General features: G+C 44.5%; 3 protein-coding genes across 3 annotated transcripts in view; 1 reads left to right on the plus strand and 2 right to left on the minus strand.

Moving 5' to 3' along the window:
- The window catches only part of cers4a (ceramide synthase 4a), a 16264-nt gene extending 14747 nt beyond the window's left edge, over window positions 1-1517 (minus strand). Inside the window, exons 1-2 of the mRNA XM_071925970.2 lie at window positions 1500-1517; window positions 276-452 (exon numbers count right to left, since the gene is read on the minus strand). Of these exons, the coding sequence (XP_071782071.1) occupies window positions 276-451 (176 nt within the window). The 5' untranslated portion in view covers window position 452; window positions 1500-1517. The remainder of the gene's footprint in view (window positions 1-275; window positions 453-1499) is intronic.
- A 28098-nt stretch (window positions 1518-29615) lies between these two features.
- fbn3 (fibrillin 3) lies at window positions 29616-102230 on the plus strand. Its single transcript, XM_071926033.2, has 65 exons — window positions 29616-29682; window positions 32821-33161; window positions 40590-40672; window positions 40938-41039; window positions 48112-48207; window positions 48851-48946; window positions 58558-58755; window positions 62289-62414; window positions 68077-68202; window positions 72106-72258; window positions 73760-74026; window positions 74292-74435; window positions 74808-74927; window positions 75154-75279; window positions 75425-75547; window positions 76137-76412; window positions 76616-76669; window positions 76794-76919; window positions 77229-77354; window positions 77638-77757; window positions 78592-78729; window positions 78861-78911; window positions 79142-79267; window positions 79439-79666; window positions 79995-80120; window positions 80317-80445; window positions 80710-80835; window positions 81227-81352; window positions 81614-81736; window positions 81961-82086; window positions 82375-82500; window positions 83138-83260; window positions 83430-83552; window positions 83699-83824; window positions 84261-84383; window positions 84941-85063; window positions 85724-85885; window positions 86086-86154; window positions 86372-86497; window positions 86691-86816; window positions 87008-87157; window positions 87308-87379; window positions 87577-87702; window positions 88457-88582; window positions 89082-89207; window positions 89350-89466; window positions 89907-90035; window positions 90198-90317; window positions 90562-90687; window positions 90951-91103; window positions 91219-91284; window positions 91408-91533; window positions 92142-92261; window positions 92362-92484; window positions 92663-92794; window positions 92929-93054; window positions 93985-94191; window positions 94500-94625; window positions 94835-94957; window positions 95264-95380; window positions 95868-95996; window positions 96793-96912; window positions 97769-98000; window positions 98688-98844; window positions 99093-102230. The coding sequence occupies exons 2-65, from the start codon at window positions 32983-32985 to the stop codon at window positions 99468-99470; spliced, it is 8694 nt and encodes a 2897-aa protein (XP_071782134.2). The 5' UTR covers window positions 29616-29682; window positions 32821-32982; the 3' UTR covers window positions 99471-102230.
- A 1438-nt stretch (window positions 102231-103668) lies between these two features.
- LOC139932306 (cortexin-1-like) lies at window positions 103669-104049 on the minus strand. Its single transcript, XM_071926030.1, has one exon. It carries the CDS (start codon window positions 104047-104049, stop codon window positions 103669-103671), a length of 381 nt encoding a protein of 126 aa, XP_071782131.1.
- Window positions 104050-112500: the final 8451 nt, after the last annotated feature.

Below are 112500 nucleotides of genomic sequence, written 5' to 3' on the forward strand. Positions count from 1 at the left end.
TCAAAATGGCTTTGCATTTTATGGCAAGGGAAAGGACATTTATATTGGTTCCTTTACACTGACTTGACACATACTATCAATCATATACCATTCAAGATCATGCTTGCAGGTCCAGCTTAAATATTGGAAACTCTACTGCTCCGCTGAGTCGGTGACTGTGAATCTCAAAGTTCACGGCAACACGACGAATAAGAAGATCTTGTGTCTGTGATTTCAGATGCCGCTTGAGCCGGCTGTGTTGGGACGCAGCAGGGAAGCAGGCAGGTGAGCCTCACCTCTCAAAGACGTATCTAAAGGCTATGAAGCCGAGGGCCAGCGGCAGGGTGTAGAGCAGATCCCTGGGCAGAGGATAGCGGCTCTCAACGTCCTGCATCTCAATGTCCTGCCAGCGGATACCAGGAGGAAGCCAGTAGTCCTCCTGCCACAGCCACTCATCTAATATGGCCTCCATCCTGAGGAGAGGAGAGGAGAGGAGAGGAGAGGAGAGGAGAGGAGAGGAGAGGAGAGGAGAGGAGAGGAGAGGAAGATGGAAAGGACACAAAGATAACAAGTTTTCCATGTGAGTGTTTAGCGGTGTCCAAAGCAAACCCGACCTGTTAAAACATTGATGTTGTTTTAATATTTATGTCAAACAGCAGCTGGGACCCTCCAGATTAGACATGAAAAGACACAGAGAGGCTACAAGACAGTTTGTTGCATGTTCACACTTCACAATGAGCTCCAGACCGTCTTCCACACCATAAATGTTTACTGGTTTGGTGTAACTTTCTAGCATGGTGCCAATATATGAAAAATACTCTCTTGACCCAGGTTGATTAAACTATAAGCCGGCTCTGCTTATACTTATACTTATGTAGGGACCCACCAGAAAAAGCTCCTTTGTGGACCCTGACCCAAGTATAAGCCTATATACGCATCTAAAGAAAACCTGAAAAATGCAGCCTTAGAGCATGCAAGCACGCACACACACACACACACACACACACACACACACACACACACACACACACACACACACACAGACACACTACCTTTCTGCGATTATGAAATCACATGCTGACAGGCTGATCGATTTGAGTTTAGAAACCTGCCACATAAATATTACCACAGATCCATAATGATTATAGCGGCACACAACATGATAACGTTTGTCAGAACAGCCTGCTGTCAGCTGGCAGCAGGACAAACCAAAACACCGAACAACAACAGCGCTGCCAGAAATAAAGCGCAGCGGGATAGGCGTAGGAGGACACACGCCTTCCCCACAGAGACAAATACATCAGGTTTTATTCTAAAAGCCATGCAACATATAATGATGATCATATGAAGCCTCGCAGCGCCGGGGGAGCATGCCTCTTACATCCCGCTATAGCCGAACAGCCCGATCAGAAAAACAGCCTATGTTGTCAAGCAGATCAACCTATTTCAGTCGCTGGAAAACCCCTAGAAACCCCTAAATGCCCAGCTGTAAAAGAATAGAAATGCAACATTGGGCTTACCTGTCCGCGCTCTTGTGATGGGGATGGGAAGCACACAGAGGCAAATGGGCGAGGAGGAGCGTTTGACGCAACCTGCTCCTGCTGGGGGCGGAGGGACGCGCTGTCATCATCATCTCATTGGCTTTTATGTCACTCAGCATGGGATGAGCATATGGTCTTTATTTTGTAGCCCCGAGACACACGTTTTATGAGCCGATCATCATCACAGCGCAACACGGCACGCTGCAGTTCTCTGACGATGGACAGAATCATAATAGTTATGAAAATGTGCTGTCCCACATTAGACACTGAGCGATTCACTGCAAGAAATGGTCAATCTTAATAAGTCAAGTTAATAAGTCAAGTAGTGTCATATTCAGTCTCAAAATCTGTTGTTTTTTGTTGTTGTTTTGTTTTGTTTTTTTGTGAGACATTCTCTCATTGGCGAGATAGCTACTTGTTTCCATGCAGTTTCACTTGTTTCAGGAAATTTCTAAAAACAACTGTCAATATCTTCTAACAAGGGTGAATAAAGCAGATCACTCTAATATTCAAGAAGTTGATTTGCTTTGGAAACAAGTGAACCTGTCTCACCCCACAGATCTTTTTTTTTTTTTAACTTCTTTAAAGATAAATCTGATTCTCACACTCAATGCAAAATGACTTGAAAGACTTGGTAAGATGGATTTTTTTTTTGCAGTGTTCAGTGAACTACTAAAGGGCAAGCCAATGCCTAACCTGCTGAAACTACTGCAGTTGACCATCTTTGCTTCTGGCAGCATTACCTGTTGTGGCTATTAGTCAACAAAGAGCAACACCTAGGAAATTTCTGGAAAAAACCACAGGAGTCTGTCTCTTGTCCTACTTCCCTCTTGTCCTACTTCTTAAGGTGTGTAAAGAGAAATGAACAGTGACATAAGGAGGGAGTGCATGATTAAAAAGAAGGCAAAAAGGGGGCCATCCAGTTTTCCTAAATAGTAACAACTCTGTAACCAAAAGGCATGCTGAAAACACACAACACATTTTAATGGTTATTCCACCTTATGTTTGTTGTTTGGTGCTTGCCCGTCATGCCATTCATCAAAGCATCTCCTTCCTTTTGCACGAATAATTACAGCAACGAAACACCTGAAGCCCAAGCAGCTGACACAGTCAGGAGTGAAATGGATTACACAAGTTTATCTGGGTTTTGCAAGAACCAGACTGGGTTTAGAGGGAACACAGATCAGACGGGGGGAGAATACAATGGAAAACAAGGCGGTATCAGTGGAGTTTAGGAGAACTTCATTTTGCTTCTACATAGTGTGACAGAGGGCTTATTATTTTAGTTGTAGGTAGCCCATAGTGACATTTATGACACTAATTAGCATGGATGCAAATTCAGTGTGTCAGGTGGGGGGGACCAACATCGGGATTTGGTCAGTCCTTCCAAGAAAATATAGGTTACATACACACAAACACACACACACACACACACACACACACACACACACACACACTGGTGAACTCATTATATTGATACATAAAGGGACTAGTCTATGACATTAGCCATGTATTTTAGGGGAATCTCATTTGCAATTAATCTTAAATCTTAAGAATAACTTGAATTTTAGATGTTAAAACATCAGCATACAACAATCCAAGGTCCAATCCAAAAATATTCATAGTACATGACATTCAGAGAAAAAGTCAACTAATTAAAGAAAGCTGCTGATCTCTACAAAGTACTCAAACTGCAAAGACACTTGTGTGTTTTAGCGATGGACTAACAGGCACTGGGTCAAAGTAGTTCTCCAGCAGTGTCAGGTTTTGTTGTAAATCATATACTTTGCGACTAATGCCACTTTGGAGAAGTTGGAAATTTGTGCCAAATTGAATGAAATGGCTTTTTCAGGTCTGCAAAGCACGCAAATACAGTATATTTCCTTGGTTTTGAGGTGGACACAATTATTAATAAGTGTATGAAGGGTTTAAATGTGGTCTAAAGTTTGATGTTTGGGTAAGAAACCAATTTAACTTTTTGATAGTGTTTTGCTCAATCATATATGACAATAATCTGGTATGTCATATGCTGAAATATGGGTGTGATCTGGAACAGAGGTATTATCACACCCAGATTTAAAAATATGGGTATTATCACACCCCTATTTTTAAATAGGGGTGTGATACACAACATAACTTTTTTTTTTTTAAACATCACTCGGTTGGTAAAGCCGGAACAACGTAAGTTAAGTGACATATCTGCTCTGCAATAAAAGTGTCTGCGTCCCCTGTGCCCCCCCCCCCCCCCCCTCCTAATTTAATGCCAGTGCTAATTAGTGAAATCATTGTTTCCCAGAATATGGAACTTTTTATGGAGCACGTTTCTCATCACCAGCTGATTTACTGTTGTGCATACAACACATCTTAAACAAGTCATGTCACAGTTTATCATCAAAGGTATTTATCAACCCAGAGGAAACTCAGGAGGAGACTCATGCAGTCTTGGGTGGAACCTGATTCAGGGAGCTGTGCCAAACTTCCACAGAAGGGGAATCTGGTGCGGAGATTTTCTTTTTCTTGTCATTGATAGCAATTGACAGTTGAGTTAAGAAAGCTGATAACATGTAGAGACGTGCTCACATGACACTGCCTTTCATACCAATCATACTCTAACAGCGCTCTCTGTATTACAAAAATCTATGAAGCACGAGGTAAATATTTGGAGGCAGGTGGTGATGGGGTGTAGTAGTTTTTAATGTAATATGAGTGGTGATAGGCACTTAGGATGGTGGAGGCAGTTTTGCACCTACATTTTTATGGCTATCAGCTCAAAAAATTGCTTGAATGCCATCAGTGTTGAACTTGACCTATGGAGAGCCGAGTATTTATTTATTTTTTTCCTTTGTTGACATCATTTCTCTTCGCATTCTCCCTTTATTAGAAAAGGAAAAACACAGATGAATACAGTTAATCAGGATTATCCTTATGCCTTACACCCTACATGGCAACACCTATATCTTTGCACAAAATAGGGAGCAGCTGACAGCGTATCAAATGTCAGTGACCTGAAATGTACAGATCCACAGAAAGCACCCTTGTGTGTCACATATTAGTTACATGTTATGCATAGTGAAGATTTCTAATCTGGGCTGCACAGTGTCCTTCACATGATCCTATTGACTATACAGTAACTGTAATTCGTTCTCCCATAGCTGTTCTCCTTCATGTAGGACTGCTATGAACAAATTAGTGAATGACCGCACTTAATTGCATTTTTGAAAATAGTTTTTTTGATGTGCCACTTGAGAGCAAGTCTGGTACATTAAATGTAGTTTATGAAATATCACATATATCTTTTTAACCCACATACTGCCAGTGGCAAAGCAAAGCCACTTTTGCAGGAGGCTGGTCTGGCTGAGTGTGTGTCTGCCTCTGAACATGTTGCAGACTGAGCATGTGATTCCTCTGAAGCAGTTATGACGAAGAGATGAAGAGGTGATTATTTACTGTAACCTTGGGGCAAATGTTGCAATGACGGATACACTTGAATGTTCACACACACACAGACACACACACACACACACACACACACACACACACACACACAGTCTTACTTAAGTCACTTTTGGGGTATTTACATAGACTTACATTCATTTCCTGGAGACTTACCCTAACCATAACCATAACCACTACTTGCCTAAACCTAACCCTAACCCTAACCTTAACCACTGACCCAAAAATCTGCTTTTTACCAATTGGGGGCACGGCTTTTGTCCCCAATTGCACAAGCCGTCCCCAATCAACTGGTCTTAAGTCTGGTGTGTGTCCCTGAAAGTGACTTAAGTCATACCCACACACACACACACACACACAAAAGAAGGATTGTATTCTGCAAATTTCTGTCTGTGTTATCAGCCGGCCTCAGAGAGTGATTTACGGCTGCAGGTTTGTCTTCAGGGTCAGGATTGAGGTTTGCTGTGTTTTGCGTTTGTCCCCCAGAGTGGCACCACAGAAACCCTGATAAGGCTTCTGGCTGACAGGTTTATTTGTTGCCACGACGATAGCATCTCTATAGCGAGGGCAGCGTCATTTCCCTGGCCGGGTGTGATCTGTTATCGCTGCACGTTTGTTGTGTTAGCGATCTGTTGTGTGTTTGACGTGCCAGACCTAATGCTTTTCATGTCTTTAATACCTGTGGGACGAGCCTTTCCCTACACACGCTCACACAAACACACGTACAGACACACACACATGTACATGCTTCACACACACACTCACTCATACACCCACAGACACACACACCGAGACACACTTTTTTGCTTCCCCCTTGTTTACTGAGGGTCACAGCGCATGTTTGTCATCAGGCTCCAGGCAAAATAATGAATTTTCTCAAGGTAAGCCATGGGGGAAGAAATTATGTTATTAGACCTGAGATGGAATGTGTCCTGACTGGAGTAATATTATCTAACCTCATTTAGTTGATCACACTGGCAGCATCTATACACGTGAACATAAGCATACTGGCATGAACACACAAACACAAACATACTTTTGCCTGCATACACACAGGCAACAGAGAGAGACACCCCCGGATCCTGATGAACAAAGATGTTGCAACATCTTAAAACAGCAGTGTTGCAAAAAAGATCAACTCAAAGTTGGTTTTGAAATTAGGCCAGAGAACTTTATACCGTGGTTTTCTCATGAAAGTAAAACTGTGTGTGTGTGTGTGTGTGTGTTGGACAGCTATTATTGTTGTAATGCGCAGAACGCTGGTGTCCAAACAAGTATGGCAGCCAGTGAGCTCATTTCCTGTTTCACAGCCAATCACAACACAGATGCACAAACACAGCAGTGGGCAAGGTGCTGAAATTAACCAACACTGAACTTGCAGAATGACACTCTGAACCTGTTCAACTTTAGACCATGTATAAAAGAGGCCCAGACTGCATAAATAATGTTATTTATGTATAATGTATAATCCCTTGGAGTGCATTTAATCCATTGGAATCTTTGTAACCTTATTACCTTAACAGCTTTATTTAGTTTTACCCTGGTCTATTTTTACCTGTTTTTTCCTCTTTTCTCTCTCCTCTCCTCTCCACAGTGAAGGCCTTCTGTGTGATCAAAGCTCTTCTCCACTGGCTCCACATCGCATCAAACACAGATTTTCCCAACTTTGGTGCTACCTACAGCCACAAGAGGGCTGTAACATTCAAACATAACGAGGACAAAATACAGTGAACATAGAAAGTGTAAGAACTGTAAATGGTATGCTCCCTAAACAACCTCACCCACAGACGATCCACCATCCACTTCCACGTTGTGTCTTGCTGGGCAGTCCGGGCCTTGGGGAGTCGGGATCATGGAGGCCCCTGCAAGGCCCCCGGTTCCTAGCTGGGTCCCCCTCCGTCTGGGCCAACAAAAACACAGCCGGGGAGGTGGGGAATGTGCACAGGAAACCAGTATTTCACAGCAGCAGCAGCAGCAGCGGTGGCGGCGGCTCTGAGCTGAGCTGAGCTGAGCTGAGCTGAGCTGAGCTGCTGGAGGACCTGGCCGGAGCACAGTCACGTTTCAGCCAGGGGCGAGGGGGTGTGGGGGTGTGTGTGGGGGGCTCCTCCAGGAAACACACACTCACAGCTTTCCCACGGGACCCTGACTGGGGATTACAGTGTGCACACACACACACACACACACGCACACACATACTGTAAGTTACATGCACATTTTGGCACATTTTCCTATGTACTGTCTGTCTGATCTGATTCTCTCATTCCCTCTCTCTCTCTCTCTGTCTCTCTCTCTCTCTCATGAGCACACACACATGCACACGCTTTCGCCCGTACAAGTCCTCCTCTTCCTTTCGTCCGTTGTCCCCCTGGTCTCTCTCTGTCGTCCCCCTCTCCCTCTCTCTGCCAGGTGTTTTGTCGGCTCCCTGTGGCTGCCAACACAACAGGGCCTCTGTTCTCTGCTGCCTGGGCTTTCTCTCTCTCTCTCTCTCTCTCTCTCTCGCTCTCGCTCTCACGTGCATGCTGTCTTTCCCACTCTCACTTTGTCTCCCCCCTTTCTCTGTCTCTGTCTCTCTGTCCCTCTATTAATTTCTCTCTCCCCCTCTCCCACCGTTCCTCCAGCTCTCCGCTGTTGTTTCTCATCCTGTTGTTTTTGGCGTCAGCTCTCCCTCGGACCCCCGGAGTGAAGCCAGTTAACTCTCCAGCTCTAAGCTCTAAAGACAACAGGGCAGGCCTCTCCTTCTTACCCCACACCCTCTCTGAGACCGAGCTAACACAACAACTCGAGGCGTACAGTAAAAATGTTGCTCCAGGGGTAATTGGAAGTCTCCCTCGTTGACAAGGTTTGACCTCATTCCTACCCAGGACTAAAAAGTGCTACCGCTACGTTCCAGCAGAGGGCACCAGATATTGCAGTGTCCTCAGACGTCTGACAGTCTGTATGTCTGAGAGTCTGTAGAGTCTCCACTGTGCTGGCAGAGCGTTTAGAGAGAATTTATAATTTCATATGCAAGTCTGAGTCTCTCTAGTCTCTCTTGTCTAGAGTTAAATTCATTTATTTGCATGAAATGATGAAAAAAGAAACAAAGAAACTAAAGATGACAAAAACCCAGTGAAGGTCAGTGAAATTTCTCCTCTAAGCTGAGTAGTAGCAGGGGTTTGAGTGGCCCATATGTCTTCCTCTGTCTCTGTAATGTGATGCAGAGTATATGCACTCTCATTCCTGTGGCTTTGGGAGACCTATGGCTTTATTTGTTTTGCTGCTGACACGACCGTACAATGCATCCTCTGATTAATTTTCATGAAACTGATGGAAGAAGCAGTTTTTCCTTTGTGGTCACCACTCCAGCGACCATACAATAAGCAATAGCTATTTTGAGGTCCATCATATGCAGCAAGTGTATGATGGGTGTAGTTTTCCAAATTAATTTCTGCTTTGGAAGCAACTTAGGAAGAGGGAGAACACCTGACCTAATAGAGCGGCCAGCTGTCTGGGTATCCCTCAGTGTGTGTGTGTGTGTGTGTGTGTCTGTGTGTGTCTGACTTGCGTTTGTGTGCTTGTGTACTCTATGAGAGGTACATTTCCATCCTTCAAGGAGGTAAACATCAGTAAACTTCAAGTGAGGAAGTTTGATTGTCAAGTATAAAGTCAGCTACAAAGCCTCTTTCACCCGCCTGTTTATGGGCTTAATTAACAGGCAAACGTTAAGTCAAATGGAGGGTACGTCATGAGTCGTGTCAGGCTGGGGGTCAGTCTCTCATAGCCTCACTGTGGAAGTATTTAAGAGACCCCGGGGTCGTTAGCCATAATCTCCCAGAGAACCAACCAACGCAGAGTATTGGCGTCATTCTCTAGCATAATGGGACACAGTTTTCAGAAGATATTGTTCTTATAAACAGAATAGCAATAATAGGGTCGGTAATGACAAATAAACACGGCATGTTTAATTTTATTTAATTCAATTTAAACCTTTATAGAAGTTACACTTTTAATTGTATTTGCAGGTGTGTTCTGCATACCAGGGCAAGTACAAACAACATCTCTAACACGGAAACAGTCAACAACAATAGAATAGAAGAATAGAAAAGAAAAGAAATCGGTCCAGACAAACAAGCCACGAGCCACAAAGCAAAGAACAAAGAATGACAATTGCTATTGCTAAAATCTTTCAACCTGATCCAAAATTTTCCATATGATGTGAACTGTACAAAAGAGAGAACAGAATAGAATATGAAGTAGAATGTAAATAGCTTGAAAATCGAAATATGTAAAGGGATAATACACACCAAGCCATCCAAAACTAGTAGGGTACTTGGGTCAAATAGTATTTGCAAATACTTTGTGGTGTTTATTTCAAGCTACTTGAAGTACCAGATGGGTGGGCACACCAGGACACCTATGATAATTATGTCAAGTCAAATTGGGAAACCCAGAGGAATACACCAACTTGACTTCCAAATACTTTCCTGTGATTGTCTTAAGTTTCTGGCATTCATTGTATTTTCCTACGTGGTAAACCTCAGCCATCCAGAACCAAAGTGGGCTAAAACAAACAAATACTATTTGACCCAGGTCTTGATGTCTTTATTCTGATAATAGACCCAATTTTGTCATGATTGGATACCCTTCCCGAGGGGAGGAGAGGCTCTCACCTTAATACTTACCTGTACCTGGCCCTCAACCCAGGAGCTCTAAAACTTCTTGAAAGAGAAACCAGGTGAAGCCGAGCAGTAAAACTGTTGCTATCGGCTATTACCTCTCCTCCCAGCTAACGGTACACCTCACTAATGACCTGCAACTATGTACAACTGCTGTTCAGCTACATTTGCTTGGGGTAAAGGTCACAGGTATTCACAGGTATAGGTCTGTTTTGTGGCATTCCTCAGCAGGAGGGAATGAGGAATGAACTCCACTATTTCTGCAGCTGCTCAGCTCTGTCTTCCAGTCTTGTCAAGTTCCCAAAATTCAATGTGTTTGAAAATGTAATGATAATTCATTGGTTCTTTTCTTCTTTGAATGTGGGTGATTGTTTTTGAAAAATGAAGGAAGACCTTTGCTATTCGTCAAAAGGACAGAGGAGGTGCCGGGCGAAAAGCCATGATTGACAGATTGAGAACATGACTTTTGTATTTTCCAAAAGAGAGTGGGTCATCCACACTCATTCTCATATTTCCATAGACTTTATTAGACAGTAGGGATGACAGATGGAGACAGGCAGGGTGATTTCACAACAGAATGAAGGAGCAGCAGGCAAGACTTGAACCTCTTGCTGAAGGGAGCGAGGTGTATACAGCTGGGCAGAAAAGGAATGTTTCCGACTGTAAATAATTCCTCTAGATTGAAACATGTCCAGTAGTGCATTAGCAGCTCGTGCCTATAGTGACTGTATGGCTGCACTATAGATCTATAGACCTCTCTGCAGACTCTGTTTAGCTTTCCAGAGGACTCGCCTTAAAGGGGAACACCACTCAATTTAGGAATTCCTATATGTTGTTACTATGGTCTAAGACAGTCCAGCTAATATTTGTAAGCATGAAGAAGTCTCTCCCGAATCCAGGAACGAGAGAACTAAGACTCCACAGTCAAATGGATCCTCCATCGCTGCTGGCCATGTATATTAGACTGACTCACCAAATGTTTGTTGTAGTTTTAAAAGAATGAGCTTCATTCATTCATCGTTTTGTCAATTATGTCACTTAAAAATGTTCTCTTATTCCCAGGAAATCCCCCTGGGTATTCTCCCTTTCACCTTTACTGTCTTTCCTGATTCATTCTTTAACATTTCCTTCAACAGCTGGAACAGTTCCAGATTTACACCTGATGACATTAGCTTGCTAGTTCCTGGCCTTGGGAGGGAATTGTCCATGTTCACAAATATTTATTAGACTGGTTTAGACCATAGAAACAACGTGGAAGAATTTGTAAATGAAGCGGTTTTCCCCTTTAATAAACGTTACCTCTGTAGTTCTCGCTCTGTGAGCCCTGTGATCCCTCATTCATCCCAGCTGCCCTTCGCCCTGTCCCTTCGCTTTACAGGTCGGGACGCGCACAGCTGCCTCTCCTCACCTCAGCTTCTCATTGTCTTCCAGTGACATCATAGAATTACTCACCGCGACACATCTTTCATCATCATTTCAGTAATGATTATCATTATCAGGCGGCCATTAAGGTCTCTCCGACTGCATCATATTTGGCTGATTCCCTCTGCGGTCATGAGAAAAAACTGTACGGGAATAACAAGAGGAGAGACGGAGAAAAGCCAGGGTGGGGTGGGGTGCAGTGGAGGCATGTGGGGTGGGGGTGTGGGGTGGGGGTGGGGGGTGGGGGGGGGGGGGGGGGTGTTGGGATGGGGAGTGAATATTTTGGAGACCAATGGAAGATCTATGTAGCCCACTTCTGCTGTTCCTCAGCTGTAATCCTCTGAGGAAAGGGTGTGTGACAGCATCTGCCACCTGAATGAAAGACTGTGAATGGCTCTTGTACGTGTCGTTCTCTTATCATTATCACTTTAATAATAATTACAGCATCATCAACATCTTCGCTAGCGTCATCATTATCACTCGCCGGCAGATATCACCTTTGTGATCAGCGATTATCACCAACTCCTTCTACTTTGATTCTTCCTTACACAGTTATTAGGCTGGTTGCTTTTTGAAGTGGCTTGAGACAAATTGCATACCACATCCTTTACATTATCTCACATGTTACAAGCCCAACTCTTTGTTTGAGTGGATAATGGCCTTGTCGTTTTTACAATGGGCTGTGTAATAGCTTGCTGACCACCACAATGACAGGAATGGTCACTCCACTGCGGCAATCTTATCTAACATCAGTAATGACAGGCAGGAATGTATGGGAATTACTGTAGCTGTTGCCAACCTATTACATTGTTTTCCTTCTTGCCCATATGTTAGCGAGAAGGTGGGGCTGCCATAGATTTCTCTTAGCTATGGTCATGGAAACAATTTGTTGTCTTTCTGTATTGCTTTTACGCAAGCTAACGTAAGTGCCAAAATTAGAATAAAGAATACAATTAACCTATTTGTGTGTAATAGCTAGATTAACCTGCTGTTCTGTATTTAACTAGCCAAGAGTTGTCTATAAGTGCTGTCTGTAAAACTCCCACTAAGGCCACCCATGGTGAAAATGCACTGTAAGCTGCTTTGGATAAAAGCATCTGACATACAGCATATGTAAATGGCACATGTTACCTTAGTAGCTGATCGCCATGCAGCCCATAGCAGCAGTGGTACTTAGCTGGCTGTTTCCCTGTTCTGGCCTGTGATCTCTGCTGAGGTCTTGTGTCAACAAGGCATCGCAGATTTTAAACACTGTAAAACCTCACACCTCTCAGAGAAAACCCTGCACTTGGAAGTGACTCTTGCTCTGTTTAGTTTCTCTCTTGTTCTGTGTGAGTAGCCGTCTGTCTCTGCCACCCTGCCCTCAGTCTCTAGCCTCTCTCTTCCCCTGTAATGTCCTTAATTGTTGTCATAAAAAAGCCACATACCTCCTGCTGTTGCAAGTGTTAATCAGTCCCTCATTAAGATAAACCCCTACGGGCCAACCTGACACCCAGAGAGGAGCCATGCGACCTCTTGATGATTACAAAGATGCATTACGTCTTTCCTTGGCCCTTCATTTATCTAACTAGTCTCACTTTTCCTTTCCTTTCCTTTCCTTTCCTTTCCTTTCCTTCCCTTCCCTTCCCTTCCCTTTCCACTCCTGTCCTTATCTGTACTTGGGTTAAAGCAGTGTTATTTTGTTAATAGTAAACATCCATCATGTTGTTTTCATTCTAGGGTCTTATCTCTTGCTCTTCTTTCCTTAGCTCCTGTGCCTTAGCTACTATTCCCATTATATCAATGGCCCCATTTCTCCTATAGTTCCTCCAGCCAACCCCCTGATTGTTGTTTCCCAGATGCACAGCTCCTGGTTTCTTTTGCATCTCCTCTCTCCTCGCTCTGAAATTATTATAAACTCTTTGCCTCAGTGTGTTTGACTGATTCCAGCTTATTAACTCCTTGTCTCCTCTCTCCTTCCCTTGCTCCATCCCTCCTCTCTCCTAGGCTCCTGACCCCTGCTGTGTATGAGGAACTTGACTGATCCCGGTCAGGAATTTGCCCTATATCTCCGGAGTCGGGGCCGTGGCTGTAAATCACATGACCAGTATGTGGGAACGGCCATAATGAAGATGGACGGGCTGGAGAGAGGGCTGACAGTGGGAGTCGCATTCCTCATGCTAGTCCTCTGATTAGGGCCATCACATACACACACACACACGTACATTTGTATTACTATACTTGTGAGGACCGTCATTGACTGCATTTATTCCCTAATGCCTAAATCTGTAACCCTAACTTCAACCCTCACCCTGACCTAAATCTAAACCTAGTCCTAATCCTAATCTTAACCCTAAACTCAAATCCTAACCCTGCACTAACTTTACCCTTAACCTTAGCCCTAACCTAAATCTAATCCTAATTCTAATCTTAAACCTAAATCCAAGTGATAATCCTAAACTAGCCTCTTGAAAAAGTGAAAACCAGCAAAATGTCCACACTTTGGAGGATTTTCCTCATCTGTCTATCCTTGTGGGGACATTCGGTCCTCATAAGTATAGAAATACAAGAACACACACACACAGAAACCCACAGACAAGCACAAATGAGTGTGTTGGGTGTGTGCTTGTGAACACTTGCAGGCCTATGAGGAGGGGAAAGAGGCTGAGGGCGGGGATTCTCTTTTTCGCACTGAGTCCTTTCTCACTACATCGACAAATCTTGTTGGAAAGCCAAAAGGTGACCAAGCTGTCGGCCAATGTGTGCTGTCATTCATTCCTCACTTCGCCTGCGTTGTAGTGCTGAAATATTTTAGTGAGGTGCACATATGGAGTCCTTATTTTATTTAGTGACGTGCAACACTTCAACTCTCTCTCTGACCTAAATCTAAACCTAGTCCTAATCTTAACAGAAACAGGACGGACAAACCCCGTCTTTATTTGGTCACATGCAACCATCTACAACGCATGCACACTCGTGCATGGCGGCCGGCACACACACACACACATGCTTTCAATGGCGCCGTGAAATTTATCCTCCGCATTTTCCCATCTTGGCCCGTCCTTCCTCCGCAGGGCAGGCCAGGAGCGGTGGGCAGCTATTTACAGCGCCCGGGGACCAACTTCTTTTTAATGTCCATCGCTGGTCAGGCGACGATCTTCTTGCATGTTTTTAGTGGGGGTTCTTATCAATGTTATATGGAGGAAACCCCCCAAGTGAGTACGGGGAGAACATGCAAACTCCACACAAAAAGGCCCTTTTTACGAGATAGCCCACCTGGGCACTAGGCACCGAACGCATGGGGAGAACATACCCCCAGTGCCAACAGCAACCCAGGCGGGAATCGAACCCAGGACCTTCTTGCTGTGAGGCGACAGCACTACCACTGCCTTACCTTACCCTTAACATTAGCCCTAACCTAAATCTAATCCTAATTCTAATCTTAAACCTAAATCCAAGTCCTAATCCTAAACTAGCCCCTTGAAAAAGTGAAAACCAGCAAAATGTCCTCACTTTGGAGGATTTTCCTCATCTTTCTATCCTTGTGGGGACATTCAGTCCTCATAAGTATAGAAATACAAAAACATACACACACAGAAACTGTGTGTAACGTAGTAGGCTACGATAATCAAGTCACACTAACTACTGGAACTACCACTACTAGCCTATACTGCTGCAGCAGCTGTAGTAGTAGCAGCAGCAGCAGCAGTGTTGTTGCTTGCCACTACTGACTAATACCCCCTGGTTTAAAAGTACTGCTGCAGCAGCAGGAGCAGCAGCGGCAGCACCGACCACATTCCCTACCCCTGGTGCAGCCCCTGGTAAAGCTCTTACTGTGGACTTTGACAAGGGCCTACAACCCTATAAGATAATACTTGATTAATACCCTAAGCTTGCCTCCCCATTGAGGAATTGAACCCCGGTCTTCTGCAAGACAGGTAGGAGCACTAACTGTTTGGACTGGGTGGCGAGCGGTGTCTCCTCGAATGATGTCTCTTCCAACCCACCACCAGCTTTTAATGAACCGCCTTCGCTAACCGCCACACCACACCTTTGGAGCGGCTGGCAGGTTGGCTGCAGCGGGAGGCGAATCACGTCTCAACTACCATTTGACCAGACCACCATTTGGACTGACTGGCAGGCTTTCTTTTAATAAACCGCCAGACCACACCTTTGGAGCGGCTGGCAGGTTGGATTCAGCGGGACGCGAAACGCCACTTCATACCAACCAGCTCTTCAACAAACCGGTTTTGCTAGCCGCCACGCCACCTGGTCCAAACTATCAAAATTAACTAGAAAAAAAATAAAACTTAAAAAGAGATGAGAGTTTCCAAACACGCCCATCAAGCATCCAATAGCTACTGGTCTGAAATTAGGGCCGTGTAAAAAGGTTCCCAAAGAGAGCCTCTTGCTACGGTCCAAGCCACAGCTATACCAGCGCCCAGGGGAGTAGGCCTATGAGGTCTATGTCATGTTCTAGCCAGGACTGCGGCAAAGAAAAATAATAGATTAAAAAAAACTTTGAAAGGAAAACTTTAAAAACACAAGAACTGGTCCCATGTCATTGTAATGGGCATGGTCAGCATTCACAGACCTGAAGGACTTGCATCTTGACTTGCAATTATGAAGACTTGACTTGCGACTTGCCCTGAAAGACTTGTGACTTGACTTGAGACTTGACTTGGACTTGTACCGAAAGGCTTAAAGACAGTAGTTATAATAGCTGGACCATAAACACCTGTAGCCACACACAAATGGTGACTGCTGTTTGAATAGATGCATCACTTCAATAACATTTAGCACACACACACACACACACACACACACACACACACACACACACACACACACACACAATGTTATGGTACCTGTGGGTTGGGGTGGGAATAATAAACTCTGTTGAATAATTTGAATTGTATCAGTCTCAAGTTCTCATTAATTATCTTCTGGATTATATTGTAATGTGCTTTTACATTAGCTTGCTCTCATGTGACTTTGTAGATGTGAAAATGTAAGTTAATGGAGCATTACAGATCCACAATACAATGCTAGTGGTCTTTAAACGAGAATGTAATATGTGTGCAGTCATGCATGTTTCATGTAGGATAGTTGGTTGTGTTGATCTTTACTCCATTGGTAAGATTTATGTAGTTACCCTTTTTTCCAAGTAGACACATTACACTGTAAAAGAAAAAATATATAACTAATAGAGAAAAGGATGGTATTAAAAAACTGTTTTAATTGTGTTCAAAACTTACGCCTACATATATCAATAGTTTGTCTCTTAGCATTTTCCTTTTTTGGTGAAGGTGATTTAATCTATCTTTTACTGTATCCAAGAAAGCTCAACAGTGATGCCAAAGTCTGTAGAATTGCAGGAAATGCATTTAAAATTTGTAAAATTTTCAATGTTTTAGACACAATTACGCCACTGCACACGCTGCATTGACATGGCTGAGGCTCTCAAGCTAAGCAGAGCGCAATCATACCGCCAGCCTTCAACTAGTACCAGATGCTGGAGACCATGTTCTAGAAAGGCTCACACACTTCCTCAGCGAGACCACACACCTCCACAATCACATCTCTGCTCTTTTCACTTCCAAGAAACATCATAGGAAGTCTCCGCGAATTGGTGGCCAAGTTTACACTCTGTTATGGCTCCAAGAGGGTAAAGAGAGCATGATAAAGTTGTTACAATATCTTAAAAGTGTTTTTGGAAGAAGAAGAATTTAAAAGAACCACAGGAATAAGTCAACTGGCACCTCAAAGACCTCAAAGACCCTCTCAAGAGTTCACAGAGTCTATTACTGACTCAACCAGGCGCGCTGAGCGGCAAATATTGACTCTTCAGTATCCTGTATCGTCCCCTGGCCGCTGGGCTGGCAGGGCAAACAGCTGGACTGCTGCAGCACCGCCCTTCATCCTGAAACCCCCCCCTCACCCTCACCCCTCCACCGCTCCGCCCCTCCACCCCTCTGTCTGCTCCTACACCCGCTGCTCTGTCTATGTGGGGGGGCTCGGACACTTCAAAGCCCCCCATGTGGGAGCTCCAGTGGGGTGACAACCAGCCACAGCCCAGTTGAACAGGATCACACTTGTTAATACCAAGCAAACACACGCTGGAGATTGGGTGTGAGTGACTTCTGGTTGGAGCGAGCGAGTGAGTGACTCAAGAGGGAGTGATCAGCTTTATTGGAAAAGCACCTTTGATGAATCCTGATAATCCTTTCTTGGCTCCTTGCATGCTCTCTCCTCAGACTTTTTGAGTTTCCCCTGAGAATGTACAGAAAATTGAAAGCAGAGTCCAAATACCCTGCGATGCATTTTGACCAAACTACTTAAGGCAGTAACTGACAGTGATTAGTAAGGATCTGAACTAACACCCACCCCACAAACCCTCCTTTTTGGGGGGAAAGCAACAGCAGATAAGACGACTGGTAACAATCAGAGCAAAGAAAGGCACTCCTGATATAGTAGGGGAACTGACAAGGCATTTAACGGAAGGTGGCTGTAGATGGATGCATCTGTTCTTCAAAGCACAGACCTCGCTGTGACCTGGATTGACTGAATCAGATAAAAGAGTGTAAAAACAATGTGTGTGTGTGTGAGAGAGAGAGAGAGAGAGAGAGAGAAAGAGAGAGAGAGAGATAGATAGAAAGAGAGTAAGGGGAGGTAGTATCATGATGTAGCAAACACAGCTGGCCACCTGATGCCTTTAACCTAAACTGGCCCTCAGAAAAAACACTACGGCAGTGGCCATACAGCCACGTGTGTGCTGTATGTGTGTCTTGGTGTGTGGTTTGTGTGTGTGCATGCGTGGAAACGTGTGTGAGGGGACCATCTGTATACATTAGCAGTTCAGAGCGTGAAAATTGACTCATAATCTCTTCAGATCTTCCCCCTTGTCACTACGTATGCTCCGCTCTCTGTTTCTAGACTAAATCCTCTCCGCCCCCCCTTTGGTTTGTGTAAAACTCCTGGGTGGTCCATTGATACGCGGCTTTAATAGGCCGCAGAGCATATGCGTGTCTTACAGCAATAGAGGTTTGACCCTAAACAAATGTGTCGCAGACAGTCGCAGGGAACGGGGGAATGTGGCTGATGAACAACAGGATCGGTTTGTGTTGATAGGGGGAGGTGAATTCAGTTTCCCATAAAGCGGATCAGAGAGGCATTTTTTAAATTTGTTTTGTTGAGGCTATACTGTATATACATTTTTTTTGTTTGTTTTGTTTTGTTTTATTGCAGTTAAAAGTGTTATGGATTTCCTTGGATGATCCATCTTTTGACGTTGTCCCTTCACTTTTATTCTTTCTCTTTCTCTCACAAACACACACACTCTCGCTCTTGTTTTCTTTGTTTCTCTCTCTCTTTCTCGCTCTCACAACACACACACCTGCGTGCCGACAGATCCTCCTCTCCTCTACCTTCTCCTTTATCTCCGTGTGTCTCCCTGTGAAAACAGCTGCAGTTGAACAGGAAGTGCGTGAGTCAAGGGCAAGAAAGGATGGAGGAAATGTGGCTGGATGAAAGGTGGAAGGAATGCTGATGGGCAGGTAGGTTAAAAGGAGGGTCCAAGCATCTTAGCATCTGTTGTCCAAACCTCTAATGATGGCAGCGCAGCAGCAGCGGCATCAGCAGAGCGGCCGGGCAGCAGGCCGGCTATAGCTGGACGTCCCGTTCTCCCATTTGTCCCGAGTACACCTGCTTTATTGGAGTTTCACACTCATAAAAGGCTTTTTGTGGCTTTTCCAACACACACGCTGACAACACACACACAGGCATACACACTGTCACGTGCACTCGCACACATTTGCACTTATATATCTACGGTATATGCAGCTATAAGACATATATGCACATGCGCACATGCTCGCACGCACACACATACGTATAAGTGGAGGCACACAAGATTGGTGGTGTGTTATATCTATGCATGCGTACAAGCATGCACACATGCACACACACACACACACACACACACACACACGCACACACACACACAGACACACACACACACCTGTAGAGGCAGACCAGACTGGGGCGTTGTTGTGGTCAGACAAAGTGAGGTCCAGCAGGACATTCATGTTATTTGGCCTGATTCTAAATCATTAGAGTGCCTTGGTGGATTGGAATGATAATAAAAACGAGGACATGGTTCAAACCATATTACGTTCAATCCTTTGGCTTTGATGATCAGATTTTCACCTGTTCTGCAGACGGCTAGCTAACATTTATAGATAAACATTTATTCTTAGCTGACAGAGACTGAAATGTGTTTGTTATGGGAGAGCTCCAGTGTCCAGATGGAGGACATTGGTCAATTGTTGGGCCGGTGTGCTTAGAGCGATATCTGACTTTGGAAGAGTATTTTCACTTTTTGGTTTGCACACCTCCAAAGAAGTTCTGCCAGCTTCTGATGTCACCGCTGGCATTCAGTTTTTCAGCAAATCATCGAAGCAAGTAATTAATGTGAATCTCTCTGTGTGTGTTATATGTTACTTGATCTGTTTGACCTAAATTCTTTTACAGTTTTTTGCTGTTTGTTCTAATTATTAATTATTTTGTTTGTTGAAAACAACCAGCTATAGCAGCCTGAGGCCTGGTCACTACGGGAGCACAGTGAGACCACAGTCTTCTGGTTTATTATGACTGAGGGAGATGATTTTGCCCCGAGATCCATTCACTTGAGAACCTACGTCCTGTTCCTGCTTATTAACTTATTCCTTCACCCAGACAGGACACAAGACAGATAGGCAGATATAGAGAAGAATACAAGGACATTTTAAGAGTCAAGCAAGCAGACTGAAAGTAAAAAAAAGACCCAAGGACACTCAGATAGTTTGGCTGATAGAGAACTAGACTGTGTGACAAGTAGAGGCAAAGAAAACACACAGGATATTAAATTAGACAGATGATGATACACAGGAAATAAGAGATACAGACAAGTTGCTAACTTCAAGGAATGCTATGCTGAAGCTGATGTTTTGAATGATCGACTTTGCTCCACTTTATTCTTCCCTGCAGGCTTCTGATTCGCTCATGTCTGAGAAAGTGTGAACATGTGTGTGGAAATGGGAACAGAATGAGGATAAAGCCTCTCACAGTAAACGTCACTGAGTGAGTGAGACATATCCACACACATACACACACACTTTATCATTCTCTTTATGTCTCTCTTTCACCAAAGACTGTCATACTAACCATGAAGCTTAAGCCGGAAACTTGAGCTTTGCTTCTGCAATTTTGCTTCAACCCTGCTAAAGACTAGACCCAGACTACATTGGTCCTGTGCACATTACACTTAGCCCATGGTAAAAGCATCGCAGCACCCTTTCCATGCTGGTTTAAATGAGCCCGAAAACAAAAAATACACCCAAAAACACTTTAAAACTGCAAAATGCAGCTATTGGCTATGTACCTTGCATTTCTGGGCGCATTTTGTTGTTGGTGTTGTATTTTTCTTATTCCTGTGGATAACTGGCCAATCGAAGACAATGTGACGTTATGTCAAGATATTTCAAGTGCAACTACAATAGAAGAAGAGAAAGAGAGAAAGAGATATCAATTTCTCCACTGACAGTAGCCTCAATAGACCACAATGCAATGCAGCCATAAGACAAAGACATGTTGTATTTTGAATAAGCGACTGGACTTTTCCTGTTTTTCTCTTCTGCAAAAACTAGCTTGCTCGCTCTTACTTTTGCTATCGCTATTGCTCTCCCCACCTCCACATTTGACACAGACATGTTCTTCGGGGTTTTTTCAAAGGCATTCTGGGAAATTTAGGAAATTGCTAACTAGTAGACAAGGCAGGTAGAGGGAAAGTGCATATACCAAGAAGTTAAATTACAACACTTCATCACAAAATAACTCTTGGAATGCCTTGAACATCACAGATTGATATTGAACAGCATAAGAGTATCCAATACTTTAATTCTGGGCTACTTGATGTACCAACCTAATTTTGGCACAGAAAGCAGGGATCTGCAGTTTAACAAAGAATAATAGAGCTTCAGCCTTGGCTATCAGTGTGAAAGGGGCAGAATAAGCCCTAGGCCAACTCTTCGGGATAAGGATATACTTGGGCTAAAATGTGCAGTGTGAAATCCAATACCTTATCCAGGTGACGGGACAAGAGGGAGAGCACACACCTGGACTGCAGAACATTACAACCTTATCTTTATACCTTCGGGATACATAATCCCCGCTGAGTGAATCCCCACTGAAAATGAAACTTTTAAATTATTAACATACATTGTAGCCTTTTAAACCATGAGACTACAGTAGAATTTAATGCATATAGGCCTACAGGTATATATAGGTACTTCAGCAGCGGACAAATTACTACTCCACTGGAATGGAAATGACAAGTTTATGGCACGCTAAAGTGCAAACATTTCAAGCGGAGGGGAGGAGGGACATTTCAAAGTTGTTACACTCAGGTTCTGCTTGACAGATTGTTCCAAAATCCAGACACCATTTCCTTTGTCGCTGCCCTGGCCCATCCCCCCTGTGAGCCGAGGAGAGGGGGGGGAGAGGAGGATTAGGGTTCATTTTTCACCCTTTTCCCTTTTTTTACTCAGTGGCATGAGTCACCCCAAACATATTGGAGGACCACACCTCAATATGGAGACCCACAAACTCACCACAGATGCTGGCCTTGGGGAGAATACTTGAAGGGTTTCATTCTGAAATGGCATATATGCATTATTAGAAAAAAAATAGTACTTTCCTATTCCTTCCTATGTGGTTATTTTGAATCGAAGTCAAATTACACAGTTTCCACATGCAGTCATTTAATTTTTATTTTACCTCTTTCTTAACAATTTTGCTAGTGAGAGGTGAATGTTTGTATTTGTAACTAGTGAGTGGTAAAAAGTAAATATAGACGATTCCATCTTTAACAATGCTGTAAGTGCAAATGTCAGTGCAAGTAACTTTAAATGTTTCTCCAAAATGAGTTTTATTTTCACATCAGTCAATTGTCCTTGGTAAGAATATGAGTTACATTTTTTTTTAAATGGCTTGTATTTTATTTTGGAAGACTATGATGCCTTCTGGGCTTGGCTCTCCCAGAATAAGCGTGACTGGGGGTGGGGGAAGTGGGGTGTGGGGTAAGGAAAGAGGGAAAAGGTGTTTCATCTTGAAAACAACTAGATCCATCAGTAAATACATCTGATTTTTTTTTTCAGGATAAAGTGAGACCATGTGGATCTTGATAAAGGGTTCTTATGAATGTGAGGATGGCAGATGGTTTATATGGGGGTACTGGACTACCTTAGGACAGTGGAGCTTTTGTTTTTTACATCAATAAAGCCAGGACATCTGCAAATGCCTGTCTGTTTATTGGCCTGTTTGACTGTCTGTCTATCTGTCTTACAGTCAATTAGTGTGTCTGCATAAGCTGATATACCACAGCTTTTATGAATGTGTCATCTTTTTCACATGTTTTTGACTCAGCTGAAGATGGGACAGTTGAAGCCCCTGTCCCTCATCGGACAGCCATAGTGTGCATGTGAGAGTGGACAGGGAGACTATAACCCTCCGCTGTCTCCCCCTTCTGCAGTTAGCTTTACAGTCGGAGCGAGAAATGACCTCACCTCGTCCAAGACCCAGCTCCCCCAAGGTTTGAACAGGAAATAGGGAGAACACCCCCCCGAACCCCTTACACCCATTAAAGCACTGCGGAGGAGAAAACATTAACATTAGAGAAAAGTGCGGAGCCCAAATAGTTTGGAAGAGCAAAGGAGATGATTTAAAAATATCGAAGGCCTGTCTGCGAATATATAAACGTAGAATACTGGTAATGTAAGAGAACACAGATAAATATTTAGTTTTGACCGCTGTTATGAATTTTTAAGCCTGTGAATTCCAGCCGTTATTTGGATTCCTCGGAGACGGAATGTTTTATGCTCCTTTGAAAATAAAAAGACGTCGCGCACATCTGAAAGCCATTAGCCCCTCAAACTGTTAGCAAGCAGTCTGAGGATTCTTTCCGCTCTCTTGGAATCTTGCAACATTTCTTTCTCGGCCTCTTTTCTCTTCTCGTTTCTTTCTTTTTTCTTTTTTTTTTCTTTTTTTTTTTTTTGAGGGGGGTCCAACCTCTGTCTTTTGCAGTTACAAGGGTTATGGAATTTCTGAGCTCTTATCCAGGAAGTCTTAACTGCATGGCTCACTGAAACCGAAGTCCTTCAAACATATCAGCCATATCGGCCACATCAGTCTCTCTCTCTCTCTCTCTCTCTCTCTCCTCCTGTTCACCCTTCTCTCTCCCCCCTCCCTCCCCCTCTCCATCCCTCTCCCCCCCTCTCCCCACTGTATGTTTTAACAGTCATTTAACCATGGCCAAGAGGGCTGCGCAGAGTTACAATGTGCCCTATCACTGGTGTTTACCCTCCTCTTCCTCTTCTGGTCACGAAGCAGGCAGAGGACATGTGAGGCAGGTCTTCCTCTCCTCCTCTTCCTCCTCCTCGCCCGCCTCTTCTTCCTCTGTACCCTAACCTTGCATAAGTGGACCAATGTGTTTGTGTGCTGTTTTATGAGATGACACATTCTCATCCCCCCCTGAACACTGCACTTCTTTGTCTCCGCTCATGTTGTACTTTGAAGTGCTGCATTCCTCTCCCACTGCATCACTGGGGCAGCACAGCTGTACGAGGCCAAGGTTTCAGAGCGGAGCGGAGCAGCGCAGCGCTCCGGGTAAGGTGAGGCTGGAGACGAGATGGCTGTCTTGTAAGCAAGAAGCAAGGGATGGAAGAAGAAGTAGGAGAGAATAAAATGGAGAGAGAAAGAAGAGGGGGTTGAACAGAAAGAGGAAGAGGAGAAGTTGGAAGACGAGATTGAGAGAGAGGAGGATAGGATCCATACCTTAACGACTAGATACACAGGTGCGGTTATGGAAATTTTAGGAAGGGCGGATGGAGGGAGGAGGTGGAAGAGAAAAAGCAGGGGGAAACGGAAGGGAAGTGAAGGACGAAAAGGGGGATAGGGGGATATTCCTTCGCCCCGGGACGTGAGGAGCTGTTGAGGACTTTGTATTCCCGGCGAGACCTTTAAAATCAGACAGCGGCTGCGGATATAATTAGGATGATGTCAGAGGGAGTGATGGGCTGAAAATAACCCCGTCAAGCCTGAGGACACAGTTGAGGACACAGACAGAACCAACCCGCTATATTTGGCCCACACTGTGTTTTGAGGAACTCTGGGAAACAAAACAGGAACAAGGTCGAGTGAATAGTTAGTGCATTGTGTGTTGGTCAAAGGGAGTCACAGGGAAATCTATCTATTTATCTATCTATCTATCTATCTATCTATCTATCTATCTATCTATCTATCTATCTCTCTATCTCTCTATCTCTCTCTCTCTCTATCTGTCTATCTATCTATCCCTCTTTTCAACAAATAACTTTCAATCTAAAAATGGTCGCTGTTTTTCCACTATCAGTGACTGTGTTTGTGTTTGTTTGTATGTGTGTGTGTGTGTGTGAGGGAAAAACCACCGGCGGACCACAGGATTCCCAGCTGGGATCATCTCTAGACCGGGCCACACTCCACCCTGACCCCACAGCTCCAACCACAAACCCCAAGACCATGATGACACTACCAAGCCAACCTCGATTCCCTCAGCCCCACCTTACCACACACACATACACACACACACACACACACACACTCACCTCTGCACTCCCATGACCTCAAGGCCGACCTCTTCCAAAACATACCATGAGTTAGACAGGCAGAGTCTGTGTTGTACACAAACTGCAGGATGATCTGGTTTTCTTCTATTGCTTGAGGACTTAGAGGCTGCAGTAAACATAATCATTACCTCATTTGACTTTGTCTTGCTTTGGATTGAAAAAATGAAAAACTAAATGCAATATCCTGCTTTTACCCCCACCCCCCTTCCCATCCTCCTTCTCTAACCCTGTGAATTGCAGATTCAAAACAACCCTTCCCCTAATTTTGTAGCTTTTCTCCTCATGTCCTCGTATGCCTCGCATCTCTTCAACACATGATACTGTAGCATATGTTTTATGTCTCCTGCTGGTGTTAATGCATTGCAAAACTCACATATAAGATAGTGACTGATTGGCAAATGAGCTCCTCAATAAATATCAAGTATAACAACTAACTAAAGTACAAATGAAAACTACAAATAAGTCTACATAGAATATCATGCATCACACCTGAGTTTTAACATAAGCACAGTTTTTCTGTGTCAATGAGTGAGGCGTTTTGTATCTCTAATTATACAAGGGCTTAATGATTTACACTGACTGCTAGTTGTCAGATATGTTAGTATAAGGCTATGACAATACTATGAAGATGTGCTGTATATTTGAATTCCCCATAAAGACATGGACATACATATTCTAGGCACTAAAATCACCTCTACATATTTTCTTGTGTCGTCAACCTTGCGGTCAGAAGACATTTCTCAGGGCAAGATGTGTTTGTCAAAAACCTTTCTCAGGACAAATGTTGTCTCTGTCTATGTGTATGTGGAAACCTTTATATGGATTATGACCGTTGTAGTTTTATACTTTACATCATGAAGTAGAGTGGTGTTCATGTAATTCCTCGCTGTTGCCCCCTTTGGACGATCAAAAGTATATTACACAGCTATATCAAGTAAGCTGTAATATTTCCTCATGGAAACAAATTTAAATCCTTTAACATAAACTCCTCCAGGCCCATTCATACCTCTGATGACCCAGATATGCACCGGTTCACCCCATATGGGCAGCAGTACAGTATGACTAATGCTGGCTACGAATCGCTCCCTGCTGAGAGGCTGTCATGGAAGCGATTTGGCCCAGTGACGGATCTCCTGGCTGGGTCAAAGACAGTCTGAAAGCCCCCTCAGGCTCCTGGAGGTCCCCGGTGGTCTCTCTTGGTTCCTTCCATCAGCAGTGGGAGAGACTGGGCACGACATCAAGAATCCTACTAACATACGAGCACAAGCGTACACACAAGCACGCAGCATCACAATATCTCTCCCATCAATGAATAATACAGAGAAACAAAAGTGACATCAATCCTTCTCACGAGGGGCAGGATCCGAATGGTAGGCGGGCTTTGCGTGTGCGTGTGTGTCTTTGTGTGTAAATGTACAAGTGTGCGACTGTGTTTGGGAGCCTCATATGGGGACAAAGTGATCCCCATCTGGTTTTTGTACTGGCTTGTCATCCCTTATATCATGCAAGCTGCAAGAGGGACCCCAGCCTCTGCGCTGCGACAACTCCCAAACCCCCAAAACTCCTGTTCCTAGTAGGCCACGCACATGTAAAACTGCAGTCTGGTCCATGTAAAACAAATAGCTTGATTTTATCAAATAGTTTGCTTTTTATCTTTTCAGTAAGTCTCACTAAGAGCATTTTTCTACCATGGAATAACAATCTTTAAAGCCGACAGTGCAACTGCATCTTGTAAAAAATATAAGCACTTGGGTCATGTTGTATGTTTGCGTTGCTGAGCTTATCTAGAGCACTAACAAATCCTTTAAACATGAATTCAGTGTACAAATAATGTCTTCCCTTCCACTGTAATGACCGCGGTGAGAAAAGTCATTGACGTCACAAGCATACTCTGCACTTGGGTCGTTTAAGCAGCGTGTTCCTCAAGCCTTATGTTTTTACCATAGGTAGACATATGTGGTGTGTCTGCATGTGTGAGTGTCTGGGCGCGTTTACATACATGCATACACGACGGAAAAGAGAGAGAGAGAGAGAGAGAGAGAGAGAGAGAGAGAGAGAGAGAGAGAGAGAGAGAGAGTTAGTGAGAGCAAACGAAAAGAGAAAGAGGGGAAGGGAGGGCTAGTAAAAGTATTTTCCTGGGCTCTGCATGTACAATACACACAGACAGTGGTGTGTTTTCACTGTAGCCCAGATCACGGCTGGCGAAATGTGGTTCTGTTTAGTGGGGAGGAGGGAGGGACTGCTAGGAGAGAGAGAGAGAGACAGAGAGAAAGAGAAAGAGAGAGGGGGGACACACGCACACACACACACACACACACACACACACACACATAAGCTAGAGAGTCCTTAAGGGTCTAATTCTCTGTTCCCATCCATCCCAGTCTTTCATGGTGTCAGTGTGAGACTGTGAGACTCCCTGAGAGCTTCTGCAGCACACCACAAATCATCCTGCGTGACTCTGCTGCATGTTCAAGGCTGATCCTACAGCATGCTCCATGTTCCATGTTAGAATGGATTGCCATGTTCAATAGGATGAAGTGGGAGGGGGGTAAAAACGTGCAATTGGTGTGTATTTGTGTGCATTTGTGTGTATGTGTGCGAGCGTGCGTGCATGTTCGTGTTACAATGAGAATGTGAGTGCTAAAATATGATTTAATGGAAATTTCCCCCAATTAGTTTTACTGTTGTTCAAACCAAGCAGTGTCAACAAAGCCAAACAGTGATTTTTTCCATGAAGAGAATCTGGAAGTGTCCTCCAATCAACTGAGCGTTGGAATTCAGGTAAAATCTAACCACATCCCTCGATAATGAAAACTAGTTTTATATTATTTCTCCCCCAGAAGTTCTGGCCGCGGTCCCTTCACTCAGTTAGGTAAACTCAGATCACGCCAAGTCCTACAGAGACAAAAAGCATATTCACATGAGAGTAATTATCCAACTCTGTTAATCTTTGTCCTGAACGCTGGCCAAAGATGTTACAACAATAGCTTTACATCAAAACATCTTAGCCCTTTTCATGGGCAGATGGTCGCAGGATGTTTGGGAGAATAAAATGAGGAAGATTTAAAACATTTTTGAGATAGCTTCCAAGTCTGCATAGCGCCCTGTTGTGGAAAACAGTATTTATGACCGCCGCCCTTACGAAACCCATGTGTGTGTGAACAGAAAGAGGAGAGGGGACTATTTTAGCGTCGCTGTCCCCGGCAAACACTCCTCTGCTTGTTGTCCCCCAAACCTGTTTCCTAAGACAAACAGGGACCCTCCACTCTAAAGACCAGCGGTTCTTCAGAGGTCCGCTGTGGGCTGAATGGTGCTCATCACTGTCTGAAGAAGCACTTGAGCCTTTAAATGGTTCTTTACTTCTATTGGCAGAACCATTAATGGTTCCATTAAAAACCTGGTGGTTCCTTATACAGTCAAATGGTTCTTCAGAGGTTTGGGCTTTGAAAGTAGTTTAGTAGTGAAGCACTCTAAGCCTCTGCCTTTCGAAGACTTTAACCATTGATAACCAGGTTCAAACACAGCTTGAATTCGAACTGTTGGAATGAAAACAAACAAATCAGAATAAAGAACCATGTATGGTTCGTAAACAGGCTATATGGAACTATTTGAGAACATTTGTAGCTCCAAAAATGGTTTCGATCCTATTATGAAAATGCACTTTTACCTTGAGCACAGGATCAGTTAGAAAGGAGCACTCCTGGAGCTGGTAGAGGTTCGGTCTACTTGCTCAAGGACACTTCAGCAACCTGTTGCCAACCTAGTCTTGAACCTGGGTCCTATTCTCTACACCCTGCTGTCCCAGTTGTGGCTGTACAAGCCAAAAGAACCTCCTTCCTTGTGCAACATAGAACCGTTTTTGTTAAGAGTGTAGGAGTCCACTCGGTAGGTAGCAACATTTGAGATGTGCTCAGCTGTCCTCACCAATATACCACCCAGATGGCCTCTCTCTTAATGTTAACTTCCTATCAGCACTAGTGGCAACAAAGCACAAGGATGCGTCAATCACAAGCCCCAGTGGGCCGAGGCAGTAAATAGCAGGACTATCTAAATAGCAAGCGTAAACTTGTCACACTGTGAAAGAGCAACATGCTCTTTAGGCTTTGCTCTTAACATTCATTTACAAATTGACTGGCTGTCATTGGCAGATAAAGGGGGCGTGCTGAGCAGCAACTTGTGAAGCCTCGAGACACAGCTATGAAATTAAACATAGAAGTTTAAATCATCTAGCCGTCCTGGTGGCTTAGTGGTCTGGGGTGCGTGTTGCATGGATGCCACATCCTGGGTTTGAATCTGGCCCAGGGCCTTTCATCGCATGTCATTCCCCTCTCTCTCTCCCAGTCTTTCTCTCTCTACTTTTATCTAGTAAAAAGATGGAAGGGGCAAAAAAATCATCTTAAAAAAATAAGTAGTTTAAATCATCTCTGTTAAATAGGAGGAAAATATGCCAACTAATCACAGTCATTCTCTTTTTTTAAATGCTCATCATGAGCCATCATGACCTCTTAACCTTTTATGGATGATGTTAGTTTTTCTATTGATATGCCAGTGGACATTGTTGGGTTTTTACAGCTTGATGCAAATGCAAATGATGGTTGACAGTCAACAAAGATCATTTACTTTGATGGGACCTTTATCCTATTACACAGGTAAAGAGTGTTGCTGCAGAATGATGTTGGTGAAGCCGTGTTAGCCACAGTGTGAAGGTTTCTGCTTGGCCCCTGCTATAACAGCTCTAGGAGTCTTGAGGAATGTGGGTTTGTCCTGCAGTCCGTTACTACCCCCCTCCTCTCTCTCTCCCTCTGTCCCCTCCCCTCTCCCAATCAGGGCAATTCCCTAACTTTTCTCTTTTTCTCACAAGGCTATAGTTCAATATTCCGTTCTGGGGCACATATCCTGTCTCAAATTCCGACTCTGGGCTCCTCGACGCCAAGGCACTCCAATTGTTGCAAGGTATTGTGCATTATTGATTTATGACAATATAGTTATCAATTGCCTTGATCGTCACTATTGTTTTAGGAATCTGCTGTTTCACAGGAGATTATCGCTTTATGCATGTGTGGTAGGCTACATAGAATGGATGTCTAATCTCATAATTAGATGCAGGAGCGTGGAAAAAAGTTTGGTCAAAACGGAAAATTAATCCCTGTGCGGGTAAGGCTCAGAAGTTGCATCTGTTTTACCGGCTTTTTGAGAAACTTAAAGAAAAGAAAAAACGACAAGCCAGTCACGTTTTACAGTTAGATTGTTCGCTTTGTTGGATTTTCATACTTTGGGAAGCGGTTCCTGGCAAGTAAAACGGAATAAAGGGCGCCCTAACCTAATTTCCCTTTTGGTTTAACTTGTGTTTCAGCGAGTAGGAGCTGATGTTGCGTTTTTCCCATTCATAAAGTTGCGGTGACATGCAGAGCTCGGTTCAGCGCTGCAAAATTGGGGAAATACCATATTTGTCTTTCTGTCAACCTGCAGCAAGCTGTTTCCATAGCCGTTTCACTCTATTCAAGTGTAGCAAAAGGAACAATGGCGAAAATTCCCAATAATATTCCTTTAGGGACTTATAGTGTATCTGTGGTACTAAATAGTGAGTTTATACTGACTTTATCGTACTTTATGGTATTGTTTTACCTCCTATGGCATCACTATAACATTCCTATAGGGATTTATAGTTTTCCTTCTAAAATGTATTATAGATTACAATAGCCTAGTTCTTTTTCGTAGGATATGAAAAGGGCAGCTTTAAAAGAGTTTGATTTAAAACACATGTGCCGGCTATTGAACTCTAATGATCAGTGGATTCATTGATAAAGCAGGACTTTACCGGTTAGTTTGACAGCGGACTGTCGCGGTTGGAGCAGCGCTCGGCAGATCGCTGCCCTGCCACTCGGTAATTGATCAGGCATTTCTTTTGTTCGGCATTGATCCCGCCCTCATCCACTTCTCACTGCAAGCAGCTGAAGCCACAACTTTTTTTTTGTCCTTGTCGTTTTTGAGTTGAAAGTCTTTGTTTTTCTTTTGTACTTGTGCCTCTCCCTTACGAAAAAAAGAACCATATAGTAAGAAGTAAGAATACATTTTAGAAGGATGCTATATAGCCTGCTTAAATATCACATAGGAGATAAAAGTAGGCTAAGGTCAGTATAAACTATTCAGTGTCAGGCACATACACACTATAAATCTCTATTGGAATGTTATAGGACTATTACAGTGATATTTTTAGTGTTTATTCTTTCCCCCCAAATAACTGTCATGACAACAGGAAAATCAAACGAATTCATTTTACGATATGGATTTATATAGGCCTACATTCATATTAGGATTTACTCAAATCTCTCTTTCTGTCTCCCTCTGTTTGCCTGTTAGTCCCTGTCTTGTCCATTACATTACAGCTCTCCCCCCACACCACTCATCTATCTCTCATCTTCCATTAAAATTAATCTGAGTCAGTGGGCTGCGGGGCCATATTTCTTCTCCTCCTCCCAAGCCACCCGTCTCTCTCCAGCCTAGATAATGCGGTTGGACCCATCTCTCCTCTGCGGCTGGAAGCAAGGCTCTGCTGAGGTTATATATCACCGGGGGCCCACAGTTCAGTCTTAACACTGGCCTATAATGAGGCGGAGAAGAGAAAATAAACCCCATGGCTGTCCAGTTGGACTTTGGATGCTTTTCAATTTAATATGCCCTAATGCAGTCAGGGCAGCCTTTGTAAGACTATATGTGCGGGGTTAGTAATTGCAAATTAATTTGATTTAGAAGACCAGACTCTGCAAAATCACATAATGAATAATAATGGGGATAATTAAATTTGGGACTCTATGTGGAATGACTAATTGGTCTTTTTTTTCTCTCAAATTTAAAAATGAGTCTCTCTCTCGCTCTATCTCTTCTCTCTCTCTCTCTCTCTCTCTCTCTCTGTGTGTGTGTGTGTATGAGAGAGAGAGTAGCATTTTAAGTTTATTGATCCTCTTCACCTCCACTCTCACCTCTGTCCTTCCTCCCATCCTCCCTCTGTTCTGTCTCTCTGGCTCCCTCTAGGCACAGGGTGTCATTTAGGGAAGGAAAATATCAGGATGGATGGATGGAGGCTCGAGAGTAAAAATTTAAACAATTGATCTGACGAAGAGCCGTTGTGCACAAAACGTTGTCCGTCCATTAAAGCTGTTGGAGGACAGAAGTGTGCGAGCTCCTTCCTTTTTCAGTGGATCAGAGGGAAAAAAATCAATCCTGTTGGATGTGGACAATCTAGAAATGTTACAAGTAAAAAATAGCTTCTTTGGTTTTATATGGTCAGGATTCTTATTAATATCCCTTGTAATGAGCGATTACATTACAACATCCGGTCTCATCAGGTTTGCAAGATACACAATTCAAGGTCAAACAATCCATAGAGAACATCCAATGGGCATCCAGGTCAGAGGCTCCCAGGTATCAACAGATATTTGGAGAATTATGGTTTGTTGTTAGGAAATCCCTCAATCAGACTTGTCCCTCTGTAGTCTGTTACCTGTGCATACTTGATGTCACTGGAGTACATTTGGTGTTGCTGGTACATATATTGTGTCACTGGATTGATAAATCTCTTATGGGACTGCTTTGAATTTCAGTCTAAGGAAAACAGAGATCACTGGAGCCCTTTGAAGTGGCTCTTCCATTTCCCTGCCTGTTTTTCCCTATTCTCCTCTAAGTCGTATTTTTTTTCTTTTCTCATTATAACCACTGAGCACATCACAAACAAGAAAAAAAAAATCAAACAATGGGATACTTCCAGAACAAGCCATTTTACATGAGAATTACATGGTCTGCTTTCAAGTTTTTTGGGTCATAAAATTTATGACGATGATCATCATTTTCACTTTTTTTCAAAAAGTAATTCCTACAATGTTTCACCTATAGGTAAAACTGATTTGACCTACTGTATGCCTTCATGTTTTCTCAGTTGTTAGAAAAGCCAAACTTGTGTAATGAAGTCCAACTTAGTTGTTGGGTCAAGAATTCCTGGACAAGAGTAAGTTTGGGTTTCAGTGCACGTTTGATGAGAACCACTGCTCAAAACATGTGTTTCTAAGCTTTCATCTCCTCTCTCTCTCTGTCTAGCCCCGACTCTGGAGTGCACACCAGGACTTGGTCTGGATCCAGGTCTAGATCCTTGAGCGTGTGTGCAGTTCTGCTCACCCTGGGTCCATACGGTGAACAGAAAGTCAGAGAGTCAGTGGTAACTTGGGGGTAACGCGGTTGGAGGTACAGCCAGACCGACCAATGGGATCAGGGAAGGTGGCCCAGGTGCTGCTGGGATGGGCGGCGATGTGTTTCGCGGCGGCCCATGTGGCGGGCGCTCAGACCGGGGACGGACCGTACCAGGCTAGCCGCTTCACCGGCGCTGTGGACCAGAGAGAGGTGCAGAGGGTCCGACGCCGAGGCCAGGAGACACTGAGAGGGTAAGGACGAGGATCTGTGTGTGTGTGCGTGTGTGTGTGTTATCTGCTATCAAAATGGCAAAATGTACTTGTCTTTTGATTTTGTCCATATCACAGAAGCGTACATATCAAGTGTGGTGATGTGAAGGAGGGGGAGCTGCAGTTAAGTTAGGGTTCGAACACACAGCTCAGTATCTTTGTAGTCGTATCTGGAGTAGGCCTACAACATAAATGTCTTTCCCCTCTCTGCTTTCCTGGCAGCTCTCTTTCAACTGCTGTGCTTTCTGGGCTAAGGCCAAGCTAGCCTTATACCAAATTATGCTGCTGAATACTACCACATTGTTTTCTCAAAAACAGCACATGTTCGAAGTTAACAGGCTGCTGGCCACACTGAAAACTCCCAGCGTACTTACAGCAAATTGACATTTTCATGGGAAAGGGAGGAAAAAAGCCTTAAGTCTATACATCTAATGAGGGGATGATGAGTGAAAAGCATGACCCAAATTCCCCTGAGTGTATTAGTTTGAGAAAGTAGTTCAGGGCGGCCGAGGGGAGGCTGCTGGCCCCGCTGGTTTAAGCTGAGGCATGAGATGGGGGGAAATGGTGTGTGTGTGGGGGGGTATGTACATATACTGTATGTATGCCTGTGTATGTATTTAAAGGTTTTGTTTGTTTGAGTGTATGTGTGTGTCAGGGGGGTATCCAGTGAAATTAATTACAGCCCCACTCGCCCTCCCTCCATCCCACTCTGTCCCTTCTCTCTCTCTCTCTCCATCAGTCCAACTCTCTTATTTTTCTCCCAAATGACCATGAAACTGGGTGTGGGATGTATGTCAATGGAGCAAAGAGTTTTTACTGTATAATTCCCCCCTCTTTGAAAAACAAAGGATGTTTTGTTGGGGCCCGTTTTGAGTGTCGGCATCAGTTATTCCAATCAGACTCTCATCTGTCCCGGCTTATGGTTCCCCCAGTGCCAAGCCACAGGAAATGAGGTATTCGTATCACCCGGGGGGCGTGTGACAAGGGGCGCTTGTTTCTCTGCTGTAGGTGACAAAGTAACAGAAAGCATGGCAGAGGACAGAGAGTTTAAGAAAGAGGGAGTAAGTGAAGAAATGGGGGATGAGAGAGAGAAGAAATTGGGAGAGAGAAAGAGCGCACAGGAGAGAAATAACTAGCCTCCATGGAGAAATGAAATGAATCGTGTTCAATTATGGCTTAGTAACGGTGGTGAGTAAAGCTCAGAGTCATAGCACCGGTGTTTTCTCTAACAACATGTTCAGTGACGATTCCTGCTGCGTAATATAAATAGACTAGTCTGAGTTGTCACTCATTTTGATTAATATGGCAGGCATTGCTGCACTTTAAATAAAGAAAATTATACTCCCTCAACATTTAGGGGAGCCAGACATGTTTTAAAGGAGACATTTTGTACCAAAGACTGAGCAGCCACCCTCGTCCTCAGGGCCAACATGACAGGCTTATCCTGTTGGAAACACCCCAGGTGCTCTGTGAACCACACATGTGGTGAGTGGCATTGAAATGAAAATGTTGAATAAATGATCTGAATGAACAATAATTCACATTCACAATCCGGCTAATAGACAGCGAGAGAGAGGCCCGAGGAGAGAGTCAAGGAACCAGCAGAACTTGCACAATCTCATATTGTTCCCATCAAATTGTCCATGGTTTCACAGGAACAAGTAACAAAAGCCTGCAGACTTTTTCCATTACATTGTTGGGTTCTGGAAACACTACTGTGTAGGAATTAAATGCTCATGCAGTGATAGTTTTGCATACTGAAGTAAATAGGTGATTCGATTACATGGAAGATCTATCAAACTCAGGAAACTGAAAGGATAAAACGCTATGGTAGCCTGCGAGTATTAGTACCACAAACTGACCTATTTGACAAACTATTTGAAATCGACTTGATTATTTTTATTGGATTTCTAGGTGTTGCCTGGTAACTGTCATTTAAATTATCCCTAAACCTAAAGCACCTCCCATGTGCCGCTGCAGACTGGCCAAAGCAAATAGTTCTAATGTGTTGAATTTATTTTCAGTTACTGTTTGATTGTTGTTGGCTGGAAACTATCAGAGTTCTTCTGAGCTTGGGCAAAGTTAGTCATCTCCTTATGAGCGTGTTTCATCTGGCCACCTCTGGAAGGAAGCCGTGGGGTGATCTGACCACATGTTTGTGATGAGTAACCCTGCTACAACCCTCAAGCGTGCGTTGGCTGTTGATAAGGCTCTCTTCAGTGTGGGCCAATTGCTTCTTACGAACAGAGAGATTTTGAAATCTCCCATTCAGTCACCCCAGTCCGCAGTACAGCGCAAGACACGCAAACCCTGGCCTGTATCTTAAGGCTTCCATCAGGGAGTTGCACCAATCGTAGTGGACTGTCAGTAACACAGTATGGGTTTCACAGATTCTCTGTGTGGGAGATGGAGGGAGGTTAGTTTAATGATGGTCATTACGCTGGCCTTGAGCTGGGGAACTGTGTTTATTTGCTGGCTGGAGCTCCATATCCCCTGGTCTGTCTCTGGTAGCACTGGGTCTGATGCTGACTGGCTCTGATTTATTGGCTCCCACAGCACACTGCAGCCTGGCATCAGTCCACTCTAGGGCGGTATCAGATCAGACCTGAGGCTGACTGGCTGGTTAGCTGGATGGATGGGTGACCGTCTGGTTGGTAGAATGAGAGAGGGAAAGTGAGAGGCAGAGACAGAGAGAGAGAGTTTGCTTTTGTTTTCCCATGCCCTACATACTCAGGGAGCTGAATATTTATAGTCTAATAAGATCTCTTGTATGTTAGAGTTGAGGAATCCAGCCAGGTTCTTTTTTTTTTGCAGCCAGACCTGCTTTCAACCCAACGTATTAACCGAGGCCAGCTTGGCCCGGCCTCACCCAGCTCTGCTCAGGAGAGACGCCTTGGACGCTGGCTAACTTGGCAGACAATCAGCCCCAAAGCAGAGAATTGCATTCAGCCGCTCAAGCCCCTTCCAGGATAATGTCAATACCACCCCACGGGCCTGGACCGGGTCCTCAGCTTGCAGTCCCCGGAGAGTCTGCCCGGGCATATGCCTAATTTGAAAGAAAATAAAAGAATTCCCCTGTCTAGGATGTCGCAGCGCAAACCTCTTTACTAAAGGAGAATTTTGAGGAAAGAGGGAAGAAAAAGGGGGGAAGCTCATGAAAAAGTTTGAGAAGAATGCATATTAGGGATGGGCGAAGGATAGCCAGCTTCCATTTCTGTTTTATGCGCATTAGGTTTCCTTTCAGATTTTTTTATTTGTCTGCATTTTATGCATATGTGCAGGCTTAGGCTAAGCAATGAAGACAGGATTATCTGGGACAGCTGATTGGCATGTGGTCTGTAAATAATGTGGTTCCTATTTAATGTCAGACTCTATGAGGAGATATAGCCATCAGTTGACTACCCTCATTTTACATTACACACACACACACACACACACATACACACACACTGCAACACGCACAAACACACACGTACACTCACTCACACAATGTCCATATACACACACAAAGGCACGGCATTATTAGCTTATTTATATGCAGAGTTGTATTTGATTCACAGTTATAAAACCCTACAGTTATAAACTCTGTACATCGTTACAGTTGATCACAAACAACATGAGCTTGGCAGCAAATCATCTGCAGAAAATAAAGATCTTGGATGATGACAGAAAACAGAAAAACAACAGTCAAATGTTCCCTCTGGGCCTTGTGAAATACTGTGGCGGTGGACCGCACTATAAGTTATTGTGCTATAGAACTGTATCTCCATCTCTCTCTGTCTCTCTCTCATAGCAGTCTGCCAGCCGGAGGGGTCCTGCTTCACATCATACCACACACACCACCGCAGCATTTATGTTCTGTGTACCCGCTCACTATTTCACTGCCAAAAGTCTCTCTCTCTCTCTCTTACACCATCTCCAGTTCTGTCGTTTTCTGTGCAGTACATTCCTTTATCCTTCCCCCTCCTCCTTGACTTTAGCGTTCCCCATTTCTACATCTAATAGAAGAGCAGCAGGCCCAGGTGTTGCTAGGGGCAGCAATACGTAACAGTCTTCCAGAAGGGGTCAAATGCCAGGCAGATGACCACTGACCCTATGACCAGTACACTGACACACACACACACACACACACACACACACACACCTGACCTGGAGCCCTGGCAACTGTGAACTTCTGGTCCGTGTCTTCATAGAAAGAGACTGTCTGTAGTCATTTTCCAGGCCTGCCCGGCGCTGTCCTTTCCTGTAACTCAGTGGAGGCCTGCTGCTCTGAACTGCCTTAACCTTTGACCCTCTGGAATCCCGCATGTGAAGTGAACCCTCTGGCCGCAGCCTCAGAACCTGTTGAGTTTGCACTTTCTGTCAGATTGGGCGTCTGGTGACCGCCTGAGGGGACTCCCTCTGTGCGGTGGGGCTGCTGTAAGACGTAAAAAACCTCAAGACTTCAAGAGAATGAGAGAAAAAAAAGATAAAAAAAGATTAAAGATACCTTAAAATGTTCAAAGTGGCAGGGCGTTGTGAAACAGAATGGGAAAAAAAAGTATTCATGCAGCTATCCTGCCTTTTATTGTGCAGCATTTTGTAACTTTGTTTGGAAAAGTGCTGCGTAAATATAGTTATTTGGCGTCCTCCATGTCCGAAAATTGTCCCTTTGCGTTAGTTTGTGAAGCTGCTCCCGCCCTCTCACTGTAGCCGAGTTCAGACAAAAATGGCCTTTTGTCTTCCAGTCTTCATATTTCCCCCCTGGATGAGGTGGCAGCCATTTTCCTTTTATTACTATTAATGGCAGTTAATGAGCGGGCCACGGGCCGGGAGGCAACTTCAAAGGCTGCGGCACAGTCACAGAAGAGTTAATCTCCTTTAGATTGAGCCCCGAGAACAGTAGGACATTTCAATATTGAGGAAAACCCCTGGGGCTTAAACTCTCTTTTTTGTGTCTGTCTTTGGTTCCCTTCTACTTCAGTTCTCCCTCTAACCCCTCCTCTCTCTGATAGGAGACCAGGCATTGACCTGGAGGAAAGAGAGAGAGAGAGGGAGAAAGAATAACAAACCAGAGCACCTCAGGGTCAGACCCCTAATCCTTCATATATTGACATCCCCCAGGTCTCTAACAGTGGAAAATCTTCAACCCTTTGTGGGGAAATAGATCACGGAAGAAGTTGGTTTCACCCCTCATTAAGTATTGGAATGTTGATCTCTTGTTCTATGGATTTCGAAACAGTTTTTTGGATCTCTCCTTCTCCAGTCCCTTCAGATGTGTATGTTTGCCCCAGAAATGCAACCCCCCCTAAGGGTCTGGCCTCTCCTCTGTTTCCATATCTGTTGCTCTGTTTTCCGCTCTCACTCCTCCTCCTCCTTCCTCCTCTTCTCAACATAAACTTGTTTTGCTTTCCCTCCCACTGATCCCCTGTTCCTTTCCCACCATCCCCTCTTCCCTCCTCCTAACCGTCATTCCTCTCACTCTCTTCGCACTCTCTCTCTAAGACCAACCCTCACGTTTCAGTTTCAATGAACCCTCCTCTCTTTTCCAGCCTTCCTCTTTTTTTGCACTGTAACTCTTCACTCTTCCCTTTTTGTTTCACCACTCATTCTACCAACCTGCGTACCTCTTGTCTGCCTGTCTCTCTCTCTCTCTCTCTCTCTCTCTCTCTCTCTGTCTGTCTCTCTGTCCCCCTGTGCCATCTGGTAATGCGGTTGGAGGTGTGCTCTGCTCTCCATCCATCAGAGATCCAAACCCCAGCTGTCATCTCCCTGGTGACAGCCGGAGGTTACTACGGTTACCGTCCGGTGAGGAGGAGAGGGAGGTTATCTTATGTTTCACACAGGAAGAACTCGAAAACTTCATCTGAGCTTGCGTTTAATTTCCCACTTTAGCTCTGGACCTGTTCTTGACTGCATATTCCACTAAAAGTTGCACATTTCTGTTGAAGTCTATCGCTTACACAACTGCTTTTACAAAAAAACGAATTGACAATCACTTGACATGTCTAATTTTAGTCTTGTAGCTATCTATATCCTTTGTTTTCAATGAGTGATGTGAATAAAGCTAACAAGCAATTTTAGGGAAACTAAACAACTTTTTTTCCCCCACAATGTCACAAGTATTTAGAAAAATAACTAACTAAAATGTAATGGCTTCTTTTTAAAGGCTTGAGGAGCCATTTAATTTGATTTTGTTATAGCTCTTGGTCAGTTTCAAAAAACATTGGGTAATCGAGAGCCAGTTTAACCAGCCCTAAATCATGTCCTGGGGGCAGAAATTGTCTAGACCAAAGAGATCTGATCCCTACGGTAAATGACTTTACCATGAGCATCTGGACCAAGCTTTATCCTATGTTACCAAGCTGTGGTCCCTCAATCCTTAGTCATGCCATCATCAAATGCAAACAGCTAACCACCAACATAGATATACCCGTCATTATATGCTTTGAAAGGTCACTAAGGATGTCATTAGTGCAACCACAATTGGAATATAAGGGAATATAAGCTTGTTAAGAAAGCTTAGTGTCTTTCACTTGAGTGCACACGTTAACTTGCACACATTTCCTTATAGTACATGGATTTTGGGTCCTTGGATTGGTGTATGCAGTAAATTTTACTTCAATCTGCTTTTACATTACATTACGTTATTTAGCAGACGCTTTTGTCCAAAGCGACTTATAATAAGTACATTTTGTCAACAGTAGTCAAACCGACCGTATATCACAGTCTTCATCAAGCTTTTAAATTAACTGAGTTATAGCCAAGTATGAAGACTGAAGTAGTCTTCCTGTTAGCTTGTAAGCCAGCAGCAGACATCAGTTCCTCTGTGTGTGTGTGTGTGTGTGTGTGTGTGTGTGTGTGTGTGTGTGTGTGTGTCTGTGTTGAGCAGAGCCAGCCATCTCTAGATGTGGTTTTGCCATTTCCTCAGAGGAAAGCTTGTGGCTAACCTGTCAGGCCAATCAAGCGCCCCATAAGCTGTGATGACTCTTACATCTGTCAGAAAGGGTCAAAGGTCGCTGCAGGCTCTCCACCAATAAGACGAAGACTTGACTGTTCGCCAGAGCACAGGACAGACAAGGCATGGGGTTTGGGAGCGAGGAGGACTTTATACATCCTGTCTTGAAAAGTTTAAATTCAGCTATGACTGAAAACAAACTGCTGCTCCTCATGGTGTAGCAGCCCCCCCCACCCCCCCACCCCCCCTTTCCTTCCCCTCCTCCCTCCTTGAAAATGCCTCCATCCATCATCCGAGGAGGCTTTGTATCAAAGTTAGTTCTGTTTACACTGAAAGTAGAGGCCGTGCAGGTCTCGGACTGCTCAGAAAATAACTCATAACTGTGTGTATTTGTTTAGGGTTTTTACTAAATGATTTTTGGGAGGTCTGGGTGAGTATTGAGTTTGTTTGTTCTGTCTTTCTGACTCTATCAGGCCCAATGTGTGTGGCTCTCGCTTCCACTCCTACTGCTGTCCTGGCTGGAAGACCCTGCCTGGAGGGAACCAGTGTATAGTCCGTAAGTATCTCCGTCTTAAACCATCTTTTATACATTATATCATACAGCACAGTGGATAAGATAACAATAATAAACAGACGTGGGAATAATTCTGTTCATGTTATCATAATCTTCAGATAAAGACAAGCAAGATGTACTACATTTTCAGTGAATCAATTAAATTGACATTCCTCTCCTCTCCTCTCCTCTCCTCTCCTCTCCTCTCCTCTCCTCTCCTCTCCTCTCCTCTTCTCTCCTCTCCTCTCCTCTCCTCTTCTCTCTCCAGCCATCTGCAGGAACTCATGTGGTGAAGGTTTCTGTTCCAGACCCAACATGTGTACCTGTTCAAACGGCCAGCTCTCTCCCAGCTGTGGAGCAGGAGGAGGAGGTCAGTAACAGTGGCACACAACCAACAAATATCTTTAGCTTCATCTGAAACACTATCATTATTAGTTGCTAACCGCAAAACAGAGGTAAAGCAGAGGGATAGCTTGTTAGCCACTTCAGATCCCCATCAATCCTCTTAGATCCGGGGGCTCGGTATAAGAGCCAACGCAAAAAATAACCACCTCAATTCAAAACCACAAGGATCTACTTCTTTAGCACTGGAACCGTATAAGGCCGATTTACACAACTGCGGTGGCAGGATGGCATAGTGGACTCCGGTCTTTCAACGTGAGTCCAAGCCTGTGGCGAGCATTAAAGGACTATACAAAATTTTTGGGAGTTTGGCCCATTGGTCACTTTACCCAATATCTGACAAAATAATTGGCACCAAAATCATGTCTGTGTCTCCGGTAGATAGTTCTGTCTGCTGCCCATGCTAACACTGTTGGTAAGTAATCGAAGGCATTATCAAAAGTATGAAGAAAAACCTTTTAGTAATCCATTCCTAGCTATTCCTAGTTTCTGAAAACAAAATCTCAGTCTTCATCATTAGTGAAGTCCATGATGAATCAAAAGCATTGGCTTGTCTGGCTGTCTGGCTGACTTCACTCACCTCCTGTGTAAACAAAAGAAGTCTTACACACCCACAAGTCTTACGGGAAAAGAGATCTTCTGCCATTGAAAGTAGTTCCAAAGAGTGCATTCTTTTTTTGTCTATTTTACCAATCCTCTAAACAAGCTTGGTAGGTTATGATTCATCATTAAGATTAAAACCATCCAGCCTTAGAACTGCTACAAGTTCTCATTTTCTTATTTTTAGGATAGCGCTAGTCAGAGCTATTGGACTCACACAGATGATTTTGATGCCAGTCTTCTCGGCACATATTGGGAAAAGTGACCAATGGGCCAAACTCCCAAAAAGTCAGTGTATAGTCCTTTAACCCTGCTGAAATGTTCTTGAGCATTTAATTACCTAATTTGTGATTAAGTGGCCCAAACTACTGACACCATGATACTGCTTTCTGCACTGACCAGGTTTAGTTGCTACTAACCCAATTGCCAGGCTAGATTCCAAACTTATTTCCCCCCACCCTTCTCTCATGGGAGCCAGTGTAGTAGTTTAGCCAGTATAATAGCAGTGCAGAGAGTCCCAGGCCTGTGCTAAAGCCTGCAGGTCACAGGGTTTGTCAGGATTAAAGCAGAGAGTCTGGCTGCCCCGGGTCAGTCCGCTGGGCCTAGTTACACCCCACTCAGGATGTGGACTGGTGTGTGTGGAGAGGAGCGAGGTGTTTTACTGCACGTGCGGAGTGTGTGAAATCACGTTTGTCGTAGTGCGATTAGTAGAGTGTGTGCGGGCTTAGAGAGTATGAAGTTAATATGTGTTGGGCATGCAGAAAACACTGTAGTTAAGCACCTCTTTGGGAGCGTGGAAAGTATGTGTAGATGTGTGTATTAAGTAGCGTGCAATGTGTTCAGCTTCACTGCTTTAGTAGGCCAGAGTCATCTCGTCAGTCACGCCTGGCCCCTGCCAGACCCTTTACACACACTCACATTCCATTAAGCCTCCAAACACACACACACACTTGGACAGGAGCGCACACACAGAAACACACAGGCGCACACATATACATAGACACTGACACACATAGACAAACACAGAAACACAGACATGCACACACTCAAACACACGCAACAAACATCAGTTAGCCAGTTTGACCCAGAGATGGAGAGACAGAGAGAGAGAGAGAGAGAGAGAGACAGAGAGAGAGAGAGAGAGAGTACACCTCATTGCTTTGGCAACACTGACATGCCAATAAAGCATTTTTGAATTTGAATTTTGAGAGAGAGAGGGAGAGAGAGATAGAGAGAGAAGCTTTATGCTCAGAGAAAACAGCCTCCAACCTGTGAGAGTGTGAATACACGGCAGGATAAATACAATGTCAATACTTGGGAAAGAGCTATGAAGTCATGTTCCTTAGGGAGAGAGAGAGAGAGAGAGAGGGAGAGGGAGAGGGAGAGCACGAGAAATAGAGATGATAAATCGGAGCGAGAGCTTCCCAGAGCTGGAGCGAACTGATTGTCATACTCTCTGATTCTCAGCTTTCCACAGCGGGGATTTATGGTGCCTTTTTACAGAGTTGATTTACAGGCGAAGGTGAGGCAGGACAGGAACCTCTGGTCCGGAGATGGGCTCAGCTCCCCCTCTTCTCCTTTTGTCATCACAGACAACTTTATTGTTCCGCATTTCCCAATTTAGCAAATGGGAAAGATGTTTTAGAGGTATGTGTGTTTTAGTGGTGTGTGTGTATCGCCATGGAAGACCTTGCTCTGGCCTCTCTGGCAGCTTTAATGAGGGTCAGAGTTCAAACAGGTTTATGACCTGAGATAGACAAGCATAGGTAAATATATGCCCATCAGTGTACCAAATGCTGTGGAGTGGCGCTGAGTAACCATGGAGATGAACTCTGGTGGTAAAGGTTAGCTGTCACTGCCATCAAATGATCTTCTGTCTCAAACATGAAGCTATATTCTGTTACTTCACTCGCCTATATAACTTCTCACTTATTTTGTTCACCATATTAGGTGTAAGAGGCATTTCAGCCATACTACTTTTGAACTCCATTGTGTCTAAGCCTTTGTTACATATTTCCATTTTTAGTCCATTTGATATTCGGTTGTAAAGCTTTGTTTTGATTTGAATTCCCAGAGAGCCATATTCACTGTGCAAGGTGTGTTAAACAAATTACTAACTTGAAAAGTGTATTTTCACAACATTATCCCTCTCCAAGGCTTTAGGCCATCCCAACAGAAAGGGAAACACTCTTCACTGTAGATCTTGTCTTCCGAAATGTGCAACTCCCAAATGGTGCCTTTGGAGTGAGTCCACCTTTTAACAGGATAATTCGGTGCAGTTGGAAACAAATTGTAGCTCTATGGAGATCTATTTGGAAATGCTAATTTCCTCTGCCTTAATTATACAGGCTAACTTTGGCACCCTGGTTTGCTGGTTTGGGTTATAGATAGCATCGTTATATCTCGCATCTTGCCTCTGGAATGCAGAGGTTTGAATAAATCAGCAACACGTTTGTGATTATATTGTTTTGTATATGTAATCCACATGTCTGTGATTATTGTCCACACAGATGGTTTTCTATGATATTTTTTATGACTCTTCCTGGAATCTGTGCTCTTTGCCAGTGAACAACACATGCACATGTTTCCGTGGATAACCTGGCAGACTTTTAGAAATTTACACATATCCAGAAATAGAATAAAATAAATCTTTGTGAAGCCAAGGTGGCTCAGTGACTGCATGCTCATGGTGAGTCACATTGACTGATACGTGAAGACACATATTAGCTCTCAGACATGGTGTCCAGACGCAGACAAGGGTTCAGACCAAGCTTCAAGTCACCCTTGTAATAAACCCACTGTCAGTTCAGGGCAGAGCAGCTGTGCTGCAGATCATATAGGGTCATCTTTATAACCTCGTCTTCCCATAACCATAATTACCCAATGATTACCATGGACATTCCCTCCCAAATGCCCAGAAACAGCTGTCTTTAGACCAACAGCCTTCCACTGGCTGTAGACTATAGGGGTACTGGTGAACCCTGGGAAACGCAGTCCAGAGAGGGGCCTCTTTAATTAGAAGCCACGCTGTTTCAACGAAGTCCATCTAGACCTCAAAGTAATGTAATGCTATGTTATGTTAGGTATGAGGTATGTTTCTCATAAACGAGGAAATTGGCCTAATTTACACACTAAATTGATGATGTGTGTGCAGTACAAAGTTAACTCCTGAAAACAAGGTACAGCACTGAGTCAGTCACCTAGAGTGGAAAAAACTTCATGTTTGACCCTCAACCTGCCTTGACAGCATCTCAGCATGCAGCCTTGTATTTCACTACATTGCCCATCCATGCTGAAGCGGTGGCTGACTTGTCACTGGTCCCAGAGGTGTGTGTAAATCAGGACCAAACACAGCTATAAAGCTGCTCAGTGTTCCATCAGACGCATATGTACACACACACACGCATATTACGCACACACACACACACACACACACACACACGACACACAAACCTGGGCTTCCTGTGTTTCCCAGCCTCTCGTAAAAAACACCCAGATGTGAGCAGCTCACCGACAACACTACCAGAATACAGAGGTGCATTGTGGTGCCGTAAAGCTACACCCAACCCCTCGCTCACGTCTGGAAGACTCGAATAGCGCGCACACACACACACACACACACACACGCGCATACACACACACACACTCTTTCCCACCCTGTTGCTCTGCACGTGCAGCTTTCCAGGCACGGGTCACTGGGGCAAACCATCTCTCTCCACCTGCGGGGGATGGAGTGCCATGAGGAGGGGGGCGAGAGGCGAAGTTAGCCAGTGAGATCATCCCCCTCTGTCTCCAAATGCCCTTGTTTGCTTCCTCCTCCTCCTCCTCCTCCTGCTTCTCTCCTCCAGTTCCTGTTACAGAGAAAACACATGACATGTGCTGAATCTCACCAGCTCATACCTCCATCTCTCTATCCCCTATCCCTGCATCCTCCATTCCCGAGGGCAGAGGGTTCAGTGTCTATAAAGTAAACGGACAGAGAGGCTCTTACTGCTGCGTCTGATGTCCCTCCAGCCCCTTCCCAGCTCCTTCTCCCTCCGCCCCTGACCTATTTAGAAACACTTTTTTTTTTTCGGGGGGTTGGAGAAGACTTTCTGAAAAATGGATGAGTTTACCCAAGTTGCCCTCGGCTTTGATGGAGTTTGCATTACAGCACGCTGGAACGGTTCCCTCCACTGGTTTGTTCCACGGCAGGGAAAACTGTAATCAGTCACTCGGGTCATTATTCATGTTTCACATCCCCGCCTCTATTGTTGGAGGGAAAGTGCCTTGGTGGAGCGCAGTGTTAACGCAGTGTCTTGAACTAAGTTGAGCTGAGGTTGAAACCTGAGAGAAAGACTGGACGCATTTCCCATGCGGGGCTGAGAGTGAATGAGAGGAAGGGAGAGAGAAAGAGAGAGAGAGAGAGCGAGAGCACATTAGTACACTAACCCATAAAGCCTCCCTACCCCAGAGTCCCAAACTATTTACTGTAATCCATCACCATGTGTCGTCACGAGACACAATCCAGACAATAACTAGTCTCTGCCAAATCTGTACATAGAGACTGCCAAGATTTGTCTTGCACGTGAGAAAGCTAGTTGGAATAGTATAATCACATTAAGACGCAGATAGATTTTTAAGAGTTTCTATACTTTAGATTCATTAAAAACATATACAGAGAATGCGAGGGTTGTTGACAGGTTGAGTGAATTACACCGTTTCCAGTTACTCCCATTTACTGAAACTACACTGGGTCCGCATCCAAGATTCTTGCTATTGTGATTTGACTCATTTAGCCGAAGTCTGCCAGTAAGGCAGGCGCGGATAATCATAGTGAAAGCTACCTAAGAGTGTATACAGTCATCTAGACTCATACAGTCATACTCACTGTGTTTGCGTACAGTCAGAATAAGTGGGTGGATTACAGTGGCTGAAATGCCTCCTGTTGGCAAGTGTGCAAACTCAGAAAGTCTCATTAGACAAGCTCAGCTACAGGGAAGCTCAGTCATTTCCCCTCTGCAGCTCAGCTCTGCATGCCAGAAATGTTAAAGAGAGAGACAGAGAGAAAGACAGACACAGAGATAAAGAGAGAGATAGATAGAGAGAGAAAGGAAATTAATGTCTGTAATTGATGAATGGAGACAGACCGGGGAGCATTAAAGTTAAAAAATAGAGAGGCAGATAAAGAAAAGCATAGCAATAAAGGGAAATGGGGGAAAGGGGAAGAAGATGGAAAAATAAAAGCTTAGAGAGAGGCTAGAAGTCAATAAAAGATTATTTTGAAGCTGGATAAAAGAGAAAGAAGATGTGAGGGAACAGTAAGAGAATACAGTCCCGTAACAGCCAGTGTTGCAGGCGTCATCTCTCATCTCGTGTTCGGTAAGAGGCTGGCTCAGCGGAAAGCAAGAATGCCAGGAAGACCAATTAGTTCCTCTTATGAAAGCTGCTCTTACGTGCTTGAGACAGTCAGATTGGTCTTCTCACACTGTGGCATAGCAGTCTGCCAGCCAGGAGGCTCCTGCTCCGCATCATACTACCCATAACACCACAGCACTTTATGTTCTGTTCACTCGCCGACTACATTACTACCAAAAGTTACTCCCTCTCTTCCCTCAGTCTCTCTTTTGCTTTATATCGTATTCTCCCTCTATACATCCTGTCATTTGTGGGGGATTTCATTTTTTTGTTTTTTCTGTCTGACTCCATGCCTTTGCACCTATTCCCCTCCACCCTCCCTCTCACCCCCGTCACCACCCTGTCTCTCTCTCCTCTCAGCACATTCCTGACTGACTGTAGCATACAGCTGGCTCGACTTATAGCCTACCCCCAGTCTGCTTGATTAGCTTTGGTTTGTGGCCCGGGGGCCTTTGAGTCCTGTCTGTTGATCTAAGGCTTCAGCAGAAACACCAGCGCTGTGCAAACCCAATTGAAGTGGCAGGAGCCTCTTTATGTGTTAAAGCGTCCAGGCAATCTTCAACGCTTTGGAAACTTTTAGATTTAGCTTTTAGATAGCTTTTAGATTGGGTATTATGATGAAGCAAACTAACCGGCCAATCGATCCCCTGCTGCTCCCTCTCTTTTCCTGAAAATGTAGGTTTTGTTCATAATTCCCAGTAGAAGTGTAGGTTTCAGATGTGCAAGTATTACCAATAAAACACAAAGCTCTAGTAAATGATACAACTTTGCATATAAAGGAGTAATTCACTCAAAGCAGATCTTTGATGTTCAAAGGTCTTCCTTTTATTCATTTTGTGGCAACAAGACAGCTTGTGTTGTTTAACAGATGGTGAAATCCAAAGGCCTCATGTTCAGGTTTAAAGTGCATCTGTTGACTCTTGTCTCCCCCTGCCTCCCCATCATCCTCCCTCTCCCCTTGTGTCCTCCTGCCCCCCCACTACCCTCTCCCTCATTCCTCCCCCACCTCTCCCCCTCCTCTCTCCCTTTTCTCTCCCCAATAGTTCAGTCCTGTAACGTCAGGTGTATGAACGGCGGCAGCTGCCAGGAGGACTCATGCTCCTGCCAGAAGGGCTACACAGGCAGCCACTGTGGACAGCGTGAGTGCAAGCTGCTGCAGAGTCAGCACACCTGGGTGTGAATGTGTGTGTGGTGTCTGTGTCTGCGTCTGTGTCTGTGTCTGTGTGTGTGTATGTGTGTGTGTATGTGTGTGTGTGTGTTCTTGTGTTTCTATTGTTATGAGAACCAAATGTAGAAAGGTGAGGAAAATCCTGCAAAATGTCCTCACTTTGGAGGATTTGCTTTCATCTATCTGTCCTTATCAGGGCACTGGGCCTCACAAGTATATAAATACAAGGGCTTGGGTTTATGGTTAAGGTTAGAACTAAGATTACATTTAGTTTAGGGATAAGGGTTAAGGTGGAGAGGGTTAATGTTAGGGTTAGGGGATGAATGTAGTCAGTGAAGGGCCTCACAAGTATAGCAATACAAATATGTGTGTGTATGTGTTAGTGTGAAAGTGGTGTGTGTATGTGTTGGTATGGAAGGGTGTCTATGTGCGTGTTGGTATGTTGGAGTTATTCTTGTGTGTCTGTGAGAAAGTGATGAAATATTATAAGCTTGGGGGTTGACGTGTGTGTGTGTGTGTGTGTGTGTGTGTATTTGAGAGACGTGCTACGTGTAATTCTTACTTGTCTGTAAATCACATTCTCACCGCTCTCTCTTTTCTTCTGTCTCCTGTAGCCGTGTGTGAGAATGGTTGCCAGAACGGTGGGCGCTGCATCGGGCCCAACAGATGTGCCTGTGTCTACGGCTTCACTGGCCCGCAGTGCGAGAGAGGTAAGGTCCCATCCTCACTCCCATGCTGATACAGTATGTTATGCTTTTCCACTGTATTTTCCTCACACTTCAACAGAGACCAGGAGCACACACAACTAAAAAAGTTCAGATGTCAAAGAGTATATCTCAGACCGGGTGCAAGATGCAACAGATGCTGAATTAAAAAGAAATGACTCCCAAGTGTACATGTATATGTCTTAATTTATTCTTACAACACTGCAGTAGCAACAGATGAATGCATTTCAGCCATTGGCCATCATCAACGTTTCCCACAGTTCAGTTTGGAATCATCTAAAACATATTTGGCACTAGTCCACACTCAGTTTTCCAGTAGGAAAAACCAATGCGTGCTGATGCTGATGCTGATGCTGTGCCATAATAGTAGTAGGGCCAGTTCAGGCACAGAATGGTTCTGGTGCAACGGAAAACCCTTAAATTAAACCCCGTGGTTGTGTTTACTCTGACTGACTGGCCTTTATCAAGCCTGGGAGTCAACCCAGCGGGGATCTGACTGGGGAGAGCAGAGGAGATGGACGCCAACCTTTATCAATACCCTCTCCCTCCCCCAGCTACAAGTGTTCTGGAAGATATCGCACCAGGAAGCTGTTCGGGCTTTGATGTTGTGATGTAGCCATGTGTGTGACGTTCCTATCAGTCTAGACACGCTGGGCTAATTCATTATTTCGGCACTTTCTGAGCATTCGGAGCGTAGAGGCTCTTCTATCTCGGATGACTTCATATGTACAGTAAGGGCAGACAGCCTGTGATGTGTGTGTGTGTGTGTGTGTCTGTATGTGTGTTGGGGGATGGCGGGGGTGTCGGGGTGGTAAGTGAGGGTAGGGGGTTTTGGGTGGCTGATATTCTCCCTTGGTAGATGGAGGAATGTCTGGAAGCATGGATGGAAGGATGGACGGTTGGATGGATGGAAGCATGGATGGATAGATGGAGAAATCACATACAGGAAAGAAGGGTCAGGTCACTTGGGTCAGCTGCATTTGGTTTCAGCTCGTCTTATTGCAGCACCAGCGGCTCTGCACTATCGCTCAGAGTTGGACAGAAACCTGCAGGGCTCAACTCACCTTTCCCCTGACCCTTACCTTTCACCCACCTCTCCCCTTCCTCCCTCGCTCCTCCCCTTCCCCCGCTGCTGCATACACCGAGGTAGAGGAGGAAAGTTCCTGGCCTGCAATTTCCCTCACCTTCGTTGCCTCTGCTGCCTTGACCTTTTCACCTCCTTCTTCCTTCTTCCTCATTCCTCTCCTACCTACTGCTATGTATGCTTATTTAGAAAATGCCACAAGCCCCCGAACCCCTGTTTTCTTCAAATTCTCACCGCTGCTGTGACCCTCTCCTCCCTTCCTCCCATCTTCCTCTATCCTGTTTCCGTCTTATTGATTTCTTATGCTCTTAACTTTGGCCACCCTCTCACCAAATTCTATAACGCTTCTAGCCCTCCTCTCACTCTCCTGACCCTTCCCCTTTCTTCTCCCAGACCCCCGCCCTCTTTCCTTTTTCTCCATGCAACTCTGGGGTCTTGTTTTCTCGGAAAATACAACATAGGGGGGGTTGAGTCTTTCAGATGGAGTCTTGCAGACATCTGGCAATAAATACCCCCCCCACCCCCTCCGTCCCCACAGGACTGACAGAATAGACTTTCTTTGTGGAGCGGTGGACATTTCCTGACGAGGAGTGGAGCGAGGTAGGGAGGCAGGGAGGGAAGGATGGAGGGATGGAAGGAGGGAGGGAAGGATGGAGGGATGGAAGGAGGGAGGGAGGGAGGGATGGGGTGAAAATGAAAATGGACTCCCCAGCTGTGTACACAGAGCCTGGTGGAGGCGAGCACAAACAGTCTCGTCTCCATGTTAGAGGAGGTGGGAGACGGCCGGACCCCAGTAGCCACACGAGAAACACCCATTTTTGGAGCATTGTGTGTGTGTGTGTGTGTGTGTGTGTGTGTGTGTGTGTGTGTGTGTGTGTGTGTGTGATGCCAAACAGCCCGGTCTCTGCCATGGGCCCCACACTGGTTTCGGTAAAGACATGACTCAAGTCTGTTTGTTGTTGTTGGGAACAGACTTTACAACTGTCGTCTGTTTCCCTCCGTCCATCCTTTCCTTAATTATTTACACCTCATCTGCCCAGAGAGAGAGAGAGAGGAGATGAACTGTAATTCTCACATAAACTACAGTAAGGCAACATGTTAGTGAGGATAGACAAGATAGTAACCCCGGTCCATGAGGATGACCCAGCTACGTAAACGTAAGATTAGACCGCTGTGGGCCCTGTGCAGTATGTGGTGGGTTTGAAAGTTGAAGGTTAGACCTTTTTTGATTTTTGGTTGTTTACATTTCTTCTCAAGTTGCTTGTTACACAGGGGGAAAAAAAGTTTAAACATTTGTCCTTCAGTTTCCCATTGTTAGCGTCCTGCCATAGCATTCTATTCCCAAATTTAAGGAATGCATATCATTAGAGAGAGCTCTCCTGTGAATTGAATTTGATAAACGACCTGCAAACCTTCTTAAATATGTGTTTTGGACTGAAGAGGCTGAAGAACTGCCGGTGTAACCTTTTGGTAACCTTACAGCTTTGTATGTACATTGTGGTTTTAGAATTTGTGTAACTGAGGCCATGAGTCAGTAGATTTACTGTGTGATTCAGACAGAGGACAGTTCAGCTGAAATTATGAAGGCGCGGTGAAATTCAACCAATATTGGTGAACTGGGTGTGTGTATGTGTGATGGAGTCATGGGAAACTGCTGCATGTCTGTGTGTGTGGGGGTGTGTGTGCGTGTGTGTGTCTGCTTGTGTGCCTGTGTGTATGTGTATGTATGTGGCTGACGCTTGCTGACTTTGGCTAGATTAGTATGAGTTATAGTGTAAACTGACAGCCACTTTCTAATCAGCTAAATTTCCCACCATCTCCAACACCAACCCTCTTTCAATATGCAACAGCTGTGTGTGTGTGTGTGTGTGTGTAGGTGTGTGTGTGTGTGTGTGTGTGTGTGTGTGTGTGTGTGCGTGCCTGTATACATATGTATGTGAGTTTGTGTTCGTACCTACATGCATAGATAAGTGTGCTAATGCGTCCCAAAGCATATATTAATGTGTTAATGCATGTTTTCACACCATTTCACATGCATGTACAGGAACAGGGACTTGTGCTGATGTGTGTCCTCTGTGTTTTGGCCCATTAAGCCGGCTCCGCTCCAACACGGCTCAATCCAGTCCAGTCCTCAATGGGCCTACACAGCCTCCAGTGGTTAGACCCAATCTTACTGCCTACTACCCAGTCCAGCCCAAATAAACCAGTAATCTCAGAGGAGCTATTCTGCCCCCCAGCCAATGACGTCAGGAGCATGTTGAGGTTCTGGAAATGTAGGAAGTGTTGCTATTTCTGCTCTATTGACTCTGGATAAGAGGGGACAGAACATGGCTGGACAGGAATAAACATGGCTGCCCTGATGAAAGGGTGGGGCACAGGTCACTCGGTGTGTCTCAGTGGAAAATATTCCCTATGACAATTTATTATTGAGTCAGACAATATGGAGCCCTGCTAAATTTGATCTACAGTAAACCTATAAATAATATGCTAATACAGTAGGAAATGTCCTCATGATATGGACCCATGTTGTGAAGCATGAGTGTGTTTTCCATAGGTGCTGAGTGAGAGCGGTTTAGAGTCCAGCAGCACTATGTTTTAATCCATAAAGAAAGAAAAGTGTCTCACCGGGCTTTGTTCACGTAATGAGCCCTCTGCCTCATCCAGATGTTACGTATGATTACGCGCTCCTAATGACATCATCATGTTATGTTTTATGTGTAATTAGGGAAGTCGCATTTCACATGCTGCTTTTTATTGTCTGCCTTTCATGGGCGCACTAAATTTTGATGATCCATGTCATAAACAAACGTCGAGGAAATTCTGCGAAGGTGGCCGAGCCAAATTTAGACACTCTCTTCTGTTCAAATCAATATTTGAGTGGTCTCTCAGGACAGTGGTGAAGGCTGTCTTTGATCTCGCCCGACGGAAAATCAGTTGATTTACTCTCACTACAGCGAAAAAGGGACTACAAAGACTTCCCTTCACTGAACACGGCCCTCCCTTGAGTAGCGGGTGTTGATGGAGACCGGAGCCCACTTGCCTGACCAAGTTTTTGCCTGGCTGGGTCTGCATTCAATAGTGGATTATTGTTCCACTCCTTAGCAGTGCTGTGACAGGAAGTTTCCCAAAAAAAAGACAAAAGCAGCCATAGAGGTAGAAATAGATTTTACAGTACAATGGGAAAGATATTCTAGAAACAATGACGACCTAGGGTGTGTAAGAAAATTGTTGATGCCACTAAAACATTATGGACACACTTCCAGGGTCAATATGTGCACATTAGCAAAATTATTGTGTTTAAATAGCCATATAATTATTAAAATGGTGCAAGCAGTTGCACTTTAGTGAATTAATGAGAGCCTGTGTGTATTTTGTGTTTAGTTTTTCCACCTAGTTGTGTGTGTTCTGTATAATAACCTTTTGTGGTTTTCTCTTTCACAATGCTATCTATTAACATCATGCACTGTATAGCAGGCAGCCAGAGAGCTAGACTGGTGCCAAAAGCATTTCAAATCACTGTAGATCGCTATCCGCTATTGAGGGCTTATCTTTCCCACAACCACTCTCCCACAGTTCTTGCCCCGTGTGTGTGTGTGTGTTTTTGTGTGTGTGTGTGTGTGTGTGTGTGTGTGTGTGTGTGTGTGTGTGTGTGTGTTAAGCATTTAGTCACGTTTGGGTGAGTGCCTTCGGTGTGGAAGAAATGAATGGAACAGAGACTCTTCTAGGAATGATTAGGGCTAAAGGAAAAGAGAGATTTAAAGCCTGTTGATAATGGCTTTGATAACACTAACAGAGATGGTTATGGTTGGCCAAGATGAAGATAAACTACACACACACACACACACACACACTTCAGGCACGCACACACACAAATATGCACAAACAAACAAGCCTGTGCGTTTGAATCATTTATTTATATTCACATCAGCACAAGGACACAGCGACGCAAACAACAAGATCAGAAATTCCACAAGACCCGCCAGCTAGACATGTGCTCAGTCTGTGCTCACACACACACACACAAACACGCACACACACACACACACACAGAAGATAATTAGCCTTTCTTAACAGGTGAAGTAACGCAATGACTTGTGTGTGAGGTGTAGATGCTTGTCTGTTTAGGCTTGGAATAAATCTTCCAGCTGTATAAAGTCTAGAGAGGACATCCGGTTAGGAAGCACACACACACACACGCGCACACACACACACACACAGAGGCTAGTGTATGCGCAGTATTTCTTCTCTTTATTCATCTGACTAGTTGACCTCTTGTCAGAGGAAAGTATGTGTGAATGGCGATGGCTTGATTCCCATATAATCAACTCATGTTTCTTATCTTCACCAAACTCCCTTCCTGGGAATACTATAAATATATCAGCCGTTATTAATCACTCCGAAATGGGATTTCTCCTCTCTCTCTCTCTCTCTCTCTCTCACACACACACTCTCTCCATTGCTGTTTCTCTCTCTGTCTCTCTCTGTCTGTCAATCTCTCTCTCTCTCTCTCTCTCTCTCCATCTCTCTCTCTCCAGCGCTCAGGTCACTGCTCCCTCCCATCTCTCTGATCTCACAGCTGGCCAAGTTTGATGGGAAAGTGTTTTCCCAGAAGACTTTGCGTTCCAGACAGGATTAAATACTTTCTCACCTTGGCCTTTACAGTATTTTGTTTTCCTTTCATCCAACTTTCATCAGAGCAGGAAGAAAAAGGCAAGGGGCTTTGAGGAGTGATCACGTTTTCCCACAATACCAGACTCTTATACGGTTGGCTTGACTACAAACACTTTATTATATGTGATTGGCCAGATCATATTAACATCGCCTTATGTGATTGGCTGGCTAATCTGTGAGGACTGATCTAGGTGAAAGGTCATTGGGTGCATCTGTGGCCTTGTTACCCAAACTCTGGGCTGGGTTGCAGCTGGCCAGCGTTTACTGGCAGCTTTTATTAGAACTGGTGATGATTATGAAATGAAAACACAAACCCATAAGAATGATGAGACTCCGTTGAGTCTAACACAGGGTGGACTGATGATTTTTCATTATGGGAAGAAGAGGATTGTGATTCATAGTGATGCATGCTGGATGTGCTGGATGTGCTGGGTGGTATAGAGGTTATGAATGAAACTGGAGACACCTGGATGGGAGACAGAGGCTACTAAATGTGGATTTAAGTTGAGTGCATTTGGGGGAGGAATGAGAGACGGCGTGATTGAAAATAGAGCAGAGAAGGGAGGATCTGGAGAGTGTTTTTGATCTATTGAGCAATTTGAACTGTAATCAGACCAAATTGCTTCCGAATGTTGTCGGCTGGACCGAGCCAGGATGTTGGATTGCTCTCCTCACCTAACCTACTGGCCCACGCACGCACATGTCCACTGGATTTCCATACATACATACACTCATACATACATGCAGATGTGCATGCCGTCATGCCGTCATGCACTGACACACGTGTCAACACGTGGACTAAAACTCCACGCCATAAATGTGTTTTTCTCCACACATAATTTCACTCACTAGCCAAACAAAAGCCTATACAAAGCAAACACTCGATCGCATTCATTCACACAAACGCACGTGTGTGTGTGGACTCGTGGTCAGCCTGCCAGCTCAGGTCGCCAGGCAGTGAGAGTCCTTGTGGCCGTCTGGGAGACAGTGAGACATGCAGGCAGCCCTTCCTCGCTGTTTGTTATTCAGTCCATTAAAAGAAAGCGGGGATTGCTGCTCCAGTCTTTTGTTTGGCCCGACACTGCGGAACTCGCAGACGCCGTGTTTTCCTTCAGGCGCGTGTCTATGTACAGAGACGTGTGTAAGAGCGTGTGTGCGTGTGTGTGTGAGAGAGAAAGAGAGAGGGTGAGTGATTGAGAGATGACATGTGTGCGCATACATATTGAAGCAGGCACACACGCAAATGCAGCTTTGCTGAACTTGGCTGCTGTGTGCGGCTGTCTGGTGTGACTTTGGGAGAGTCCAGTCTCCTCTTAGAGGGGACTGTCGCTCTTTTCTCAACATCAAAGACTGGGAGGCTGGAAGGGACACTGAAATATCAATCTTTTTCCTTTTGTTTTTTTCCCCCTTTTCTCCTTTGCTATCCCTTTCCTCTCTTTTGTCATTCTTGAGTCTTCAGTGACTTTTGTTAATCATCTAGTCCCAAAACGTGAGGACCTGTAGATTGAGTGTGTAGTAAATACAGTATTAGCAGTTGTTATCAGTATATCCCACAGCAGTAGGTTTCAGCTGAGGGTGATATTAACTGTAAATTTGTCATAGACTGAAAGAAGAGCGGAAGAAGAGTTAGCAGGAGGTAGTGTGTGTGTGTGTGTGTGTGTGTGTGTACGCAGGTGTGTGCATGTGGCTTGGTGTATTGGAGTTTGGGACATGAATGGACGCATCTGGCCGAGAGGTTGTCCCTCTGCTGCGCCGACCGGTCCGCATTAAACCAATCCAGATGTGAGCGGCCGAAGGCTCAGCAGTGGGTCTCGGCAGCTCAGAGGGGGACTCGCATTCCTAGCCTCAAATTGTCCAGGAAAGATTGTCTGGTCACTTGTGAGCGAGAGAGAAAAGATCAGATAGATAGTGGTAGGTAGACAGGCTGGGAGGGAGGAAGACAGACAGGCAGAGAGACCTGAGGTGGGCAGAGAGAAATAAAGACAGATGGACAAGAAGGAGAGCTGGCGTGAGCCCCAACCTTCACTCTGCATAACCAGTTTGACCTACTTTCTTCCTCCTCCCCCCCCCCTCTCTCTCTCACTCGCTCTCTCTCTCTCTCTCTCCCATTCTCTGCGATCCACCTTTCATGTAGCACAAGGAACCAATAATGCCAATAAGGCTACAGAAGGAATCCCACCAGACACTGCCACTGATTCCTATCTGTCTGTGGATCATTCTGCCCCTCAGAGAGCAGCGGACTCTCCCTCCCCACAGCTCAGGTTCCCGCGCCCCTGTCAGAGCCTTGGCTAACCAACCATGCAGTTTCTTTTTAATCTACACTGTGACAATCTAACAATCTGCCTTTTTAATGAAGGCTATATTAACTTTGGCGCCACTGTAGTAAACTTAATAAGGGCTTCACCCACAAAGGAAGCCGTCATTAGGCGCTTTGTTGAGTTATATTCCGTGTGATTGAAAGGACGGACATCATATTGCTGAAATGGTTTCAGCATGAGGTCATTGTGTCTGATTTGTGAAGTGCAGTTAACAAGATTATGCCATGGTTTCGCTGGCAGACAGCAGTGCAGCGAGGAGGCAAGGTGATCGTTGAAGCTAAGGACATTTTGTTCTCATTAACGTGTTTGCACACACACAACATCTGTTTGAATGACTGTGATACGCATTCGCTCTACCGTAAATACACACTCATCAGCTTTTCCTGTGATTTCATGATGAATATGACCTACAATAAGCAGGGCGGTGTACTGGTGGGGAAACTGTCCCAAGTTCAATCCCCAGCAGGCGTCCGCCCTGCTTGAGTGTCTTTGAGCAAGACACTCAATCCCTCACCAGCTCTGACCTCTGACCCTGTGGAGGGGTCGGCAAGCGGAAAGAGAATTCCTAACAGGGAACAATAAACTATCGAGTCATTATTACAAAAATCTATCATTGAGATAATTCTACTAAGTTGGCAAAAGTTCACCAAAGATAACGGTTTTGTTTAATGAGGTTTTATTTGGTTTAGTATTGTGAAAATACCTTTACTTTAGGTCCTAACCAGGAATGATAGTCATGGGATAATTATTATTGATGGGAACCAGCGCTTCCACCCTGCCATTAGCTGGCTATACTATTACATCTATGGGAACAGAAACCACCACTGTTCTGCTCACCACCAAGCCACAGTTAATGCACTGGAATGTGCTTCAGTATGTCAGTGCAATGGGTTAACTTATTTTCTCAGAGATTAAATTCATAGCAGCCATTCCACTCCTCTCTCCAAGTTCCTGCTAAAGGCCGCTGTGTGGATGTGTATTGCAGTTCAGTCTGACATTGTAACTGAATTACTAAGAGATTGACTCAATTAAATCACATGTTCTAAAACATGGTCTGTTATGCTCCTACCACCTCTCATATTGTTCTGTTTAAGTCCTGGTAAACCCCGCTATATGAAAATGCATCTTATTGTAAGCCGATTGTTAAGCCAAAGATTAAAAACTTAAATGAAACTTAACATTCTTGTGAGTTGTTGCTCCTCCTAATGCTGTGTAAAAAAAAAAAAGTTCCACTTTCATTCTTACTTTTTTTCCTCTGGAGTTAAATTACTTCTCATACAGTATATATCCTCTGTAGGGTTTTCATTTAATTTTGCTCCGGATGTGTCAGAGCAAATTAGTGAATGGATTATTGAATCAAGCAACCGGGTAATGAAGGAATCATGCCTCCTCCCTGAATGAGAAATAATGTCTCATATATACACTCTATATGGTTTCAATTGATGTTACACCGGGTGTGCAAATTAATGAATGTATTATCCAGACAGTCATTTTTAACCATTCATGCCTCTGTCCCACCCCAGACTACCGGACCGGGCCATGCTTCACCCAGGTGAACAACCAGATGTGCCAGGGACAGCTGAGCGGCATCGTCTGCACCAAGACCCTCTGCTGCGCTACCATTGGCCGGGCCTGGGGCCATCCGTGTGAGCAGTGTCCCGCCCAGCCACACCCCTGCAGACGAGGCTTCATCCCCAACATCCGCACTGGAGCCTGCCAAGGTCAGAGGGAAACTCCGCCTCTCTCTCTCTCTCTCTCTCTCTCTCTCTCTCTCTCTCTCTGTCTCTTTCTCTCTCTCTCTTACAAACTCACACACCTGGAGGATCTTCTTTTAAACTTGTTAAGTGATGAAGGGGGATGCACATGCTAACACACACATACATGCTCACACACACCATCACCACAATAAACACTGTAACCATTACTTTATCTGTCATCATCTCAGCTGCAATTCCTGCCAGCAACATCCCCGACCCACTGTCAACAACATTGAGGGTGTTTACATGCACACAGTATGCCGGATGCTAGCTTATATTTCCCAGTTAAAGTTTTATTCAGGAGAAGTTGCTTACATCTCCATATACCAGTCACAAATATGCCTATATAGAGGCATAAATATACTGTTTTATTTATGCCTCAGTATCCTGGCTAGTCTCAGCATATCCCAGCTATCATATCGGGGTATCTCATAGTTGAGATGTTGAATGATGTGAAGTTTGTCCTAGCTATTGTAAACAGGATATGGTGCATACATGTACCATGTCTTAAGTGGAATACTTTGTATCCCGAATTATATCAGAATATTAATTTACATGTAAATGGACCAACTGAAAGAGAAACCCTTTCATGTCTTACCCAGATACTGATAATTGTGCTGCTATACACACTATTCATTCACTCTATATACTTACCAGTGTTAAACAGATACAGTATATACATCAAAGATCAAAGGTAGGCTAAGTTGGAGCAAGAGAGAAAGAGCGAGACATGGAGAGAGTGAGAGAGAGATGTTGAGAGATGGAGAGCAAATATGAACTGAGATTCACCCTTCTTCATCAACATTCCTCCTGCTGGTGTCCCAGAACCCCCCAGTCCAGGGTCTTCCTGTGTAAACTCTGTCTCTCTCTCTCTCTCTCTCTCTCTCTCTCTCTCTCTCTCTCTCTCTCTCTCTCTCCTTCTCTCTCTCTCTCTCTCTCTCTCCCTCCCTGCCTCCCTACAGGCCTCTCTAATAACCTATGGTCCTGACTGGACTAAGCAATAAGCCTGCATCAATATATGACACATGTGGAGGTCGTGTCCCCTGCTAGATGAGCCCAGCTAGACTCTCAGTTGCCCCCCTCCAGCTCCTCTCAGATGGACCCACCCAGAATCCCCCCAGGGAGATTTTAATGGTACATGTCTAGCTCACGCCCGCACACAAGGGGACTGTGGTTTTGTCTAAGCGTGTTTTTGTAGTGAAGCTCAAACCACCTGGCCACACTTTAAACGTATTGACAACAGTGTAATTACTACGGTGACATGGTGGGCAAAGAGATAGAGCCTCCTCAACATGTAAAGGGCTTTGAGTGCTATGGGGAAAGTTTTAAAAATACAATTTATTCATAACTTGAGGTCTATGTATTGTAATTTTAACCATTGGCACAAATGTGCTGGATGGATTTGGATTTTCTGGTAGCAATACAGTATGAGGTAGGGCTGAAAGATAGTGACAAAAAATCTAATTGCAATTATTTGACAGAGTTTTTCTTGTCTAATTTTTTTAAAACTTTTTGTTAAAAGAAAATAGATGTCAGTGTGCAGGATTTACTGAGTTTGAGAATGATGAAAGGTTTTCATCAATATTGTACTTAATTCATGGACCAAAGATTATCTGCAGCACTAAAACAGACAGGCGTCCATTTTGGACGCCTCTCTCTCTTAAGCAATTAATTGCAGCCTCTGCAATTTGGAAATTGCAGTTCATATTGTGATTTTGATTTTCTTTTTTCGATTAATTGTTCAGCTCTAGTTTGAGGGGCTGGAAAATACTGTATATCTACCATCAATGATTAATGTCCACTTTGCAAATAGGCTGAAATTCATTAACAGAACACACCAAAGCAATGTATATATATAACATAACATAACGATATAATAACATAGCAATGCACCCAGCTTATCACTTTAAGTCTGTATACGTTATTTATGACAGCTGTTCAAAAAGGTAATACATCTGGCATCAGTCACTGGTTTGTATTTAGCCCTATAACTTCCTTCCTTTTGGACATGGCTGCCAGGCTGCTCATCTGTTAAAGGTATGCCAGTATGAGCAGGTTTCATCGCCCAGTTCTCCTCCCATCAATCTCTCCTTCTCCTCCATCAATCACTCATCTCTCTCTGACTCGCATATCTCCTCTCTCTCTCTCTCTCTCTCTCTCTCTCTCTCTCTCTCTGTCTCTCTTTCTCGCCATCCTTTCCTCTCTGCATCTCTGTGTCTGTCTCTCTCTGACTCTCTCTCTTGCTCTCTCTCTCCCTCTCTCTCTCTCACACACACGCAAACACACACACACACACACACACAGACCAAAGGAGACACCTAATCGCCTGAGAGCCTAGAGCAAAGTCTTGCTGGCAGCAGTACAAAGCACTCATGACCATGAATCCAAATGTAAGGATTGCATTCCAGGCTCTGCATCAGGATGTTGGCCAGTACACTCTCTCCCTCTCCCCCACCCCCCACCCCCCTCTTTTCCTCTCTCTCTCTGTCTGTCTCTCTTTCTCTCTCTCTCTCTCTCTCTCTCTGTGTCTCGCTCTCTCAGCCTTTGGCATAGAGAGTTCCTTAACACCAGACCATATTTTCAGCCTTTGTTAAAAAGGAGCAGAGATTGAAGGTATTCAGATGATTAGAAACAGGCGGTGTCTTTGTGTGTGTGTGTGTGTGTGTGTGTGTGTGTGCGTGTGTGTGCGTGTGTGTGTGTGTGTCCACATATGTGCATGCATTTTTGGTTTTTGGAGGCCTTGGCTGCACATTTGCAATCCCTGCCAGCATCCCGCTTACTGACTGGCACTGAGGTGAACTATTAGAAGCCCACTTTGTGTGTGTGTGTGTGTGTGTGTGTGTGTCTGTCTGTCTGTCTGTGTGTGTGGGTGTGTGTGTGTGTGTGTGTGTGTGTCTGTGTGCCCCAACTTAGACTGGATCACAGGTTTCCACAGTCCCTCACACACAGTGACTAGTCCAGAACCCACCCACTGACATCCCCAGTACCAACGAAGAGTGACTCACATTGAATGCTGGGAAATACGTGCATTTATGAAGCCATTTCCTGTTCAAACAAGAGCTGTAGTTGGTCTGTCTGGAAGTGGTCTCAGAAATCACAGCCAGCGCCAAGTTATTCCCCATTTTCTGCCCCACTCCCTTTGCGAAATCGCTTAATAGGAGAACGAAAGACAGCGCTTTAGTGACAGAGAGGGAATCTTGGGCCGTATGTCACGTTTATGATTGAATACAGTGCTACATACATAGCAAACTGATGTAAATTTTGTATTTTATGGACTGCGTATTGTTTGGAGTTAGTGGGTAGTAAAGATTTTAGTAGTTTTCAGCGTATTAAGAGCATAGTATACTGCATCTCCTAAACCAAAGCCCTACTGCTGCTATTTATTATAGGGTCTTATTCCCCTGCTCTCCCCTTCTCCCCCAACTTTCTTGCTTCCCTCTCCCCTCCCACGACCGTTCTCATCCTTTTTTCTTTGTCCATCTCTCCCTCTCTCTCAGATGTGGATGAGTGCCAGGCTGTGCCAGGTCTGTGTGCAGGAGGTAACTGCATCAACACAGTGGGATCCTACGAGTGCAAGTGTCCCGCCGGCCACCGTCAGAGTGAAACCAGCCACAAATGTGAAGGTGAGTCAGTTCTATCAAGGTGTCTGGACAGAGTACAAGACTGAACAAAAGGTGTTCAGTAACATTTGGTCAACAAGAAAGAGAAAGAAGAGAAAGAAGAAACTTATAAAACGTATTAAACTTTTTAATTATAAAAACAAATGAGGGCCAAAGATGTTTTGTATTAATGGTGAGTCTGTCATGCAGCATAGATGTTGCTGTTGTCACATGAAAAATGCATGGTTGTCAATTGGAGAATATGGGTTCTTTTCTTAATTCCTTAAAAACTGACCTTTTGGAGATGCAAGTTTTGCACCCGACAGCGATGGCACAAGATACAAGATACAGGAACATTTATTGTACAGTGAAGTGTGCATACATAACAGTGGACAACATGAAACACAACATAGAAAGCACATGCTCTGGTCAATATGAAGCAGACCAGACCAGCAGCCATCTTTAATGTAGTGTCATTATTGTCTTTATTGCGAAGTGAAGAGTGACAAGGGAAATATTAATGAGGTAGGTACAGCAGCGTAGTTTGAGCTGGGTTTCAAACACACATTTCTTCCAAGAATGATAGCACCAGTGTGGCTCAGTGACTAGGAACTAGGACAGACGTTCAAGGTTCAAGTCCCCGTGTCGGCAGGCATCCACCCTGCTGAAGTGCCCTTGCTCAAGACACTGAATCCCTACCAGCTCCAGGACTGCTGCTCTGTAGCTGATCCTCCACTCTCACCTCCTCACGGACGGGGACAAGTGAAATGAGAACTTCCCTTTGGGAGTCAGTAAAGCGTCACATTATTTATTATTATGCCAGTCATTGGTTGTAGCAGTTGTCACACACATTCCCCTGTCCAACATCCAAGTTACACAATATATGAACTACATATATAAACTATTTGAGTATACTTGAGTATGTTATTCCGCCAACTCAACAGAATTTAATGTAGATTTAATATAAGTTAGATGTTGTTGAATTAATGGTGACACAGTTATGGCCGTGGATTTTATGTTAACTGTGGGTTGCTGCCATCAGTTGACAATCCTCTAAGGGGGCTTAAAATGTGAAGATACAGTATGTTCAGAGTTAAAGCAGTCTGGTCTGGACAAGCACACACGCACACATGAACACACACAGCAGAGTGGGTTCACATTACAATGTGTTGATTGGATGGAATTTAAACAATGCCCAGGCTAAACAGTCTGATAGTTAGCCAGGCAGGGGTTGTGGCTGTTGGACTGAAGCCTATGTGTTCTCAGTCTTCAGGGAGGATTACAGAGAGCTCTTAAACTGTTTCAGCCAGATGACATCCATTCTGCTGAACAAGGCCAAGGTTGGACTGTCTGCTGCAGTTTTGTATCAGCGTTTGAATTATTGGCTCTAAATTCACCTCTAGCGTGCCTCCGAGCCGTACCAGATAAGACACACAAGTGCACCATACATCCTAATAATGCTATGGCTGGAAACAAGCGTCACCGCCTTCAGCGTCGTGACAAGCCGTTAGCATGAGATGCACAAGGGATGATTTATGTTGGAGTCAAGGAAAACGGGGAAAGATGACTTCACTGGATTCATCAGAATCCCAGCTCAGTTGTGGTTTTGGGTGACAGCCATGCTTCAGGACTTACAGTAAGGAGAGTGTGAGCGCTTCCAGAGGTGCTGAACATCGCTCAGTAGGGTTTGGGTGTGGATCTTGTAGTCAAATTCCATCCACAGTCTACAGCACCCAGAGGACCACACTATAGTCCCAAGGACGCTTCGACTGAGACAAGGTGGAAACACGCGAGGAGCTCAGGATTAGGAGAAACTAGAAAAGTGTGTGCCAGCTTATGTGCGCTCACAACAGAATGCAAAGACTAACACACACACACACACACACACGCACAAACGCACACACTCTATAAAGGCTTAATTAACATGTCCATTAAGTGAATTCTAGACTCCTATAACCTTTCTGTCCCTCCCCAGGTCACCATCCTTTTCTAATTTCATTACCTTGCCATAGTTAACAGAATTGGCCACTGATGATTATGTGGTGAGTGAGAAGAGAGACAAGGAGAGAGAGAGAGAGAGAGAGAGAACAGCTGGTTCAGAGACCCTGAGGGTTACTCAGGGGTGAGAGACTTGTACCTTAAATTACACACACACACATGCACACACACACACACACACATACCGGCTGGTGCCTCTGTTCCACCACGCTGAATGGCTAGATTGTGATTCTCACGCCGACTGTCGGCTCTCTTCTCTTCAGCAGAGGTGGCCGTGGTCTCTGAAGGCGGTGGGGTGCAGGGGCTGATGGGTAGAGGGAGGGGGAGGACAGCGGCAGGACAATACTGCCCTTTAAAGGCAAACAACAGTGACTGCTTATCACGAGTTTCACAGGTCAAAAGTCATGATTAAGGTTTAGATTTCATACCAGCAAAAATTATACTCATTAATACCACTAAATTATACACTAGTATCCACTTCCATACCAACAATTCTTTCGGCATGACAAGGCATGAACTTTGAAGTCTTTTTTTTTTGTTTTACTACTCACGCAGTTGCTGCATTTGGTTTTGCAGGACACAATAGAGGAGACTGTCATAGATCGGCCCACACAGGCTTGGAAATTGTATCACTAGACTTATTATTTACCGTAGTTTCAGCCAAACTAACAGGTTGATGGGAAGCAGGGATGTTGTCAATCTACACTACCAGTCAAAAGGTTGGACCAGGCATTTTTCTTTATTTTTACTATTTTTCACATTTTAGAAAGACATCAAAACTATGAAATAACACAAATGGAATTATGCAGTGACCAAAAAAGTGTTAAACAAATCAAAACTATCTTATATTTTAGATTCTTTAAAGTAGGCGCCCTTTGCCTTGATGGAAAGGCAAAGGCTTTGGAAAGAAATTCATACATAGGCATCAACTTCACTATTTATATTTGTCTAAAAAACGAATTTCAAGCATTTAAGCATAAGCCTTTAAATCAAAATGGCTTCAAGATAATGAAAAACATAGTACATTCAATCAGGTGTGCCCAAACATTTGACTGGTCGTGTACTTTCAATTTGCTCAATTCAAGAAATGGATCCTCTTCAGAGTTCTGGAAATCTTTGGTTTCTTATCAGAAAGAACTAACATTATTTTGTATTTGTTGCAGTTTCAATTTACATCTGGAACTGAATAAGTGAAAAGTAGGCTAAACTGAAACCAGCCCTAGTGTGGAAGCTTTCAGGATTTATCATGCGATTGGTTCAAGTGAGGCCTGCAGAGTGAGAACAGAAGGAGTGCTGTTTTTCTAAAGCTTGTAAAAAAAAGAGTGCAGTTGTGACCTATATCTTAAGTCACCCACTTTTTATGAAATCTCGCATACAATCAGCCCAGGTCCTTTGGGAGAGGTTTTTATGGAAATGCCTTCCTAGTTAATGCACAAACACAGCCGCCTTACTGAGAGCCGTCCCAGTGAGACTATAGTGAGGTTTTGGAGTAGTTAAGATAAAGTGCAGTTAAGATGTCAAGGGTGTCTGATCGTTTTGGGCACAACAACCCACCTGGTTTCATGGCCCGCTTTCAGTTGCAGACTATTCTTAACAGTCTCTCCTTTTTCCTTTCCTCCTCCTCCTCCTTTCTGCTTTTTCTGCTCCTACCATTTTCCTTCCATAAATACAGTCTTTTGGCTCAAAACCAGCTGTTAGCGCTGAACAAAGGAACACTTACGGCATGTGGGAGACTTTCTCATTACACACAAGGACCTCCCCGTTGCTCTGACACTCACGGAGCCTCACGCACGCACTCGCTCACACTTATTCACACTGTGCAAACACACACGCACAGACAGTTTCAAACATCAGCTTGGATTAGATGAAACTTTATGATCCCAGTGGGGAAATTGGGTTAATTGCATCCATACATTATCTAAAGTTTTTCACACATTGAGTAGTGTTATAAATATTGCATGCATATATCTGCACACACAGACAGGCAGACGCACACATTGCAGCTTTGATGGCTGGGTAGTGGTCATTTATCCAGGTGACAGACGTTTCCCTGCACACACACACACACACACACACACGGTCAGTCCCACAGAGTGTAATGTCTGGCCTGCTAATGCTGCTGCTGACACAAGGTTTATTTGGCTGGGCTTTTACGGCTTCACCTCGGCCTTTTGCCACCGCCGTCGGACAGGAGTCAGCAGGGGACGGACAGCCTCTTTGCTTCCCACGGCAGGCGTCATTACACACACACACACACACACACACACACGTACACACGCAATGAGACACACACACACAGAGAAAGACACACATTGATATACTGTACATGCGCTCACTTTCTTTTACTCCTACACAAACACTAACACACCCTTCCCTTTTCCACACCGCACTAAATGCATACCCCACTGACTGACTGCACACGCACACACACACACCGCCGCCGTTACCACGCAATACTCCACACACACCACGTCTGCACTTATGCTGTAATTATGCCCCATAGTGGTACAGTAATTACGTATGCGTATAAATAAGTGTGACACGTCATAAAAACCCAATACCTTCTGGTACTTCACTTTGGGTTCCCCCATCATGGAGCAGAGAGGCCCCCCTCCCTCTGAATAATACGACTTTATACTGTAATAAAGTGTACCACGCCGAGGTGGGCCCTGCCAAGCACTGAGGCCAGGTGCTCTCATACATACTCAAAGAAATCTCTGAGCCAAACCATAGGCTGGTCTATATGGGCTGGCACACTCTTCATGTCTGATGGTCAGCTTGTGCTATTCCCTTTGACTTGAGTAGGTTTTGAATTCGGTTTCTTCATCTAGTGTGAACCTTGGTCTAGATTTATCAAGTTTTGCGCAGATAACCCGGCCAAATGGTGAGCAACACATTTTGCCTTATAGTATTGCAGACTTTTAGCATGGGTTGCCCTAGTGTAGTGGTTCTCAACGTGGGGTCCGGGGACCACCAGGGGTCCTTGAGGGGGTTCCAGGGGGTCCCCAGCAAACTGATGAATTGTTAAACTTTGCCATTATTTCATTTACAACAAGTTAACACAACTAGAGAATGTAGAAGAATGACTATTTTGATCGTAGTTTCACTGTTATCTCTCTATCTACAGTACAGACAGTCATGGAATTCTGGACAAAATCATATCTAACAATAACAATATTCTCAGATTTGGGTCAGAGAGACAAAATCTCATCAAATGGGGGTCTGTGGCTCTAATGTGGACTAAATTAGGGTCCTTGATATGAAAAAGTTTGAGAATCCCTGCCCTAGTGGGAATCAAATCTCGGACCTTGGCAGTGTTAGAGCCATGCTTCACCCATTGAGCTTTACAGGACCTACTACTGGCCTATTCCTGTCATTTACATGAATGTGCAGTGACTCACAGGCTTGAGTTTTAGACTGAACACAACACACCAAAAGGCTTCTCCGCATGAGGTAATTCCACTATGTTAGACTGCAGATCTCAGATTCAATTGGTTTGCATAATATTCCCAAAGGGAGAAACTGTTGCTCCAGTGCAATAAACTTTTAGCTTCAGCCTGCTACTGCATCTTTTTAAACAAAGAACATTGCAAAATGTTTCATCAATGGCGTAATGAACAGATGCCAAGTACATTGTGTCCTGTGATGTGAAGAACTGTGGAATTTATGATGTAACTGTGTGTTTCAGATATTGACGAGTGCAGCACCATCTCGGGTGTGTGTGACGGAGGAGAATGCACCAACACCGCTGGCAGCTATGTCTGCACCTGTCCACGAGGCTACATCACCAGCACAGATGGCTCCAGATGTGTGGGTGAGTAACACACACACACTTGCACACACACACACTCACAACCTCACACTCATTTCCCCTGTTTCTCTATATCATTCGTGCGCTTCCTCACCCCCTGGCCAGCCAAAAGCCTCACATCTGGACCGTAACTTCCCTCCCTCCGTCCCTCCTTCCTGCGAATGGTGTTCTGATGAGTCAAGCTGGCCTACAGAGCTGTGAGTCGCCATGTGCAGGCGCAGACACGTGCGCTCACTATTTGGCCTTGACAGCATTAATCTGCTCTAATGTTGGTGCGCCTCTGACTCATTCACACACGCTCGCACACACGCACATACTTCGCTGACATCTACCGTGAAACACTACCAGGTGTTAATGTATTCCTGCAATCCTCACCCCTCCGTCTGAACCAAAATGGCTTCCACGGTGAAACGCAACCAGGTGTTAATATATTATTGCAAGCTTTAGCCCCAAAATGGACAGCTCAGGGCCGGTCTGTTTCCCTCCATCAGCATCAGAGGGCTAAAGGCTCCTGTAGCAAAGCAGAACCATTTGATTGCTGTAATTGAAAATGCATGTGGCCAGAGCCTCTTTCGATCCCATCTTCCATTATAAATATTATTTTCTCCCTCTTAGGTTGTTTTCTAGTTTTCACGCAATCCATCTTCCATCATCTGTGGAAAACAATGGGCTTGTCTGTTGATGTTTTGGAGAAAGAATGGGTTGAAAATACCAAGAGAACAATGATCAGGGTCACACACTATATACAAAAACACACAAACACGTGTCCACATGCATACATGCACAAGCAGGGTGGGAGCTGATCTCACAGGTAGTGTGTCATGTGGCAGATTGTTTAGCTTCGAGGTACCAGTATCATCTGGTGTTGCTTAGCAGAGCGGAGGAAAACAAAAGATGGCACTGCTAACCACAGCGAGGTGGAACCAATATAGGCGCTGATGGAAGGGGGGGGGGAGAGAGAGGAGGGGGTCGAACGACAGAAAGGAAATGATAGGAAAAAGGCAAAGAGAGTTAAGAGAAATCAAAGCAGTAAATGAGAGGGCCTCGAGCCAACATATGGAGGGAGAGGAGGAAAGAGAAGAAGAAGAAGGGGTGATGGAAGAAGCAAACTATTCAAACTATTTGGGTTGTGTGTTCCTAAACAAAGGGGCAGAGCGGTGGAGAGAGAAGAGAGGGAGCTGATTTGGAACATGCCTATCGGAAATGAGCTGTTGGCTGGCTGACTGGTGTGTCTGTGCCTGTGTTTTTGTATGTGTGTGTGTGTGTGTGTGTGTGTGTGTGTGTGTGTGTTAGAGAAATGGGAACACACCTTGACCCAGTGGTCTAATGACCCCTCCCCAAAGTGCTCCATCTGTCTGTCTTTATGCGTGTCCATATTTTTCTTTTTCTCTCCCTCTCCACTGTCCTCCCCCTTTCCCTCTTTGCCCTGCAACAGTATATCACTCTCTCTTTCTCCCTCTGTCTCTTTACTTTCTGTGTAAAGAGTGGGTCACAGCAGAGCTATTTCCCTCAGCTAACATTCCAGTGATCTACAGTAGAAATCCTCTCTGTTGACTCTGGCGGAGTTCGCGTCTCCATCTCTGTTTGGACCGTTTCTCTCGTTCTGTCTCTCCCGCCCTCTCTCTTTCTGTTTTAACTCCTTACCTCCAACTCTCGCTCGTCTCACCCTCTGTCTCATGCGGTCCTTCTTGTTCTCACTTTCTCGTCCTCCTTCTCTCTCTCTCTATCATTTCCCCCTTTTTTCACCCCTCATCTAACTTCTGGATCTTGTACCTTTCTCCCTTTAGTTCTGGTTTCACATTGTTCTTCTGTAGCCTGCTGAAGGGAAAGAGAAAGAGAGAGCAAATTAAACAGGTTCGAGACACAACCCCCATATATCCTTCCTATCCTTCCGTCTCTGTCCCACTCGGACGAGACGGAGGCAAAGCCAAGTAAACCCAAACCAAACGAGACCAGGTCAGGTCCAAACCATCTATGGATATTCCACACTAGGCTAAACCTGAGTGAAACAAAACCAAGCATGATCCAAACTTGCACCTATACACAAACTAAAGACCAATGCCAGTCTAGGTTGAAACCAGACTATGATGGACTGTCCCTTTGTTGTGAGCTACCAGGTCCTGTGGCTTTGTTTTCCACCGGCTCCTGCATGAGTGAGCGGAGGAAGATACCGTAGACTTAAAGCTGCACTGGTTTCCTCTTAACGTGACCCACATACTTTGATTAAATTCCCCTTCTGCCCGTCCTCTTTTCCTTTGCCTTTCCCTTTTTTTGGGGGGTTCAGAACACAGAAGGTGAAAAAGGGAGAGTGAATTGTTTTTATGGGGTTGATTTCTTGCTTTGCTTAACCTCAATTTCAGCAGCACGACTGCACCAGGATGTATGGTTTTGGGCTGCTTCAGGCTATCTTGCTCCAGGTGTACTGGGCTGATAAAGTGAGTTTTGCGGGATGTACCATGGTGAAGTAGGCCAGTGGGAGCTGTTGGGGGCTGACAGTAATCAGAGCCTAATGCCCTGTCACACGGTGAAAGCCTGCTGAAAAAAAAAAAAAAAAAAAAACCCCGTCCAGTCAGTCAGTCTGTAAAAACGCCTCACCAAATGAAAGCATATGCTTGTGTAGCAGGGCAGCGCTAGCGAGCAAGCCACGGTCTGGATCCAATTTAAGTCATCATCATCCCCATCAGCAACCCCCTCACTGCTTTCTCTCTCTCTCTCCCTCCTCCTCTCCGTCATTCCTACCCTCTCCCCCTCTCTCTCTCCCCTCCACCATGCCCCTAACTGGGCTAGTCCTATGGGATGTTTTGTGTTTGTGTGTTACTGTGTGTATTTGCAGTGTGTTTGTGTACGTATATATGTGTTTATGTATGTGTTCGAGCATGTATATATGTGTGTGTTTATATGTTTTGTGTATGTGCCTGGGCATGTGTGTGAGTATGTGTGTATCTGTATGTATGCGTGTATGTAAATGTGTACTGTATGTGTGTGCGGTTCCCAGACACGGCGCAGCCTCTCGTGTTCTGTCTAATTGGCAAGGATTGCTCCACATGGAACTGATTAATTCCAGACTGCTAGCTCATTAGCGAGTTAATCGACTTGCGCTCCTCCCTCCACCCACCACCCCCCCTCCCCCCTTTACTTTTTCTTCTTCTTCCCTTTTTCTTTCTTTGAATACACTAAAAATGATCTTTCGCATACGTTCACATGGAAGGGGCGAGGGACATTATCTTCACACAAATCTTTTCACATACATACTCTATTTTGCCCTCTCCCTCTCTCCCTCTCTCTCATACGCACACACACGCACACACACACACACACACACACACACACACACACACACACACAGAAACCCAGTCCAAATACCCAGGAACCCCCTTTCCCCCCTTCTCCACTTACCCCTTACACACGCTCTTTGAACCCCGGCCCCCTCACCCGCCCTGTTGACCCTGACCTGGGAAACTGTAACAAATAGGACCCCTTTTTAGGAGGCCCTTCAGATGCCTGCAGTTAGTCGGGACCCCAGGCAACCTTTCCCACTCTCAGCCCATAAAGAAGCTTCCTCCCTTGCTACCATGGAAAGGGCAGGCCAGCCTTCTGACTCCCAGCACTGGTGTTTGGAGAGGGGCTGTTACCTGTAACCTTTTCCCTCATACAGACATACTGACTCACCTGCATTCATATGTGGATGGAGAATTTACACCTTATGTGATTATTTGTCATACTGTGTCATTACCAAAAGTTTACTGTTACCGTTACCAGGTTACCGTTAGATGACATTTTCTCCTTGGCCTTGTAAGCCATGTATAAGGTTTTTTTTATCACCTTCATGCCTTTTGCTCTTTTACTTTCTTTGCTCCCCCCCTCTTCAGTCGTCTCATTCTCTCCGTGTTTCATCTCCTCCCTCAGATCAACGCGTGGGAACCTGTTTCTCTGCTCTGGCTAACGGGCGCTGTGCTGCGGAGCTGAGCGGACAGTACACCAAGATGCAGTGCTGCTGCGACACGGGCCGCTGCTGGGCGTTGGGACAGATCCCAGAGATGTGTCCTGTCAGGGGGTCCGGTGAGTACAGTACACACACACACACACACATACACACAGGACTGCACATACATGCACAAACCACATTTCATTTTTTGACAACACCATATGGTCCAGCTGTCTCTCTGTTAGTTGATCCCACTGCTGAACAAAGTGTTGCATATGAACTTGAATTTAGGACAAACTATCCATCACCTTCTTCAGATGATAAAAAACAACTGACAATCTCCACGATAGATTGTCTATGGCTTGGCATGAGCGTAGCCACAGTAAATAAAGCCTTGACAGCGTAAATGGTCAGCAAGCCAAATGACTTTAACACAATGAGGGTAAACTAGACAAGACTGACGCCGTTGGAGAGGGGGGGCTCCTTTGTGTTTGTGTGTGTGTGTGGGAGAGAGAGAGAGAGAGAGAGAGAGAGACAGAAAGGCAATAGAATCAACTCAAACTGATGAGCATGATGTCATGAGCAAAACCAAACAGAGAAAGATGGAAAAGATTTGTGTGAAGATAATGACCCACGTCTCTTCAATCAAGCTGGAATATGTGGAGCTCTTCCCCTGCGTGAGACTGTGTGATCCATATCTGATCCGTTACAGAATGTTTCTGCTTCTTCCATTGGCAGCGCTGAACTAAGCTGGTTTTGTGTGTGTGTGTGTGTGTGTGTGTGTACGTGTGTTTCTGGTCTGTATCCACATGTGGAGGAACATACTCACACTCCTTCACTCCCACTAGTTCTCATTATAGTGGGAGGCCTTGCTTTGGCTCCAACTGGAGTCTTTTACATCCTCTGAGGTTTACTCACTCAATGTCTGTGTTTGTGTGTGTGGGTGTGGGTGTGTGTGTGTGCGTGTGTGTGTGTGTGTGTGTGTGGGTGCATCCCCAACTTTTGTCTGTTTAAGGTGTTCAACTGACATCTAGTATTGCGTGACTGCCAAACTAAGAGGAAAACACATGCACACACACACACACAGGCATACGCACATACATACACCAGTTCATAGCCATCGATGAAAAACAGCACATAGAGGACATAACATGAAATATATGCCGAAGCAGAGCAGGGGCTCATGTAAATGCATGCACATTTTTCAGCTATTACTAGGTCAGGCACGGCTCCAGTCATAGCATATGTGAAACCTGGAAAATCCTCAAAGTTAGAAAGGTCAACTTTGCTATAAACTTACAAAATAACATAAAAATCCAGTGCAAAGAACAGTAACCTTTGGGAATTCTGTGTTTTTAGTACACAGTACAGAATTACAGGAGAGAAGAAGGTCATGGTTTCAAACTGATGACAAGCACATGCACTACAGACCTCTGAGTGGCCAGGTTGATTCAAATTAACAGTACTTTTGAGTCTGAATGAGTAAACTACATCAACAATAACCAGTTTAAACACAAAATTCTTGTTCAGATCTGATAAATGTGATTCTTCATCCCCTCCTGACTGATAGCAAATGAAAAATAAGGAAGTATCCATCCACTAACTGCTTCCCTGTGATTTCTATTTCTCCTGCAGATGAGTTCAGGCGTCTGTGTATTGTGGGTGTTCCTCAGGGACACGGTCTCCCTAATGGCTACCCCAACGGACACTTCCCCAACGGCAACGGCAACGGGTACAACTATGGGTACAACAAGTTCAACGGTAACGGTAATGGAGGCATCGGCGGGAACGGAGGTGGAGGAGTCGCAGGAGGAGGCTTCGGAGGGAACGGAGGCGGCTTTGGAGGAAACGGAGGAGGATTTGGGGGCAACGGAGGGGGACTTCTGACCCCACCGCACATCGGTGAGTCAATTTATGAATCTGAATAAGTGAGTTGATCTTTGGCTCTGAATGATGCATATGAATTATTAGTATTAAGCTTATCTTAAGTTTTAATTTTAGAAACAAATGAGTTAATTTTTAATTGAGTTGGCTTTTAACTTAAAGCATTTCACTCCTAGGGTGTTGAAAGTTCATGGAGAAATATGTTTGACAGCTTGTGTTTGTATGTTGTATTTTGTATGTGTTTTTTTTGTTTTGTTTATGGTATATGTTTGTGTATTCTCAGGCACCGTCTCAGTGAACGACTCCATTGACGTTTGCAAACATTTCACCAACCTGTGTCTGAATGGACGCTGCATTCCCACACCCACCAGCTACCGCTGCGAATGTAACATGGGCTACAGGCAGGATGTCCGTGGGGAGTGTATCGGTAAGAAACACACACACACATGCAAACATTCTGCAGTGTATACACACGGACATTAAAGTTTACTCAACTCTCACTGATTTCCCTGAGACACACAGGCAGAAACAATGTGACAGTGCCACAGTTAATTACATGCACTGCACTGCCATCTTCTGCCCACTTAAGGAACTATTTACAAGTGCTGCAGGTTATGCTGCATGTTTGCTAGAATCACCAGTATGAAACCACTTAGAATGTGCATGAGGCTCATAGCTTTCAGTATTTAGATCCATTAACATTTGACAGTCAGAGTCATAGATGCACAGTAACGGGATAGAACATATTTCTTCCTTTCCTCCTCTCAATTCCATGTGTGCTCTCTCTTCCTGTCTTCAGATGTGGATGAGTGTGTGAGTAACCCGTGTATCAATGGAGACTGTGTCAACACACCTGGATCGTACCACTGCAAGTGTCACGAGGGCTACCAGGGAACCCCGACCAAACAAGCCTGCAATGGTACGCTCCGGCCGTCAACTTATCCCAGAGAAAATGTGCTTTCATGCAATGTACTTTATATGTCTGTAATCAGTTCCCCAAAATGTTTCTTCCATGTTAATTTAGCAGTCATGTATCACTGAAGTGGTACAAAGTCATTCACACAGCTTAGTATGTTTGGTGGCTGATAGAATGAACTCTATTTTCCATGAACTCATTTTCACTCTTCCTTCTCTCCTCTCCTCAGATATTGATGAGTGCATTGTGAACGGAGTGATGTGTCGTAACGGGCGTTGTGTCAACACGGAGGGAAGCTTTCAGTGCATCTGCAATGCTGGCTTTGAGCTCACTCCTGACGGGAAGAACTGCATTGGTAAGGAATCAACACACAAAATACCGACAGGCAGACAGTCTCATTCACTGTGATTATTCCAGTTGGAGACACAGTACATGAGGTAAAGGGATACAGTCATTTTGTGTTGGCAGCTGACCCTAATCCCCCTCCTGTCCCCCTCCAGACCACGATGAGTGTGCCACCACCAACATGTGTCTCAACGGCATGTGTATCAATGAGGACGGCAGCTTTAAGTGTATCTGCAAGCCCGGCTTCGCCCTGGCACCTAACGGACGCTACTGCACTGGTATGTGTGACTGCCAAATAGGTTGCCTCAAAGAGTTTTGACAGACTTGCCGTTGTTTGAAAATCTCCAGATGGTCTCTTGGACTAATCTTAAGGGACACATCAAAGGACTGAAATTGACTTTTAAGCTGTTATTCTGCAAAAGTATTTACTACAATGTATAAATATTTTTCTTGTGTTTTATGAAGGTTGCCGCTCGTGAGTTCGTTGTGAACTCTCAAGATCAGTGAAAATGTCATCATCATTCATCATTCATTCATTGAATTGAATAGCCTGAGATGGTTGAGATCAGATTTTATAGACAATCAATTTCTTGTACCGACCATATGTTAAGCAACTAGAATCATGAAAAAACATGTGGATAGTTAATATAGAGAACATCACTATCCATGAAACTGACTCGCTAGGAAAATGCTAACTTTCGCATAATTACAACTTTAAAGTCATTTATGGTGGAATAATCCTTTAAATTAATGATCCAATTAATAGAACACTGTTAATTAAATAAACCATTACGTTATCACATCTGCCTCATCGATTAAACAGAAATTGACAAGTGCCTTATAAATGATCTGCCCTCACTTCCCCAGACATCGATGAGTGCCTGACGCCTGGCATCTGTATGAACGGCCGCTGTATAAACTCCGAGGGCTCGTTCCGCTGCGAGTGCCCACCCGGCCTGGCTATCGACGTGGACGGGAGAGTGTGTGTGGACACGCACATGAGGACCACCTGCTACGGCGCCATAAAGATGGGCACGTGTTCGCGGCCGTTCCCCGGCGCAGTGACCAAGTCAGAGTGTTGCTGCGCCAATCCTGAACATGGCTTCGGAGAGCCTTGCCAACCCTGCCCCGCCCGAAACTCAGGTAACTTTGGCTAGATGTGTACTATTTGTTTGAATATAGTGATGGTTCTTTTTTTTTACTGGAACTAAGAGCTGACAATGCTTTGCATTAGGTAAAAGTAATTCCCCTTTTTAAGTCGCTATTGAGAAAAACTGAATGTCCAACTCATCATTTAAGTGTGACTAACAGGTGTGTGTATTTTTTTTCCCCCATGTATCTTCTAGCTGAGTTCCAGGCTGTGTGCAGCAGTGGCATCGGCATCACAGCTGATGGCAGAGGTGAGAAATATGTTCTTCATGTTGGTGAATGTTCCTACAGTGTTGTTATGGAACACTGTCATGTCACTAATATTTCATAACAGCTGCAGAATAACGCTGTAGTATGTAACCCTTCTTCCCCTAGATATCAATGAGTGCGCCCTGGACCCGGACATCTGTCAGAATGGCATGTGTGAGAACCTGCGAGGAAGCTACCGTTGCATTTGTAACATCGGCTACGAGTCCGACTCCAGTGGCAAGACCTGTGTTGGTGAGTCTGCTAGGGACTGTGTGCATCTATATACTTGATAACAGTCTGGTTTTAAAGGAGCAGTATATCCCTACTAGCAAAGTTAGCTATTTTCCTGTCTTAACTAAATTATTCTTCTAACTGTGAGGGGTATTAGCAGTTTGACTCATGGTGGTCCGCCATTTCACACCAAGAATAACATTTTGGTTTTAAACTGTATGAAACCCATTCCCTTCATAATTGTTTTCCTGCTGCTATAGTAATGAAGCAACAATGAATGATCATGATCCATTAGCGCCTTCTCTCTCTCTCTCGCTCTCCTCCCTGCAGACATCAATGAGTGTCTGGTGAACCGTCTGCTGTGTGACAACGGTCTGTGCAGGAACACCCCCGGCTCCTACACCTGCTCCTGTCCCAAGGGCTTCGTCTTCAAACCCGACTCTGAGACGTGCGAAGGTGAGCATGCACATACACACACACATTCTCTCTCTCTCTCTCTCACACACTCACGCTGTTTCACATGCACAAATTAGGTCCTTTTTGCCCGTTTTCAAGGTCATTACGAGTTGACATTATTACCAGATGTGCTGCAGTTTATTTCCAGTAAACATGTGGCTCAAGGAACGGAGACATGCATACTGTTGTGTTTCTAACTGCCAAATGATGATGATGATGATCCATTTAAAACAGCCTCTCAGCCCTGACCCGAGGTGTGTGTTTGTGCGTACGTATGTTTTAGATATCAACGAGTGCGAGTCCAGCCCATGTGTCAACGGAGTGTGCCGTAACGTGGCCGGGTCCTTCAACTGCGAGTGCTCCCACGGCAGCAAGCTGGACTCCACTAACACCATCTGCGTGGGTAAGACATGACACCGGGCCGCCCTCCCAAATGCCTGACACAAATTAGAACAGCACCGTGGGGTCCTAAGAAGAGCTTGTGTGAGATGACGATCTTTTACCCTAATCATTTTAATCAAGCTTTATTCCTCAGTATTATAAATAAACACTGATGTCGCTCAGGTTTTGAGAAGCGATCCAGAGACATTATCATCTTCAGATGTTCGGCAAACTGACATGCACGGATGATTCATTAGATAAATATTTGCATGCATGGCCTTGATTCACATGGAGATTGTTTTACCGTATAGAGATCCTCGAAGATTCAAAATGACATATGGTATTTGTTTAAGAACTTTACTAAGGTTAAAAATTTCACTTGTTTGGAGGTTTGTCAGGTTTGGTAAATCATTCAGAGCCATCTATATGCTAATATAGAATACAGATGTTATTGTAACCGGACTGGAGTATGAGTCATTAAATAAATACTCATACATACTGTATGAGCTGGCTCTGTCTGAGGCCTAGAAATTCCTCTGGTTTGGTTCATTTCTGTTTTATGTTTAAAGCTCATCACTCAGTGGAAAAAAGAGAGAGTAAATTGCGGTCTTGTGTTTGGGTGGCCCTGTGGTTTGGGAGAAAAGGTGTCACTGTTATGACTATACACTCACTCAGTCCATTAGGAATGCAATAGCAGTGGATTAAACTTAATGATGCATGGGCCTTACTCAGCTCAGCCTCCCGCCCACAGACAGATTATTGTTGTACTAAAGGAAGTTGTAGGCGACATGTTGATGTCGCCTACTGATATCTCAGTATTTCTCAATCTTTGCTCCTCCTTCTTCGCCTCCTACAGACAGTATGAAGGGTACGTGCTGGCTGAACATCCAAGATGGCCGCTGCGAGGTCAACATCAACGGAGCTACGCTGAAGTCTGAGTGTTGTTCCACACTGGGAGCCGCCTGGGGCAGCCCCTGTGAACGCTGCGAGATTGGTCAGTCCACACACACAAACAGATACATACATACATACATACATACATACATACATATATACATGTGTATGAAATTATTTCATGCATACAATGTTTTTATTAGATCTCTGACTCTCCTCATCTCTCTGCAGACACTGCCTGCTCTCGAGGATTTGCTCGTATGAAGGGCCTCAACTGTGAAGGTAAGAACTTGATGACATCAGAGCACATGAGCAGTAACAGTCAGCTGTGACGGACCAATGGTGTTCCCTTCACCCAACACTGAGTCCCATAAAGTCATTTTTGTCCTTTTTGTCCCTTTAATGTGCCTTAATGTTCTCCCTGCAGACTTCAGTTGAGTGCAAGATTGTGTGCATGTATGTGTGTGTTCCACCTTGTCATCATGGTTCTCATAATGTCCTCCTCCCTGCAGACATTAATGAGTGTGAGGTGTTCCCTGGAGTGTGTACAAATGGCCGCTGTGTGAACACCCAGGGCTCCTTCCGCTGTGAGTGCGCCGAGGGTCTCACCTTGGACGGGAGCGGACGCACATGTGTTGGTAAGAGGACAACACAACAAAAAAATGAGCTCATATCAGCCGATTCCAATGGAAAATGGAATTGGCTGGACTCTCTTCTGGACTCTCTTCTTGATTAGCTTGACCCTTAGATTGCGTAAGTGTGTGTTCCTCCATTCTTTCACCACTTACCTCCGATCTCCCCATTCCTAGACGTGCGTAGCGAGCAGTGCTACATGAAGTGGCATGAGGATGAGTGTGGTCAGCCGTTGCCAGGGCGATACCGGGTGGACATGTGCTGCTGCTCAGTGGGCGCTGCCTGGGGTATCGACTGTGAGGAGTGTCCCAAGCCAGACACGGCCGAGTACAGGTCCATCTGCCCCCGAGGGCCCGGCTTCGCCAACAGAGGAGACATTCTGACTGGCAGGCCCTTCTACAAAGGTAGGACAGAAGATCAAGTTTGTGAAGAAACAGAAAAATAAGCCTCTTTGCTCCTGTCATAGTCATACATAGATTATGTAAATCTTTATAATTTGTCCACATAATAGTTTTTTGCATGTGAGTCCATGCAAATTGAGATTGCGCCCAGACCAACACCAACTCACCCAAATTATTGTAGCGTATAGAAGATCTTTTGAAAGGTGGTGTAAAGACTTTGTAAAAATAGATCAAATGAATGTGCAAATATACTTCCCTAGATGTTGGTGAGTGTAATGTATTCCAGGATCTGTGTAATATGGGTATTAATGCTGTATGTCTTTCTCCCCAGATGTGAATGAGTGTAAGGTCTTCCAGGGTCTCTGTACTCACGGAACTTGCCGGAATACCATCGGCAGCTTCAAGTGTCGCTGCAGCAGCGGCTTCGCTCTGACCGCCGAGGAGAGGAATTGCACAGGTATGGAAGGGAAGAGGGAGAGGAAGAGAGAAAGAAGAGGGAGTTGAAATTTATTTGATAAGTTTCTGTCCCCATTTGTAATTCCCTATTCATTCCAAATACTCATTATGTGACCTTAGAATGAAGTATGACTCTCCCACACACTTGATGAACTGCCCTCATGAAGCATCCTCTTTTGTATATCTTTGTGTTTCAGACATTGACGAGTGCCGTATCTCCCCGGACCTGTGTGGCCACGGCACCTGTGTCAACACACCTGGCAGCTTTGAGTGCGAGTGCTTTGAGGGCTACGAGAGCGGCTTCATGATGATGAAGAACTGCATGGGTAAGTCTGGAACACACACACAGAATCTCTTATTGTACACACATGGACACACACACATTCACACACACAAATACGCAGTAACAAACGATGCACTCTGAACTCTGTAACCTCCATGTCATGAAATCACAGTCCGTTTTGACAGCTCACCTACTCTTTCCACTCCTTCCATGCCTCCCTTCTTTGCTTTCACATTCCTGTTTTCATCCTCTTCTTTTGCATCTTTCCTCTTCTTTCCTCCGTCCCTCCCTTCCTCTCTGCTGACAGACATTGATGAGTGTGAGAGGAACCCCCTGTTGTGTCGTGGAGGAACCTGTCTGAACACAGAAGGGAGTTACGATTGTGAATGTCCCCCCGGACATGCGCTCAGCACCGATGGATCTGCCTGTGAAGGTGGGTCATACATCACTGGCACACACACACACTCACACACACAAATACACCGACACTGGGTGTTATACATCATCCTCAGCTCATCTGGAATCCATTTTAAAAGCTAGACCAGTAACATTAATAAGCTCTTGGAAAGGTAGTTTCACACAGTAAAGCTTACTGCTCTTATTAGAGGTTTATTATGGAGACTCTTGACGCCAAAGTCAGCTCAACGTTTAGCAAGATAATGTTAAAATCTTGAGGTATATGTTAATAAACCTAATCTCCACCCGAGGAATGAATATTAGTTTTCATTACCCTGAGGTACATTATACATTGCATCGCATATTATGCATAATGTGCTATACTGTGCTATAAAAACATAGCTCTGATTGTTTGTGTGTCCTCCCAGATGTGAATGAGTGCCAGCTGAGTGACAACCTGTGTAAGAACGGCCACTGCGTCAACATCGTGGGAACCTACCAGTGTTCCTGCGACACGGGCTACCAGGCCACACCAGACCGGCAGGGCTGCGTTGGTGAGCGGGACATAATATATCCGAAAAATATACACTGAAATATGAATTTGAAGTGCACGTCAGACGCTGGACGGTTCATGTTTTATGTTTATGTGATGTTTGATATCAACGTTTTAATGCATCCTTGTGCATCCTTTTTGACTTATTTGCATTGTGTTGCTGTCACTTGTGTTTTTTTCTTTTTAAGGTTAGTGACTATTGGATTGACAAAAAGTGACTTTATCTGAATGCCTAAATTGTAATTGTAATCTCTCCTTGCAGATATTGATGAGTGCACCATTATGAACGGAGGCTGTGACACCCACTGCACCAACTCGGAGGGCAGCTACGAGTGCAGCTGTAGTGAAGGCTACGCTCTCATGCCTGACCTCAGGACCTGCGCAGGTAATCAAACAGGATATATCATTGTCATATAAATTTGCATGGATATTTCAATCAACTCCGTACCTAGAAATGAGGTTCACATTAAATCAAAAAGTGTGCCATTATGTTACATTGTGACAGATCACAATAAGAAAAGACTCTAAGGTATTTGTGACTTTATTCTGTATGCAGTACAGTGTTAATATCTATAACACAATAACTTCTATTTCTGTGGTATTGTTCAGATATTGATGAGTGTGAGGAGAGCCCAGACATCTGTGATGGAGGCCAGTGCACCAACATCCCTGGAGAATACCGCTGTCTGTGTTACGATGGCTTCATGGCTTCCATGGACATGAGGACCTGCATCGGTGAGAGGAAAAACAATGACTTACTATCTTTCTCCTTTATTTTATAGTTGTCTGTCTGTCTTTCTATCTCTCTCTCTCTCCTTCTTTCTCTCTGTCTCTTTTTGTTCTTTATGGGGTTTTTTCTCCGCCTCATTCATATATTCATTCAGTCTCTCTGAGTTCATCTGTTTTTCTTCTCGTCTGGGTATCTATGGGATGTGCTCTGTCAGTCTCATTTTCTGTCACTCTGGTCTCCAAGGCCAGAACATTCACATATTGTCTGTGACTGTCCGTCCCATGTCTCTCCAGATGTGAATGAGTGTGACTTGAACCCAAACATCTGTCTCCACGGCGACTGCGAGAACACCAAAGGCTCCTTCATCTGCCACTGTCAGCTGGGATACTTTGTCAAGAAGGGCTCCACGGGCTGCACGGGTACGCACACACACACACACGCACACGCACACACATACACACACACACACACACACACCAGGGGCTGAGCTGTCACTGAGAGGTCCTGGCCTCTGTGTGTCCATATCTGTGCCAGCGGTTGAGAGAGACGGTTCATCCATGCATACATAGGAGCCCTTGGTCTAGATGTTTGGACCTGATCATTTATTTATGGCATACAGTATCTGGAGACTCAGCCACCAGCCCCACTGCTAACACAATTAAAAACTCTCTGCTTGGCAAGCATAGCTAGTTCACTGCAGTTTATAAATGACTAATTATATCCTATCAAGATTTATAGTTTAAAGTGTAGATGGGAAAAAGCTTTTCACAACTTTCACATCTCACTGCATGTCATAAATACAGGAGCATTTCGGTCCAACAGACAGTGAAACCATGAAATCTTCACACACTGTCATTTCTTGCAAAGACCTCCATCAGTCAGATGCAGAATAAAAGCCAATCCCATGATTTAGATTTCTGGGAAAGGCTACCCTATTGTTTATATTTGGACCACAATTGGGCGTTTAACTTCTTTTGTTTTATGTTGCCAGTGAAAACAATCAGTACAAAAGTCTGTGTTACTCTCTGTTAATTGGATAATGGATTCTCCCTCCAGATATTGATGAGTGTGAGATCGGGGCTCATAACTGCGACATGCACGCTGCCTGCGTCAACGTTCCTGGAAGCTTTAAATGCCGCTGCCGAGACGGCTGGGTGGGAGACGGCATCAAGTGTGTGGGTGAGTACACACAGCAGTGGTTTGATGTGTAGACCAGATAGTTTTATATTGTGGGACCAGTTTAACAGGTAAAATAAAGGACCAAAAACGTCTCTTGTGCCCATGAATATTTAGTGTTTTGCTTATTTTAAGTTATTTTCTTACACTTTTTTTCTCTCTCTCTCTATAGACCAGGATGAATGCTCTGCAGAGGATCACAACTGCAACCCCAACGCAGACTGTGTCAACACACCGGGATCCTACCGCTGCACATGCAAGGAGGGCTTCAATGGAGATGGCTTCTCCTGCTCAGGTAAAGACAGCAGACACACACACACACGTCACTGAAATGCTGATGAATACTGGCTCTTCTGCATGTGCAGTGGGCTTCATGCATGCAGAATTGATAGAATTCACTGAATCCACTCTCTTACAACCCACGCCTCCATTCTGTTTCAGATATGGATGAGTGTGCGGACAACGTGAACCTGTGTGAGAACGGCCAGTGTCTGAACGCTCCGGGTGGCTACCGCTGCGAGTGCGAGATGGGCTTCACTCCTACAGAGGACAGCAAGGCCTGTCAAGGTACCGTACTCACTACCCACCACACCTGTTCAGTGGTAGGGGAAACTCTGGGATAGATTAGGCCTTTAATGAAGAATTAATTTACAAAAAAACAGAATTGAACTGAAATAAGCAAATCATGCAAAGCAAATAAAATTTAATTGCAGGTTTTACAGACTGTTTTTATGTAGCTGTGGTCAGGGAGGAAACTCCATGGATGACATAGACCGGTTGATATCTGATATTCAATAAAAGACCAATATCGGCCCAAAAGTTCAGCAAGCCAATATATTAGTCTAACCCTAGTAGATACTGTACATGCAATGAGAAAATACTGAATTTCTCAATATTTCTATTTTATCTACTTCTGAGTAGATCTTTTTTTTCCTCTTTTCTTTCTCTCTTGTTTACAGGAAGTGTAATTAACATTTTTCCCTCTCTGTCCCCTTTGCCCCAGACATTGATGAGTGTAATTTCCAGAACATCTGTGTGTTTGGAACGTGCCAGAACCTTCCAGGGATGTTCCGCTGTGTGTGTGACGACGGCTACGAACTGGACCGCAGCGGAGGAAACTGCACCGGTCAGTATACGACCTCTGTGGCTGTAGTCACTTAGCGCAGAAATATTACAGACTACAGCAGGCATGACTACGTTTCACTGACGATGATACATTCATGCACCATAGCATTTCTTTGAATTAGATGACATCTAAGCGGAGAACAATGTCATTAACTGAGACAGCTATTGAATGATCGCAGTAAATCAGAAGAATGTGACTTCCCAGTACTACCTTGAGTGAGTCCATGTCATTCATATTATGTTTTATTTGGGCCATAACTGACACTATGCCAACTATCATATATTCACGTTGCAGTTTGGCAACCATTAGGTATCTACTTTAGCCATCCGTTTAGCCCCTTCATTTCTCAATCTCTCTACAGCTCACCTTCAAATGTGCACCCTCAGCTAGTTTGTGGCATAAACAAGAGTCACTTGCGTGAATAATGATAGTAGAAAAAGTATCTCTCCTTTCTCCTTTCACAGCAGCCTATATGAGCTAATGGGTTCATCTAGCTCAGAATATGTCTGTGTGTGTGTGTGTGTGTTTGAGCTTGTGTGTTTCATTACATACTGCAGACGTCAACGAGTGTGCAGACCCAGTGAACTGCATCAACGGGCTGTGTGTGAACACCCCAGGGAGCTACCTGTGTAACTGCCCACCTGACTTTGAGCTCAACCCCACCGGAGTCGGCTGCGTGGGTGAGTGGCACTGAGAACTGGCAGGTTTAAGTCTATGGCAAGGGTGAGGTGAGCCAAGCCCTTAATAAATAAGCAAAACAGGTTTTAAGTAAGAAAGAAATATAATCAAGTAAACATTTCGTCCCCCATGAATGATGCAGGCACGCTTTGGGCCAATCAGTAACATGATGCATCATCCCTGCACTAGTGTTATCACATTTATGTTTAGAATTTTGACCTTTCATTAAAGCGCCTTCATTAGTCCAATCAGTGTAATTTGTAAAGTGTGTAGCAAGTTTTGTGTAAATTGGACATTAATTAATTAATCCAAATTTCGAAAATTTGACCGTAAATTAAAGTTTAATTTTAAAGTAAAATTAAAGAGTGTAAATGGCCTAAGTCAAAGTTTGAAATTTTGACCTTTAATTATAGCTTCCCCATCAGGCTGATCAGAATATTTTTTTAAACACAAGAACACAGAGCCAAGATCTATCATCCCTCCAAGCGTTGTCAAAATCGGACCAGTGGTGTCTGAGATATCACATATGAGTTAAAAGCATTTCATCATATGAGGGACAATAAGCCAAAGCGCTGCTCATTTCATTAACTCACTCACACACAATCCTGTCAGATAAAATGGAAAACTTCACATATTGACGAGTAAACGTGTTTCTATCTCAGATACCCGCGTTGGCAACTGTTTCCTGGATACGCTGGCCCGTGGCGACGGAGGAATCTCCTGCAGTGCGGAGATCGGAGTGGGCGTGACCAGAGCCTCCTGTTGCTGCTCCCTGGGAGGAGCCTGGGGAAACCCCTGTGAACTCTGCCCCGCCCCCAACTCCAGTATGTACTACAGTGCTTTGACTGATCGATTGAGTATAGCATTTACCGCAAATTGTGCATCCACATGCTATTCTATTCTATAGCCTTGTCTTGCTGAGACACAATCATCTGTCTTAGCAAAAAAAAGGCTATAGTTGTACTTTTCATAGCCTTGCTGAAAGCTAAAGTAACAGTCACATACGTCTTGGTCTTGTCTGTAGCGGAATACAAGACTCTTTGCCCTGGAGGAGAGGGATTCAGACCCAACCCCATCACTGTTATCCTGGAAGGTGAGTCATCCATCTCTCTCTTTATTTGCCAGTTCTGCTTTTATTCAACATCAGCAACTGCAACTACAGCTTGTGCAGCATCAACACGTTGAAACTGTAGTTTTGCCTTGTACTGTATATCAGAATTTACAATCTAAGTCAGTGCATTAAGTGACACTAGAAGCTGTCACATCAGTCTAACTATGGACCCATCAATGATCCTCTCTGTCTGCCCCAGATATCGATGAGTGCCAGGAGCTGCCGGGCCTGTGCCAGGGTGGAAACTGTGTTAACACCTTTGGCAGCTTCCAGTGTGAATGCCCAGCAGGCTACTATCTCAATGAGGAGACTCGCATCTGTGAGGGTAAGGACTGAAAGAGAAACTTAATTGAATAACTTCATTATATTCTATTTAAGTCATTCTTATTCGCCAAGCTGTATTGACTCACAAATCCATTCTCTTAATCTTTTGGTCTTCCATTCATGTCGTATGGATCACCTGTAATATTATATTAGTATCTGTCATCATATCTTGTGTCTTTTCTTTTTCTGTGCAGATATTGATGAGTGCACAACCCACATTGGGATCTGTGGGCCTGGTACCTGCTACAACACTCTGGGCAACTACACCTGTGTGTGTCCACCTGAGTACATGCAGGTCAATGGAGGAAATAACTGCATGGGTGAGTCTCTCTGATGAGAAAATGAGACTTAATAAATATATTCTCATCCTGTTACTCAAAATACGTAATTTAAATCATTATAAACATGTTTAAATAACAATTTTCAAAGCCAAACTCATTTTATTATCTGCATGACAGCTTTCAGTTTGAGGATTGAGTTAGATTGACTTTTCTTACTCCTTGTAATGCAGACATGAGGAAGAGTGTGTGTTACCGTAACTTCAACGACACGTGTGAGAACGAGCTGTCCTTCAACATGACCAAGAAGATGTGCTGCTGCGCCTACAATGTGGGCAAAGCCTGGAACAAGCCCTGTGAGGCCTGTCCCACACCGGCCACCTGTGAGTGTCAATACCAACTTTCAAATACCAACACAATGCAACCACTCTTCCAATCAATATACACTGGAACACATACGTATACATTTTTATCATAATTCTCAAAACATGTTATTTGATGCCATTGGCTCTCTGCTCTCCTGCCTGTTTCAGCTGAGTACCAGTTACTGTGTGGTAACCAGGCTCCTGGCTTCATCATCGACATCCACACTGGAAAACCAATTGGTAAGTTCATCTAAGGTCTAAGTTTCTAATCAGAGGTCATACCTCAGTACTGACCTGTAAAACATGACTTGGTTTTGATGCTGTGGCTCATGTAACCATTAGCGTCTTTCAGTGTAGGATTTGACTACATACTATTTTCTAGATTGCATTATAACATTCATTCATTATATCAATCTCTGACTGGTTGTTTTGTGCAGATATTGATGAGTGCAGGGAGATCCCTGGTATCTGTGCCAATGGAGTGTGTATCAACCAGATAGGAAGCTTCCGCTGTGAATGTCCCATGGGTTTCAGCTACAACAACATACTGCTCATCTGTGAAGGTAAGACTCAGGCCTCAAATACACTTTTTCTCTCTGTCAATTTTCCTCTCTGTGCGACAGGGGATCATCACGATATCAAGCTGTGAAATATGAAATATCTTCATTTTTTTTACTTACATCATTATGAGACAATAGTGCAAATATCCAGGCAAATATGCATATCCTGTTTCCTTTCTCTCTCTCTCTCTCTCTCTCTCTCTCTCTCTCTTTCTCGCTCTCTCTCTCTCTCTCTCTCTCTCTCTCACACCCCCACACTTCTCTCAAACAGTTACTGTCTTAAGTACAAACACTTACTGCCATTTCCACACTAATGTAAACACAGACACAATTGCGCACACACACACACACAGACACACACACACACATACACTCACATATACACACAAACACGCACATACACACACATATACACATCACCCATGCACATAAATACAGTCACACTCACTCATTCACTGGCAGGGAGGCAGTTTTACAAGCACTCCACTCAGTGGAGTTAATGCTGCCCTTTCCCACATGAATTATCCCCTTGTAAAGACAAGTATATTGGCTCTGTATGGGAGCCCGCAGTCGCCTGCCAGGGCCTTCAATCACCCAGAGGCAGCGACTGGCTGTACTGAACCAGAGCCAAGATGGCGCCGTTGTGTTTGCTGTCCTGCTGCCCACTCTGTAAGCTACATCACAGCCTGCTCCCACCAGACAGTTATAGAGTCTGTGATTGATGTCCACTGTTTCTCCCTTTCTTCTTCCCTCTCAGATATTGATGAGTGTAACAGTGGGGACAACCTGTGCCAACGCAACGCCAACTGTATCAACATTCCGGGCAGCTACCGCTGCGAATGCTCGCCCGGCTTCAAACTGTCCCCCAGCGGGGCCTGCGTGGGTGAGTCCGGCCTCTCTGACAGGCCTAGCTGGGCTTTACCATCTCAGAACAACAGGGGGGTGGACAGGTAGATTTAGTGTGTTGGTGGTGTAAGGAAAGTGTAACACAGTGGTTTCCCCTGTGGAGGGTAAACTGTTAGAGTTTACCTTTATGGGTCAGTGGGAAAGCACACTGAGATGATGCAGAGTGTGTTGAAGGGCTGCTATGTGTTATTTGCCTCTGGTAGGTTCATTTACATTGGACTTCGATGAAACACATTTACAGAGAGACTGTAAATAAAGTGTGATTAATGTAATATACTGCATATACTGTATAATATGTTAATCCTCTTTCCATCTATCTCTCTTTGCCTGTTGTTGTCTGTCTGCATGCCTGTCTGTCCGTCTGTCTGTCTGTCTGTCTGTCTCTCTCTCTCTCTCTCTCTCTCTCACTCTCTCTCCCTCTCTCTCTCTCTGTCTCTCTCTCTCTCTCTCTCTCTCTCTCTCTCTCTCTCTCTCAGACCGTAATGAGTGCCAGGAGATTCCTAATGTGTGTAGCCATGGAGAGTGTATTGACACCCAGGGAAGCTACCGCTGTCTCTGCCACAACGGCTTCAAGGCTACTGCTGACCAGACCATGTGCCTGGGTGAGAGGGACAGTCTACAACTAAACTCATACACACAACACTGTGCCTCATATGGTTGGATGGTCGCTACAACCACTATACAACTGCCTGACTCTTCCAGTGTTTAACCCGCTCTCAATACTGTTCTATGTGTGTATTTCAGATATTGATGAGTGTGACAGACAGCCGTGTGGTAACGGTACCTGTAAAAACACGGTGGGATCCTACAACTGTCTGTGCTTCCCCGGCTTCGAGCTCACACACAACAACGACTGCATGGGTACGTTCCTCCGGATCATGATGTACTGCCATACAAAAACACACAGCTGTTACGAGTTTCTATGTTTTAAAGGTTGAAGTCATGACTAGGGTTTAGAGTTCATGTCAACAAAAAATCTTCTATCCATTTCTGTGCCAGTAAAACGTTTGGCCAGACAGAAGAGTAGTTTTTCTTAGTCTTACCGCTCCTTGGCTTTGTAGGTAAGTATATCAGACTATATTTAAAATGTTATCATTGAACCATAACTGAGTAACTAAGGCAGTTATACACAACACAGGTTTTTCAGAAATTCTCGATGCCAGGAAAAATATGAATAATATTTCTGCCCCTGTGTCTCACTTTGTTTTCTGTTGCTGGCAGTGTTGCCCATGTGCGCTGCCCAGAATCAAAGGTGTGTTTGGAGACGCTTAATCCTCTGATTGCGTGTGTTTTCCATGCAGACATCGATGAGTGCAGCGCCCTCCAGGGCCAAGTGTGTAGGAACGGACAGTGTATCAACGGGCTGGGCTCCTTCCAGTGTCTCTGCCAGGAAGGCTATGAGAATACTCCAGATGGAAAGAACTGTGTCGGTAAGTGAGTGATTACATGTACAGGGATACTGTTATGAGGGTGGGGTATTGATGCTATTTTTGTCACTGTCTCTGTCTATGTCTCTCCCTCTCTTTCTCTTCTGACTCTCACACACACAAACACACACTCGCTGACTTTTACGTTGTCCCCTTTCTCCGTAGATATCAATGAGTGTGTGAGTCTGCCCGGCACTTGTTCTCCGGGAACCTGCCAGAACCTGGACGGTTCCTTCCGATGCATCTGCCCTCCTGGATACGAGGTGCAAAACGACCAGTGTATAGGTAAGACACACACACACACACACACACACACACAATGATATGCACACACTACACTCTATGTCTTCCATACATACTCAAACCCACCTGTTCAAACAGCTAGTCCTGATACACACCTACACTTTAACATCAGGGTGTCTGAGACTTCAGTGACCCAGCCATCTGGTCTAACACACACACACACACACACACTCCTTGCATACACTCACCTCCCTCCTCCCTCCCCTCTCTTTCTCTCCCCTCCCAGATATCAACGAGTGTGAGGTGGAGCCTAACATCTGCCAGTTTGGCACATGCACCAACACCCCCGGCAGCTTCCAGTGTATCTGCCAGCCCGGCTTTGTTCTCTCCGACAACGGACGCCGCTGCTTCGGTGAGAGAAACTGTACAAAACGTTAACGTTAGGCCACAGCAGAGAGCGTTGATGAGCTGCTGTGTGAATTATTTCTTCCTGAGCGTAGAGATCTGAGATATTTTATCCTCCTCGCTAAGGTGGAGAAAGAGGTTTTGTTTTAAAAACGTAACAGCACTTGCCTTTGTGTGTCACATGGATAATAGATCAATTACTGTCCGTCCACAGTAGAACAGAGGAATACTGCATCTACTGAAACTTTCTTGCTTGCTTTCTTATGGCAGACACCAGAGAGAGTTTCTGTTTCACCAAGTTTGAGGCGGGGAAATGCTCCGTCCCCAAAGCCTTCAACACCACCAAGGCCAAGTGCTGCTGCAGCAAGATGCCTGGCGAGGGCTGGGGGCTTCCCTGTGAGCTGTGCCCCCGAGAGAGCGAGGGTGAGTCACACACACACACACACACACACACACTGAACTGTGATTTAGACATACACATACACACTAGTAAAAACTGCAGATTAACACAGCCAAACTGTTGTTGTTCTGTTTCCAGCTGCTTTTGACAGTCTGTGCCCGTACGGACATGGAGCCCTGCCTGGCCTGGGCGACGCCCGTGAAGGTGAGCGCTACAACTTCAATCTAATCCCGTGAATTAATCTTGAATCTGATGTAAATGTGCCACATAGTAGAGATCTGTAAACATGTTTGGAAAAAATCCCTCTTTCTCTCTCTCTCCCTCTAGATATGAATGAGTGTCTGGACAACCCAGGCATCTGTCAGAACGGAATCTGTATCAACACAGACGGGTCGTTCCGCTGCGAGTGTCCCTTCGGATACAACCTGGATTACACTGGAGTCAACTGTATCGGTGAGACGGCCTCTCCTGTTTAGTCCATCTTGAAGTAATAATCTATTTCAAAAGAAATAGAACTGATACACAATAGTGATTCAACCTATACCCAGTTCATGAAAGCTTTTACATTTGCTGTTCTAAACACCCGGTGTCTGGTAGGTCTTTCCTGGGAAAAATCCTCTGGCGCACAGAAAGTGATGTATTTTACATTTCCAGCAGCAGCAACAGTGGTTTGTTTGGAATAAATGGTAGAACTTGGTAATTAGCATAAGCAGCGATAGCCACCATGGCTGCACAGACAAAGAAAAGAGTGGCATCACCAGAAACTCAAACTATATAAACAAAAAATTCAAGGACAGCAATGAGCGCTTAGTACCAAAGATATGACCAAAATCAGAAACAGTATCAGTGTCAGAGACAGTAACAGTATAAAAACAGTATTTAGCGGATTACCACTTTAAGCTTGGATGTTATTTTCCCAGAAGCAGAGCTTGTCTTTTTCTGCATTGCCGCTTGCCCTGTTTTTGGGCGAACACTTAAGGAAGCTAATGACTGCTTTTAAAATCTAAGGCATAAATATTGCAGTGGTTTAATGACCTAATCCATCTATCTCCTCCCCACAGACACTGATGAGTGCTCCATAGGAAACCCGTGTGGAAATGGAACCTGCACCAACGTGGTGGGAGGCTTCGAGTGTTCGTGCCAGGAGGGCTTCGAACCCGGACCCATGATGACCTGTGAAGGTCAGTCATACACACACTCACACTCACACACACTTCCACAAGTAAATTTATTTTATGCATCATTTCACAGTAAATCTAACTACCCTCTCTCTCTCTCCAGACATCAATGAGTGCTCCCAGAACCCCCTGCTGTGCGCTTTCCGTTGTGTCAACACCTTCGGTTCCTACGAGTGCATGTGTCCTTCTGGCTACGTGCTGCGGGACGACCAGCGCATGTGCAGAGGTGAGGGGGATACACTTTTAGTTTGACTCCTGCTATCTCTGCTTTCACCTCTCTCTTTCCTTGCAGTATATTATTTTATTATCATCAGTGAAACGGGACTAGCAAAAGAAATCTCGTCTTCCGTTTTGTTAGTTGTGGTTGTTTTACGTGTCGGTCTTGTCTCACTGTCCCCCACCAGACCAGGATGAGTGTTCGGAGGGTCTGGATGACTGTGACTCCAAGGGAATGACCTGCAAGAACCTGATCGGTACCTTCATGTGTATCTGCCCGCCTGGCATGCAGCGCAGACCGGACGGAGAGGGATGTATGGGTGAGTGAAAGTGTTTTAAACTAGAGGGAGAGTTTCCCCTCAGTCCCCACACAATACGTGCTGCTGCTATGATTTCTGATTACTCCATTTATCCTCCCCTTCATCCTCCCTTCCTTTGTTCTGTACACTGGCAGACCTGAATGAGTGCCGTGCCAAGCCTGGCATCTGTAAGAACGGGCGCTGCGTCAACACAGTGGGAAGCTACCGCTGCGAGTGCAACGACGGCTTCGAACCCAGCTCCACTGGAACTGAGTGTATTGGTAAGATCACCGCTGCTGAGCAACATATTGTCGCTGTCGGTGTGTAACTCCAATTTTGGTGATTTTCATGTTTTAATTTTAATTGAAAGATTACATGCTCCTCTTTGGGCTGAGAAAATTCTACAACCCTTAGGTTTATGAAGCCATTTTAAAACTGATTAAACTCAAAATTACATGGCTGTCAAGCAGAAAACAAGGCTGTTTTTCTTAGTTACTGAAAACTTGACATTTTGGAGGTGTGACTGCATTTTCACCCGACAACAGCGACATCCACACAACAAATGTACACACACACACACACCCACACACACATACATCCACACATTTACCTGACCACAGATGTGCACTTCAAATTAAGCACATGGAAATACCCTACAATCATGAAGTTTGTAAACTTATCATGAAGCTTATATGCTTTTGTAAAATTTCCCTATTCTTTCCATAGTAAATAGTAGATATAATATATTTAAGTAAGCAGTCGTGCTGTACTGCTAGTAACATTTATAAGTAACATCTGTAAGTAACTGTGTGTAACATCCATATATGCAATATATGTGATCATTTAATCCATACTCTGTCCCCATATTCTTCACCCATTCCACCCATACTTAACGTGTTCATATTGTCAGCAGCATATGTTTGTATAATCTCACAGTGGTTTATACTGTATGTTATTGCTTATTTTACTTTCTATTTTTGTGCTTATATCCTATTTTCTTCTTTCCCTGCTGAATCCTGTTACTTTTGCTGTAATTTCCCCACGAGGATGAATAAAGTTTCATCTTATCTTAATTTCTTTATATTTTCACAAAAAAAGAGTACAGACAGAAGGAACCGGTGTTTCTCTTGGCAGCTCATTTGTATCCGTTTACACTTTTGTACCAATTCATTCAAACACTCCTCCTCTCCCCTCTTCATCCTCTCCTCCAGACAACCGACAGGGCTTCTGTTTCATCGAGGTTCTGCAGACTATGTGCCAGCAGTCGTCCACCAACAGGAACAGTGTGACCAAGTCTGAGTGCTGCTGTAACACCGGCCGCGGCTGGGGGCCGCAGTGTGAGCTGTGCCCGCTGCCTGGCACCGTGCAGTACAAGAAGATGTGCCCGCTGGGGCCCGGATACACCACCGACGGCAGAGGTGAGAGGCTCAGTAATAATACTAAATGATAGTATAATGTAGTGTATACTGTAAAAAATAATGAGGCTATCTCCATAGGTGTGGGGGCAGTGAGATGAGTGATATATAAATACAGTTTTTTTCTTTTGAAGTTGAATTTCTATGGTTCAGAGCAAATGGACCTTCCAAAATAACTCTTGTCACTTTAAAGTTATTGACTCTCTTAAAGGGGCTTAATGAGACTAAGAGCTCTTCAGTGAGTTACGTGTTTGGCAGTGTGAGTGTCTGTCTAGTCCAGTTCGCTTTTTTAAATGTCTTTACTCTTCCAGACATCAACGAGTGCCAGGTGATGCCCGATATGTGTAAGAACGGCCAGTGCATCAACACCATCGGATCCTTCCGCTGCCACTGTAACGTCGGCTACAAGACCGACTTCACCGGAACATCCTGTGTCGGTAAGGATGATTTCAGTCCTGCTAATGCTGCAGTTTGTTTTATTACATATTGACATGTGTAATTGATCAATACTGGAGTACTTCCAATGCAACATTTTGATTGTGGTGTTATTATTATTATTAGTAGTAGCAGTAGTAGTAGTATTGTTGTTGTTGTCCTGGAGTTTTTGTGTCCCCTGGGCTAAATGCTGTTTCATGATGTATTCCAGATATGGATGAGTGCGCCCAGTCTCCGAAGCCCTGTAACTTCCTCTGTAAAAACACAGAGGGCAGCTACCTCTGCTCCTGCCCCAGAGGATACACCCTGCAGCCAGACGGAAAGACCTGCAAAGGTGGGTGCACTGACTCTGAATCTGTTTGGACCTTTGTCAAAACTGAACTCAGATATTGGCTCTTGTGCATCTCATCTAACATCCTAAGAAGTATGAGATGTTCCATAAGGTTCCATGAGAGGTTATTAGATCATATTTTTTTGTTATCTGTTCGAGTAATCCTGCTGCTTTAAATACCCAAATGGTCTGTGTTCTGTGTTTTGCTCTCATGTCATTTTTAAAAACCTGCTTCATGGCTTTGTGGCTTCATCCCTGTATACAGTTCTGGTTTCGTGGTATTAAAGTGCTTTCCTCCCCCCCCCCCAGATCTGGACGAGTGTTCAACCAAGCAGCATAACTGCCAGTTCCTCTGTGTCAACACCATCGGAGGCTTCACCTGCAAGTGTCCTCCCGGCTTCACCCAGCACCAGACTGCCTGCATCGGTGAGTAGAGGACAGGAGTAGACCAGCATGGCACCCTGCTTCACCTAGCGGGAGGTGGATGGAGGAAATAAAATGAAATTAAAGGTGACATTTGACTGCAAACCTCCTACCTGCTAACAAGCAAGCAAGGTTGTGTAGTGAGTTGGGAGACTTTCAGTTCCTTCAGTTCCAGGGTTCAAAACCCCATGACAAAAAGCATCTGCACTTCTGAAGTGTCCATGAGCAAGACGCTGGATCCCTCCAGGTGGCGCTGTTCTGTAGCCGAATGTGACCTCTGACCTCAAGGGATGAAATGAGGAAAATAAAGTCATGTTTAGTGAAGTAAACCTGCAGCTGGGTTTTGAGTGAAATGATCAGGATAAAAACAATGTAGCTCTCACTGTGTTTAAAATGGACTGCAGGTAAACTAAGAAATACAACTGGTTTTAAAAGAAGATGCTGTTGTTTGATTAAACCCTTAATGATCTGTTTCTCCACTCCCCCACAGACAACAACGAGTGTACGGCCCAGAACAGTATGTGCGGTTCGCGGGCCTCCTGCATCAACACGCCTGGAAGCTTCAACTGTGAATGCTCCAAAGGTTTCTCCCTGGACACCACAGGCGTGGAGTGTGAGGGTAAGCAGACCCAAACCTGCAGCAGGGATGTTACAGGTTCATGTTTAGAGAGGCAGGTGTCTCACCGAGGGTCAGTTCAAATCCCAAAACCTGCTGGGAACATCTGAGTCTTGGGAAGCGCTCTGTTGAGGTGCTCATGAGCAAGGCACTACGCCCTCAGTTGCTCCAGTGAAGCTGCCCAGTAGAAGATTGTGGTTGATGTGTGAATGTGTGTAACTGTTTAAAGTCACAATGACATGAAAAATGACTTATTCACCTTTTACCTTTTTCACCTAATTTTCCATGTCATGATATACACCTATTTTAAAATAAATGCCTAATAATGTCAAAATCCCATTACTTTTACTTTCTCGAAAACAGTGTATCTTATAGTAGTATAATAATATAACACATACTGTACCAGTAGGCATACATAAAAAATCCCCAAAAAACTATAATAGCATCACATATTATTTAACAATCCTGCCCCTCCACCCTTCCCATCAAATAAAACTACCTTTCTCCCCCTAAAGGATATTACATTGGTTTAAACTTTTGAATGATCCCTTCATGCATTATGTCCCAATATCCTGTTTCAACAAGAAATACATTGAATTATGGAAGCAAGATGCTTTCAAAATGATGTTTCATTGTGACTTTGTGACAAACCCTGATAACTAAAGGTGTGAAAAGTGTTTCCAATAAAATCAGTTGTTTTTTCTTCACTTTGTGAGAGATTTTGTAGCGATTTAATGGGTTAAAGGTGGCATTCACATTATCAGAGAACGTTAACAGTCTCTATTTTAATTTCCCCCAGATGTGGACGAGTGCAGCAGCAACCACCGCTGTCAGCACGGCTGTCAGAACATGCTGGGAGGTTTCCGCTGCGGCTGTCCACAGGGCTACGTCCAGCACTACCAGTGGAACCAGTGTGTGGGTGAGTTAACACTGACTCAGACTGTCTATGTTTCTCATAATAACAGTAATAAAAGTGTAGGCACAGGGTTATACAGAGGAGCTGGGGGAATTCATCAAGATCGTGTGTCATTTTACAAGACGTTCAGTGTTTATCGTGGGGTTCAGCTCATGATATGATTTGAAATACAATCCTGGATGTGTGTGAAAATATTGTTTTTATAAAAGACATATGGTTGAAGTTAATTCAACTCTAAACATCTTTTTCTGGTTACAGTACAGTTTTAAGCAAGACTCCTGATCATATTTCTCTGTTAATCATTATTAGTGTTAAGAGGTTGTTACTTTGGCATCAAATTATGATTTTTATTTCTGACGCAGTTGGCCTTATGAGTTCATTGTTATACTGAAAGTGTAACAATGATAAGGACAAAATGAATATCATATCATATCATAATCATATTTTGACATTGATATATAGCGATATCTGTGATTATATGCTAAAATAAATAATGAAAGTGATGTTCATCGCATCTGACTACTTGGTTATATAAAGTATGTTAAAATAATATTCCGTAATTTGTTTCAGATGTCATTTTCTGAGAGATTTTGATCAGTGTTTGCTTTTTATCATTAATTTAGACAACAGAATTGTGTATCAGTATGCACAACAGGATTATTATTTCATCATGATATGAAAGACGATAAACCATAATATTGAATTATTGCCTGATCGTGATCTGTTATGTGAAAGTATTGATACATATTGAGACTGTCACTAACCTTGTGTCACCTCTTCACCCCCCCCCACCCCCACCCCACACCCCCCTGCTCTCTCTCTCTCTCGTGTCTCTCCTCCTTCTCTCCCTGCTCTCTAGATGAGAATGAGTGTCAGGGAGCGTCAGTGTGTGGCTCTGCGTCCTGCTACAACACACTGGGCAGCTACAAGTGTGTGTGTCCATCTGGCTTTGACTTTGAGCAGGGTGCCGGTGGCTGCCAGGACGTGAACGAGTGCTCCATGGGCAGCAACCCCTGCAGCTACGGCTGCTCCAACACAGATGGAGGCTACCTGTGTGGCTGTCCGGGAGGATACTACAGAGCTGGACAGGGGTGAGGCAGCACGCATGCTACATGAACTGAGTGAGGAAAGGACAGAGGGCTTGATACAGTAATCGCCGGTTATGGCTGTGAAAACACTAGACAACTTTTTGGGTAATTCTGATGGGCAACAATGCTGAAGGAGTTACTTCAACATTGTTGCTTTAACTTCTTGCACCCTGAGTTTCCCCTAGAATTTTTTTTTTCCATACTGCACAACAATGTCACATACAGTACTTGTTCCAACATTTCATTGAAGTCATGGCTGGCTTATATTTTGAAATATTCAAAGTGAAATATTCAAACCCAAGGCACTGTTTTTTTTAATGTCTGCACCATTACATCAAATGGATAAAATCTAGATCCCTTGAGCACCATTTTATACACATTTCCCTGTAATTCAGCATGACATATTTGGTATCTTTGGAAACCTTGGGATCTTGACTAGAATTTAAATTAAAGTTCTGTGGATTTGAATAAAGCTTGGCTGCAAAATGAGTTTGTAATGATAGTCCTGAATGTGGGACTGGCAGGGTAAAAGTAGGAATATCTTGCCACCGGCAAACATTTGACAGACATTTTTTACTTTGTTGTCTGGGCGGGGAGTATTGCCCATGAACTTGAAATTAACTGAATGTTCGTCCCTTATACTGTAGTGACAAGACATACTAATCTCCCTCACTGTCTTTCTCTCTCCAGTCACTGTATAACGGGGGCAGGTTTCCCAGGCCAGTACAGTGTGGAGGGTGAGGACGATGACAGTCTGTCTCCTGAGGCCTGCTACGAGTGTAAGATCAACGGAGGAGGAAAGGGTGGAAGACACAGACGCAACGCTGGCGATAATGACCTCAACCAGGTACTTGCATTAATAAACTGCTCTCTCTCTCTGCTTTTCTCAGTTCCTGTCACTTTCAGGGTCAGGGTTCATTCACTTTCATTTCAGTCAATTCAGGAAGTTTCTACATAATTAATAATCTGGAAATTGTTTGCCATGGTTGTCTGGAATCATCGAAAGTGAAATTTTTATTGTTATTATGTGAATTGAAGTTTCAATTTGCCTTGTTTCAATGTTTCAACCTCCTCCCCTCTCCTCCTGTCCCGTAGGAACCAGCGGTGAGCATGGCCAGCGTCGACACCCAGACCTCCATCCCCATGAACCTCTCCCTGGCCTCGCTGATCAACAAGGAGCCTCTGCTGGAGCTCCTGCCCGCCCTGCAGCCCCTGGAGCACCACGTGCGCTACGTCATCACCCACGGCAACGGCGACGAGCACTTCCGCCTGCTGGAGCGCCGCGACGGGAAGAGCGTGCTGCGGCTGGGCAGGAGGCCGCCTCCACCGGGATCCTACCAGCTGGAGATCGCCAGCCTGCCGCTGTTCGGGCCCCGCAGACTACGCCAGCTGGAGGAGCAGCACGACAGCGACTACCTACTGGGAGAGATAGGAGACGCCCTGCGCATCAAGCTCCAAATCCACCTGCACTGAGCTGAGCGCGCTCGCAATCCTGCCCTGGACTGACCCCTGACCTTTGATTTTTAACCTGACCTTTTATCCCGTAACTCCTCCCCCCAACTCCCCCCGCAGGACCATCCCCACCGACCGGGGGTAATCGAGGGCTTTGAAAGACTGAGTCAACCGGCCCAACTCTACCACCACTTTGTTACTGTTTATTTTATTGTCTGTTGTTTTATGTTTGTTACCCTGACTACACTTCCCCCTGTGCCCGTCCACTCCCGCCCGACCCAGCACTCACGCCCCACTGAGAGAGCAGTGGAGGAGACGGCAGAGAGGTGCCGAGTGTCTGGACCGCAGCCCCTTCCAGACGTCCCGTTAGAACGAAAACAAAATGTCTGACAGATGGCCGACAGGTCCATGAAGCACTTCTAGTAAACAAACCAAAAAAAGGAATTACACACAAAATGGTTTTTTAAATTGAAAAAGTGCTGAGAGTGGCCAAAACTGTCTTCATGCAACATGTATGGTCTTTAAATTGCAGTACAGGATCAGCAATACTAAATCGTGTTGTTTAGTTTAGTGGAGATTAGGGGTCGGCTGCTGGTCCAAGCACTCCCTCGCCTCTCTGTAATCTAGGTGAAATATCACAACACTGGGGAACAAGGTTTGTCACGTCCGCCCTACTCAGTATTGTAGTGTGCCATTTAATGTATTTGTACTGTTCGAAAAATGTTCACACGAAGGACTGCAACATTTACACAGCATTTCAGGTTCTTTCGTTCATAGCGGTCTGTTCAGCTGGATGCCAAACTATTTTCAGATTAGAAACAACAAGCTGTATTCTGTTCTGTCTTTTGTCGCGCCAGCAGGCGACGGCAAGCAGGGATTAGCATGTTTGCGTGTGTGTGCTGTCATGTTTGGTTACCTCAAGTGCTTCTCAATAAGTATGCCCCGATATGGAAACCATGCTGTGATGCTGCCTTTAGAACAAAAGAGGGTGCTATTAGCCCTCAGCATCCATCATGTCCAGGAAGACCACCAGTCGGTGGCTCATAGACTTAAAAGAAGATAGATCAGGTCAGATTTGTATTTATCCTTTAGAGATTCAGACTTCAGGTGCACTGATTCTGGACCTGAGAGCCAGCTTCTTCATAAAGTCTTTTCCCTTGGGGGCTGCCAGAGCCTTTTAGCTACTCATGGTGCATCAGTTTTACCACACAGTCCTATACTGAGGTGATATAGGAGACTAGACCAGCAGCCAACAGCCAGCGTTGAGAGGCTGAACTCGACAATAAGAGTAAGCTGAATATGCGACTTCTTTGACTTCACCGTGAGCTGGATGTCTGAGGTCCGACCCTCGTTTACATGGGTGAACCATCTCCCACGCACGGAGACACACAACTGGAGACTGACTACAGTAACAACCTCAAAGGTACATGACACGTCAACATTACCTAAGCTGTTACTAAAGGTAGTGCATTTAGATATTTAACACACAAGCGTAAGGGCACGCACAGGTGAACACCGAACCTCACCAAATATCAAAAACCCGTCAGGTCATCTTTCATATCTCATGATTTTTTTCTCAAAGAGAAAAAAGGTGCTAGATAATACCATCTCTTACGCTGTACAAAGAAAATGCAGTCTTGAATCTGGATTGCAAAAGTGACATTTTTACTAGGTTTTATTGTTGTGTTCGTCTGTCTTTTGTATTGTCTCAATGCTGAAAACCAATATTATCGAACTTGCTTCTTGAAAATTAAATTGTATATTTTTAAGTGAAATGTAGATGTTTTTTATGTTTTGTTGTTTTTTTAAAAAACGTCAAGGCTGCCAAACCAAATACTTATAGTAAACCCAAGATTGAAGGCCTTTAAGTGCTGGTGACTTTGTTTTGCTCAGAAAAAAACAAACAAAAACAAAATGCAGCATCCTCTTTGTTGATCACTGACCGTGTCCCTTCAAACCACTGTTCACCAGTCGAATCAGCTATTAGTCTCTAAGCTCATCGCTATTGGCTTTCTGGTGAAAGAGATGAAACTGCATGTCAGACCATAGGATTATAAATAACATTTCCATTGTCTTATTATTTCAGTATTGGGAAGCTGACACTGTCTTTACAATGCCAAAAGGATCAATGCAAACATGACAAGACCATCTCACATGCTAGTATCTATGGTGCTACACTAAACTCTTTTTCTCTGAACATCCAAGGTTGCTGCACTGTCCCACAGCCTAGGCAATATTTATAATACATAACCATTTTTCTAACCTGGGAACCTTTGTATACTTTGTATCTTTTTTTGTCAGTTTGTAATTTTTTCTTTTGTTTTATTTGCCACTACATTTTAAAGAAAAGAATGTTGCGTGTGCGTACTGTATCTCAGCTTCAGTGTCAAACTTGAAACAACAATGCTGTCGTCATCGTCAACTTTGATCAAACTGTCGAGTGCTTTTTATTTCAGAAAACAAGGAGCCTGAAGTTCTAGTTGTTCAAATGTTCTCAATATGGTGAAGATTACAAGCTGTACACCTGTAGATACCAGAGCCCAACTGACAGTTGAAATGACAATCATCCAGTCACACCATGTCTACTAGCTGAGGATAAATTGATCAGCCCTCATGGAACATCTTATAATATCTTGAGTGATTCTTCTTTGTGCAAAGACAAAACCAAAGATTTATGACACCAAATGGCAATCTGTAAAATTAGAGTGATTCACATAATATTGTAAACTTTTGTCCAGTGACATAAATGGCAATAAAAGTATTGTGGGTTATATTTTTAAAGGATTGTGCCCTGTGTGTCCTTTTTCCTTCAGTCATGTGGGTGAATGTCTGTGGGCGAAGTGATAAAGGTGATTAGTAAGGAGTAGTAAATGTTTTATTGATTTTCCAGGATGAACGATGTGGACAGTCCACACAGTTCGGCGAACAACGGAAATTAGAGGGAGTAATTGAATTGAAGAAGAAAATCCTTTTTATTTTCACTGATTCAACCCAGCGTATAGCAAAAACAAAGCAGATAGTCAGAAAAATATCTACTTACAAAACACAAAAAGCAAAGCTACCCGCTTTGCCGCCCAATGTGGCCTCCCAAGACTTGGCTGCATGACTACCTCGAAAATCCACAGTCCAAAGATAAGACTGACTCAGATACAGTAAGAGGGGAAACACTGAGAACGATAGCAAAAAGGAGACTCCCAAACTTGAGTCAAGAATAGAAAAATAAAGCTTCTTTTTTTTTTGATTTCACTAAAAGTTGCAGTTTGAACGGTACACAGCATCATCACCACACTTGGCAGGTTGACTAAAGCAAAGAGGGCAAACAAACAACTAAAGTCTACTTGCAGTAATAAGAGATTATATAGTTTAGATATGGCTTCTCAGTTATACATAGACACAGTAACACACAAAACATACATTGACAAGATTTTATGGAGACACAAACTACCTGCCTGGGCCTTCATAAAGCATCTGAAATTGGAGTGCTGTTCGAGGATCAGTTTCAGAAACCAGAATGAATACAAACGACGTGAGGATTTGTGCTCCTTGATCAGCACTTCTCTCTCTGCGATGCTTTATAATGGACCCTGGTTTGTTAAAGGGGCAGCTGCTTATGTGTAAACACCATCATTTTAAGTTCTGCCTGTGTTTTAGTTTTCTGCATGTCGAGTCAGTAATGTGTTTGACATTATGAACTAAATTGTGACTAAGGGTGGGTTTCCCAAAATCATACTGTAAGCATCTTGATACCTAAAATTTGGAAAAACCTAGCCCTGGAAGTGATGTTGTGATGTGGCTGCATGTTAGACTAGAACAGTAGATCAGGTTAAGGCAGCTGTGGGGCTCGATCCTCGCTCTCCTTCATGGTCCAAGGTCTGGGTTTGGGTGAGTGTGTGGCTCCCGGGGATTCCCAGTGGTCTGCGTGATTGCCTTGATGAACCAGAGTTGTTGTGGTTTCAAAGGGTTCTCATGAGCCTCATATTTACACCAGTAGTCAGACTGCAATACAGTGATACTTAGCCAGGCTTATACCAAAATCTGACAAACCCCCCCCCTCGACAAACTCTCTTACAGTGCATTCACTTTGTACAGATATTACGCCTAGTTACTGTCCATCTCCACATCTAAATTAGCATATACTCTAAAAGATCCTCCCATATACAAAGACACAGCAGTGTGCAATTAAACCTTCCCCCTCTACCCACCCTCTTAACCCTTCACCCTACACCAGTGCATAATCAAACTGGCCCCTTTCCAGCCCCTCCTTGTGGTCGGTCCAGGACGATGCAGGCATGCGACTGTAGGGGTCCAGCAGGATCCTGAAGCACCTGACCAGCAGGAAGACCAGGAAGAGCATGAGGAGGCCTACGAAGGCCAAGGCGGTGCGCTGCTCAGCGTCCACCCCACCCAGGGCCAGCGGGGGGCTGCTGCTGCCGCCGACGGGGCTCCCGGGGAGGGAGGAGCCGGCCGGGGACAGCAGCAACTCGTAGTCCAGGGTGGGGGCATCGTTCATCCTCCACGGGGCCCGGAGGCACGGCTTACACACTGACTGGATGGTTGAGGTGGTGGGTGGAGGTGCGGAGAAGGAAGGGAAGCTGTTCATGAGGCGTGTCGGCCCACAGAGGGGAAGGTCAGACTGGTGGTTGGGAGTTTGGTTAAGTGGCTAGAGACGAAGAAAGCCTTATATTTGTGCGGCCAGAACCCAGGCGAGAGGTGGAGTAATATTAGCAGACACACTGACTGAAAGGGAGGATGGTTGTCGGTTGTTGTAGTGATGAGGTGGAAGTACAAAGAGCAATTTATAAGGTGCTTTATACTGTCGATCCTGCTTGTTGGGAGAAGCGCTGCTAATGGACTTTTATCCTTACAGAGCAGTTGGGCTTAGCAAGGAGATAGGTGGGTAAGAAAGTAGGTAGGTAAGCAAGTAAGAGGACTGTAGCTCGATCCCCAGTGGAGACTGTGATGTATTTGCCTACGCTGTGTGTATTCTCATCAGGACTTGCAGACACACCTTCCTTGGCCGGTTTATTTTTTCAGATCTAGGTCAGCCGACGTCACATCACCCAGGCAGGCCTGGCCCTAATCTGCTCTGACAATGTGATAGACACACACACACACCTTTCAAAAAATTATTATGAACTACTTTTCAGTGTCACACATTTTGCGTAACCGCCTAAGCAGTCTAATAAAGTTCTATGGCCTCCTGTGTGAGTGGCCGACCCCCAGGCGGGTAATGTTATGCGTGTTTATCAGAGCCGCTCTGCCACATCAGGTGTCATTCTCAATCTTAGTCAGAGCAGACAGGACATGACACTGCCACCTGCTAACGCCGACACACAAACACATGCAGATACACACAAGCCCACATGCGTGCGGCTCTAACGCCGGCCGTCTGATCACAGTGGAGGTCAGTGTTCGCTATGGGAGCTAAATTGTGTGCAGATGGGCCTCTAACATCCAGGTGGGTATATCTGAGTGTGTGTGTGTGTATGTGTGCGAGCGTGTGCCCGTGTGAGAAACACAACCTGGCTAGAAGAGACGGGTGTTGTGTCAAAGAGCTGACAGCGAGACCCAAATTGTTACAAACACAAGGCTATTTATAGATTCTGCTGAGACCGTCAACACTAGGTGAGTGTCTGTCTGTGTGGATCTGTGTGTGTGTGTGTGTGTGTGTGTGTGTGTGTGGCTAATTAGATCAGGAGGTCAGTGGATCAATGGCCCTGAATGTATAACAGTGCAATAGCTTGCCGGTGTTGCCTGCTAAATAAGCTGTTTTCCTTCAGCCCGGCTAGTTGGACCGTGATAAGTGGGTCAGGCTCTGCAGAGCTATCAAGTGTTCAAATCAATCCTTTACTTTCCCATTTCCCTTTGGGATGATCTCTTCAAAAACTGCCTCTTTTGACAAGAGGAGAAGCAACAAGAGGTAGGAAATGAGTTAGAAGGTATTGTGAAGGTGAGTCGTCCAGCAGCTGAGTCCTGTGTTTTTGTCTGTTGTCAGTTATTAATGAGAACTGCCTGTAGTCAGCGCCGTCTTCGATAGAGAATGCAGTCTATTAAATAGAGAGTAAATCTGCGGTGCTGTTCCAGCAGTCTTCAGCAGGCAGGACAGTGGGACTTGGACAGAGTCGGAGTCCTCAGGTGTTTCTGTTTAAGCCGAGCAGCCACTGAGTCACTGCAGCTCCTATTAACTCTGCAGGTCGTTCGTCTCCGCTGCCTGAAAGCAAAAGAGGCACCTGGTCAGAAACACATTGAGATCACTGTCCATTATAGTAAAAAAAAAAAAATCACACTAACAAAAATATGCTCATGATTACATTTCACTTGTGTAATATAACAACTGAACACAGTCAAATCACTCAAAATAAAAAAATATAAGAACTTTTCCATTAGGCTTAATTGTTTCCAGTGGGGACCAGCTAGACCATAAGGAGAATATTAAATCTTTCCCCCCTACATCTCATTATATGAAATAATTATTATGACCCTCGGCTCAATAAGTAACAGTGACACTGACATTAGCCAGCTGTGGAGTGAACAGAGCACCAAAATCCCCTGTAATGACAGCCAATTAGTAAGCTGATTACAGCGTCATTACGGCCACATTAGCAGTAATGAATACATGATTATAAACATTGATACGGCATTACATCGCTGTCATTTGTCAGCGCACTGTTACTGTGGGCCATTTGTTCACTTGTTGACCCCTTCATTCATTTCCTCACTTGATGGAAGGAAAGAAAAAGTGTTGTGGAACCGAATAATGCCTCATGAATAATCTAACATCACATCTCCTGTGGCAGACTAGGTTTCAAATCAAAGAGGAAATGTGATATGCAATCCATTTTTACCAGCTCACCCATCTGAATAGAGCAGTGACTGGGCTATTTGCTCAGACAGACGTGATATGGAGAGCGCAGTGGGAGGGGCTGGGGGGGGGGGGTAGACAGACAAAGATGGATAGTAGTGGGACAGATAGAGAGAGAGAGAGAGAGAGAGAGCGAGAGAGAGAGAAAGAGAGAGAGGGAGAGAATGGTCAAAGAGAGAGGAGGAGAGATTAATAGTAACTGTTTTTAAGTTTGATTTTAATTTATTAGAATAATTATTTTGTCATAATTGATTAATTTGCAGGAAAGTGTTACGCAGGACACCGCTGAGATAATACACAAGATGAATAGAGAGAGAGAGAGAGAGAGAGAGGAGGAGGGAAAATGGACAGAGGTGCAGAGATTAATATTTACCGTTTTCTAAATTGGATTTGAATTTGTTATAATAATTAATTTACAGTGACTTTGTTGTTGTTTCCCTGATGGGGAGAGCGCACGAGGAGAAGTGAACAGAAGGAAAGAGAAAAATGGAGAAAGATGGAAAGACAGACATTTGGAGAGATGTATCGAGATTTAAAAAAAAAAAAAAAAAAAAGGAAAGCAGGAAGGACAGAAAGCAGAGGAAGATGGAAAGAGAATTATGAAGATCAATAGAGGAGGGAAAGATGGAGGGATGGAGCATAAGTGCCTGTGGTGAACGGGCAGAAGTACAGAGGAGAGGAGAGGAGAGGCTTCAGCAGAGGTGAGCTGGCACAAACTGGACCGACTCTCCTCTGCATGACCATGGCAAAGTGCCTTTGCCATACATCTGTTTCTCTCTCTCTCTTTCTCTCTCTCTCTCTATCGCTCTCTCTCCCCCCTCCTCCCCCAGATCAAAGGTTTTCTACGTGCCACTTCATCAGCCAGTGTCCCCTGGGTGCTTGGTGCACCAGACTCAGGCTGGCTGCAGTATGAGACACCTGGGAGGTGGCACTCACAATGTGCTGAATGAGCGTGCACTTGTGTGTGTGTGTGTGTGTGTGTGTGTGTGTGTGTGTGTGTGTGTGTGCAAGCACGGACCCGCCTGCCCTGACCTCTGTGTGTGTGTGTGTGTGTGTGTGTGTGTGTGTGTGTGTGTTCGCTGCCGCCTCTGACTAGAGTGAGTTGCAAAACTCAAATATAGGACAGAAAATGTGCTTTCAAGGCCGCTACTATGACCGACATTGTCTCTCACACACCTGCAGCTGTTTTCCAGATCAGAAATACTTTCCAACTGTTGTCACCTCCTGGTTGGCTTTTATGTTGATGGTTTTCTTTCACATGTACATGATTTGGCTAAGCTTTTGTGACTTGCAGATGTCTGTTTCTGTTAGAACTCTTTACGGTTGTTGTCCTACCTGTTGCTCAGTAGTTATTCTACCAACATACACTACCAGTCAAAAGTTTGGACACACCTGATTGAATGTACTATGTTTTTCATTATCTTAAAGCCATTTTGATCTAAAGGCTTATGCTTAAATGCTTGAAATTTGTTTTTCAGGCAAATATAAATAGTGAAGTTGAAGCCTATGTATGAATTTCTTTCCAAAGCCTTTGCCTTTCCATCAAGGTAAAGGGCGGCTCCTTTAAAGAATCTAAAATATAAGATAGTTTTGATTTGTTTAACACTTTTCTGGTCACTGCATAATTCCATTTGTGTTATGTCATAGTTTTGATGTCTTTAATATTATTCTAAAAAGTGGAAAATAGTAAAAATGTGATGTGTCCAAACTTTTGCCTGGTAGTGTACTTTTAAGTTGTTAAAATTGCCATTGTCAGTACGATTTTGTTCCTGTAATTGCCAACCTGCCATTGACCTTGGTTAAAAAGAGAGAAGCTTGGGGGAAACACGGAAGCTTTATGAGGTGATGCTGTGGGAGAGGGACAGTGGGAGAGGGTCAGGGTGCAGCTGGGGCCTCAGGGTGGGGGTGTACCAACGGGACCCCGAGACCCAGGACAGACGGTCGCTCCACAGGACATAAAACAGCTCTGTAACATTACAACACACAGGCATGGTGACACCCGGTCTAGCCCCACTGTGAGACTGTCTGCAGCCCTCACATAGTACACACACAGAGGCATGACACACAGAAATAGCACATAAATAAACATTAATTCACACACACACACTTGAAACACAAGCACAAGTGGGAGTCGACATACAGTATATTGGCAAAAACGCCCACAAAGAGGAACACTTACGTTCCTGGCAAAACCCACACATTGGGACCAGATCCACTTTGAGTGTAGGAGGATCGGCTAAAAGCTACAAACATAACCTTCTGATCTCATCCCATCCGCCCCCTAATTATGTAGTGGCAGCTCCTCTCCATTACTCTCACTACCTCATCACAGAGAGAGAGAGATAGAGAGACTATGATAAATAGGAGGGAGAGGGGAGAGGGGAGAGTGGAGTTAAATAAAGATGAGAGAGAAACCCTTTGTTCCCTTTGAAAGAAAAGCGGGGGGAAATTGTCCTACGTCACAATAACAGATATACCAAGTTAAGTAAGCAATGAACATGAATGAGTCATGAGCAGGAATGAGTGTAAAACACATAGTGGACCGTCGAGTTTGTAAAAATGAACCTGAAATAGGAAAGATATTTCCTGCCTCGCAGCAACCCTCTCTAGAATCACTGGTCAGATTGTTCAGTCACGCTGCAGGTTCCCAAGTGGTGTGTGTGTGTGTGTGTGTGTGTGTGAGAGAGAGAGACACAATAGTGACACAGACTGCCACTAAAACTAGCAGCACGTTCAGCAGGATCAAATTCACCCTAAAACACACATTTAACTACCCAACTGTCATTGTTCCAGTGAGCAACAAGACAAGCACACACATGTACATGCTTCCTAAAACACACACACACACACACATACACACACAAACACAATGGATTCAATCAAATGAGACTCTTGTTGACACTTCTATGACTTTATTTTTGAACTTTTAGTCTTTTAAAGTACTAACATTTTGGATTTATCTCTATTTTCTGAAGAGTATCCTATACCTGCATATGGCTCACTACAGATACAGTAGAAAAAGCAGGCAAAGTAATTATAGAAAGATTGCCTGCATGCCTACTTAAAAATTAAAGGCTAATTCTGTGCTACTGTGGTCATATTAACTGTAATTTAAAAGTTAGAGTAACCCTAGACCAACACTCAAACTTCCGCACCATCATCTGCAGTATGTGTATTGATCTGTGGCGGTCAGTCGGTCAGTTACTCTGTATATGTGTGTGTGTATGTGTCTGTCTGTGTGCCAGTGCGTGCGTGTGTGTGGGTGTGTGTGTGTGCAAGTCTGTGAGTAAGTCAGTGGGAGGGAGAGGGAGGACAGACAGAGATTGCTCAGCTTATTTTCCTCCTCGTTAAGTCTCTCTCCCACCATCACCCTCCATCAGCCTCACACACCCACACTCGCACACACACGCACACACACGCTCACACACACACACAAACGCTGCCGTCCATCAGCCTTGTCTCGCTCCACTCGCATTAGCGCTCGCCCACTCCATTTCTCCTCCTGGACACTTCCTCGAAGCACCGCCGATCACAACGAGACCCGCGAGACAAACGGAAGGGAGGCAGACGCACATCGGTCTTCATAGAAGAGCCCTTAAACGGACACCTCGTATTCACACACGCACACACACACACACACACACAGGCACACCGGCGTGTACTCATTCACATACTAACACACACACATGCACACACAATGGCACGGACACACACAGACAGAGGTAGACACACTCAGTCTCGTACAAATACATGTACATACTGTAGATACTCGCACACACACACACACACACACCGCACACACACTCACACTCTTGCCCTGACCGCAGGATGTCTCTTCCTCTCATAGTCATTGGTCAAACTAACGTTGACAGAACTCATCAGAGTAGATGAAGAGACAGCTGAACATCATTTAGTTACCTCTCTGTGGCCCAGGGTGTTACCTTTCCCTTCCTTCTCTATTTCCGTCTCTCTATGCTTCTCTCTCTCTCTCTCTCTCTCTCTCCTCCTCCCACTCTCTCTCTCTCTCTCTCTCTCTCACACACACACTCGCTCATTTTCAGTGCTTTATTTTCATCGACTAAATTAAACTCTTTAATCTACAATCGATTCAAACGCTACAGAGCTTCAACGTGGTTTAAAGCTGCACTGCACAACTTCGCATGTTGGCCCCGAAAGGCAGCGAGAGGCAACTGATTGAATTTTGAAGCTTTCAAAACCCAGAAACCATGTAATGTAAACTTGAGTCAGTAAACTCCATTATCCTCAGACCAAGTTTCTTCTTCTTAGTAGCTGGTGGAGGAGGAAATGGTGAAGACATTCGGCCATTGTTGGTGAGTCCAGCTTTCTCTGCACGGAGCGCTGCTGTTTTGGAGATAGTTTTGTATTTCACTCTGTAGAGAGGATTTCCTGCCGGTGATAGAATTTCATTTGGGGAAATAGGGCAAATCCATTACGTCCCATCCCGTCCAGGCAGGATGGGATGCTTTACTTTGTTGCAGCCCCACTTTATGATATGGGCATAACATTTCTGACCATTTCTACATCAAAATCTCACCTAGTGCAGCTTTAAGAACATTTCTGGATATGTAAGACAAGGCATGGTCTCTGCCACATGGCCTTGCTACCTACTACAACATTTTGCTAGTTGTTTGGCCCTTTTTTGGACGCACACACCCACTCACACACATACACACGTTTCACATCAAAAACCTTTTCATCAGGATGGCCAAAGACCATAGTTATCCACTGCTCTCCACCATCAAGCTGCTAGATAACCAACCAAGCCATTCAAGGCTCAGTGGGAAAATAGCAATACAGAGGGCAGCCTTGATTTGTCATTATTTATAGCTTGAGTAAAGCCATTCTCTAAAAGTAATTAGACTTCAGAAACAAAAGGAAGGGGATGAGAGAGAGAGAGAGAGAGAGAGAGAGAGAGAGAGAGAGAGAGAGAGAGAGAGAGAGAAAGAGAGAGAGAGCAGAGTGTAAATGTCCCCCAGTCTCAGCCACCGGCCTGCTGGGAATTGAATTAACCCTTTCCAATTGGCTGCTTATAAAGATAAAGTGGAACTGAAGAAAAGGCAAAGAGTGGCCATTTATCTATGAAATCCACAAGCTCAGGTGGGTATCCACTGTCGCATAACATTAAAAATAATGCTGTTTATAGTGTCAACACACAGCTCGGAGGAATACGTAAGCAGGTAACACACACACACACACACTTTGAAAGGGAGGAAGACCCCTGTGAGAATGTATTGATACCATCCATCATTGCGCCTTATTGATAGTGGCTGTTTGATTTTCTGCTCGTGGTGATTCCTGGGTGTTTGTCTGGTTTCATTCATCACCCCAGGGCCCGACTCCCGCTGTGTGTCTGTGGCTAATGAGGACGATGGGGACCGGGTCACCTTGAGCTGTGTACAACAACAAGCGCTCCCCAAATATCAACCTCATCTAACCTAACGTGTGTAGCTTAACCTATGGTTCACAGTTAGCTCCGGCTATTTTTAAACACGTTCAGAGGGTAGGATTCACACACACACGTGCATATGTACGCACGCATGCACGCACACACAAACACACAGAGGGAAACAGCCGCCACTTACAAGTATTTTTAGAGCCTACAAAAGACGGAGTCATTTCTCTTTACTCGTAGCTAGCAGCTTAGCTCACCGCCAGCCAGTTCCTCATATAGCCCCAGTCATAATTAGGCTGGCAGACAGTCAAAAGCTACAGTAATGGTGATAAAGTTGGGCAATTAAATATTCTGCTGTTCCAACACAGCCAGCCGTTAAGCTCGCCCATACGCTCTTGAATATGTACAGAAAGGTGCCTGTTTATGTGTGTGAGAGAGAGATAGAGAAAGAGAGAGAGAGAGGGAGAGAGAGAGAGAGGGAGCGAGAGAGAGAAAGAGGGAGAGATTGCCCTCTTGTTTCACTGTGTACATGTAAATGAGGTGGCACTGCTGTGAGAGTGGAAAGCACTCAAGACTGCTGACCTTTTAAAACAAAAAGGTACAGCGACAAAACAGAGAGGGGGATATATTTTATATTAATGCATTCTTCAAGAACCTGTCCACCGTCATATACACATGTACTTTTTCCACCGCTCACTCCTCATCAGTTTGAAGTATGGACCTCCCAGCCAGGCATTTGTAGAGAAGAAAAGTGACCGTCGAGGGAAACCGTTCGC

This window comes from Centroberyx gerrardi, chromosome 9, assembly GCF_048128805.1.
Source record: "Centroberyx gerrardi isolate f3 chromosome 9, fCenGer3.hap1.cur.20231027, whole genome shotgun sequence".
Lineage (NCBI taxonomy): Eukaryota > Metazoa > Chordata > Actinopteri > Beryciformes > Berycidae > Centroberyx > Centroberyx gerrardi.

Coding starts and splice junctions, on each gene's coding strand:
- fbn3 (XM_071926033.2), top strand. CDS start 32,983: ATGGGATCAGGGAAGGTGGCCCAGGTGCTGCTGGGATGGGCGGCGATG. Junction 89,208..89,349: donor TGACCAGACCATGTGCCTGG/GTGAGAGGGACA, acceptor TGTGTATTTCAG/ATATTGATGAGTGTGACAGA. Junction 94,626..94,834: donor CACCGGAACATCCTGTGTCG/GTAAGGATGATT, acceptor GATGTATTCCAG/ATATGGATGAGTGCGCCCAG.
- LOC139932306 (XM_071926030.1), bottom strand. CDS start 104,049: ATGAACAGCTTCCCTTCCTTCTCCGCACCTCCACCCACCACCTCAACC.